Below are 121,896 nucleotides of genomic sequence, written 5' to 3'. Positions count from 1 at the left end.
TGAAATTGCCTCTAACACTCGATATTTGATTAGCTTCCTCTAAATTATCTATTTTAATCCCACTAAAATAAAATTCCATCATCATATAACGTAAAACCCATGAATAATACTCAGGCTCCTTACAAACCCTTATTTCTTTTCATCACACAGACCACTTTATAATTGCAAATCAACATCTCATCTCTTAAAACAACTTTATATTAAAGCCTTCTCTTTTCAATATTACATCTCACCCTAATGCAAAATTTTATTCTTCTCACACCCTTCAAAACATAAAATATGAATTTTCAACCCCAACATAAATTTCTAATTAAACAGCCAAAAAAAAAATACTGCTATGCCACTAGTTTTTGAGAATGTGTAACACAATTAAAAATATATTTCATCAGCTTAAACAATGTTCAACGCAGCACATATTTTATTCTCATATGCCTTGCTTCAAGATATAAGCAATAATATAAATTGTGACGAATATGCAACTCTATGCTCTCTTCTAGTTGATTGTCCAACACAGGCAAATGCAGGCAGCATTTTTAACACCCGGGTAGCAAATTTCAAAGCCCAATGAACACTTCTTTAATCAGTAACTTTAACACCAAAGCTGCCTAGCATAATTCAGCACCTTTCAGCGGACAAAAGCAACTATATACCTTTCCAATGCCATTTATAAGCATCAATGCCATTTCAGTAAATGATGTTAAAAATAGTTATTATTCCAATTCAATGCCACATATGCAGATTTAATTTCCAACGCCAAAAACCAGCGATTGAAACAACCCATTCTTGAGCTTGCAATACCATACTACAAATGATACTCAAATATTCAAATGTTCTGTTATTTTTAATGACACCATTCTTTCCCATGCTCGTCACACAACCAACAAAGAGTTTTAACACCCAGAAAATAATTTCGTACATCTGCCCTCAAAAAATTTCAAATGCTCCTGCTAATCTGTAATTGCATTTCGTGTCTTGAAATCGACTGTAATTATCATATTCACCTCTCTTTGGTTTTACCTTCCACACTTTTAACAGTAGAATTGCTCTGATACCACTGTTAGGTGCAAGAGGGGCAGAATATAATATATCATATTGCATATGAATTGCTCATTACAAAGGAAGATTTACATTCAAACTTATGCAGAAATAGATTAACTGCCATAACCATTTAAACTGAAAAATTAAAAAAAATGCATTAACCCTTAAAGATTAACACATTAACACACAACAATATTGTCTCTTGAAATTTTTGTTTACTTTTTAAATCTTCTTTCTCCCCAGTGGCTATTATGTGTATTATACAAAAAAAAATTATTTAAGAGTGTCTACATTATAGGAATCCATAGAGCCTTGAACAACCCACAATCTTGTTAATACATTATTTTTACACAGTTTAATATCTGCTGCTTTTGACAAAAAAAATTACAAGGTTGGCTTAAGTTTTTGTATATTTTGATATAGATTTCAAAGGATATAATTACTTCATAATTGAATATTTTATTTGCTTGTCTAAAGATTATTTCCTATATGTCCCTCCATTTTCAAATTAAAACTATTCAATTTGTGTTACAAGTCATTATATTATAGGAATATGTTAGTTAAATCTTGATCTTTCTGACAAATTTGATGAAGTAGTCTTAAAGCTTATGACAATAATAAAAAAGGAGACATTGAAAATTTGCACCAATAGTAACTTCTGAAGTCAATTTCCAACATTAATGTATATTCACTTCAGTGCATCAGAAACAACCTAAAGCATTGCCTGAAAACATAATGTTTGAATCTTTTCACTAACTTGAAATGATATAATCACAGTGTATGCAAGTTGAATAGCATGAAAATTGAGTCATTAATAACCTAATTTATTAAACTTAAAACATCAAAATGAGCTGCATGCTTAGTGTTATTGAAAGAGCACTAAATTGATTTCATTATGTCTGCATTTATTCTAATTGCTTACAAAACTCCCCCTTACAAGGGTCCTAGTCCATATCTTGGCTATTGCTTGTACTTTCTTTCTGCATGCTTCAATGCAGTTGCCAAATCAAAGTTAAATTCTAAAGTATTCAAAAGACGGCATTTTTAATGGCCTTGGAGTATCCTCAATCAATTGCTAGAGCAAAACAGAAAGTTAAGATCAAATTACGAACTTTCAAGTGGCCACTGTGCTCAAGCTCAATAATCCAATACTAAAGTGCAAAGGATCATCCTAACCTGAGAAAGTACCACAAATATTCAACAGAATTTCTAAAGCATCTTTGTCAATTTTGTTTCGTTTCTACATGAAATGCATTCAAAAGTTACACAATAAAAAACATATAATGATGGCACATACTTTGATTTTAACTTTGATAAATCAACTGAAATAATAATCCTCTAACTAGCTTTTCTTTGGTGTAGAAACATTTGACTATCATAAACAGCACCGATATAAATGTTTCCAGCTACATTATGGATTGGTATAGAAATTATGTTGATTATCCACGTCAGTTAAAGCATTTCTTTCTTTACTCTTGTAAGGCAAGAAAACATCCCATATAAATCTTCACTTTTTATGTCCATGTGTTAAAAACTACACAATTTTCTAACAGACTTGGAAAGTTGACTGTTCCATCGCCTTTAGATTCTGCTTCTTGTTCAATGCATAAGCATTTGAATTTTAATTGAAATGAGTTACCATCCACCCTTTGGTAGCAATACAAAATTTCATCTTAAATTATTTGCATAATATGAGACTCTATACTGCAGAAAGGGTATTTAAATTGGAAAAAATAAATTATGATAGAACAAAATACATGAAGACACGCTGAATAAAAGGAAAAATCATTTTGCACAGATGCCTTCGATGTGTTACCAAGACTGAAAGACACTGACTACTTACTGAATTGAATCCCACAGCTTCTACCTTGTGGTTTCTGCAGCAAATTTCACTCAAGTAACAAATTTTACCCCTTTTCTCCCTCTTCGTTTTTTCATTTAATGCTTTCAAAACCTATAATCTCAAAAGTAAAGAAACCTTTCTTGCAATAGTTACTACCAGAAATAAGGCAGCTCTGATCACACCCAAAGCACTTCCAACTTTCTTGCATTTCCTTCAACCCAGATGAAGAATGTTACTACCAGAAATGTTGCAATTGTGAAAAAGGTAACTTGACTATGTTGGGAAATCATCAATAAATACATTGCAGTATCAAAGCTGAGTTGCTTTCTATTTACTTTTCATTTGTGACGTCTTTTGACATTTTCAAAATGCATAAATAAGTACCCTCAATCTGATGAAACATTCCATCCAGGACGAAAGAAGCAGCATCTCAAGCTTCTTTCCTAGTTATCCTGAAAATCAACAAAAGAAAAAAGGGAAAATCTTTAAGGCTCTGACATGACAAAGTATTACTTACCAGCTCTCTAGACTGACAATAGTTACCTGAAGCATTGAATGCCGAGAGCAGTTGTTATCTCCTGAATGATGCTGACAGCAAAATGCATGTAAAGAGAAACTGTAACCAATCAAAGAATAAAACATTAAGGATAGATGCATAAAAAAGGAGTCGAGTTATTGAATTTCTGTTGAGATTTTGAAATATAAGTTTTGTAGTCAAGTTCAGGACCTGTAAAACTACAGTATCCAAGTAGTAGCCATAGCTCATCAACAAGGGGAATTCTGAAAGCAAATAACATCCACAAAAGTTTAAGTTCAAAAATTAACACAAGAAACTAAAATGTATAATTCTAAACAAATGCAATTTCCAGTTGAAGAAAGGCTAAGACAACATACCCGCCCAAAAGCTTTGCTGAAAGGGCATTTGCAATTGCAAGAGGAAGAAACAACAAAGACTGTAACAAAGGCAAATTTAGTGTGAACAATGCAATTCCTATAGATTAATACTACAATGTATACCACATAAAACTGAAATCTTGTGCCAGGTCTTTAAACCTGCAGATTCATACCATGCACATGCCAGTCTTTAACCCCTTTGGTTCATCACAATTATGTGCCAAAATCATTCTTCCCTGCAAAATAGAACTAAGGATAATGACTTTCGTGGATAAAAGACTGCTACTCTTTCAATATGTAATTGCAAACAACCCACAACACAGATAAAGTTAGGAAAAATAGGTTGCATTAATTTAGTCTGTGTATAACAGACTAAGGTAAAATTATTATTCCGTAACAACAATATTCTGAATCTCTGGTGATCTTAAAGGTCTGTGAAAATACTTAAACTCAAAGCAGTATACCAGTTGTAACTACCAGATTTTGGGATTAACATTAACTTACCACCATATATCCGAAGGCAAAACCAGTTCCCACTAACAACAGATGAGGTTGACTAGCCAGCACATCAGATGGAGATAGCATTCCCCTGTGGCAGCAGTCAAAAGTATCCAGATAATTCAATAAACTGGTTTGTTCTTTGTTAAGAAAATCAGATTTTTAGGCATTGTAGAGTCCATAAAGGAACGTTTGTCTAATTCATACCATATAAAAACTCCACCCAGAAGTGTGATGAATGGAAAAAGCTGGAAAGCAAACACACTAAAGGTATCAGAAAAATTAGATGAAAGAAATTTAAAAAAATTGAGTCAAAAAATAAAAATCTAACATGAAGATGCCGGACCTAAACTTGTTCATAATACCAGAAATCAAGGCCAAAGACTCACCATAGCTAATGCAGGGAGCATGTTTCCCTTTCTTGCCTGAACTACTTTGTAGACATTATAGACACTGAAATGTGTTAAAAAAATAAATACAAGAATGAGATCTCCCGGATAAAATTATCTACTTGTAATAAAGAAAACACAGGCCATCAAGAAGACTTCATTAGTCAGAAGATAAACTAAAGTCAAATAAAATCAATAAACCTGGAGGTTCCTAGAAATTATACAACGCTGAAAGTTTAAGTACTGAATGCAAGCAATACCCTGTGAAAAATTATTAAAATTGTAAACCATATAGCATGTCAAACCATTCAAGATTTTAAGTAGATGCAAAAACAAAGATCATTTACAAGTTCCCATTAGCATGCATCATTCAAATCCACTTATCTACAAAGCCATCTCAATTGGAAGCATTGAAAAGTCTATAAACAATTGACCTGAATATACCTTTAGCATTATAGCAAGCCATCAAATTTGTTTTCATATAATAAGTTAACAATCAGAGATGCAATTTGAATTTTTGATCCAAAAGTAAACTTTAATAAATTTCAAAATGGATAAATATTTTTGCTCTTGCCAAAAATCTTGTCAATACTTGAACTTCATAGGAGGTGTGACAGATTTTGCAGGGTCATTCAGGGAAGTTGCAAAATGAGGGACAAATTCCAAGTTTACTAGAGCTGGGAACTAACTGGAGCTACAAATTCGAAGTTAAGATTGATATTCACATAATCTGCATAATTAGGTGTGATGTCTTAATCACAGGAATGTGGGGTCCAAATCTGAAAGTTAAAAATTTTGAGAAGTGTTTCATGGGAGCTGAGAATAAACCTTTGGATGCTTCCAACTCAACCATAATGTGCCTATGCATAGATCAGAGTATATGCTTCCTTCTTGCTAAGGGGTCTTTGCTCCTCTCGTACACACAATTTGTCCAACTTGTAGAGCAGCTAATTTTGAGGTAGGAATCAGTTCTCTTCAACACTCTTTTTATGTCTCCAAAAGCTGATATATCCCCAAAATATGCACATCTTGAGCATGCAGGTCCTCATAAGCTTCTTTCATCTTTCCAGAGCTTTAATAGTCTACTTTTATTTCAACTTTGAAATGGTATCAATCAGATTCGTTTACCTTAGTTTTTCCTTTGTTTACGTTAGGCTGCTTTATCCATCCATGTACCAATCTTTATTCTCTATTTCATCTTCTTAAGAGGCTGCCCTTCTTCCATTCCAAGCTTCTTGGCAAGATCCCATACCACATCTATGAATGGCTAATAATAATTTTTGACTCTCAACTATAGTTGTTTAATGAAACTTTCTTAGGTCTTCACCATAAACTCTAAGTTAACGTGCAACAAGGCAATTCTTCTTCCAAGGCTTTTTCACAATTGTGGTCATCTTCCTCACTCTTTTATAATAGAATTCCTATCCAATAGACAGAATTCTGAAGCACAAAGATTTAAATCAAATAATATATTTTGCTTCCATTTTCTTCACCCACTTCATAATATGAATTTACATACCTATCATAGGATTTTTCATATCCTATATTATAAGAGAGATGTTATACCTCCTATAACAATTCCCTTTACATAGACAAGTTGTTCTAACCAATGAAGCAATAGTCTACAAAAAATCGTGATTATACCCGATTAATCCTCAATCCTGGAGCTAGCCGATTTATTCCCTGAAAAAATCCCAATTCATGAAAAAATCGTTGACCAAGCGTTGACCCAATTTCAAAGATTTTTTGCATTTAAATCACGTTAAAATCATGTTAAAAACCCCAAAATGGCAAAAAAGTGAAAAAAAATCATTGTAAAAACTTGCAAACCCTAGAAAAATGCGTGAAATTACTGAATTGCTTAGAAAAAGAATTGGTCTGAGACAAAATCAGAGTCAATGTGGAATCAACATTGAGAAAGTTTGTAATTTTGTCCATTTTGGGGGGGGTTCATCATTCCCGACACTTCACTTGTTCAAACCCACAAGCTCAACGACCCAACAAAGGTAGAAAGCCCACGAGCTCAATGACCTAGTAGGGGTTTGAACCTTGGTGGCTACCTCACCAAATGGAGTTTTTCTACCACAACACTAAACTTTCAAAGACATATTTAATCTATGTAGATATAGATATATGATTTTTAATTTATAATTGATATAGTTAATTTTTGCTCAAACAAAGACATACAATTCATTATGTGAGCAATATATCTGAAGTGCTCCACGAAATAAATTTGAATGACAACAAACAAGCTTACATAGTTGTAATAAAAGAGCCTCCAACACACAATCATTAAAATTTGTCTCTACCTAAAATAGTAGTTGCAAGCTAGGTATTGCCAAAATAGTAGGTGCAAGCTAGGTATAGCCACAACCAGTGGCTTGCTAATCTTTTACTTCAGCTAAACAAATGCCTTTTGTTGAATTCTACCCCATATAAAAGACTTACCAATTGCCATCAGGGAATATAAAGAATTGCAACTATGGAATATGATTTGATAAGCTTTCTCAAATATTGAACTACCCCTAGAATACTCCTTGCCTCAATCACAATGAAAGTCTTGGATCACTTCAAAATGGCTTCCACTTTTACAAAATTCCTAACGATTGTTGGATCTCTGTCTGATAAATTTTGATCTCAGCTACTTCATAGACTTAGCTAATCTTTGATCTCAAACTTAGACAACTATTTGGTGTATTTGGTGACTGCCCTTTTAAAAAGTTAAAAGAATATTTGCCTATGTAATCAGCAATATGAATATAAACAACAAAAATCTATTTTCTACAATTCATGGGTTAAATGTCACGAACCCATAATTGATGTATGAACTAATATATTAATATATGAACTATTAATTAATACACATATACTTGTAATTATTGCGCATATCGGCATCAATTAATCAATTAATTAATAATCTATTTCAATTAATAAAATAAACTTGTATTAATTAATATTAATATCATATTAGTATTAATCAATAAATATTAATATTATAATCAAATTAATATTATAATCAATAATCTATTTATCAATTAATTAGTAATCTATTTTCAATTAATAAACTAGTTTTAATTAAATTAATATAATATTAGTATTAATCAAATATTAATATTAAAATCAATAATCTATTAATTAATTAATTAATAACCTATTAATAAACTTGTATCAATATTAATCAAAATAACAAAATATTATTTTCCGAGCGATCCAATATACAATTAAACATTAATTAGTCATTAATGAAATGAATGTAAACCTCTAATAAACATTATTAAAAGCATGAATCATATTTTAATGTAATGTTAGTAAGTAATACGCTAAACCATCATCGAAAAACGATAAAAGCATTATTAAGGTATAAATCGATAAAAACATTATTAAAACATGAATCATATTTTATTCCCTTGCAAACGGTAGTCTTCCCGAAGCGGCAGCAACCCGAGCGAACAGTCACGGCTAAAGCCTGAGCGAACAGTCACGGCTCGCACTCTAACCATTATACAAATACGGAGAGAAGGGAAGGAAAATAGGAGGCGGATGGAATGCGAAAAGACCAGGTTCATTACAAGTGGAAAAAAAAGAGAAATCTAGCAGGAACGGACAAGACCAGGTACCCGAGAAAAACCCTTTGTAAAGTAATTCTGTTTGATTATGCATAATTACGATTTACTGTTTTGGCAAAGGGCTATGGGAAGTCATAATCCTGGACAAATTTTTCCTTTCATCTAGTAGAAAGAAGGATACATATATATGAATCATAGTAATTCTATAAGCAATTCTAGTTTAAGCAGAAAATGATTACAATTTCCATTTACTATTAAATTAACAGTGAATGTCTCTGAATATGGTCACCATACCTAGAGACACTACGAAATGCAATTTAGCAATATACATAGATTTTCTTTAATGTTGGACAATATGTTGCTAGGTACCCCTGTAGGATTGTATTTCCATAATATACCGCTTGCCTATGTTGGACTGGGAGTTTGCTAGTGGACAGGGCAACCATCTTGGGGCTAGACCAACTATGGGAGCCTAAGTTGGGTTGTCGCCATCCCAAGGGCAGTAATTCTACCGTCCCCTATAGGAATGGGATAGGAATTGGAAATACCATCCCAGCAAGGGTTTCGTATGTATATATTGCCAAAGCTTGTTTTAAATCAGAATTAGGAAATCTAGTCTATAATTGTTAATTTATAATCTCCTCCCTCGTAGAATACAATGCTAATCTAGATTACTGAAATTCCGTGATTAGGTTCATTACATTAAACTCCTTGTCTCAATCACAATGAAAGTCTTGAATCACTTCAAAATGGCTTCCACTTTTACTAAATTCCTAACAATAGTTGGATCTCTGTCTGATAAATTTTGATCTCAGCGACTTCATAGACTTAGCTAATACCCCTAGAAAACTCCTTGCCTCAATCACAATGAAAGTCTTGGATCTCTTCAAAATGGCTTCCACTTTTACTAAATTCCTAACAATAATTGGATCTCAGTCTGATAAATTTTGATCTTAGCTACTTCATAGACTTAGCTAATCTTTGATCTCAGACTTAGACAACTATTTGGTGTATTTGGTGACTGCCCTTTTAAAAAGTTAAATGAATATTTGCCTATGTAATCAGCAATATGAATATAAACAACAAAATCTATTTTCTACAATTCATGGGTTAAACTCTAATTTATTTACTCTCTATATCTCTATGCTATGGAAATGCCCTTAAGTTTTAAATTAAAAAAAAAAAGTAGTTTGTGTCTATTTTTCTACAAATTTTTACGATTTTTTAAATCCAATTTCTTACCCATTTTTTCAAAAAATCTTATACTTTCGGTTTGCCGATTTTTTCCCCAAATGATTTTTGTTACTATGATATAAAGCATTGCAATTGTGGAATATGATTTGATAAGCTTTCTAAAATACTGAATTAACCCTACAAAACTCCTTGCCTCAATCACAATGAAATTCTTGGATTACTTCAAAATGGCTTTCACTTTTACTATTTTTCTGTTAACTTTTGATCTCAGTTACTTCATAGACTTAGTTAATATTTGATCTAACTTAGACAACTATTTGGTGTATTTGGTGACTGCCCTCTTAAAAAGTTAACTGATTATTTGCCTATGTAATCAGTCATATGAATATAAACAACAAAAAAATATTTTCTACAATTCACAGGTTAAACTCTATTTTATTTTCTCTTTATATCTCTATGCTATGGACATGCTCTGAAGTTATTTAAAAAACTAAAAAAATAGTTTTTCTCTTTTTCTACAATTTTTTATGTTTTTTTTTTCCCGATTTTTTCAAAAAATCTTATACTTTTGGTTTGCCGATTTTTTCCCTAAACGATTTTTGCTACTATGGTTCTAACAACTCATAAGCATATAAACCAAAATATAACGAATGCAATATTCCTACCCATAATAATTACATGAGTTGTTACTACAATTTACTTTACCTCACACATCATTCTTCTAATACATGTGAGCACTAACATTATTTTCAGTCACACTGTCTGTTATGTTCAAGTACTAAAAGAGTCCAAGCCTAAGAATCAGAAGTCTTGGAGCAGGACTCAATTGAGTACTCTCCAAGGCTCGGCCAAACTCGGCACGAGAGTCTTGACAACTCAGCTTGGCCACAGCTCAGAGACTCAAGAGTTTGGAGAGTCTTGCAGCGTACTTGCATATTCTTTGAACTATGCTTTGACAAGCCAAGGCCAATAGTCCCCAAATCTTTTTATTTTTAATATTCCACTTAGCATGTTCATTTACATCAAATGGTGAGACTATGTTCGATTTGAAAACATCCTAAAGATCTTTCTCTATCAAGTATTAAAATCTCTACCTTCAAATTTTTCGATGAAACTTAATTTATCCATGACTACCCCTTCAAATATAAAATAAACTCCAATTATAACAAACACCCTTTATACAAAAGTTTCACGGAAATAAATCTCTTAAATTCACACTTTTCACATTAGTGACCCATATGTAACTTCTTATATCCCCACCTCATCTACAACCATAATTTTCAAAAGTGTACATACTATAGCCTGAAGAAATATATTGGTGGAGTCACCGGTTAGGAGGGACCTCAACGAGATCAGTCCGGGCCGGTCAGCAAGAATAAACACAACAGAAACACAAGGATATGATGGAGGCAATGCAGAACTGAATGAATTATATCATAAAAACTGATTACAATCAACCGGTAACAACAGGGTTATAGAAACCAGCTCACTGGCCTGCTAAACATGCTTAATTCAGAACAGGTCACAACCGGCACCTCAAATCTTCAGATCTATCTTCTATGTTCTATATCTTCACTTTCCTATTCTAATGCTCAATTACAATGATTTATACGATCCAAGAGGATCCGGTCGGCCCAAAAAGGGATCAAAAGTCGAAGAACAAGACCTAACGTGTAAAAACAACAAGGTCGGCCTCCGCCACTTGGTGCAATCACCAGTTAGGAGAGACCTCAAAGAGATCAATCCGGACCGGTCAGCTAGAGTAAACACAACGGAAACACAAGGATATGGTGGAGGCAACGCAAAACTCAATGAATTATATCATGAAAACTGATTACAATCAAACGGTAACAACCGGGTTACAAAAACCGGCTCACAGGCCTGCTAAAACATGCTTAATTCAGAATAGGTCACAACCGGGACCTCAAATCTTCAAATCTATCTTCTATGTTCTATATCTTCACTTTCCTATTCTAATGCTCAATTACAATGATTTATACAATCCAAGGGGATCCGATCGGCCCAAAAAGGGATCAAAAGCCGAAGACAAGACCTAACATGTAAAAACAACAAGGTTGGCCTCCGCCAAGGAAATTCCTCCGCAAAATCCAAAGGATGAAGTGTAGATCCAAGGGAAGGTCAGCCACACACTAAGGAACATCGGAATCAACGCTTAGAGCTCCGCAAGCTATGGAAGGAATTTCCACTTATAGTCGGAATGTTCCTAAAGTGATCACTAAGTAAACTTAAGTGATAAGTGTAATGTGGACCTAGGTGAAGACTCTACTAGGTACACCACATAATTACACCAACACAACCCATCAATCAATCTTGCATAATGAAGCAAGCTATTCTTGCCATTTTCTCTCTGTGTAAGATATCCTGGTCTAGCAACTAATCTTGGTGGTGTTGAGGAGTCACCGTTAACTCCTAAATAGTATTGCAACTCCATTGTTATAGATTCCTTCCTAGATCTAAGGGATGTCATAGGGCTTGAAGAATTTGTTGGGTACAAATTGGGGTTTCAAGGACAGTTGAATCCAAGGCATCTAAGAGGGTCAAGATGGCCTTAGGTTTCATAAAATTTCAACATATTTTGTCAAATCTACAAGGATTTGAAGTTGAATGAAGATCAATTCAGATGATTTTGGACTGTAAATTTGCCCATTTTCAATAAATTTGTTTTTAAGGCAAAAAAAGTTCTCGGGTATGTCGTACAACCCCCTAAGCGCACGTTGATACAAATTTCTTTTTTCGGTAGGAAATTAAAAAAAAAAAATTATTCTCTACGAGAGAAATATTTTTGTTTGTTTGACTTATGAACGAGTTGTAAAAAAAATTGATCAAAAATTCTTGTTTTTGTTGGGTCTACAAACCGACGGATCCGTATGGTCTCTGTTGGCTTTCGCAAATGCATTTATTGATTGGCGGCGAATTGAATATTCCACAAGGTAGTTGTACTATGGTTGGCTCACTTTATTTCATGGTTGATTGTACTCTGGTCTAGGTTTTGTTTCCACTTCATTTGACCTTGGCGCTTAGCACCCAAACAAAGCATCTTGTGCTTTACCCCCGCCAACACACCCACCACCTCTAACCACCTGGCCCCTAACAACCAAGGTCACATGGATGACCAAAATTAAGCCCCCATGTTCTACAAATTGCTCCCCTTTCAAACTTGCATAACTTTCCACTAGGAAGTTAGTTTTTGAAAACAAGATATTGTCGAAAAGCTAGTTCCATCTAGACTTTCTCGTGGTGCAAGTTATTTTCCAAAATTTTGTTGTTTCATAATAATAATAGTTGTTTGTAGTCAGATCTTCATTTTTGGCTTTCGAGCTCATAACTTTTGACACGATATCCAATATTTGTAATTCTTACGATATTGGAAATGTATTAAGGAGCTCTTTCAAGCCATTCGTGCACTTTTCCAAATTTTGTCCCAAGGATCCGTTATTCAATTTTTGCTATATTTGCATCCTGAAGGATTACTTGGACATTTTGGCAATTGGGGAGGTGTTGTTTTGATCTAATCACTTCATTTCAAGTACATTTCATGTATTAATATCTAATTTATCAATGGAGAAGTGTATCATTGTTACAATCATGGAATATGCAATTGAACCTTTTGTAATCACTTTGACTATATAGAATTATAAGTCTTGTCAAAAAGGCATCCTGTCGCATTGTAGGTAGCCTAACCTTGTCTCATCTTTATGGACTCATTCCTAAGCCAGAGACAACAAGAAAGAAAGCAATTTGGGGTAATAATAATGATCATATCCTAGGACCGATTGGCTTTGGTTTCAATGCAAGCATCTCTAAAGATACCTTTAATCAGATTCTAGGAATCATTTGCCCACGCACAGTTTGTACCAAGATTTGGGAGCTTTTTGGAGATCCAAATAAACCTCCATTCCCAAATGATCCTACATCGAATTGTCTCATTTCATTTGATGATGTTGACAATCTTCCCTTTAATGATGATCCCTTAGAGGAGTTTGAATATGATGCAAAATTTGAGTGCCTTGATGATCCAGAGACTTCTCTTGCAACTCCTACTTCTCCAATTGAGATCACACATTCATCTTTTGTTTTTGGTACATTAAGAACTTCCAATGATTCATTGCAACAGGTATCACATTGTCTTCTTGATTGCAATTTCTATTTACCAAACATTGCTTCTTTGTTTCTGCAATCTCACATTTCAAATTTGGAAGACCAACTTGAGGGTTTATCTCTCTTATTTGATGACAGTCATGGCATAATTGTTGTCACTTCATCTTTGTCTTTGGAGCTAGTTCAAAATCAATTTCTATTTGTTCCTTGTTTGTCACCTTTTGTTGTGATTGGGCATGTACCTGATTGGATTGTGGCATCATCTTTTACCAAAGACTTGGCAACACATGAGTAGTATTCAAAGACATCATCCTACATTTGGATTCTGCTTCCAGCAAATTCTTATATGGAGTGAGAAGCAATCTTGCATTTGTACTTGGTTTATTTCTTGCCAAGGGGATAAATGCTGTTTGTAAGCATTGGAGTATGTTTTATCTTCAAGCACTCAACATTTCTGCTGGATATTATTCATTGAGGGGGGTGCTATATATTCTCTCTCTTTCCCTCTTATGGGGGGATCATTGATCATAATTTCATGATGTATGTAGTCCTTGAGGGCTATCATTGAGCCCTCCATACATCATCCTTGTTTGTAACTTTTTTCCTCTTTTGGAGAGAAGTTTGTCCCCAATGGGTTTTGTCCTTTTCTCTGATTGTGAGAGATTTGCATTGTAAATGGCTACCTAAAATGGCCTAGTAGCCGAGACCCATAATCTTGTACCTTTGCATGATAATCTACTCCACAAGTTGCACTTAATAATATACTCCCTAAGTTGCACTTAAGGGGAGGTGTTGGTGTGAATATGGTTGTGTATCTAGTAAACGTGTTGTACCTAGCTAGTTCCTAGTAAGGGACTTATTCACACGACTTAAGTTTACTTAGATCCTAATTGTTTAGAAAACATCTTACCATATCTTATCTTTATGATGTGACTTTATTTAATTCTAATTGCCTAGGTCATTTAATAAATGACACTTCAGTTGTCTCATTACATAGGATTAAGACACATGTCATAAGCTTGTCTAATCTATCCCTCAACCTTGTCTTTATAAGCAAGGCCATCTCATTGTATATTTCATATTCAACCCATCAATCAATCTTGCATAATGAAGCAAGCTATTCTTGCCATTTTCTTTCTTGTGGAAGATATTTTGGTCTAGCAGCTGATCTTGGGGGTGTTGAGGAGTCACCATGACTCCTATAAAATCTGCTTGTCTTCTACTTTATGTGCAAGGGAAAAAAATTATGTTTTAGCCAATTAACCTCATGTTTGAATGGAGATTACTCGACTTATTACCATCTTTTAGGCTTAGGCATTGATTCCTTACAACTTTACCACAATTTGTGTGGTGTTTGGTGGGGTTTTATGTGGCAACGTCACTAAAAGCACCTATCTTAAGCCTTTTACTCACTTTGAATGCTTGCATGCACGTATATTATGTCCTTGCCACTTTTTAGGTCTTCCGCAGAACTTTTACAAGGTTCGGCCAACCAAAATGTGCATCCCATTTCACTTGAATTATTTCTCACAGACCTTGGGACAGCTTTATAAGCTATTTGCCATGTCTTGTGTCCTAGTGGAGTTCATTCCTGCCTTGACCACCGAAATTGTGAACCAACAACAAAATATGTGGCAAAGCCAATTTTCACTACACTTGGCAGAAATTATCACTGGTTGAACCATTGGAGGTGTGTTAGTGAAGTTCACTTACGCATTTGCTACTTCTGCTCAGGCCTTCAGGCCTTCATGCCTGAGTCATTTCATGCTTCTTCCTCCTCCAATTTGTTCCATCATTCCTTGATCCTCAATAGTTACTTGATATTTCATCATCACTTACTCCTTAAGCTTGAGGCGATCATCTTTGCCCTGTAATACTTGTTAGTTTTAGTATAAAATCCTAACATGATGGCCTTATAACCTGAGCAAGGAAACCATAATTGATTATATTAACACACAAATGACAAGCAACTAACAACAATTCTGACCAAACGAAGCAAGAAAGTTGATTTCATATGGGTGCCAATAAAACCTCTTTTAACACAAGAAAACCCTGAAATGAGTTTGCAAAGAACAGATGAATAGAAAATAAAATCATAATGTGCAGGAAAGCCAATCTTCAACTAAAGGTTCATTCAAGTAATCAAGGGTGAAAACCTCCGACCAATTAATAATAGAAATATTCACTTATGATCATGTGTTAGGTATCTGATGTCAATCTTTCCACAAGGATAAAATGAGCAAAAGTATGATTACACATATAAGAGAATATCAGCACTTAATGTTAGCAATGATAAGAAAATTACTTGTATGCAACTGTAGGAGCCACAGCAACAACGATCATGATATACAAAACTAGGTCGTACACTGGAATGTCTGCCCATGTGCATAAAAGTAATATTCAAAAAAGATTATATCACAAAAACAGCATCAATCTTTTCAGAAAAGAAACTAATATTCCCGCCTCCCTCTTCACAAACCAAAAGACTGACCAACTTAGAATGAATCATAAGCAACAGCTTTGGACCCTTGGTGTCATATGCTTGGTCAAGAATAATATTTTTTTAACTTATTGAACTGACCCATAACTTCCATACAACTTTGATGAAATCGATACCATACCTGGAATAAAAGGTACCCAGTCCAGAACCCCAATCGCTTGTCTAAAATCCTGAGCCCACCATTCAGAACCTAAGCATAAATAATCCAATTATACTGAAATCAGCATCGATATCCTTTAATATGCACACACATGCATATTATCTAACAGAAAAGGTGTTCCAGGAATTCTTGCATTCTAGCAGATATAAGAAAAGTGAGAGCAGTAGATAATGAAAGTAATAAAAGAATTCTCGGACAAGTCAAATTGGCAAATAAATCAGTGAATGCAAACAGGAAAAATATGGATATATATAATTACTCAAAGAACTAAATCTAATCAATAAGATTCATAGACAACACTTGACTGAGTGATTTACAAACCATGCATAATAGTACAAAACCATAAAGAAAACATATGGTAATATGTGAGATATAGACAAAAGAAAACTAGCAACGGTCTTGTGTGCATTGTGTTCTACTATGCACACAACCTGGCTCAAGCATGACAGGGCACATTTCAAGTTGACGATAACCAGCACTCTAAATTCCATGAGATGCAATGACAAAATTTTAACATACATGCTAAGTTGGCAGTTCAGGTTCAGGTTTAGGTGCAGTCATTCGCTGATTTTTCTTTTGCCCAGGTTCAGTACAGTTAGCTATGGATGTACAAAAGATATATATAATCTATGTTACCAGTTCACCCATGGAAATTGTGCTTATTATTTCCTTTGCTGGTGGAACAAAAACTTTATTCATGGATAATGGGTTTTGTTGAAATGACTGTTGAGATGTTGCATTGCCTGCAAAATTTTACTATAGCAGACAAGGTAGGTAGCAAAAGCAGGTGTCCATACGATTATTTTTTCTTTACTTGTTAGCAGAGTCTGGATCTTTAAATTTAGATTTTACCTTGTACCTTCAGAACTTTTGTCTATTTTCTTCTTCCTATTTAATGTGTCTTTTTGCTGAGGGACTGAGGCTCTGGGAAATGAGGAATAGTTTATTGTTAAATTTATGACAACTCTGACCTAATCTTAATATTAAGAACGATTTGACCCAAGCCAAATAAATGAACAATAATTTAAAATGTCTATGGTTTTTCTAATGTCAATATTTAATAGTTTAAATAATTTATTTAAATATATAATTATTAATATCAAGGTTGCACGGGTACGGGGGAACTTGGAGACTTTGGAAACTGGTGCTGGTACTGGTATGGCTATCTTTCAAAATAGGAGACTTTGGAAACTGGTGCTGGTACTTGGAGACGCCTGTTTCTTTTAAATATAATTTAATAATTTATGGAAATTCTGAAAATATAATGACATTGAACATTAAATATAATATAATAATTTAGTAATGGCTGCTGCAACGTTTTAAGAAATCCTTGTGACCTGCATTTGTTTTGAGCATTGTTTTTTTTTTCGTTTGTACTACATTTTGATTATTTTGTTGCCCGTGTTTTTTTTTTTTAACATTTTAAGGTTTCCTTTTTTTTTGTTTGGCTTGGAGACGGTGGGAGACGGGCGGATACGTTAGCGGGAAGTCTCCTCTCTATGGAGACGTTTCCAACCAAGTTTCCGGTGCGGGATACGCATCCGAGTCTCCGGTACTAGTACCCAGGCGGCTGGGTACGAGTATCCATGCAACCTTGATTAATATATTTAAATATATTAATATGAATATGAATATTGAATATTAATACAAGTTATAATTATACTCATTGTTGGAGTAATTGGGGCACTTTATCTAATTATTAATTAATTAGGTACTTCAATTACTTTATTCATTATGATTGTGACACTTGGCTCTAGCTAATTCAATCTTGCATTAGGGTTTTGCATCTTGCATTCCATTCATCTTTTATAAGGTTTCATTCATTCATTGTAACATATTCTTTTGTGCAATCAATACAAATTCTCAAGTTGTTACGCGTATTGTTCTCTCTTGATCTCTTTTGTGTGACAGGTTTTGCTTCTAGATGGTTCTTGGCTCCTATGGTGGTATCATCAACTTCTACAAGGTATCAAAACATATTTGTTAAGTTCTTGTCCATATTCATGACGGATCCAGCCTTGACTAATTTTTCTATGCACATTGGACTCAAAAGGAGGTTGCCATCGCATTTGCAACGTCCCAAAACCTATAGTTGGGTTGTCATGTTGTCAAAATCCGAACAATTGAAATTTTGGGTCAATTTGGCTTAGGGCACACAAATTTAGGCAAAATCTAGGGGTCACCAAAAAAATTTGGTACTTTATTTAGGTCAAAATCAACCTCACCATCATGTTCAAAAGGCCCAAGAAACCTATAAACACCTGTCAAATCATCAAAATCCAAGTTGAAAATAATTTGGTCGTGCCAAAAAAAGTTTATGGGTTTGAATCTAAGTTGCCGGTTCGGGTTCGAAGAAGCGGTATTCCGGTACGACAAAATTTTGAAAAGGGGTTTGGGTTCTTTAGTACAAAAACAGTAGATTATATGTATGCAACCTATAAGCATGAATTAAGATTAGCATGCCACATAGCATCATATAAACAACAAAACCAACATAATCTTGTAATCATACCATAATATCAAGATCATACCATAATAGCATCATATACATCAAGTTTAATATCAAAATGACAATATTCAAGTATCAGTGTTTCAACTTTCAACAATTTAAAGTTAAATCATCAAATGGATTCTCTAATTCATCATCCTCATTCTCCTCCTCCTCATCCTCCTCATCATTGACATCGACATTAGATGAACCAAAGCCAATGCCAATGTCACTTGCACTATAAGTTTGCTCGTCATCTATGTCATTTGATGAGGAGAAATGAGCTAAGTTTATATTTTAAAACTCACTTTTAGGGTTTCATTTTAATTTTTTACTAAAACAATGCGAGACACGCAATGGATTTCAAAGAATTGATTGAATATCAGAATGAGCAAGACGTTCATAAATAATACAAGGATATTTACAAGAATAGCAAGTTTCTAATAAGAAACTGCTGAGAAGATCGAAGATGATCTAACCAAAATAGAATATACACTATTGAGCATTAATACTAAAATTAACATTATTTTAATATTCTATTACCCTCCCTTAATGCTCAATCTATTAACTACACCTATAGACCCCCTGAATTTTACAAATTTATCAGGACCAAGGGGCTTGGTGAAGATGTCTGCTGGCTGCTCCGAGGTAGGAACATACAGCAACTGAATGGATCCGTCTTCAACCAGCTGTCAAATATAGTGACAATGAGTTTCCACATGCTTGGTTCTTTCATGGAAGACTGGATTCTTGGCGAGTTTGAGCACTCCCTGATTATCACAGAACAAGGGAGTAGGACCTGCCTGGGAGACATGCATATCCGCAAGCATTCGTCAAAGCCAAACCGCCTCACAAGATGCCTTAGCTGCTCCCCGATCCTCTGCTTCTGTCGAGGAGAGAGCCACTGCCTGCTGCTTCTTACTAGTCCATGTGATAGCACCAGATCCCAAACTAAACACATACCTTGCTGTAGACTTACGGTCATCAACCGAACTTGCCCAGTCAGAATCTGTGTAACCACTAAGTATAGGATCAGAACTCCGAGTGTACTGAAGTCGAGTGCCACTCACATAACGCAGCACACGCTTCGCTGCTATCCAATGATCAGCCTTGGGAGCTGTCATGAAGCGTGAAATGTAGCTCACTGCAAAACTGATGTCAGGTCTAGTGGCAGTAAGATAGATGAGGCTGCCCACTAGTTGCCTGAACAGAGATTCATCCACAATTGGTGAGGATGACTGAGCTGAAAGTTTGAGACCGGTTCCATAGGAGTAGAGGCAGGTTTGTAATCCTGCATTCTGAACCTGTCCACAAGACTTCTGGCATACTTGGACTGAGAGAGAAAGATATTGTGCTCAGTCTGCCAGACTTCAACTCCTAAGCAGTAATGTAGAAGTCCCAAATCTGTCATATCAAAGGTGCGGCACAAATCCTGTTTGATCCCAGTGATCAAATGTGCTGAACTGCCAGTAATGATTAAGTCATCCACATAGACAACTACAAACAGAATATCATTACTAGAATGCTTGATATACAAGTTTGCATCAGATGGACTCCGCTGAAAACCATGATCTGTCAGGTACTTATCAATTTTCATGTACCAAGCCCGAGGAGCTTGTTTCAGACCATAGAGTGCTTTGACTAGTCTACAGACCTTCTGTTCTTGACCAGCAACCTTGAATCCTAGGGGTTGCGTCATGTAGACTTCTTCCTGTAAGTCACCATTCAAAAAAGCACTCTTGACGTCCATCTGATGGACTTTCCAACTGAACTGGGCTGCCAAGGCAAGAACGAGCCGTATGGTACTCATTTTGGCTGTAGGAGCAAAAGTCTCCTCATAGTCAATGCCTTCTTTCTGTGAGAACCCACAAGCAACAAGGCGAGCCTTATACTTGTCTAAGGTTCCATCAGCTTTGTATTTTACTTTGTACACCCATTTGCAGCTAATGGGTTTCTTCCCTGAAGGAAGATCAGAAAGGGCCCAAGTGTGATTCTTCTGAAGACTCTGGAACTCAGCTTCCATAGCCTGTTCCCACTCAGGTATACCTTTAGCCTCTGAATATGTCTGAGGCTCAAAAACACTATGTATGTTAGCCATGAGAGCAAAATTGACTATATGCTGTTGTTTGCTCTTATTACGGGAGGTTCTACCCTCAATGAGCTCAGTATCCCTGAGATCACCAATGGTCTTGGCCCACCATTTAGGCCGGAGAGTAGAAGTGCGAACATCTGGAGGAGCTGGAAGAGGCTCAGAATCAAGAACAGGAGCAGCAAGAGGAGGATTATTCTCCGGAGGGAACTCAGGTAGTGCATCATCGAAAATAGATTCTGCATCATCCCTCGCATCAGGCGAACCTAATGGAAGAAGAACACTGTGAGGCTGATCCTCAGAACTCTGCTCAGAAGAAGGGGACTGAAAGAATCCTCTGTCTTCATCAAATACAACATCACGACTGAAGATAAGACGTTCAGTGTCTATATCTATCAATCTGTAGGCCTTATGGTGATCACTGTATCCTGTCATCATGAGTTTCTGACTTTTGGAATCCAACTTGGAGCGCTTAGCATCTGGAATCCAAACATAGGCAACAAAGCCAAAAACCTTCAGGTGGCTGATCTGAGGCTTCCGACCAGACCAAACCTCTTCTGGAGTCTTCCCCTTAACAGCCTGAGTAGGAGAACGGTTAATAAGGTAGACAGCAATAAACACTGCTTCAGCCCAATACTTATTCGGAACACTCCTGTGTTGTAACATAGAGCGAGCCATCTCAACAACCGTACGATTGCGACGCTCGACAACACTGTTTTGCTGAGGAGTGTAGGGTGTAGTCAACTGGCGTTTGATGCCATGGGTATCACAGAAGTTGGAGAATGCAGAAGAACAAAATTCCCCCCCGTTATCTGTCCTAAGAGTAATAATACTATGTCCAGCCTCTTTTTCAACAAAGGACTTAAACTTCTGAAAGATACTAAATACATCTGATTTATGTTTAAGAAAGTACACCCACATCTTTCTACTAAAATCATCTACAATAAGCAAAAAGTATTTGCAACCAGTAACAGAAGATGTATTCATAGGACCACAAATATCAGCATGAAGTAATTGAAGTACCTTAGATGCGCGCCAAGACTTTCCATGTGTGAATGAAGTCCGATGCTGTTTGCCAGCTTGACAGGCGCCACATACTCCAAGATGCTGAGTCTGAATATCAGGTAACCCTGAAACAAGTCCCTCCCGAGACAGCTGAGAGAGATACTGAATGTTGAGATGTCCATATCTCTAATGCCACAAAGTGCTGAGAGGAGAAACACGAGCTGCCAGAGCCACTTCCGGAGAATCACCAGTGTCAAGAAGCCTATATAGGCCATGATCCTCTAGACCAACAGCAACAGTAAGACGAGTCTCCCGATCAATGATGGAACACTTGTGAGCACTGAACACCACATCTAGTTGAGGAGAATTCCTCATAATCTGGCTGACAGAGAGCAGATTAAGTTCCATTCCAGGAACATAGTACACATTCAGAAAAATGAGAGTCCTGCCACCAGACTGTATCTGAACAGTGCCTTTGCCAACAACTGTATACTCCTCACCTCCGCCAAATACAACGGAATCACTGAAAGGTGAGAAGTCTGTAAACCAGTCACGCCGATGAGAAAAGTGACGTGATGCACCAGAGTTGATGTACCAAGCAGAAGACCTGGCATGATCTGAAGACCTCTTAGCCATAAAGGCATAAAAGGCAGACTCCTTCTGCTCGAAATGTTCAACAACATGCGCCTTCTGGTGTGACCCTCCCTACTTCTTTTGTTCAGAAGCGAGCCTCTGACGGCAATCTTTCTTCAGATGGCCGTACTTGTGACAGTAATTGCACTGCACATTCTTCTTCTTAGCTCCATCTTGTGTCTGAGAAGAGCCTTTCTGCTGAGAAGACTGAGAGGACTGAAATTTGCCTTTATCCTTGTGAAAGGATTGGGCTGTGAAGGCATTTTCCGAAGAGGCTGATGTAGTACCACTACCAAACTGCTGTTTCCAGCGATCCTGCTGTAGAAGTTTGGTGCACAATTCTGAAAACTTCAGATCAACATTAGTGGAAGTAATATTGAGGGTCTCAATGAAGTGTTCATACGATTTCGGAAGACTTTTCAGAGTGATTACTACCATGTCTTCTTCCTCCATAGTCCGACCAATAGCTTCGAGCTGATCTCGAATGTCCTTAATCCTCGTGAGGTGTTCCTGTAAGGACATACGTTCGTCCATCATAATGGAGAACAGTTGATTCTTTAGGAAGAATGCTCGGCTCTTGTCGGATGTCTCATGCAATTCCTTTAGATGCTTCCAGATGTCGAAAGTTGTCTTGCCGAAAGGAATCTGCGGCAACTGATCATCAGTCACTGAGAGTTTGAGAAGCATAACTACCTCCCGATTGCGTTCATCAAACTTATCTTGATCTGCACTAGGTGTACCAGGACTGAGCTCTTTTCCCAACACAAGTTGGTTAAGACGCCTATATTCAAAAATGGTCAACATACGCTATTTCCAGATGTTGTAATTGTGACCATTAAAGCGTTGACTGCCTTCTAACATCAGATTGGTGAGAGAAGCCATGTGCACGTTTCCCAAGAAAAAATGTCCGGCTGACCCAGAAAAATCCAAAGACAACCCACAAGTTTGTGCGACAAACCCAAAAGGAATCTGCTGTCAGAATCTGAATCCGCGGGCTCGAAAATCGAGGCACGAAAATCGAGGCACCCAGAAAAAACGGACAACTACCCAAATTGGTGTTCGAAAAACCCACCAAGAATCTGCAAGAAAAATTGATTTTCGATAAAAACTGAAAGGTTAACACCTTAATCGAAAAATTTCAAGGTCGTGGAAGCCATGAAACGCCCAAAAAATCTGCAGACCGAAAAAAATTTGGCACGGGGAAGAAGATACAGTCGCGCCACCAGTAAAGATGGCCTCACGCGGTTTGTTTTAACCCACAGAAACCAGCCCAGAGCACGCACATGGCCGCGGACACCGTCGGAGACAGGGCCGCGATCGCTGAGGGTAGAGGTCGCGACGCCGAGGGAATGATGCAGGTCGCGGAACAATGCAGGAGGTTGCAGACGAAACGACGGGAGACGACGACCCTGCAGGTCACACGAACACAGGTTGCGACAAAACGCGATGACCCTACAAGTCGAGAACACAGGTCACGGGAAAAGAAAAAAAAAACGCGATGATACAACCCCAGAAGCTAGGCAAAAACCTTGATGAATTTTTTCCAGAAAATAATTTCGAAAATTTCCACTAATTGGAAATTAGGATTAAAAAAATTTCGAAAAAATTTCTCCTATAGCTCTGATACCATAAAACAATGCGAGACACGCAATGGATTTCAAAGAATTGATTGAATATCAGAATGAGCAAGACGCTCATAAATAATACAAGGATATTTACAAGAATAGCAAGTTTCTAATAAGAAATTGCTGAGAAGATCAAAGACGATCTAACCAAAATAGAATATACACTATTGAGCATTAATACTAAAATTAACATTATTTTAATATTCTATTATTTACGTGGCAAATTTGAAAAAAAAAATTGCAAAAAACTTGACTTTTGGGCCGTCAAACGCTTGAGTTTGATCTTGGTCCGCATGGGTTCGACCTAGTCCGAACCAGGCCTGTGAATCACGAACCCTATCCGAGCCACAGGTGGACCAAACCAGGATTGGACTGAACCGGTACCAAGAGCCTAGGGGGCAAACCATGCAACTTAGGTTTAAATTCTCATACGAAAATCCATACGGTCTGTACCGTACCGCAACGCTCAGAGAAAAATTTCGATCTTCATTCAAAAAAAGTTCCTATCAATTGTTGTGCATGCATAGTGATAGCTAACATAATCATCCCATCAACAATGAGTTGACAACATCTCAAAATATTCCACCGAATATTCTATTTGACAGAGATTCTTGCAAGACAGAATATTCTATCATTTTTTAATATTTCGACAAGTCAGTTTTTTTCTAACAAGGTGATTAATTTTGACAACCTCAAATGAATATTTTATCGTAGACATCAACATTGTACGAACACCTAGCATGCAGCTCTTCCAGGCTCCAAACCCTATTAGAATAATATTTCATATTGTTTAATGGTCAAATATATTGTAATTAGATGTCTCCAGTTCTAGGTAGTTAAAAGTAGGTGTCTTCATTTATATCTACAGTATTATATTATTTCTATTTATTGTAATCTTTCCTTCAGTAATAGATAAGATATTTTACCAGTCAATCTCTGATTTTCATATGGTATCAAAGAAAGTTCGTTCTGGGCGCGAATATTTTTTATAAAAAAAAAATTCGTGAGCTGGTTTGATTAAAACAAATTGAGGGTTTTGTTTAAACTCCCAATGCTAGTCGTGGGCCAAATGTTCGCGCGATTGTGGTCGTGATCTATGCTAACCTTTTGCTTGACCACGCGACTTCAATTCAGCCTCCCACGATTCTTTGGCATCGCGTCTATTTCAAGGTTGTGCAGATTATTTTCACGCTTGTATTCTAACAGATCCGTGGTGCGATTTTGACGAGTGACTTCAAATTTATTAAAACCTTCTCTCGTGACCTTCGTCTTTCAACAAAGGCATCTTTCTCGTCACAATTTTTCACGATCTGGTTTACTGCAACAAGGGCTTCTTTGCCGCATGCGACTCTGTTTATTTTTTCGCGACTTTCTGCAAAATCGTGGCTCCCAGTATTCTTGCGCGCGCGATTTTGGCGACGCCTGCTAATTCCACGACCCGTGTTTATCTCTATGTAGCGATACTGTAAAAGCGCAGATTTGTTTTGGCACCCACCATTTTTCGTCAGCCTGTGATCTGGACCCGTGTTTATTTGTTCAACCTGCAACATATTTTGTCACCTAGGGTTTATTCGAACCCTCAATCATTTTCTTTTCCGCGTCTGTGTTATTTTTTTGCTTTTGTTGCCTGGGGTTTTTTTATCCTCAATGTATTTTTTTTGGCGGCCAGTGATAACTTTCTAGGTTTCAGGTTTCAAGTTTACAAATTTTCGATGACCTAGGGTTTATGCACATTTGCCTAAGATTTTGACCCTTTGTTCCAAGGCAAAAAAAAATTTCAATTACAAATTCTTGGTGGGTTTTTCGCAATCTCTTTTGGGTCTTACAAAAAATTTATGCCTCGAAAACCGTGCTAGAGTTTCGATTTCTACCTTAGAATTTGACTTGCAAAATTTTTTTAACCCTCTGTTTTCATCTGTTGGTTTTCGTGCATTGGAATTTGTGCCTTCACCAGTTCGACCTCGGGGTACGTGATGGCATCTCTAACAAACATTATACTCAAAAGTTGACAGAAATTCAACGATCGCAACTACAACACCTGAAAGCAACGCATGTTGACAATTTTTGAGTATCGATGTCTTGATGCAGTTGTTCAAGGCACGTCTCAACATCCAACCACAACCGGAAAAGATAAAGAGAAATGGGATGAGCACAACCGGGAAGCAGTCATGCTCATTAAACTCTCTGTCACTGATGAGCAACTACCTCAGGTACTGTCCCGAAAAACTGCGAAGGACATACGGGATCATTTGAAGAGTCTTCATGAAACCTCTGACAAGAGCAGAGCATTCTTTCTAAAGAACACGCTCTTTTGGATTATGATGGACGAGAGGACACCTTTGCAAGATCACTTGACAAAGATCAAGGACATCCATGATCAACTTGAGGTGATTGGTCACAAAAGGGAAGAAGAGGACATGGTCGTCATCACTCTGAAGAGTTTGCCAAAATCTTATGAGCATTTCATTGAAATGCTGAATACCACTTCCACTGAAGTCGATTTGAAGTTTCTTGATCTTTGTAACAAGCTTTTATAGCAAGATCGGTGATGACAGCAATTTGAAAGTCGTACCAGTTCCACCTCCACCGAGCAAGCGTTCTCTGCCAAATCTTCTGCTAAGAACAAAGGGAAGGCTCAATCATCTTAGCCGAAAGGCTCCGGTTCTTCTCAGAACAAGAAGAAGAAGAAGAACATTCAATGCAATTATTGTCATAAGTTTGGTCACATGAAGGCCAAGTGTCGAATTCGATTGGCTTCTGAACAAAAGAAGCAGGGAGGATCTCAATAAAAGGCAAATGTCGCAAAGCACTCTAAGCAGAAAGAATCTACATTCTATGCTTTAATGGCCAAGAGAACAATAGATCCAGTACACTCTTTTGCCTGGTATATCGATTCAAGGGCTTCGCGGAATTTTACTCATCGTCGGGATTGGTTCACAAAAATTGAACCAGTCTCCGATTCAGTAATCTTCGAAGGAGAAGAGTATACAGTTGCTAGTAAGCGCACTGTCCAGATTCACTCAAGAGGTAGAAGTTTAATTTTTCTTGATGTCTACTATGTTCCAAGCATGTAACATAATCTTCTCTCTGTCAACCAAATCATGAGGAATCCTCCTCAATTAGATGTTATCTTTAGTTCGTCCACATATACCATTGTTGATAGGGGGCACTCGAACTACAATCGCTATGGGACTTGAGGATCATGATTTGTATAGAATTGTTGATTCCGGGGATTCTCAAGAGCACGCTCTGGTTTCTAGGAGTACATCCATCAGAACACTTAGGCATCAACGTTATGGGCACTTAAACCTGCACTATCTCTCTTAGTTACTTGAGAGGGTTTGGTTATTGGTCTACCTGAGATCCAACCTCAAAATCATGGAGTATGTGGAGCCTGTCAAGCTAGGAAGCAGCATCGGACACCATACTCGGATGGTGATTCTTGGCGAGCCTCCAAGGTCCTTCAATTGGTTCACGTTGATGTATGTGGGCCAATGAACACTCCATCTATTACTGGGTCCAGGTACTTTTTATTATTTGTTGATGATTTAAAGTCGAAAAATGTGGGTGTATTTTCTCCAGAATAAATTAGATGTTTAGAATCAAGTTCTCAGATTGTCACTCTAAGGTCAAATAATTGGGGGGAGTTTTGTTCCAATGACTTCTCTACATTTTGTGCTACACATGGCATTAAACACCAACTCACCACACCATACACCCATCAGCAAAATGGTGTCGTTGAACGTAGGAATCGCACCATTATTGAAATGGCTCGTTCTATGATAGAGCATAGGAATGTTCCTAAGAAATACTAAGCTGAAGCAGTTTACACTACAATCTACCTCCTGAATCAATCACCTACACATGTCGTTAAGAAGATGACTCCTGAAGAAGCCTGGTCAAGACGCAAGCCTAAGGTGGGCCATTTGAAAGTCTTTGGTTCTACCGCTCATGTATGGATTCCAAATGCCAAGCGTGCTAAGCTGGAATCAAAGAGCCAAACACTTATGTTCACTGGTTACAGCGACAACCACAAAGCCTACAGGTTGATTGATGTGGAGACAAATCGTCTCATTTTCAGTCGTGATGTTGTGGTTGATGAGACTACTGGTCCATTTAGGCCTTCTACTACTCCTAGTCCGGCGACTTAGTCATGCGACTCCGTCTATGAAGACTTCTGATGTTGGTGTTTGTCTTCCTCTTGGTTCTCATTCTGACTCTAAAGCTAAGGAATCTACCGATCCAGCACCACCTGATTTTTCACAAGATTCGCATCCAGATGACTTTGTTTTGGAAACTCCAGGGGATATTGTTCCTCCAATGCCAGATGCTGGTAGTTCTCCCCTCAGGCCTAAATGGTGGGCCAAGACAATAGGAGATCTTCGTGATGATGAGCTTCTTGAAGATAGATCAGTTCGCTGAAAGAGAAAGCAGCAGAATACAGTCAACTTTGCACTTATAGCCAACATCCACAGTATCCATGAGCCCCAGACATATTCCCAGGCTAAAGGCATTCCTGAGTGGGAAAAGGCTATGGAGACAAAATACCATAGTCTTCTAAAGAATAACACTTGGGTCTTCTCTGATCTTCCTCCTAGGAAGAAACCTATCAGCTATAAATGGGTTTATAAAGTCAAGTATCATGCAGATGGTACTTTGGATAAGTACAAGGCCAGATAGGTTGCTCGGGGATTTACACAACGGGAGGGCATTGACTACGAGGAGACCTTTGCTCCTACTGCCAAGATGAGTACCATTCGTCTGCTTCTTGCCATTGCAGATCGGTTTGGATGGAAACTTCACCGAATGGATGTTAAGAGTGCATTCCTCAACGGTGAGTTGCAAGAAGAAGTTTATATGACTCAACCTCTTGGGTTCAAGGTTCCTGGTGAGAAACGTTAGGTTTGCAGATTGGTGAAAGCCCTCTATGGCCTGAAGCAAAATTGATCAGTATTTGGTTGAACATGGTTTTCAATGTAGTCCCTCTGCCACTAATCTGTATGTCAAACTCTCTGGTGATGATATCCTTTTTCTTGTTGTCTACGTGGATGACTTGATCATTACTGGCAATTCAACACATTTTATTACAGCCATCAAACAAGACTTGTGCCAAGCTTTTGACATGATAGATGTGGGGCTTCTCCATTATTGCTTGTCGAAGTGTGGCAAACTGATGACAGTATCTTTATTTCATAGTCCAAGTATGCCTGCAGTTTGCTTGATAAGTTTCAAATGCGGGATTGTAAACCTGCTTCCACACCTATGGAGAAAGGTTTGAAGTTATCAGCCAAGTCTGATTCACCTACAGTAGATGAAACCAAATTCAAACAACTAGTAAGCAGCCTCATCTATCTCACTACTACTAGACCTGACATTAGTTTTGCTGTCAGCTACATCTCTCGCTTCATGACAGCCCCAAAAGCTAATAATTGGATTGCAGAGAAGTGAGTGCTACGATATGTGAAAGGCACTTCAGACTATGGCATTTTGTATCGCAGGTGCAACGATCCAAAGCTGATTGGTTATACAAACTCAGATTGGGCAGGATCAGTGGATGACAGAAAATCCACTTTTGGGTATGTATTCAGTTTGGGTACAGGTGACGTCACTTGGAGCAGCAAGAAGCAACAGGTCATGGCTTTTTCCTCAATTGAAGTTGAATACCAAATAGTCAAGGCCGCATGTGAGGCAGTTTGGCTCCGAAGGATGCTTTCTAGCATGCAAATGTTGCAAGCAGGTCCTTCTTCCTTGTATATTGATAATCAAGGCGTGCTCAAACTAGCCAAAAATCTGGTCTTCCATGAACGTACCAAGCATGTTGAACTTCATTCTCACTACATCCGCAAGCTGGTAGAAGACGGATCAGTTCAATTGCAATATGTTCCGACAGCGGATCAAACTGTGGATATTCTCACCAAGTCTCTAAGCCCGGATAAGTTTGTAAAATTCAAGGGGCAACTTGGTGTTTTTGATAGATTGACCATTAAGGGAGGGTGTTAGAAAAATATTTCATATTGTTTAATGGTCAAATATATTGTAATTAGATGTCTATAGTTCTAGGTAGTTAGAAGTAGGTGTCTTCATTTATATCTACAGTATTATATTATTTCTATATATCGTAATCTTTCCTTCAGTAATAGATAAGATATTTTACCAGTGAATCATTGATTTCCACAAACCCTAATTGACCTAGGTGTGGTTTTTTGGCCTCAACTTGGGCATACGAACTCAAAATTGTGCAATCGCAATATCAATGGAAAGTTGGTTCCAACATTGATCCAGTGTTGTTGGTGGTTTTGTCAAATTCTGCTCCAATTTTCTATATCAAGCCTGCAAAGCCAGATCTTTAGTTTCATGCTTCTGGGGCCATAACTTGCACATCCAAACTTTGTTTTTTGCAAACCAAATATCGTTTAAAAATTGGTGGATTCCTCTATCTAGATCTCAAGTCCATTTTTGCAGAATATTCATCAGGGACTCAGAGATCTCAATCTTGTCTTTTTGAGTTCCTTTCATGGATAACTTGCAAGCATAATTAAAAATAATATTAAATAATTATAAAGTGACTTTAATTGAAGTCACTAATCAATAAGTGTGGGAAAGGACAATAACTCAAAATTAAGATTATAAAGGGGGACCTTGGGTTTATGGAAAAGATAAAATGATATACATTTTTCTTACATTAATATTGTTGAGAAGTTTCTCAAATTTACAAGTTGGGGATGGTGACTTGAAGGCACTATCTTTGGCAATGAAACTATCTATGCTATGTAGACTTGGAAAAGATAAAATGATATACATTTTTCTTACATTAATATTGCTAAGAGGTTTCTCAAATTTACAAGCTCAAGATGGTGACTTGAAGGCACTATCTTTGGCAATGAAACTATCTATCCCATGTAGACTTGGAAGGATCACTTAGATTCTTCAATTGAGCTTAAAATGGAGATTACAAAAAATAGTGGAGTCAAAGATTATCATATTACTATTCAACAACCTTATAAGATAACTATTGAAGAACTAATCAATCTAGTTATATTTCCAATTATTTGAAATAACCTATCAAGCCTTATAAATATGATCTGGAGTTTGTCATATTTAATATCTAACGCCACTGGACTTATATTGCTCAATATTATTGTCAGATATAAATATATAAATATATATATGCCACCAGACTTATATTGCTCAATATTATTGTCAGATAAAAATATATAGTTTGGTAGCCGTAATAAAAATAATCGTGTAATTGACTATAGTTTCAATTGGGCACATAAGTAATATTTCTCAAAGAACCGTATATTCTCGTGGTCATCAAGCTAAGCATTATTATGGTTATTTATTCTATGTGGCATGTTATATCTCATTGGTTTTATATTCTAGTGCAATTGAAGTTGGAATCAATATAATAGTATCAGGCCTTGCATTTTATTTAGCACATTATTTGTCTCCCTTACAAAAGTCAAAAATAGAGCAAGGGGGTAATATACAAAATATAAGTTTGTAGAATTGCAAATCTAATTGGTTTAGCCAAATTTGTCCTCTTATAGGTTGGTCATCTCCAACATTATTATTAAAGCACAAGAACTATGTTGTGTTAGTGTGGTAATAACTGAAGATCTGAAGGAGACGTTACACTTCCAATTCATGTGCAATGATTTTCGGTTCCTACACCATCGTGAATTCTCAACACTGATTGGTGGCTAAATAATTTTGATATGACTGGGTGATTTAGTGTAATTCTGAAAGGTCAAATATCCTAGCAGCTTATACAACAAATCATTCACATGTGACAAAAAGCTATTTGTTGGCGAGGCATGTGCAAAAACAAAGTATCAAATGTTTCTCTCTCAGTCACCATTGGACATAGCAAAACATTTTGGTTCGATGAGTGAGCCTATGAAGAAGGATTGGCAATATTGGTATTCAAATTATCATCGAGGACCCTGGAAAATAATATTGGTGTAACAAATCTGGTCGGTGCATTGTATAGAAGTCTACGTAAGAATTCATATTTACAAAATCCCCTGGAGTGAAGCACATCATCGCATACATTCATTACAAAAGAAATAATAGTCGAAGCATAATCTTGTTGAATGGTTGTGGAGGTTTCTAAGCCCAATTCATACATTTACATATCGATTTGCTCCTATATCCATAATAGACATATTGATGTAACGGTTTGATATCTTTGAGGAGTCATGAAGTTTGTCTAGAATATCTATTGTCTTGCTTGGTTGGACTGGAGCATTTCACCTAAATCGTTAGTTTTGTTGATTTCTAAGGTGCATACTTAATACTCCCAATGTTCAATACATTCTATTTCTGAAATGCCATTGTAATCTCAAGAATTTTAAATGGCAGATTAAAATGGTGATGGCAAATCATTTTTGTTCTTTGTAATTATGATTGGGCATATGTGGAACTATAGTAAACCACACCACAGAGAACAGACCACTTGCGTCCAAAATGCTATCCATGTCTCAAAGCGATAGCTGCTACAAGTTCATGTGCCCAGACTTTATTTCTTTCACCAGTAGCTGAGTATAATCCCACTCAATTGCAGATGTAATGCTAGCTTCAATGAAAATAAATAGATATAAACGATGGCTGTTTGCAAGAACCTGTCACTTTCTTCCTGCTTTCGTTGCACCTCCTTGACTCAGAAGAATTGCCTTCTGCAAAGATTCACCGCAACCATAGGTATCTTGTTCATCAGCATATAGTTTTCGGCATGGATTATTTTATTGCACCTTGGAATGGAGAATGCCAATAAATATTAATTTTGATATATCGGGCTTGTTTGAGCCAGCTTCCCTTATTAATTTGGCAAATATCAATCCTTACGCAAATACTTATAATGAAGCTAAATAATAAATCGGGACCCACCAATGTTATGCAGATATCACACTCATAATAAAACAATCTTTGTTTGAATCAGCTCTTATAACCATATTTGCCAATACTAATCAAGCCACAACAATACAAGAACTTGCTCCCAGACAAATTATTACACCAAACTTCAGACGATCGACTAATCTAATATTCAAAATATAATATTGTTATTCCTGAATGAACTATAGATATCAGTTCTGCAAGTGCCTTTATTTCAGAAACAAAGTCATAACCCTTACAAATTTGTCTTCAGAAGAAGACCTCACAAACTTGCACAAATGTAGACTCCATCACAGATCCACCCCTTTGGAAGAGCCAAACATTTGTCCAACCCTTCTATCAAACTCATGAAGGTTTCCTTCTCAATAATCATAAATCGTTATATCAAATCCATAAGAATCCTGCTACAACCCTAGGAACCTCCTTATAAATACCTCCATGAACTTTCTAGAAGATTGGGCCGCCTTTATTATTTGTCATGATTGGAGAACTTTATTTGATAAAGTGACTTATTTTATAATTTTACTACTTTCAATTTATTTTATAATTAAATTAATTAATTAAGGTCATCCTTTACAAATAAAACTATATTTTGGGCAACTTAACCAATTAATTTAATTCACTTATAAAAATTTGGGGACATTACACAAACTCCTCACACCCAAGCCTTGCTGCGTACCTGACAATATTTGCTTTCATCATTTCTCACACATATTGATCTTTCCTCACCTATATGCCTCTTTGCTATTTTTGTGGATTCTTCCTTTGTGTCGCTAACTATATTTAGATGTTTTGTTGGGTGGTTTTAAGCATTTTCACTTTAGTTTACTGCTTTGTTTTTTTTCTTTCACCTTTGTATTTTCATATTTAGCCCATTAGCCTAAACATTTTCTTGAAGTCGCTTACAGTTTCAAGTTCCATTAATATAGGTTCCTTTACTTTCTCAAAGACTCCCACATTAACTATTGGTACAAACATCTTAATGCCACCATAGACTCTTCTACAAAGCCCCAATGATCAAAGCCATTTCTCCTGATTACTCATGACTTTCCTACTAAGGGTTTCCAATAATAATACGCCAACATAGTCTACAATATTTTACTATATATTTTTTTACTAACAATATTAGACTATGATCATTTCAACAAAATACTAATTTTCAAATATATTTCCAATGATGTCAGAGCTTTCTGGACACATGCATGTGTGTGTGTGTGTGTAGAGAGAGAGAGAGAGAGTGAAAGCATCCTACACAACATACCAAATGGATACCTTCATCCAAAAACCCTACAAGAATATGTAAATGTTTAGGCAATGATAAGAAAACTAACATATATCAAATGTTCCATTAGACTTTTGAAAAACTTGAGGTATGCTCATAGTCCTTTACTAGGCTACCAGCTTTTGGGATATTTTAAACTAGCAGCCTTTGTTGAGTTCCTTAACACATGTTATGTATACATGTACTTTCAGATCCCGCTAACCATTTAGACGAGGTATGCTCATACTGCTTTACTAGGCTTTTAGCTAGCAGCCTTTGTTGAGTTCCTTATCACATGTTACGTATACATTTACATTAAGATCCTGCTAACCATTTAGATCATCTGCAAACAACTACATTATTTCTCTCATTCTAAGCCTTAATAGAAAAAACATGCACAAGCATTAATATCTTACAAAGAATAGTCAATTATTTCTTTCATTCTTATTCTAAAACTTAATAGCAAAAACATGTGACCTAAAATATTACAAAGAAATAGATATATAATTAGAGGTATGCATGCACATTTTGTAGTTTTTTATAATTAAAATATGACAATATGTTTCCTAAGACTCTGCTAGACACTGAATTGTAACTTCTATGTGTTGGTGTGTTTTTAATGCATGTGCAACTCAGAATAAAATACCCAAAGATATCCTATTCTCTCTTGATCAAAATCTTCTATGTGCTAAACAAATGGATTGTGTGATCACAAAGATGACTCCAAGGTTCCAGATTCATACGGATAGTCTCAATTGGTTTATTGTGATATATTGGTAATCTCAAGGGGGGCTTACAAAATTGTTCGAGAAGTGAATCAATCAACGAATTCCATTGATTGCTGACACTTGTAACTTTCTCTTTTTTTTTAAATGATTTTGCAATAAGTTCTCTTCAATCCTATTTCTACCAAGACTTGAAAAAAAAGGGAAAAAGTGGAGAGGGTTTAGGAAGATAATTTTAATCCTAATCTAATCCTATGAATTCTGGAACAAAAACCAATTCTTCCTTCGCCAAATTCAACTACACAAGAACAGTGCTATCTTCTAAAGAATTCAAAAGATTTTCATATCGTTTATATTCACCAACATTTTGAACAATGAATATAGCAATAGAAGTTAAGTTTCATTTGTTGGTTCAAGCTAACTTTGCACAATAATTGAAAATCATCCAATTATCAAAAGTATGAACACATTATTCCACATTGAGAAATTCTGTCAAATCCTTCATTCAATCTAACAACTTGAAAAATGAAATCTATTCTATTGAGAGCCAAGAAACCATGCTAACTCGCAAAATTAGACAAAAATTCACCAACATTTGAATAAGAATTATGTCTTAGCACTTAAGAAGTATCACTACAACATTTTCTCAGAAACCTCTCCCTTTACAAATGAGAGGAGGGTTTATATAGGCACCCCATTACAAAACAATGGCCCAGATTGATCCAAGATCAACGGCCAAGATTAACAAATAAAACCCCAATTAGGGTTAATTGCAAAAGAACTCCTTTTGGCCAATGAAAAAATTACAAATTTTTGGATAACAAATAAGAAAATAGGAGCCATTTAATATGTTCCACTTGTTGAGTCTAGTTCATTGCACTTGCACATGTCTAACTTAGAACCCTTGGATTGGTTGATTGATGACTAGGATGCCACCTCAACTTGCCTTGCAGATTTGATTCTCCATCCCGCAGAAGTGTTGATACCTTGCTCTTGGATTTCTAAAGGAAATTCGAAATGATTAGAACATTTTCTTCATTGAACATATCACTCCTTGGTGTGGAATCTTTTGTGTTCACCATCATTCTAAAGTTTTCTTTATGTTCGTACTAATCCTCATCTTCACTTTGATCTTATGCTTCTTGAACAATCCTCCATATTGACGAGTTCTTTCTTTTTAACTTGGACTTCCAAAAGAAATCCAAGGTCGATGTAGAGCCTTTCATCCCTGGATGACTTGATCTTCTTGAATGTCTTGATGAAGTGTAAGTCCTTCTTTGTTCCATTCATCTTTGGATTCCACCTTGAAGCGTGAATGTTGTCCTTCCATGCGTTGTGGAATCATCTTATTTAACTTATGAAAATTTTGGAAATTGACACATTGCCCCTGAAAAGCATAAAAAGCAAGATGATTTGAAGTGAAAGTTGTCTCGCAAATACAAAATAAATTCCTTGAGGAATCACTCCAACTTTGACCTCAAGCGTGGAAATTGACTTTGAAATTCCCCCAAAAGATGTCTCGGAAATTTGCAATTTTGAACCTTTTCAACACTTAGCCAAACTTTATAGAGTTTTTGAACCTTTTGACACTTAAGAAAATTTTGCACGTGTTGATCTCAACCTTTTGCTTTAAATTTTGCTTGTCTTAAACCACCTATTCTTCTCTTTCTCTTCACCTTGGGCAGACTTTACACTTGGTTGAGAATGTTTCATGTATGCCTAGGCGGACTTCAAATGTGGTTGGGATCTTTTTCCGTACATTATAGGGCGGTCTTGCTATGTGCTTTGGAAAGTTTACCCTTCTCTTGGCGCAGACTTGATGTTACTCTAGGAATTACCTTGCTAGAGTGCCTTAGGTGATCTTTATACTTAGCTGACTTTGCATTTGGATAGGAAAACTTCATGAGAACTTCATCTTGATTCACCACTTTCTTGCAATCTGTCAACACTTAGCCATATTTTCTTTCATCCTCCATGGTATCAACACTTAACCAATTCTGAATTTTCTCCTTGGTCGGACTTCACGCTGCCACAAGGAAATTCCTTATGCTAGCTTGGGAAGACTTGGATGTGGCATGAGGAATTCTTGCTTGGAGAAGGGCAAACTTCACTTGCGGACTTGATTTCTTGGCTGGAAATTCTTTCCATGTCCCAACACTTAGCTAAATTTCTGACTTTCCTTTCTCAACGCTTAGGTAAATTTTTTAGGTTTTCACTTTTGCTTTTCTTGTTTTAATCCATCTCAAGTTAGCCAAATTTTGTCTTCTAAACTTGGGCAAATTTTTTTCTTGCCTTTTTTTTTTGACATCCAACACTTGCTTTCATCTTTACCCTAACTTCTCACTTATCCACCTAGGACAAACTTTGACTTAGGAAAGGGAAGCTTTGCCATCTTGGAGAGCGGATTTCATTTTGCTTGAGGATTCTTCCTTTCCATACCGTGGGCGGACTTCATCATTGGTTTGGGAAGTTTTCCAATGCCTTGGGCAGGCTTTGCTTGATGCCGAGGAACTTTTGCTTATAGTAGGGTGGACTTTGCTTGTGGTTGAGGTAGATTTCACCTTGCTTGGTCAGACTTTGCTATGGCACAAGGAACTTTTTCGCCTACTAGGGCGGACTTGGTTGATAGACAGGGAACTTTTCATGCTACCCAAGGTGGGCTTCATGTCTAGACAGGAAACTTTCTTCATGCCTTGGGCGGACTTGGTGTCTAGCCAGGGAACTTCATCATGAAACAGGAAATTCCTCCATGGATAGGCATTCTTCATGATTTGAACAAGGAATTTCTCAATCCAAGTTCCAAACTTAGTCAAACTCAAGTGGTCTTCAATTAGCTTTTTAGAAATTATCTTGTGGATTCAAAAGCTATTTCATACTTGGTCTGTTCTTGGATGAATTCTTCTAACTTGGCACTTCTCCTAACCCTGAAACCATCCACAATCCTGAAAAAGCAAAAAAAAAGCAACTTTCTATTTTTAAAAAAATAGCATATCAAAAAAGCAAATTCTCAGATTGGCCCCAAAATGCCAAAAACAAAACTTTCTAAATTTAGAAAAAAGAAAAAAAGCAAAATTTCCTAAAAATAAGTTGTCAAAATTGACCTCAAGAAATTGCAATTTTACTTCCTTGACCTATCTGACCACATTTGTAGCATCAAAACACCCTTTCGCCCATTCCTTCACTTTACTAACTTTGGTGACACTTTGAGATTTTGAAACCCTAACTCATTTGCAGAGACAAGAGAAATCAAAGACAAAACACTAAGACGCCAAAACCCTAACCTAAAAAGCAAAAAAAGGGGGTCCCCATTTGCAATGGGACAATGTGTGAAAACGTCACAACACTATGTTACCTAAAGCTGAAGATTTCTACGTGAAAAACTAATCCAGTTCCTCTATTGTCATCTTTGTAAATAAAACAAAATCAAATGCACATACTTTATTATTGTGTTATTTACAAACTATGAAAAGAAACTATAGTTACATCCTGAAAATTTTTACTAATACTTTAACATTAAAATTATTCCTGCACATGCACAGAGAGAGAGAGAGAGTTACCTATGAAAGAAGTTACAAAATGCACTGAATAGATCAGCATCAAACCTTCCGTAGGCCCATTTATTTCTGGAAGTATAAGCGTGTTGGTAAAAAAACTGGCACATAAAAGATCATTTGAATTAAAAATGCTATAATACAACAATAAACAATATTACATGAGCATGGCCTAGAACTTCATCAAGATTCTATATGAGCTTAATACCAGTGCAATATGATAGGCAGACGCCAAATCTCTAATTAAACAAGGAAACAAAACAATGATCTATTTAAAGGAAATGCACAAATTTAATTTGACAACAAAACATTCCCTATATGGACTACTCGAGAAGACAAAACTAATAGTTCTGCATGCTCGATTTATCATCTATACGTGTAGCAAACAACAGACAAATATAATAGGTCTATAAAGCTTATAATGCTCAGTGATTCTTGTCAAAGTGAAAGACCATTATAATGTCATTAACTGAAAATTCTTAAAATCCTAGAGGTAAAACTAATTTTGAACACTTCAAATAAGACCATCTGGCAAGATCCATAAAAATTCAAATCATCATTTATAATCATAGCAGTGACTCAAAGAAATCCAATAAAAAAATAACTAAATGGAAAAAAATCCTTCACAATCACATGAAATCAAGCTGTCAATCTCATTTTTATGATCCCATAACAAGATGCTATTGTGTTCAAAAAGTACTGTTACAAACTTATAAATAGATCTTTAGAAAAACATCTAATAACTAAAGATGAACAATATTAGGAATTATTAAATTGCAAAACCTTTCATGCAAAAGTCCAGTGTTACCCAAGGATGTGACCCCAACCCTTTTTGACATGTCCCCATTTTCGAGACGTCCCAAGGACATCCCTTAGCTATATTCAAATGTTCATTTGCAACAACCACACCTTGCTCTCTTCAGGAGGTTTTCAAAGGAGGAATTCTTCAAACATGTTGAGACAAGATATGCCAATTACTTCATTTTGTGAGAGACGCTGCTTGAGGTGCATGAACCTCTACAATTGATGATGGTGAACTCAGAGTTGAGTAGATGGCCTAATTTAAGCTATACTGAAGGAAGAGCCATCAAACAAAGGATCCTTGATGACGATCGGTGGTCCATTGTGAAGTAAAACATTGCTGATTTTATTAAATATTAGATATTAAATTGTTGATTTCCATATTTCTGATTTTTAAATTTTAATTTAAGTTTCTAACTTGTCAACTAACTTGTCAATTAATTCTTTTGGACTTTTTGTTTGCATTTTGCAGATATGTTTGCTCTTTCATCTCACTTGTAGTAGATGTCATTAGATATGCTGATATAGACTCTCCTAGTCTTGGACATTTGGTAACATGATTGGGAAGATAAAGCAAACAATTTTGGCCAAAGATCCTACTTTCTACTTTGAGATTATATGAGCAACATATTTAGCCCATTGTGATGCAGAAGTGGAACACAGTGAACACCCCGCTTCATATGGCAACCTTTGCTCTAAATCCCAAATGGTATGCACCAAAGGCTGGAAGATTGCCTCCATGTGATGATAAAAAGGTGAAAGATTGGCTAATGAAGACCTCTCAAAAGATATATTTAGATAAGGAGTCTTCAATACTTCGCACACAATGGCTTACCTTCACAAATTTTGTTGGTCCAACATTCAGTAAACTAGAGGCGAAGACAGATAGAGCTACATTAGCTCAAACTGACCCTATTGGATGGTGGACATGGCATGGGGACGATACACCATGGTTGAAGATGCTTGTCATTCACCTCCTTTCACAGGTTGCCAATTCCTCTGTTGCAAAGAGGAATTGATCCACATATGGCAATATCCACTCCATCAAGAGGAAGACTTACCTCTAGATGAGTGGAGAAGCTCATGGTCGTGCATAGTGCTCTTTGACTTCAAGATCATCAAACGCCAAAGTATCAACAAACTCTAGCTTTACAATGGAATGTTGATCCTGAAGACAATGCCCATGTTGATGAAGAGGGGGCACCGAAGGGATTGGTTGGTATTACGTTGGATGAGGTGGACCCTCACAATGGCAGTGACTTGAAGGACTCCAATTTTGATGAAGTGCTGAGAGATGCAGATTAGGGGTAGCAATGTACTTTATTATTTTGTTTCATATCCTAACTGAAAGTGAAACTTGCAGCCTATGGGAATTTTGTTGTAACTTGTATGCCATTTTTTTATATTACATGCATATTACCAATGAATTCTTAAAGAAATTTAAATTAAGGTTTGAGTTTTGCTAATTTGTTTGACTTTGACTCTCATGTGAACTCTCAATTCAACACAATGTTATATATTAAGGTTCTATAATGTATATATGGATGCTTTATCAATGTTATCATATGGATATTTAAAATTTCCCTATTATTTTTTAATTATCCATTTTTTATAGTCATCCACAAGAATGGCCTGAAAATCAAGGACTACGAAACACATCCCTATTGTCCCCATTCCAAAAACTCAAGGTAACATAGTGCAAAACAAATAAATGCTAAAAATGATACAACTAGAACTGTTAACAAGTTTAGGAGGCACATTATTCATTGGCAACTACCAAAGCATGGAGTAACAATAAGATTTGTGTTAACTCTAGGATTTAACTCATTAATCCATAAACTAGGTTTGATATTTCACACACTTATTCATCAACATACAAATTAATAATGCACAACCATCACCACACACCTCTACATTTATTTCTACCAACTACAATGGTTTTGAACATGCAAATGCTAAATGCAACATAGCATATTAGAGAGCTAAGCATCCAAATGCAGAAAACAAAACATATTACAATTCACACACATTGCAACACAACAAGAAATTACTGGAGAAACCATACAATGGCAAAAACTCAAGGAAGAGTGAGTAAAATCTCCTTACATCACTATATGACAGCCACTACAACTGATTACATGCCTCATGGGCTAATACAAGAGCATTTAGTGGCAAACCAACTAATACATTTTCAAACTGCCTTGAAATCAATACAGACTTGCATGCCATAGCAATAGAATGGACAAAAATGGTCCAAACATATGGGAAAATGGCCTACAACCACCAATCTACAGAACAACAATATGATTGCCTGATATTGCCCATGTTATCCAAAAAAACAACTAGAAGAACTACAACCCTCTCAACTCCAAAATGAATAACTCCCACATCCTCCAATATGAAAAAAAATTGGCACATCTTTGCAACAATCTTAAAATGAATTCAAGCCATCAATAGGATGAGAGTCTTCTCTCAAACCGAGCCAAGAGACTAAGGAACATCAACAGCTGTTGAGACACTATCACATGCCAGCTTGTCCAAAAAGCCTGTACAATCATCAAACAGCCAACACATACACTATAACAGTCCATCAAAATGGGGAATGAAACATCACAGTCAACTGCGAGCAAATAGAATGGATCACCAGGAAAGGAAAATCAACACTACCCTTACTTATGCCCAAATCAAGATGAAATGCAACCAAAAGGAAATAAACTGCCACCTCCACAAAATTCAAAGCTACCTTTTGCACACTCGTAGCATCATGCAACAACTAGAGTATGTGCCAACAATGCAGTAGCAACTAAGAGCTTGAATGACATGACCCCAACAGTCCAAATGTCAACTGCATATGAGCTTTTGGATCACAGCCCCCCCTTTAGGAGGCGTTTGGTCCCTAAAAAACTCACTGACACTAAGAACAAGCTGAAAAACTTCCAACACAAGAATCCTCCTTAATATGACTTGGTAACACCCAAACCACTCATCTTCCATTAGACAATGAATTAAAACATGGTGACCTGCCCTTTTGACCAAACCAGGCATCACAAGCAAAACTGAAAAGGAAAGCCATTTAAATTGATCCTTAGAAGCATTCTTTCGATGTCATGTCCCTTATCTCCAAGCAAGTTTGGCTTTAAGAGCAGCCCAACAACCATCTTTTTCCCTTGTCACTATCCCCTTTGAATATGCAACCCTACACACTTCACATTCTAGCCTCATTACAAACACTGTCCAAATTGTGACTTTACAATCTTTCAAAACAATTACAAGAAAGACACCCTCAACATGCAACAAATGCAACCATCAAAAGAGAATAAAACTGAACTAGAGTACACTCACATAGGCAGCTCCAAATGGTATGGCTCAAATACCTAAAGTTACACTCATCAAGAGAGAGCCAACAAAACCTCTTAAATGGCTCACACATTATCCACATTCTTAGAGGACTCTCAAACTACAAGTATGCCCAACACTGCTCTCAAACCCATGTTTCCCATGATTAACAAAATGTCAAATACTAGAAAGTAGAAACAGCTATGCAACTCCATGAGTGCTTTCAACCTCTAAAAATATTGCACTTCAGCAACAAAAAAACCATGCACACAAGAGATGCAATGGAAATACTCTTCTTCTATTGGCTGGAAGGAGATGTCTTGGAATACAGTTTGGTCCTTGGCACTGAATGTTGTTAGGTCCTTCTGATATTTTCCAAATACCTGCAATAGTTCATTCATGGATTCTTGAAATGACTTTATATTGCTATGGTCACTTCCCCAAGCAATCTGAAAATGATCTTCTCACTGTTAACTCAAAGGCTGGCTGGATACACTGCTCCAATACCACCATTAAGGAACATGGAAAATATTCAATATTTCTGAACTTTATGATCATAAATAACTGCAAATAGTCACAAACATTTGTAGGCATTGAATATTGCATAGGCGTTTTAACAAACAGTTAGCAAGAACTCATTAATTGATTTCAAACTCAGAAATTATAACTTCATTTATCAATCAACTGTATATCAATATTTTGTCAAACACTTAACATGCAAACTGAACTTATAATGGAATGAATACCCGGAATGATTGACAGATATATTGGATTAATTCATCCTTCATCTGCCATTCATAGACTTTTTGGCTATCATGGGCCTACTATAGAAATTTCTGAGTAACCTTCAAGCGAATGTAACCTTCACATGCGAATTAGAGATCTGGCACACACGAATTACTGAAGCCTGAAACGATGACCATTAGGGAGGGTGTTAAAATAATATTAATATCTTCTATAATGGTCATCTTCTATTTTAAGTTGTCGACTTATTTAGCTTGTTAAGTTAGCTTTTTATTATGTAATTAGCTTTTAAGCTTTATTTAGCATTTAGCTTTTTCTTTTTAGTTAATTAGCTTTTAAGCTTAATTTAGCTTTCACGCTTAATTTAGTGTTTAGTTCTTTAATCTTTTACTTTAACGTTATGTTCTAATTATAGAACATCGTCTTGTAACCTCTATATATACGTGTGTATATCGTTCAATGTAATCATCCGATTATTGAATCATTCATTCAATTTATTTTTCAATCACTTCAATCATAAAAATATACTTTTTTGGCAAAAATAACTGAAATCTTTAATTTCGATTTGTATCATACCAACCTAAAAATAACTTTATCTTTCAGCACAAATCTCCAATAAATTTGGCAATAGAACTTCCCGAAGAAAAAACACAAAATTCTGATAAAATGATACAACTCTTCAGCATGATCTTCAATGTTTCATTTTGCACACATGTAATCTCTGAATGATTCCACCAAAGATTGGCTAGGTGGGTTTTCATCCACGAAACCAATATTGCCTTAGGGTTTTCGTCCTAGGATTAATAGTTGAACAATAACTCAGACTCCCAAAGAGGGTTTCACCAAAATGAACAACCAAGAATGAATTTGAATGAGTCTCCTTAACCTTCTTTCATAACCCCCTATGAAACTTTTCAAAAATTACATTTAATAATGATTTTTTCCGCACATGCAACCAAAGTGACGGAAAATATTAGAATGGACTGAAAATGAATTCTGACCACGCCGAAATATTCTCAAGTGCTCCAGAAATTGAACCTTGTAAAATTGGTGCTTTCCATAAATAGCAAGCTTCTCCAAGAAGTGTGGAGAGCTCCCAGATAGTCAAAACTGTACCTGAAAAGTACCACGGGACTGGCCTTAAATTCTGGAACTCACTGCCACTGCCAGAATTATCTCTTGAAAAGTCTAGCACTCTCCAAGAAAGTTGGAGTTGCCTAGAATATTGGAAAAGCCATAAAAATGAGACATTACACATCAATAGTTTTTTGGCTACAAACCACTACCCTTGCAACAGCTCATTGACTCAAAGGTGAACAATTGACACAGATGACAATGGCTGCCTATGTAGCCGTCAAAACACTATCACCTGCCAGTTCATCATCCATCAAACAGCTAGCACATAGACTATAACAGTCCCCTCCAATGAAGTAAAATAAAGCATCACGGACATTAAGTAAAATCAGCACTACTAAAACCTGAATGAAAACAAACTGCAACCATAAGGAAACAAATTGCCAGCTACACAAAAGACAAAGCTACTCTTCATGCATATATAGCACTTGCACAACAACTAAGATGTCTTGTTGTGAAGCGATTAAGATATCCTGTCTTCTTGCACAGCAATTGAGACCTTGAATGATATGACACTGACACTCCAAATGTCAACTTCATCCAAATTTTCAGAACACTATTTCAAATTACACCATTCCCATAACCTCAAAGTCAAAATCATGGCATGTAAATATAGCCATAAACATTGCAAGCAACACCCATGCAACCAGTGATGAAGCAGTAATGTCATGTAACTTTATTAACCTTGAAAATGCTAGGAAATATCACATCATAGTTGGTGATGTGTATGATTAAGTTAGGTTGCTAAGTTAGTAGATAGAATTAATTTTAGCCTATTATAGTTTGCTAGTAGTTGTTAGTTGGTTCATCACATGCATAGTTTTTGTTGGTGAAAGTATCCTCTATATTAGGATTAGATAAGGTGGTGTGTTGAACTCCAGCAATCTAAGATTGCATGAAAGTCCTTGAAGAATGAAAAAATGTTCGAGTGTGTTGCCTAAAACTAACACTTGGTACATAAACAAGTTAACTTGGTGAAGCCTGTGAAAGTATAGAGTTCTGATGATGATCAATGAACAGTTCAACTGTGTTTGTATGGCCATATTTTTTTATTTTTTATTTTTAAATTAGATTAGCTTGTTTATAACGAGAATTTTATATTGTTTATAGCATGTTGTTTGAGTGAGGGTTTGTTATGTGGTTAGAGTTTAGAAAATCCAGGAATAAGCCAAGAACCCCTTTTGGTAATTGTATTTAATAATTAATTATAATCAATTAAAATAAAAAATAACAATAAAATATAATATAATTAATATTTAATTAAGTTTAATAAATAGTCAAAAGACATAGTATGAACAATTGTGACTCCCTCAAACATGAGATAAAAAGGGAGATCATTTCCTTGAGAGATCATCGAGCAAGGAATAAATAAATCATAAATAGGGAATGAAGAAATAAATTAATATTCTCAAAGGGAGCAATGAAGGGCGGTGACTCAATTCTTGTGAAAGGTGGTGGCTCTTTCACCAACAAAATATAAAGGAGAGAAGATTCCAAGGATTCAATCATCACTCTATCAATTCAGCAGTCATTCAAACATCACTCACCAATATGGCAAATCATCACTCATGTATCTTTTAGCTCTCTTTCATTCTGATGATGGATCGTGGAGTGTGATCCGAAACGTTAATCAAAAAAAAAAAACTTGCACACAGTCTAATCCAGAAGCAGCATAAAACAAATTATTAAATCATCACTCATGAATCCATCAAAGGAAATCATTCAATCATCCATCAATCACTAATTGGGAATAAAGGAATCAAGCAAACAATCAATCAATCATGCAAACATCCATCATTCAAACATCAACTATTCAAGCATCAATCATTCTAGCATGAAATCATTCAAATATCAATCATTCAACCATCAATTCCTTCAAGTATCATTTAAGCATCCACTCATCAATCCTTCAAGAAATGACAATAAAGAAATGAAGCAATCAGTAATAATCTAGCAAATACATCAAGATATCGATTTTGAATTCTAGTTAGTACTTGCAAACTGAGGTGGGCTAAGGTTTGGAGGGGCAGGGTTTTTTCCTACTTTTGAGAAACTAGGGGCGGGGTCCTTGGTTTTGTCACTGTTGAGTTAGGGGCAGGGTCTATTAACTCAGCAGATTTGCCAGGTGTTTAAGGAGAATTCACGACTTGATCAATTGAATATTGTGCTATGATTTATTGATCTTCGACAAGACAGTCTGAAGGAGAATTATTACAGAAAATCAAGATAAGTTCTATCTTCTGATTATTCATATAATTATAAGTTGAATATTATAATATTTTTTTCATTTTTGATAAAAATATATTTATTAATTTATTGCAATTCTCATCTTAAGTTGGAACTGTTGTTTTAGGGCAAAAATCGGGAATATCCCAAAAAGGGAGATTACAGAGAGAATGACAGAGATTTCTTTAGTTAAGAGTTTTGACCTTGAGTATCTCACCTAGTTTTTCACAGCGACAGTGGTAGATCCAGATCTGTGCACAGCAGCAGGCAGCAGATAGGCCAGCCTGAAGAGGGCATAGTCATAAAGGAGAAAAAGGCCAAGCTATGTAGGGAGTCTTCTTTGAGATTAGCACTCAATTAACTAACTTGAGACTTCAGTTATTTGTGGATGTAATTGAATCTCAACTACTTCGATTACGAATTATTAGTCATTAGAATGGGAAGATTAACTAGTCAAACCAGATGATTGTTCAGTCAAACTGAGGGGAGGATGCAGCAATGATTTCCTTGAGTGAGGGGCCAAAGACAATTCAGAGGTGGTTGGAGAGAGATCACAATTTTGGTGGATGGAAGAGTGAAGTTGGCAGGGTCAGAAGGAAGGCAGCCAGCAATTCAAAGTAAATTATTTTATTACCACTAGTACTTCTATATATTGAGCACAATATACATTAGAGCATATCAGTACCCATCCTACATTTTTGCATACTCCATTACCACATATCTGGATACACAACTATAACATTAGTTTGCCTTTTAATTCTTATACATCCTGCAACAAGTAAGCACCATATGACACAGCATAACACAAGCTAAAAAAAAATTGAAAAAATAAGATGAGGGCTGCTTATTGTTTGTCTAATGCAAATAATAAATCTCATATATTCCAGCTTACCTTTCCCATGTTGCGCAATAGAAAGGCACAGCAGCAATGACCCAAAACCAGATAGTATGCCTTCCACTCATAATAGAATTTCCAAAGGCCATCGTTTCAAACTGCAAATGATAGAGCAAACTTATAACTGTTTGCAGATAAGTAATATCATAACAAACAAGTTCACATGAATGAATTCAACTAAACAAAATTCCATACCGCACATGTAAGTGCATCACATCCTGCAATAGGCCATTAGAAAACAATTAAATTAGAATAAAAGTAGCTATAAGGTTAATGGAGACAAACAAAGAAGAAAAATGGCATTTTACCATGGTCAAAAAGCTCCCCCAATGGACTTGATGAATTTGTCCTTCTAGCTTGCTTCCCATCCACAGCATCAAATGTCTGCATGTTTAAAAAGAACAAATACAATTAATTAAGTATTCTTAACACTGAGCATGCAATTGACAGACAACTGAAACTTCATTGCACATGACCTAGCATTTATGAAATATATCAATCACATCAGCTTGTCGCAGGTACATATCCGAATCTCATTTTACCAGCACATCAATATTTAAGTAAAAATTAAAAGATGGAAAGGTCCACAAACCTGAAATATCCCCTAAACTGAAAACTACTACTTTTCCTTTCATAGACAATTTCAAATAAATAAATATTGCTTTCGGTTCTCAATCTAAGGATTTCTAGTATGACAGACATAAATACTTTGGCCAAAATATAAATCATTTTTCAGAACCATTCAGACTGATAATTAAGCAGAGATAGAATAGTAATAATTCCCAACCTTGCACAGATATTAACAGAAATTGGATTGCCTTATTTCACTGCAGGAGATTTACAACGATATAACCTTGGCGTTGAAAGTCGCCAAGCCAGGACGCGTTGTTTTTACAGAGACAATAATTACCACTGGTATACTCAAGTCTTAGCATGTGTTTCTTCTGTCAATTCTCCTGATAAGCTTCAACAATTTAATCCATGCCCAAGCGATTGAAACTGCTTCAGAAAGGCTTTCAGTAAATGAGTTGCCTTAAATATATAATTTTCTTCAGCTGCAACCTTAATACTTTTATCGGCTCCTAAACCCACAATATCAAGCCCCAACTCCAGAAAGATAATTTGTCATCATTGATCAAGACCGGCTTTATAAGACCAATTTGCTGATATTAAATAAACTGTCAGCAATAGAAATGAATAGACCAGGCAATGGTAAAACCACAGGACCACTCAAAGGAAATCGGTGCAGAGGAGAAGATGACCCTGCCAGCACGGGAGAACTATTCTATCGTTGTTTTAATGCTTCCCGCGTACTCAATGAAACCAAAAAATGGTTTGGACCCAACAGTAAATTATTAATCCAGACTCAGAAACAAATAATCTTTATTTGAACCAGTCCTTATGATAGTCGCAATACTCCACCAAGCCACAACTCAATTGGAATAATTTGCATATATTGGAAGAAGCAGCAATGATATTAATCAGAATAAAATAATCTTATTTATCCAACCAAATAAAGATATAAAATACCTTAACCTATAAATATCTTTATTCCTGCAAATTTGTCTTCAAAAGAAGACTTCACAAGCCACCAATCCATCCCTTGGAAGAACTAGGTTTTTGTCCAGCCCTTTTGTCCAACTCGTGACAGTTTCCATCTCCAGAAATTATAAACCATTTATCAAATCCAAGCATGCCTTTGCTACAACCCCAAGACCTCCCTATAAAGTCCTCCAAGAAACATCTAGAAGATTAGGCCAACTGGAAAACTCTATTTAACAAAGTAACCTTACAATAATATTTTATTATTTTATTCTTATTTAATTAAATTCATTAATATTAAGTCATCATTTGAATATTTTATTTATTTTTTAACAAGTTAATAAAAAACATTTTAATTTATTGTCACCTTAAAATTGGGAACATTACAAAACTTCATTGCATGCCTCAATCAGATTAAATATACAGAATCTCATGAAATATCAAGCATTACAAAAAGAACTATTCAACTATAAGCAACAAGACTATGCACCAAAGAACTAGAATAAATGCAACAAACTAGCGACACAACCAAATATCAGAAGCCAAAAGTTTCATCCAGTCTTTTTGAATGTACAATTAATGAATTTATTAGCTATAAAAAGCTAATCATGGTTGACACCACTGCAAGAAAGAGAATGGCTAAAGACTTCACAATCTGAAAAAATATTGTTTATTGAATTAATTTGTGAATTGTGTAAGTAGCCAACTTACAATAAATAAAGTTTAGCAAAAACAGACCATAAGAATCTAAAAAAGAACTAGTGTGGAAAACAAGAATAATAAGGTTCAATATTGCATAAATGAACAGCATACTTGAAATTACAATTATGATAAACAACAGTAGCATTAAACCAAATGCTCAAAAAGAATGACGACAATAAATGGTGCATTTGAGAGCAAAAGCATTTGAAATTGAAAAGAGAAAGCATTAGAGAACATGCAAAACAACAAGAAAAAGAAAGAGGTAGCCTAGAACCTAAGTAACAAGGCTTGTGTTTGGGGAAAAAATCATGATTAAGTTTGATAAATACAAATCCATAATTTTTAATTTGTTTTTAATAAATTATTAAAAAATCTAATAAAAAAGTATATTTTTATTTATATGCCAAATATTTGACAAAATATAACAAAACTATTTACTTCTCTATTTTTACATATGGTACATTGTTTTTGAGTTTCCAAGTTTTTGCTAAAGATTTTTCCCAATTTTAACCCAAGCAATTAAATTCCATCTACACTTTTTATGACTCCATGTAAATGGAACGCTACTATATTGTATATAATATGTATGTATATAGAGTAGGTAGAATGGTTATCTACAGCAAATTGATTCAATCATTCAGGAATGGAATTGAAGTCATTACATTCCACAAGGTTGAGATTTACAACAAACCCTCCTTCGTTTTCACTCCCATGGCAAAAGTGATAACCATATATACTCTTACAAAATTAGAGAACTCGAGAAGTTCTCACTGCATAAATTGACTTAAGATCTTTCACGAGTAGGTATTAAATATAACACCAGACAATAGAGAGACAAACAAGAGCAAAAGGATTCATATTATTCTTCCCTCATGAGTACAACCTCAAAATCCAGATTACAAAAGGTCTTTTGTATTATTGACCTTTATTTTAATAGATCCTTTAGGTTGCATTAAATGTTGCAATGCTCAATGATAACAAGCTTCAGTAGCATTAACACCTTGGGTTGCGGTGGGACCATTTATATGGATCCAAAAGAAAATGCTTTTCTTATTTTGTCCTTTTGTTGGTCTGTGGGGCCGAAGTATGTGGGCCATTTTGGTTTTGGTTTGTCTGATGTACATTTTCTAAGAAAACCAGCTATCACACATGCAAGAGGCACGGGAGATTTAGATATGTTTTTGGAGGAAAGAAGCTTTTTAGTTGGAGTTGCCATCCACACTCTCCAAGGAAAGTGATTGTATTTCGGTTATGTGTTATTTTCTTCTATTTCCAGTAATATTATAAAAATAGTTTTTGTGTGCTTTCCAGGTGTTTAAAATTGTAGTTTCCAGCTATTTAAATTTTAATTTATATAACATAATTTGCATTGGGATTCAATATTTCTACAATTATCTAAAATTTATGCAGATTTAGAATTCCTGTTCCATTTCAGCTTCAGATTTTATAAGGATTGGAAGAGCTACAACCAGTTTTGATTGGCTCATAACAATGAACTTGTACTTCAAATCTAAGAGCTTTGACTACTATTCATCATTATTTTCCAGTGCTAAAGAAAGGGCCAATACATTTTGGTATCCCATTTTATTTGTGCTTGTAAGGCACTACAAAACTAATTATTTTCAACCAATGTTTTTTTCAGATTAAATAGTTGGGGGTTCTAGTATTGAAGCCCTTGCCACTGAAAGGCAAACCAGAACATTACATTTTCCCCAAATACTTTTCCATATGAGATCTTAAAATCATTTGGGATGAGGTCCTTTTCTTTGATTTTTCTTTTCTGTTTACTATCATAGTCCAGCCTCGAATCTTGGGAGGGGCAATCTCAATATTAACAGCCTACTCATCCTCCACACCCTCATCTGGGGGCAATGGGGAGGGGATCCTCATCAGTAAGAATGAAAGCAAAACCAAGCATTCCCCCAAATTTATGTTGAACATACTATCACATAGGCTAAAGATAACTCCATAAGTTGTTGCACATCCTCATGAGACAGGTCAGGATAGAATGCTTTCTTGCCCAATAATTGACCGATACATAACTAGTTCCAACATCTGAAAACCTGCTGGCTGCTTCTCATAAGAAAGAGGTTGTTTCCATATGTAATTCCTACTCTTTGACCAAATGTCTGCATGAAGACCCACATAGAAGTCTAGTTCACCCAAAATGCATGCATAGGTAGAATGAGAATGCCTTTGAGTTTCAAAAGAGAGAGAAATAAATTTACTTGATGAGTTGCCAATGCTTTCTAGGGAAGAAGGAAGCCAAAAGTGTACAAGACCCAAACTGAAGGAACCAGTGTTTTATAAAAAGAGATGCATTCCACGAAGCCCACGAACCTTTTTCCAAAATACTACCTCTATCTACTTCAGATTCACAAACAATAATAAAGAATCCTTGTACACAAGCATAAATTTTTAAATCACAAAGAGGTTCCTCAAGAAAGGATTGTTCTAGCAGAAGCGGGGGCTTTCCCTATTGAGGCAGCAGCTATGGCCCGGTTACTAAGTTATTTAAAAAGAGTAGAAACCAAGGAGACACATCGTTGGCCAAAAATAGCAGCGGAAGAGAAGCTAGAAAGAAGAAAGAAAACATGGATGAAGCAAAACATTAAGTGGTTGAATAAATGGAGTATTAGCATAAGTGACTGCCCAAATAACATAAAGGAAATAAAAAAGTACGTGCAAGGAAAGTTTAGAGAAAACATGTGGACAGGACAACTTGGGAGAAAAAAGGAATATTATATCAGACATTTCAATCCTACACGCAACCATACACAAAAGAATTACATTGGAATGGATATAAAATGGAAAGCAACAATGTTAATTGCTCAAATCAGGACTAATTCAAATCAACTTAGGTGTGAAACCAGGAGATGGATGATACCTAAAGAGGAGTGGGCAGATAGAAAATGTAGATATTGCACCCAAGGGGTTGTGGAGACAGAATGGCACTATATCATGGAATGTCCAGCTTACAATGGTATCCGAATTCACTACATTGACATGCTAAATGTAAACACCTTGAGCAGTTCATTTGAAGAAGATAAGATAATAAGAGTCGCAGATTTATTGATCAAGTTACACAGTTTAAGATCCAAGATGCAAAAGGAAATGGAAAAGGAGGTTTAGCAGATTGTTCTTTGGTCTTTGCATACTCTTCTTTTGCTGGCTACCCGTGGGGTCCCATAGGCCGTTTGGCCTCGTGGACGTTATTAAAAGAATTCATTCATTCATTCAAGGTGTTAGTTATCCATTGGTGAGGCTCAGGTAGACTGGAGCAAAGGCTGTTGAATTTGCAAATTAAGGCCATATCTGTATGATACTCAGCTTCTTCTATAACCTCCACACCTAGTTCCGAGATCACGATCTTCAATGCTACTTTTTAAAATCTGCTCTAATCCTCCTTTCCTAACATTATGAGAAACATCAGCAGTGATAACCACTCCATCCTTCAAAACCACTAATGCAGCAAGTAGATCTAGTTCTTTCTCTACACCAACCACTTCAGAGAAGTGTCTCAAACCTCCCTTCTGAAACAAGGGCCTCAAACCATCCACAGGCTTAAACACAAACTTCTACACACAATTTGAAACTTGCAGCCTTCCCACCCGAGGAATTCAACAACTATCCTCAAAAAGGAGCCACTCTTTGCTAGGGGCAACCAGAGCAGCATTACCATCTACTCCACCTTACATAGAATTTGAACCATCTTGAGGGGTTTCCACTGATAGTATGATATATTATCACTCCCTTAACATTTTTAACCAAAGTTATTGTACAAAAATAAACCTAATTGAAAAACAAAAACCTAGGACTTGTCTCTTTTGGGAAGAAGAGAAGAACATTAAGGCATTATTTGGAAGAGAACAACTATATTTGCCACTATTGTAAAGGGGGAGACATGAACAAGTCAAATTTGTGCATAAGGAGCAGCAAGAAGGCCATCATGTATTAAGTAACCATACACACCCACATCAGACAAAACATTTTACCTCGTGATAGCCCTCCTGATTTTTTTGTGCTTGACAACATAATGGCCAGAATTGACAACATGTGGAATCAGTATACGACTTGCATGAGACTTATGTTGAATGGAAACACATCCAAAATCAGAAAATGATGTGGCACACAGAAATTCAACATGGACAGCAAGCGGCATGCATAAAAATTCAGAAGAAAATGAAAATGCATGATTGGGCTTCTATCTGGTCCTCAAACACCGGGATCGATGATTTAATTAAAGGGGGCATGTTGTGTGCCAAAACATAACATTTTTTCATTTAATGAATTATTTTGACCTAACAAAAAAAATTTCCCATGGAAGTGGTGATTGTAAGTCAATTCTGTGCACAGTTACATTTGGCACTTAAGCAGTAGTCATTAGTCGATGTTTGATATTTCTAAATATGCGGCTGTGCTATCCAACCCCAGGTTATGGAGATGTCTCTCAGCTCTATATTTTATATAACAACTATTCGTTTCTTTTCAAGACACTCATTTTATTATTTTCTGTTAGCATGCAACCTTGTTTACAGTGACATGGTACAACATGACCAGTTTTTTTCTGACATATGATTGGAGTAATTACAGATCATAGGCAAAATTATTCAATTTACTGATCATAAACTATATCTTTAAGTAAAGGACTAGCAGAGACAGCATAGAAATCACGTAGTGGGAAAAAACAAACCTGATATAAAAATAAAAGCAATCCATGCATGAAGTTAACCCACTTGGGAGGTGGGGAATCTAGTTGAGGTGAATACACCTGTGACACCAAAATAAAACCCAGATTAGTCAGAAAAATAAAAGATAGTACAAAACTGCTTCAGTACCACATAGTTAAATAAGATTTTGCAAAAGAAAGATATGCTGTTTCTTTTCTGAAAATGCAAAAATTCTGTAGCTAGAAATTTCAAGTGAACAAAGCCATACATGCATATGATGAAGAGAAGAAAAATAGGATAATTCCAAGTATGGAGTTTGTGTTCAAAACCAACAATAACCGAAAGCTGACAACATAACCAAGCAAAGTTTCAAAAATAAATTGATGCCAGATCACCTCCAAATCCCAAAATTAAAGTAGATAATACAACAGAAACTAAAACTACTGCAAGGTCTTAGTTTCGTGATAATAAGCTTGTGCATAAATGGAACATTTGTTCCCCTGAATAAAATGAATGAAAAACCTATACAGAGAACAATAAAAAGCTGTATCTGCACCAGTACAAAATAAGGCATAGAAAATTAGCAGCTACAAATGGAACAAATAAAACAAGTAGGAACATTCAACAATTGCAGGCATACTTATCACAACCAATGATAAAGTGCAACTTAAAATAATTGATCAAAACAATTTCATTCGCAGAAATTTGAGCATTAATACTTACATAACTTAGAAAAGCCGATGTAACAATGAATAAAAATCCCAAAAGCGTGATCTGAAAAAGGTATAGAAGATTTAATTTAAGTAAGAACTCCAAAGATGAAAGCCATTCATCATACTGCAGACTATTTAAAAAAACAAAAATAAACGACACAATGATAATTGACAGAATGATTTAGAGTTCCACACAAGATACTAACCATGTTGGGCCTGTTGAGATTCACAAGATGTGCAAAAAAAAAAGCAAAAGATAAAGTTAGCTAAATATATCAATAGATTGAGGATGCAAAAATACTTGAATTTTTTAAATTTGCTTTTGATGACTGCAAAAGAAATTTACCTCTCTTGAGCTACACAGCAACAGAACATCAATTAGATTTATTTTAAGTCTTACCTACACTTATTGAGCCGTGAATGACATTAGAATTTTGAAGGTCACTTATCTCCAATACCTCAGCAAGTTCCTTCTATCCATGGAACCATAGACGTCTAAAAAAATAAGTTGACTAACAAAGTCAAAACAAATGGAAAGGTTCAAACCTACCACCAAGAAAATCAAAGAGTTGGGGATAACTTTGTCTCTCACGTGATAAGAGTTTCAATAGTACAAAGATTCACTGCAGTATTGACATTATTTCACTGCAACCAATTTGATAAGACTAAGTTTTGAAAATCTAAGGCACTAAGATCTATTTCCATAAATCAAAGATCTAAAATGGTTACTATGAAGGAGTTACAACACAGGAAGAAGACGTGGAGAAAGCAAAATGATAAATGGAAGAACAAATAGGACATTCATTGGCAAGATTGTCCTAATTCTAATGAGGAGATAAAAATTTGGGTGCTGGAAAAATTTAGGACTGCCATGTGGACAAAGCAGAATGGCCAGAAGAAGACACACTATGTTAAAGAATTGAATCCCATGTGGACGCATGATGAAAAGGCTTATTTAAGTGCTGAAATCAAGGGTAAGGCTAAAGTCTTAATGGCTCAGTTGAGGACAAGGTCACATCATCTTCGATGTAAAACGTGTAGATGGATAACTCTCAAAGAAGAGTGGAAAGAAAGGACTTGCATCTTTTGCAGTAAAGGAGCGGTTGAAACTGAGTGGCACTTCATCATGGAGTGTGTGGCGTATGAGGATATCCGTAAGCAGTTTGAAAACAATCTGAAGGTGGACAATCTGAGTAAGCTGTTTGAGGAAGCAAGGTTTCACAAAACTACGAATTTCTTAGTCAAGATGCATAAAAGGAGAACTGACATGGAGAGAAACCTGAATTGGTGTTGTTTTTGGAGCTCTTGGTCCCTTAGACCGCTTGGTCTCGTTAACATTATTAAAATCCTAAGTTACCGGTTCTTCCCCTTTTGGCCTAGGTTCGGGTTCTGGTTCTTGTCCAGTCCTGGTTCTCAACGGATTCTCCTTGGGTTCCTCCCGGGTCCTTCCCAAGTGGCCAACATAGGACCCACAGGGAACCCGGCCACCTGGGAAGGACTCGGGTGGAACCCACGTCGAACCCAGGAGGACCCGGGTGAACCCAGGAGGACCCGCGTGAACCCAGGCCTGTAGTTTCCAAAAAACACGGCCATGGGTCAAAAAAACAATAAAAAAAGACTTCTTAAAATAGTTTTATTTTTATAATAAAACTCTAATTCGCCCCTTTATGACTTTTTAAAAAAGACTTGAAACTTGAATATTATCTTTTTTGCAAATTATGAATATGATATTAGACTTTAGTTATTAGTTTACTGATTACATTTGCGATATATGAATATTTATTGGCATTGGCAATTAATAATTATGGATTTATCATTTATCATTTATGTATGGAAAGTCACAATGTATATTTTATTTTTGTATGAATTGTATATATTGAACATATATATAATATATGGGTATATATATATATAATTTATATATATATATATATATATATATATATATATATATATATATATATATATACACATGGCCGTGCCCGTACCCAAGATTTTTAAATTTTTTTGCCGAATCTGTACCCGAATCCGAACCCGAACCGGTAACTTAGTAAAAATCCATTCATTCATTCATTCATTCATTCAAAATTTATTTGAATAAGTTTTGTGCAATGAATGCCAACGGTACATCCTTAGAGCCAGAAAAATTTAAATTTTATTAATATTTGTCCCTTTTGATACAATTTCTCAGTGACAATTACGATATCTGTGAATTGAAACCTAAAGACTGTTGTTGTTTAACCATACTTTTTCCAAAAATAGCGGCAAATACTAAACTCCAGGCTTGGAACTCGATGCTATACAATACTATGTCATATCACAGAAGGGAAAGATCATCAACCACAAGAAAAACCATATGAAATGTCACAGATAATGTTTAAGTGAAACTACATCGCTAACATAGTTTGATTTCAAAATCATGTACGTATGCCACTACTATTAATGTTTGAATTAAAAAACTTTGTAGAAAATAACTATCATCAAAGAATTTTTTTTCAAAAATAACATGCAAAACAGTACTTGATTAAAATACTCACGGCATCCAAAGAGGGAAAAGATTAACGCAACGGCTCCAAAATGGTTGCAGCACATATTTGGCAACATAAGACCTATCCACACCACTATATTTGTATCTGTGTAACGTTTCCACACCATGGCGTCCAATGTAGCCCATCTTGCCGTCCTTTGATGGGGTTTCAGAAAGCAAATACTGCAAAGGGCGAAGCATTGCTACCATTAAATAAAGCAATCACAACAAAACACAGAAAACGGCCCAAACATTTGTCGCTATGACAAGAGAGCAACCGATCTGTACAAAAAATGAAAAGAAAAATAAAATCAAAAATTTGCAACTTACAACAGAAGAGTCCTGAAATAAAGTTTTGTTAGCCTATAACCTCTGCAACTGAGCGAAAATAAAAACTTCGACGGCCCTAAAGCTGCACTGATTTGTTCCGAACTCTGTAGATTTGCTTATTTCTGGAGATTTGGAGTGGAAAATGATCGAAGCGGGGGCTTCAATGGCGTGAAAGTGATCTGGGAGTGGCGTGGAATGTCGTCTTGCCTGCTCAAACGGAGCGTCGCGCTAATTTGCCTCCCCTTCTTTCATTTAGCTCAAATGAATTATTTTAAAGATGAGTTTTTTACACGCCACCGTTTTCAATATTTTACTTGCTTGTTTTCACTTTTACCCCATTGATTTAACTTTAGATTTTTTATTTCTTGCTTTTTTGTTTATACTTTTCAAAAGAAAAGAAAAAAGGCATATACTTCCCTATTCTACTCAAAAGGAGAAAAAAAAAGAGTAAAGTTGAATTTATACAATGGTCTTTCTTTTATCAGTGGTTTTGAAGGTGCCACGTGACATAAGTTGAATATTTTTTCTTTTTAAAAGAGAGTATGTTGTTTTTAATTTATTATTCTGTCTTTGAGTTTTTGGTCTTTTATGTAAATTGTGTATCGTATTTTAATATTTTTAATATAAAAGGTACTTTTTATCATAATATTTAGCAATATTTTTAGTAAATATATAATTTATTTTTTTTGTTTTTTATAATATTAATTAAATTTAAGAATTAAATTTACAATGTAGAATTATTTTCCAAATTCATAGTTTGTATTTTGAGATTGTTTAGTAGTTACAATTTTTGACATTGGTAATGAGTTAATAGAAAAAAATAAAAATAAATGATTGAATCTTGTATGATGAACTGATTTTGACTGAAATTAAATATGGATTAAAAATAAAATGAGATGGATTAGGAATATGTATTTTGAAAAGTTAGAGTTTGATTATTGTTGCATTGCAATAAAGACATCGAGATGAGATATAAAATTAGATTTTGGATCAAAGAAATAAGACAATTATAGTGAAGTTGAGTGTCTTGGAAATGATCATATACGAGTGGCACAACTAATCTAGATTGGTTTGATTTTGTCCTAAGTGGAATTGGACCTTCAACACTTATTAAGAATATTTTCCTAATGTATATCTTAAGTAAGGAAAACTTATTGGTGTTAAGGAGCGTATTAGAACTTGTTGTGTAATTAGTAGAGTTCAAGTCTATCTCACACCTAATTAAACCCAAGACTAGGTTAATAGTATTAAAAGAGAAAGTGTGGCAATGGATGTTATTAAGTTTATCATTGAATATTATTTTAAAAACTCACTACAAAATGATGAGTGATTGCAGATGAATATTTAATGATGACTAATTGTGGATGGTTATATTTGTCTAATGTGTATCTAAAATAAGGAAAATTTATTGGTGTTAAGGAGCATATTAGAACTTGTTATCTAATGAGTTGAGTTCAAGATTGTCTCACACCTAGTTAAGCCTTGAGATTAGGTTAATAGTATTTGACGAGATAATGTGTGGCAACGGATGTTATTATTCTTATCAATGAATATTCTTTCTAAAACCTAATGCAAAACGATGAATGATTGTGGATGAATATGTATGTAGAGTGTGTTTTAATAATGGATAATGATTGCTCGTAGTTATTGATGCTCACTGCTAGCAAATAAGGATTGGTACCTAATTCTTGTTAAAGGAGGAGAACTTGTATATTATTATGATACAATTTTCATTAGATTACATGATGACGCAATTTTTTTTAGAATGACATCTCTAAATACACAACGTTATATGTATAATTCAAAATTTTGGATACCTATGCCAATGACTACTAGCCAAATCTTAAGATCGTTAGCCTTGAAAATCAAAAATAATTTGGAAAAGAAGGATATAATCACACTTTTGTTCCAATCCAATAGACAAAAATGTAAGTATAATCTTGTCTAAGATGGGCTGGCTAATGAGAGTTGGGTCAAGAAGGCTTTGGATTAAGATGCATTACATATTAAAGTGCAAGGTTTAAGCTTAGGGTCACTAAGTAGTCCAAAATAGTCAAATTATTTGTCAAATCATGCATTAAGTACATTGTCCCAAAGAAGTGTAAAATGAGTGAACAAGTGTACAAGTATGCACTCTTCTTCTTTATACAAAAACTAACATACAATCTAATCCAGAAATTTAGCATTGATTACAATTTGTAGAAATCTAATATCATTCGTGTTTAATCTCTTTCAGTTAGTTTAAGTTTGTATGTACTAAGTTGATTTATGGAATCAATCGTGATTGAAAATATCTCACAAATAAAAAACATCTATCTTATTCTAATCTGTGTTGATCCTCGTTTTAAGACCATTTTTCTTTTAATAAAAAACTATTGAATTTTGTTCTTAGAAGTTCTCAACATACAAATCTCAAATAAAAATAGTTTGCACAACAATGATCCATACATCAAAACTAATATATAAATTTCTTTATTAAATCTATTATAAAAACATTTTTTATAATTTTATCAGTACATTAAAAAAAAATACTCATTAAATCTTTAAAACCCTACTGAATAGATTTTTTTTATTGTATTTAAATTGACATTAAAACTGATATAGGAAAAAATCAATCATCTTCATTATTCAATCAAAAATAACAACATAACTCAAAACAAAAAGTTTTAAAAATTATGAAGAAAGCATCACTTATAGTAAAGGATGATTAAAGTACAAGGTAGCAATTTTGAAACTTCAAATTACAAAGTTACTACTTATTAGAAAAAAGCCACTCGTGGCCAAAACAAAAAACAAAAATGGCCTAAAGTGGTAGTCTCATCGTGAGTCTAAATTACATATAAATAAAGTAATAGCCAAATGCTACCATTTAATATGAAAGGATGCTGATAAAAGGAGAAGATATCACTAGCAATTGCACCTTGTTGTGCAATGGGTAAGGTGCAATGGGTACATCGAAGAATTGTGGAAGGTTAATTAAGAAAAAAATTGGTATATTTTTTGCATGCATTTATGTAATCCATGACTAATTCAATTACACATCCACTTTAGAGACTCTATTGCCAACATGCTCATGTTATGAATTATAACAAAGTTATATATAATAATAAATATAATTATATCATATATTATATAAAATTTATAGTATATGTTAAATACACTATATTATATTCATATGTTAATTTAATGTCTTGTATAAAAATATATCAATCATTTATTATAATAATTTTTATTATAAAATATGATATATAATAATAATATAATTTATAATTATATTTTACATAAATTAATTTTTGTTACACAAAAATACATATTATATTATAGATTATTTATTTTTTAATAATTTCTAATTATTTAAACTCTCTTAAATCAATATTAAATAATAAAAATCAATTGAAATAACTCATTTAAAAAACAAAAGTTGCAAATAAAATTTAATAAGATTTCATTTTTTTTTTTTTAATTGAATGAAGCCAACCACTGTGTTGTAGGGTCATCCCCAAAAATGACATGAATATTATTAACTATGTGATACGATATTATCCTTGTAAGAAAAGTGTTGAAAAAATAATATTTTTATTATTATTAGGGCATCCTTGTTAGAAAAATGTTAAAAAGAGGTAATATTTTTATTAATATTAGACAGTGGAAAGCTTTCCTAGGAAGCTTCCTTATTAATGTTTTAATTGGACGTAATTATTATTATTTTTAATTTAAATCTGATCACTACATTATTTGTTTATTCTTTGGAGATCTTCCAAATCAATCACATTAAATCTTAGTATATACTTTTTGCCAAGCATTTATGAAGTGCATTCAAGAGGAAAGCGAATTTTTTCTGTTATAGTTTAAACTTCACCTACTGTCTCTGTATACAGAGAAATCAATGTTGAGAGTCACTTACGAAGGCATTCTTCCTGCACAAATAAAAAATTGCAGTCGTAGGTAAAGTGTTAAAAGAGTGTGTCTTGTCAAACTAAAACGGTGGAAGGGGACGGTGGATAGCAGATGACAATATAGAAAAAATGAACGACTGATAAAATTCCAATCGTCTTGTAACCTCTATGAAGCATGTTGAAACACTGATGTTTGAAAGCAGGTAGTTCATTTCATATAAGAGACACCTTCGATGTAAATATAAGATGTGTGTAGATTAGTTTCTTCTATGTTTAGAGTAATTTCGACCATAAAAAAAGAATCCTTGAGCAAAGAGTGACTATATAGGAAAACAACAATTGGTGATGCTATCATTGCTAGATTCATGTTCTTTGTATTAATTTTTTCCCCATAAAGAAATTTAGCAAACTAAACATTTTCTACTGTTGTATGGTTTTATGTTCCATTTCTAATATCTTTATTTCCCTTTTATCATAGAATTTAATTTTTGTAAATAGGTATACATTAATAAAAATTTATTTTTTTATAATTTTAAATGAACTTAGAGAACAAAATTAACAATGTAGTTTTGTTTTTTTTAAATTATAGTTTGTGTGTGTGTGTTTTTTTTTTATCGGTAAAAGGTTGTAGCCAAAGAATTTTATTGATATTAAATCCTAGTACAACCCAACTCACTAGGGGCACGTGTAGGAAAGAGTCAGCTGGAGAAAACCTTCGGTCTTGCCCCATATAAGTATATTTAATACACATTTGAGGAGATTTCAAAAACCTTTATAGTTTGTGTTTTTTATATTATTTGGTTATTAGAATTTTTGAACTTGGTGACAAGTTAATGGAAAATTTGTGTAAAGTAAATATAATTCAAATTTTAGATAAATTAAACTGATTGAATGATGCATGATAAATGGAATAAGGTGAATTGAGACTAAAATCAAATATGGGTTGAAATATAAATGAGATGGATTGAGATTATGTACTTTAAAATCAACAAAAGTTGGACTTTGAGTAATGTTACATTACAACAAAAACACTCAAGGCAAGACAAGAAATTAGATTTGATTGTAGATCAAATTGTTCAAACAACTAAAATTAGAGAAGTTGAGTGTCTTGAGCATGGACACAACAATAATCATGTTAGAGTGGTACAACTCCTTTAAATTGGTCTAACTTTATCTTGAGCGAGATTGGCACTTCAACTTATCGAAAATGTTTTCCTAATATATATCTAAAATAAGGAAAACTTGGCGGTGTTAATAAGCATCATAGAACCTATAATATAATGACTAGATGATAGCATTATCTTGAACCTGGTTAAGGCCCAAAACTAGGTTAATAGTAGTAAATAAAGATATAATGTGGCAACAACATCTATGTGTGGTGGCAATAGATGTTCTTAGCTTATTAATTCTTCTTACTAAAATATAATTCAAATTGATGAGTGCTTGTGTATAAATATGTTTCAGGAGCATGCTTTAACAGTAGATGATGATTGTTGATGCTCAATGTTGGTAGATGAGGATTGGTACCTAATTCTCGCTAATGGAGAGAAAAATGTGTATATTATTTTGATATGGTATTCAATTGATTACATGGCGGTACATTTTTTAGGGGATGATGACTTTAAATGCACAATCCTATATGTATAATTAGAACTTTTTAATTCTCATATCAATGAGTAATAGCTAGATCCAGTATATTAACCTTAAAAATAAAAAATAAATTAGAAAAGGGGGATATAATGACACCTGTGATCTAATCCAAGGGAAAAAATCACAGGTTGGATCTAATCAAGGATGGGATTGTCAATGAAAATTGGGTCATGAAGGCTCTAGGTTAGATGCATTACATATTAGAGTGCAAGGTTTAAGCTCAAGGTCGCCGAGTACTCCAAAATAATCATATTTTGTGCTAGAATCATGCATAAAAGACATAAAACTAAGATAGATTAAAATGAGCACTTTTCACCTTTGTAATATAACTGATTTGTTTGGTCTTTTTTATTAGTTTAAGTTTGTATATATTCCAAACTAAAATGCGGAATCTATCTCCATTAGAAAGCTCATAGAAATTTAAAAATATCTCATATGTTTATCTTTGTTAATCCTTATATTAAAATCATTTTGATTTGATTCATGCTATGAGATTTTGTCAATGGATAATGAAGTGGGTTCTCAAAATGCAAATCTCAAAGGTAAATGGTTTGCATGGAAATAACCCATGTACCAAGCCTAATGTATGAATTCATTAATCGAGTCCAACCAAGAACAAATAATTTCCTCAATTTTTTTATTTACACTTATATAAGTTCACTATTCAAACCCTTAAAGGTCTTAGTTTCTAGAGCCACTCAAGGACTTAAGCTCCCAAGATCAGTTGCAAAACTAAAATATCCTTCTACAAGGACAAAAGCAAGAGCATAGATTAACCAATAATGGATAAAATACAATATAGACCAAATAAGACCAATGAATGTGCATTGGAATACAAAATATACATATGAGATCTTGCTTATATAAGCAAGGTTGAGAGATAGTGTTAATTAGGATGATGGCAAGTGTCTTAATCTTATGTCATTTGACAACTAGGAAATAAAATCTTGTGTCTACAATAAACCTCTAGAAATATTCCTAGCTCCCTATATAAACTTAACATGTGAACATGTGCAAAAAGGACCTGACTAGGAACTAGTTAAATAACGTGTCTTGTTCACACTACAAAGGGGGAACTGGATGGAAAATCTTAGGTCACACCAACATTCGTCTTAAGTGCATCTTAGGGATAATGATGAACAAATGCAAATGAAACCATATAAACTAAGGTGAGACTTAAGGGGAAACCTAAAGTGAGACATAATAAAAACATAACATTATGGAATATGCTTTATCCTTACAACATGATCCATAAAGTGATAATGCCCTAACTAACTTAATGTGAATTAACCTAAGAGGTAAATTATTGGATAATATACCCCATTTAAATCAACAATAATATTATTAGAGTTCACTCATGGATATTCTTGTTCCTTGTGGTTTTATAGTGCAAGAGACAAACATTCCTTACAATATTTGTAGTTAAGTGGATTTGGAATGGCTAGATGATGTCAATTGAAAAATATCCATTGATACTTAAATTTTTTACTCTATTTGATGGTGTTATAAGTTGGATGAGCATGCGACTAGTTGTGGTTTCTTTTTCCACTATATTAAAAAAGTATATGACATCTATTCATACCTGTAAAAAAATCATTTGAATTTAGATATTGTGTTTCACATTAGGTAAAAACATGAAGCAATTATAGCTCATTGTGATGATTATAGGGCAATCTCACTATCAAAGAACCCAACTTCTCGTACCAAGATAGAGCATACATATGCTTAGTATCTTTGTGAGAGATGGTTGAGGATAGAAAGGTGAATTTGGAAAAGGTAAAAAAAATAATGAATATTGTAGATGGATTAACCAAACTCGTGAGAACAAAAAAGTTTAGATGGTTTAAAAATTATATGGCCTCTTGACCCATAGCAATTAATTATGTGATAGTATGTTCCTCATGGCTCTTGAAAGGTATTTGAAAAGTTTGGAATTCGTGAGAACAAAAAAGTTTAGATGGTTCACAAAGTCTATCATGGCTTCTTGGCCCCTAGCATTTGGTTGTGTGATAGTATGTTACCAATGGCTCTTGAAAAGTATTTGAAAAGTTGGGAATTAAGGTGTCTCAACCTTTACAAGTGTTTGATTTATTTATTTTATCAGTAAGCATTTTTTTGTAAATAGGCATCATATTTTAAAATATTTTATTTCATATTTATGCTCCACCTTATATAGGGCATTGGTATTTGTGCAAGGCATATAATGCCAAGTGTTGATAAAAAAATTGTGAGTTTTAAGTCATCATAAAGTGGATAAATATGGCAGAGTTAAAGCACCCCTCTTATGTGGGATTCTACATGATAAGTTATGAGGATACTTTATGATGTCTATGATCTAAAAATAAGGGGGGTTACTTTAAAATCTTGAATCACTATGAAAGGATTTAATATTTGTCATATGGTGTTTATTTTGAGATTGTATAATGGGACAAGTTGGGTTCTGATGTCAAGTGGGTCAAACTGGGAGTTATTGCTATATTGTTGACTTACTATTTTAGTAGGTGACATGAAATCTTCATGGGTAGAATTGGAATTTGTGTCTAAGTTGGGATACTCTTTTTGGGAATTTTGTAAAATGATTTTTGAAACCATTTGTGGTTTCCTAGCTTTATCATTTATACTTGAAGAAGTTGTTTCATAAGTTAATTTGTACATACACAAATGATGTTGGAATGTTGCCAAGTTCTTCTAAACTTATTGTTGGTGAATACTCGTACAAAGAATAAAATGTGCAATTGCATAGTAATCCTCTTCTAATTTGATAATACATTGTGCAAGCGTGGGTTTTTTTTCTCTTGAAATGTTTTCCCCATGTAAACTACTATATTATAATATTTGATTTATTTATAATTGTATATATCTACTTTATATAACAAGTCTGGATCATATTTATGTTTTCTATACATCACATGAATCCAAAATAGGTCCACCGCTACCTAATAGGTAAATAATATGCCATAAAAAGAAAATATTTGGAATGTAAAACATGGCTAGAAATTATGGCACAATCAATTATGGGCATCCAAGCTCACATACAAGTCCTTACAAGAATGGTCTTCCCTCTCCAATAGACTAAAGTGATATGGTTCTATCATTGAGTGCATTCCAAGAGAGAATCAAGAAAAAATTCTTAGATGAATATAATCTAAATGGATTCCATGTCAACAACAAAGAAGATATTGGCCACAATAAGTCCAACTATCAACTTTGGTATATTAGTAGAGTTTTCGATCCCGTGGTCACAAAAAAAAAATATTACAACCATACTTTGGAGCTACAACACATTTAAGAACTCTTTATAAAGATCAATATACTAAAGGGCAGGGAATGGGAGAAACACACAACTTACCTAGGCCATCTTTAAAGGGGTGGGTATCTTCTCTAAATTTTGATTTTTTTGAGTTTTGATGGTAGATATGTGTGCAATGGACAAACTCATGGTTTCTTCTTCTTCCACTAACAATGAACCCCTTAGAATTTACAATATTGTAGATAAACTTTCGCTATAGTTGGTATACAAGAACACTCCATAACTTAGGTAGGCCATCTTGATCTCATCAATTTTATATTTTGATATACCCGTATAAAATTATAACACTTCACTATGTCCTAGAATACAATTATTTATTAGATACTTCAATGGTTCACAAGACACAAAATGCAAGCAAGACCTCCATTGTAAAGCCCCAACATGCTATAGTGATTCTTCAACTATTGTGATAACAATTCATATACATGTATTGATGGCCCCCACTTAATCCTCCATCATTCAATTCAATATGAATTAACTAGATCCACATGTTACCCTCCTAGGGTTTATTAAAAAATTAAGGAGGATCTCTTGAAAAGTTAGCACAAATTTTTTGATCTACCACTAACATTTCATCTAATAACTTGTAGGACACACAACCATTTCTTTGTTAAGCTAGTCCATCCCAACCATATGATCTCGACACTTGTATCTCTCCTCCATAATCTTAAGAAGGTATACAACACTAGAGTAACAAAGGTGGGCTTCGTCACATCTAGAATTTGCATTCACCACAAGGGTAGATCCAAGCAATAATAGCTAGTGACCATACAACACTCAATAGGGGAATTTAACCTACCAAGGATACAATAAAATAGTACTAGGTGACAAACTTTGTGAACCATGTGTCAAAGATATTATTACTATATCCAACCTCCAATAAGGATTGTTTAAGCACTAAAATTCATAGAGAGGTCTTTTCATCTAACAATTTCAAATTAAAAAAGAATTTTCAGAGGGGGAATTAGTGTTGGTTAGGCATCATTTTCTATATATACTGATTTGTGTGTCATATTGATCAAATTATGCTTATACAATTGAGATTTTAGCCTAATGTGTTAGAGTACTCTATATCTCATTTATATTTTCTATTGTACAAGGGAGCCTCTATATGTTTGTCTAGGTTGGATTATGTGAACGTTATCTATCTTGTTCATTGTAATATAAGAAGTCATCACTCATAGAAGTTATGGTTCTTATCTATCTTTATAAGTTTGCAATTTTGTTGATCATCATATTGTGAGCTATTAGGCTTTACTCTAGTAGGTAAGACTATTTTTACGTGACATGAGACATTTTTATGCTTCATTTAATTATTGTAACCTCTCTTCCTTTTCAATTCCTTGCAAAATAGCTTTAGGATTAGCCTAGAATAAAGATGGATTTGACCCTCCAATCCCAAAGGCTATATTATGGGATTGAGGTCCATGTTATTGATTGTAAGGATTTTCACGTTCTTGGTCTTGTGTGGCATACTGGCTTTTGAAAAAGGCCTTTTTAAACCGATCAATAGTTCCCACACACTATTAAAATTTCCCATTCACTCTTAAATTTCATGCACATGTATGCAAAAGTATTAATGGTCTAGCCTTGATATTTTTTTAATTTTCTAAAAAAAATCTAAATTTGAAAACTAAATTATTTCCATATTTCGTAAAATAAAATCAATTTATCCCTACAATCTCAAATATAGGGAAACTTTAAGAGAAAATAATTTACTTCATGGTGTTGGATTTCAGTGAAATTAAAGGTGAGTTCAATTATTTGATCATGATGCCTAATTACAATGCTTTTGTAGAAATCTATTCACATGAGAACTTCAAAAAATCATACTAGAAGATAAAAAAGGTAATCCAAAATCATTGATCAAAATAAGAGCTTTGATACCAACTAATACGGAACCAATCACAGTAGAAGACAAAAAACATATTCAATAGAAAGGAAACGATAATATCTATGTAAAAATTAATTCCAAACCTGAAAATTTTGATAAGAGAAATATACATTACTATATAAGTATGAATATGTCAAATTATACAATTTGAGAATATCTTCTAATTTCAACAACAAGTGCAAAACAAAAATGAATTTATAATTAGATATTAAAGCTAACCTTATAACAACTAGAAAACTATCTTTTGACAACAAGTGCAAAATAAAAATGAATTTATAATTAGATATTAAAGCTAACCTTATAACAACTAGAAAACTATCTTTTGACTTCTACCTTTACCTAAGATAAAATATAAGATAACAAAACAATATAATAATTTATATGATAAGCCCACAATCTAAATGATTCTTTGTGAATCATCTTTAGAAGCTCATTCCAAAATTGTTAAAAATATAAACATAAGACATAAGATTGTAAAGTTAATATCACACGCAATTCTAGTAAATAGATTCTTCTGTATATAATATACAATTATCCACAAATCCTTCATCCTTTTTGACTGAATGAATGAAGATTTTTAATAAATCGACAAGACCAGAGAGTCCATGGAACCAAAATTGAGAACAACACAATGATCTTAAGAGAACCAACTGGTTGACCAACTCATGAAGCAGCTCTAGGGCGACCACTGATCCTTGGTAATTAAATTATTTCTCCTCTAAATTTTGACCAAGTAATCTGCCACCCGAACAATCATTTTTTCTTCAAACAAAATATTTAAAAACTCAACTTTTACAATGATCATATATTTACTCTAGACATCAACTTTTAAAATATTCTTTAAACAAAGATTAAAATTGGACTCAAATGTAAAGGACCATGAGAAAATTCACCATGCACCATTTGAATAATGCAACTTGTCATTTCCACCAACAAAATACACACCCAAAAGTACCGAGCCCAAATATATGTCACATTTCCTCGTGATGCTTATAATTAAACATACAAACACCATAAAATAAAATGATTGATTTCATACCCTTACACGTGCAAGAGGTCATTCTTAAAGGCTATAAAATACTCACAAGATACAATATACAACAGTGTGATCTAAATAATTAATTAGATTATATATTGTTTGATTATAGATGTTCTTTACCACGTGACAAAAAAAGGTACTAATTGTATGCTTAAGTGTATCATGTTTCAAGTGCAAGTTGTGTGGGGTGGTTGGAACTAAGCTTAGATTATGAAATGACAAACACTTGCTTCTATATCATGAAATAACATATACATCTTTTCAAATTAAATTGAATTATAATATATGTGTATGAATATTCAAATATTAAAATTTAAATAAAGAAAGAAAAAGAATAAGGAGAAATAAATAAAAAAATAAATAGATTAAAGTATATTTATTTAAAAGAATTAAGAGAATATAAGATGAAAGTAAATTTATTTTTAGGAAATAGATAATTATTATATAATTAATAATTAAAATATTGTACATTTTTAATTAGAGATTTTTAGATAATATAATTATAATGGAAAAGTCTAAGGGGTTGAGCTTAACTAGTTAAAACACTGGGTTCTCACTGTGGAGACCCAAGTTCAATTCCCAATAGGATCATCTGAAGTGGAATTCTAAGTTGTGATTCTTGGCCTTCCATAGGATGGGGAAGGTCTTGGGGTCAATCTAATCAAACATAATAATAATAATTCAAAGATATGTAATGGGGATGAGGCCCCCTACTGTGTCCCCACTGGTTCATAGCTCCAGTCAAAAGCTATTCAGGGTTCGACCAATTACCGATCAAAAATAAATAAATTAAAAAATATATATATAATGGAAAAAACTTATACATATATCGATTATCATTTACTTTTGAACTCGTTTTAATTGATATCTAAATATGGTCATATAGTAACAAAGGGTGTACTCTTGTGCAAAAGTAGGGTCATTCTCCAATCCTTCATGTATATCTATTGACACATACTTCCGCGCATTTTATCCTATCCTATCCTTATTTATATATATTTTAATAAATTCACCATTATAAACTATTTATTACCTCCATGTCTACAATAATACCCATAGAATCATTCCCACCTTTATATTTGTACTCTCTTGTCTCAAGTCAATCTTGTAAAATGGGGCATAACTCTTGCATCACACATAATTGACAAAATAATCCAACATTCAAATTAAATTTTTTTAATTCGCATCTATTCCATTAGTCACTATGTGCTAAATCAGTATGTATTTGCATAATTAATTGCTACATTTGGGTACTTAAAGATATTCAATGTGTATTAATTCATGTTGATTATCAAACTAAAATCATATATATTTGAAAAGAAGAATGATTAGTGGAACATTTTATTTAAGCACTAAAAATATAATCCACATAAAATCATTTAGGACATCTACATGATCAAAGTGTGGTACATTTGATATCTTTGATGTGCATAAAAGTCAAGATTAAAATCAAGGGTGCTTAACCTATGAAAACTTAGCCTGCCCTATTCTATTGATTTCCCTAAAATATTTTTCAACGGTGCTAGTCTAGGTATTCTTTGGCAAAAATCAAATATTCAGACAATAATAGTTTTCAATGTGTTACAAGTGCGGTTGTCGTTGCACCAAAAGATCGACCTATTAATGCTTGATACAACCACTAGACTTGTAGAATCCATAGGAGGCGGTTGAGCCATGACACAAACCCGAGCGTTGTGCTGCACAACACAAGGAGACCAATTTTGATCAATCAATTTTTGTTTTATAGCTCAAAATTTGTGCTTAAATCAATTTTGATCTTGTTTTGTTAAATTTTAATTAAATCAAGGATAATTTATAATGTGTTGAAAGGATAGTAAAAAATTCAAGGAATTGATCTTGGGAGTTGCTTCTTGATAAAAGTGTAAGATGTCAATTTCATGCGAGCCACTCACATATGTGGATCATATATATAGATAAGGCCCACTTTTATGGGTTAAGGATCATTTCCACTGGTGAAGCTTGAAGGAGCTAAAATAAAGTTTTGGAGGTTTTAATTGTTTGGTCTTTTGATATGCATGGTTATCTATACAATAAAATAGTGTCGTACTTCTTGTAGCAAAATCTTTTCAAAAAGTGCATGGGGGTGAAGTTGAGATTCTTATCTAACTTTCACTTGTAATAGAATTAATTTTTTTACTTGATTGTGAGTAACTAGTATTTTTTGTATTTGAAGGTGTATGTGGATGTGAGCCTAAAGTAGAATAATCCACACACACGCACACACACATGCACAACACCACCACCACCACCAGACACACACCCACACTTTTTTTTTTTATATTGATAGAAGTGCAATTTGAAAGGGTCTAAAACCTTGTAAAACAAACCAACCCACAAGCAAACATGATGATTAGCAAGATATATGGGGGCAACCATGGAAGACAAGGATTCCAACCCTATTATAAAGGAAGCAGTGGGCAAAGACAAAAAAGTATAACACTAGGAAAAATTAGCATCTTCCCAAGTGGAAGTAAGACAACTAAAACCAAATATAATATAAAAATATCCAATGTTGCTAAAGGACAACTAGAAGAAAATGTTGTTCGAGGTGATGTTGTGCAGGCATGTGAGGGCTTCCTAGTCTACACAGGCCTACACAGTCTTGCCATGACCCCCCCTCGCTCTTTGTGTTTTATCATCACCTCCCTTCTTTAGATTCTAGCGGTGGGATTGGGTTTTGAGGAGCCTGGTTTTTTTTCTTGTTGCATTTAGGTATTTTTCGATTTGGTAGGGGGGTTGTGAACTTTATTTTTCTCCATCAGTCTTATTCTTTTCTATTAAATTAATTTTCTATTTCTATTTTTTTCCTCTTGGTGGGAGAGGTATGGATTTTTGTGGGGGTTTGGGGGACCCTCTAACCCCTCCTTCAAAGATATTTTAAACCTAGAGGAGTCTTTTGGTGTTGAGCATGGCATAGTTGTCCAATTTCTCTCACATTTAGCCAATAATGCTAGATTTGAGAATCATATGTCAAACCATTCAAGCCTCATTAGGTGTTTTGACAAAAGTAAGGACTAAACAATGATCGTAATCAATTTAGAGGTAGTTGTAGATGATGAACTTTACCTCTCTAAGTATGTGTTAATTTGTAAGTTCATGGGTCCTTGAATATATCTTCAATTTTTAGATTGTTGGACTCCAAAAAATTAAAATCCGCAAGGAGAAATGAAGATTATAATAATTGTAAATGGATATTTTATGGTGGCTTTTACTAGTATAACAAATCATAATATGATATTCAAGGGAGGTCCTTATTTTTCATGATCTGGCGGTATTGTTTATAAAGACACGACATGTGGGGTGTGATCTGATGGAGGAGATGCCAACAAAGGTTCCTATATAAATTCAGTTACTTGGGCTCCCAATGGAATTTTGGAGATAGGACATCCTTCTATCATTTGTTGCAATTAATGGAAAACTCTAGACCCATCTCGACAAACTTTGGATAGAAAGGTAGCTACTTATGCTCATATTTGTATTGAAATAAATTTCAATAATCCTCTTCTTTACTATCTGGAAATTTGAATAACTAGAATGATTTAGATCCAATAGGTTGGTTAAATCCCTCCCCTTTCAATGTCAAACTCATCATAAATACAAACATCTTCAAAGGAATTGTCCAAATATAGAAGCCAACCCCTCACAATCCTCCCTTAGCTTTCAAGGTTTTAATCCAAAAGAAAAGCTAAACACTTTAGTTCTCGTAAATTAACCAATTATTGATGGGTTTATTCCAATCAAGCCACGAGAAAAAAAGATAGTTGAAATCACACTCAAACATAAAACCCAAGTGGGTTATCTAACAATAAGTTTGATGTTCTAGAAATCTTTAAGGGGATTAAGTTTGTTGGTGTTTCCAAATTAACAAATTGCTAAAACATAAAGATGGGCCAAGTCTAATGCTTAGTTTGAGCATTGGATCTAACCAATGAATAGGATTCAACCAAAGGTTGGGGTCCCCTGCAATTCAGGATCTCCAAAACCTAGGCAGGTCTACCTCAATTCACATCACTTTTAGATATATCACAATATTTAATAGTGATGCTACAATAGATAAAACTTCACACAAAATTATGCAAGGGTTTGTGTGAGCACTTCTTGAAGGACTTATCCCTTGTTTCCCATTTAGCATTAGCATGAAGTGAACCAAAAAACTAAAACCTAAGCTACATAGAAGAAAATAAAAGACTTCAAGATTTAAAATGATTTTGGATCCTTCCAGGGCTTGCACAAGAAAACCTATCAGGTTGGTGCCTTGTCCATTAGGTAGAGTCAAAATGAAACAACCATTTGATAATATCATGAATACACAACCAATGATCTTTAAACCATTATTGCCTTGCAATAATGAGATCTCTCATGGACATACAAAAAACATACAAATCCTAAAATATAACTAAATATCCGCAATATTTGACTGAAATAAAATTTAGCATGCTCTTTCAACATGAGCCATCAACCAAATATATATATTATAGCAAGCGTGCAAAAAAAGTTACAAAAATCTTTGATATTTCTTATTTAAAAGAGATTGCATACACTTCAAGAAACATTGCTATATGATACTATAATTTTCTAGTTGCAATTTGATTTGTTTGCCATTATAAAAAACTAGTTACAACATTCTGAAACTAAATTTTAAAGAAAATCTTTAAAACCTAATAATGAAACCCTATACAAATTATTACACTATTGAAACTAGAATTGGAACCCTCTAGTTTTGTTTTTGAACCCCTACAAATGACCTTGAGATCCCCTTTTATGTACTAAGGGCACAACATGCAATGAGCCATGTATAATTTAGAGTGGTAGGTAACTACCTGAAGATGATTGAAGGAGTTATTACATTTGGTGACCTGCATGCCAAATCAAATATGATTTGATTTTCCAAAAATGTATCTGCAACACATCAAATCGTGCTCAAATGATTTGGTCCCTTATCAACCTAAGCATCAAGTTAGATGAAAATCAGATCTTTAGCATTCAATTTTCCTCCAAGATCAAAACATGGTAGTTGGTAGGATATTTTCAACTGGAGTGCAAAGAAGATTGAGCATTTATTTTTGGTCTTTTCACTTCCTGAAACTCCATCCCTCTACATGAATATTCATGCTGTAAATTTCAACTATTGATCCATTTTAACTGACAACCCAAATATAGTCAACCCTTTTGAACTGATGAGTCGACATGTCCATTCCACCAAGGCATGAGTTTGTGTCATTCTTTATTTTCCCCACAAGCCCGTGGGCCATGTGGGATCCACTTTGATCTCCCCATGGGGCTATGGGGCTCAAATTTCCTTTGCACTCCATTGGGACCCATAGTCCACATGTCACCTGCAACACACCCATTTTCCACACCACTACCATGACGAGGTCACATGGATTTGGTTAACCATGCAACCATCTCCTCTCCTCCCCGCTATCTTATGGGTTAATTCATTAGGCCATCACTCACTGCGCGGGGGCATAGGGAACAACTGACTACTAACCATGTGACTAAGTCCATAATACCCCACCATTAAAAGACTATCTTCTTGAAATATGGTGTCATTTGAAATTTGTCAACCATTTTGTGGGAATTTGAACTGGTTGTGAAAAATAGTTTGATTTCTTATTGAGTTTTTGAACCACATTGAATTTTGAACTTTGAAGCCTCGAAGGCTTAACAACTTTAAAGGGGCGGGATCTAACCTAAACCAAAAACGAGTCAAAAGAGCGGACTTGAGAAGGAAACTTCATCGAAAATTGAATAGAAAATTGAACTAGTTATGAAACTAATTCGTAATCTGAAAAGGTTTTTTAACCAAGTAAAAAGTCTACCAAAATCTAGACTTGGCCAATTTTTAAGAAAAGGGTAAATGGAAAGGCTAAGGGCAGGATTATGAGGACTTTATTGAACTAGTTAGGTTTTCAATATAGGTTTGAAAACTAACCAAAACTCTGACCCATCACAACTTAAGCAAATTTTGACCCTTATGAATGATTTTTTTTGCAAATGGATAAGGGAAAGGTCCATTTTATTCTTAGATTGAATTTCATTGATGGGAATTGATGGGGGCATAAAATGACTAAAATTAGCACTTGAAATTTACAAAATTTTAAAGGTAATAAAAAAGTCAATGGAGAATTATGAGATGCTATCTAATCAAAGTATCATGTTTAATAATCAAGCAATTTCTCCTATAGTTCCTCCATTGCATTCTGGAGTGTTGGGCATTCCAACTTAGAAAGCTTCAATTGCTAAGGACTTGTTGCAACTTATGTGCCCTCAAGAGAAATGAGGTATCTCTAATATATAAGGTGAGGTTATGGTTATGGTTATTATGGTTATGGTAGACCTTCAATTGAAAACTAATGAAGTTCATACATATAAAGTTTTGGGGCCTATATCTAAGGTAAAATATGAAAATAACAAGAAGGCTCTAACTCTACTAGGAATGCAACATAATAACTCTAGGAAAGGGGAAATGATAAAACTATGAAGATTGGAAGGAAAAAGGATAAGGTAAAAGTGAAATTGATAGGGGAGTCATTAGTTAAATCTAGTGTTATTAAGACATTAGATTCACACTTCAACATTCCTCAAAAGTGATTGTTATTTGAAGTAGAACTTTAGGGGGCTAGATGGTGCTCACCATAAAAATTATCAAAAATTTAATTTGTGAGAAACCTTTGAATATTGTTTTTATTAAGGAAATAAAACCTTCGATAGAAGAAATGGCTAATATCTCCTCTAATATTTATAACAAAAATCAGCCTTAATGTATCGGGGCACAAGTAATGGCTCATGTTATCACATGTTTATGAGATTTATGTAAATGCAAACCAAGATGGTGGGTTGCAACTAGAAGTTTTCTTTTTTTGTGACAATTAGTTTTGCTACTAGGGAAGCTATTTTTACTCTCCAACATTTATGCCCCTTTAGACTTGTCGACGAAGATTTTATTTTGGTCTTAGATTAGAAAGATGTGTTCCTTTGCTCCTTTTTTACATTGGATCGTTATTGGATATTTCAAAGGTATTGGTAGTTGGATGAAAAACAAGGAGGCGTAGGCAAGCTTGATCCTTCTTCCTCTTTGTTTAAGAATAACTTAAATTCCTTTGTCAATTTAGTAGATGTAAAGCCAAGAAATGGTCTCATTACTTGGAGTAATAGAAGGAGTGATGCAGAGGCTATTTCTGAAAGATTAGATAGATTTCTTGTTTTAGACTTCTAGATTGGCAATTGTTGGGCTTCTCATTTTGAAATTTTGGAGAGGTTGGGTTCTTACCATTGGCCAATCAAATTATCATCCTCTTTATTTAATATCCCCAAGAAGGCTCTATTTAAGTTCTATCTTATGTGGCTATTGGATGCTAATTTGGTCAATTCGGTTGAAAGATGGTGGTTGGAAGGGAAGCCAACTTTTGGTAAAGTTATGTATCACTTCTATAAGAGTTTACAATATGTTAAATAAAAAATTAAAGATGGAATAAATCTTCGTTCGAAAATATTTTCAGTGTGAAAAATAAGATTCAAACATAGTTGGACAAAATAACCTATATTATGAGGGAACAATGTATGTTTTTGGGTCTTCTACAAGAAGAGAATAAGTTGTCAAAGGAGTTATATAAGTTGTCAAAGGAGTTATATAAGTTGGAGCTAGAGGAAGATTTTTTATTTGGAAACAAATTTTTTGGATTGATTGGCTTCAAGAAGGAGACACAAACACGTCCTTTTTCCATAACTTTGTCAATAAGCATAGAAGGGGAAATATTCTCTCTTCTCTTCTTTCTAGAGATTTGGTTCACTGGATTCTTTTTAGGATATATTTGTAGAGGTGAGTTGGCATTTTACCTCATTATTCAATGAATAAGAGTAGGAACCTAGAAGAGGAGAGTCAAGTGCTTAATTGCATATCCACCATAATTTAGAAATATATGAACAAAGCCCTTTTTTAGTCTATCTTTATAGAGGACTTGAGGATAGTGGTTTTTCAAATTAAAAAAAGACAAGTCTTTTGAGCACAATGGCTTCCCTGTTGAATTATTTCAAACCTTTTGGAAAATTATACAAGATGACTTGTAGGAAGTAGTTAAAGAATTACAACATAACAAATGCATGCTCAAGGCAATCAATTCTACTTTTTTTGCTCTTATTCCAAAAAAAAGAAAGAGCAAATTGCTTGGATAAATTTTGACCTGTTGCCCTTTTTAATGTTGCATGTAAAGTTATAACCAAAATCATCGTTGATCACCTCAAACAATATTGGATCCTTTAATCTCCCTTAAACAAGGGGCTTTTGCCAAAGGTTCACAAATTTTCGATGGGATTATTGTGACTTCAAAGGTGGTCCATTCTATGGCCACATCTAAAGTTAAATCTATACTCATCAAATAAGACAAATCCAAAGCTTATGACAGAGCCAAGTGGTCCTTTCTTTGGCACATTCTAATGGCCTTTGGTTTTTGTTTTGCGTGGATTGAATGGCATGAGTTGTGTATCTCTAGTCTCCTTTTTTGTGCTAATTAATTGTGTCCCTTCCAATCTCTTTATAGCTTCTAGGGGTTTGTGGCAGGGGGACCCTATTTATTCATATGCATTTATTCTTCTAGGTGAGGGTTTGGGTAGATTGATAAAACACTTAAAAGTATAGGGCTCATTAACGTATTTCAATGGTGTAGAGATCCCTACATCCACCTGTGATTAAGGCTAACCTTACAACACCTATAACTTAGGGATCAACTATCCAATGTTGAGCAACCCCTAATGGAATACAAGTTATATTTAGATTTTCAACCCTAGGACATATACTTGAAATGGGTCTACACTATACGTGCACTATGACTTTATCTAGGTTGCCATCCTAAGTTGACAAAAAATAATGTAGTAAAGTAAATTGCATGAAAGTAATTAACTTAAAATGATAACAACTAATAATAAAACAATACGAGAACAAGTATAATAAAATCATTCAATAGTAACACTTCACTAACACTTACACTATGCTAATAAGGAAAATTATATTGCTATAGGATGATAACTAAAATATTCAGAATTCCATGCTACAACTAAATTGACTATGACAATAGCATTGAAGTATCGAACTAGTACGCACAAATGAAATTAAAAAGTGTTACCTCAAGTGGGACCTCCTTGGGTAATACACTCTCAAATAAATGAAAAGATAAAATAATTAACTCAATGTATATATTATTCATATTCATTCAAATGCATACATGATATTGTTATACAAACTTGAACTAAAAGAGAGACATTGAACTTTAACCATTTCCAGTTCTAGTCGAGCTCATTTATAATCTACATTCCACTAACTCATCCTATGATTATCTGGCACTCATTCATTTCATCAAGGAAGAGAATTATTGACAACTTAAGAAAACATAAATAACTTTTAGAGTCCTAATAGGATTGTACCACATAACCCTTTTGAGATATAAATACCCATTTGTGATGATATAACGTAATATTAAATTTGGCAATGCTTAAGAGAGATGGATGTGCATTTGAAGAAGTACTCGAATAACAAAACTCTTCAGCAATTATGAATAAGAAAACCATTATTGACTTATTCAAACTATATTATATCCGTAGTTGCAAAAACATGCACAGGTTTGATTGTAGGAACTGCTTTAGCGAATCCAATTGATATGTTGCACAACATGTTAGTACATGAAATATCGAATATAATACTAATTACACAAATCCATCCCATTCCACACACAATTTTAAGTATTCACGTATTATATCATCATCCATTAGTTAAACATGTTATAGTGCTCATCAATTGTCTTAGGTGATATAAAGTGTCAAGTTCAAAATAAGAGCCTAGAGCATATTAAACATAAAACTCTTAACTAAAGTCTGATAAAAGGCTATAAGATAGGTCATAAAATAGGCCCATCATCCCCCCATCTCATTTTTTGGATTCTCCCCAACCATGCAAGTGTAATTGATTCTTGAATAAAGTAAGTTCTCTAAAATCAAATTGTGTTGTCATCCCTAAATGCTAGGTCAGTGGGTTAAAATAGAACCCATTTTCTCTCTTGATTCTTTGCCACCTAGATTTCCCTGCTTCAATGTTGTATCCCTCAGTCCCTCTCCAGTCGGGTATTGGCTAGCAAAGTAATGGTGACTGGAAGAGAAGAGGCAATCATGTAAACTCTTGGTCACTAGCTAGCTGCATGTACTTCATGATCCTTATGATGGTAGCATGGTAATTATACACGAAGTATGTCTCCTTATTCAATTCATAAGTAAGCTTTTGCCACGTTTCTACAAGAAACCCCAACACATTGTTGTGAATAGAGTGTGCCAATTTGTCATACATGTCATAACTATCCCATCTATCTTTTAATATTTGTTGCTAAACAACATTCATATTCATTAGAATAATCCAATTATTTAACATGGCATTAGGATTCTTGGATTCATTCCTAAGAGACAAAACAATTGATTTCTCTATCTCCCTATAGTTGTTAATTAGCTTACACCAATTCTCTTCATTTTTCATGTAAGAATAGAAGGCTCTTACTTGAAAACCACCAATGTATAATAGGGGATTCCAAGGATCACAAGGAACAACAAAATTATGTAAATAAAATTCACACGAGGAATTTTATAAATTAAAGGTCGATAAGCTAAAAATATTGAAAAACTCTATAGGAGTTACCAAGGAGAAAGGTAGATCATAGTAGATTTCCATGGATTGAAAACTTAACAACTACTGTCTTAAAAAAGGAGTGTGTACCTTAGCTAGAGGTCTGCAATTGATGATCTAGGGTACCATGATTGCCATGACATCTACCTTACTCTTTAGTCTAATAATCTCCTTATCTTTTTCTTACATTTCCTTTTGAAATTTCAATTGCAATCATGCCTTTTCTTCTATCCATTTTTTCTCTTGCAGTTGTAGTTGTTGAACTTTCTTCCATGATTTAAGTGCAATTGCAGGTCAATATAACATAAAAGAGGCATGAGGGACACTATTACTAGGAGGATATTCTATAATCTACTAAAGGACCTTTTCAGACTCTTTGACAATCATTTCTACCAACCTATCTAGGTTAGTGTCCTACTGCTTAGTCACATCTTGAACTTCTAAATCTGATTATTCCACTTCTTGTCCCATTACCCATTGCTACACTATCTCCATTGTGGCTCATATCGCTCCCTTTGGTGCATCTTTTATGGGTCTATCAAAGGACTCCATGTTGGAGTCGAAAGAGATATCATCCCCTCCTACTGGTGGCCTTTTCTTAAACAAGGACTCTCGTTCACTACTAGTTTCAAACTCAACATCTTGTACCTCCTCAGTCTTGGTTTGACACTTTTTAGTACCCACCTTGGATTTCATCTCGTGGGATTTCCAAGGAGGTTTGCCAATGGATTTCTACTAGTTACCTTTCTTGTCCACCCCATTTGCAACAAAAATTTATTATTCAATGATTTTGAAAGAGATGAGTAGTGGTTTATCCATTATAGGGGCACTAGTGGTTGCTTTCTCCTTTTGTGGCTCAAGTTTTTTCTTTGTATCGGGGGAAAAATGAGTCCCTTATTTTTACTATTAGAAACAAGAAAATAGTTAGGTTTCTTATTTCTTTCCCGCGATAGTATACGACTCCTCTATTTCTTTCTTTTTGGGTGTAGGTTCCTTAGTTATTTTCCTTCCTTTGCTAGGTCAGGGTATACCTTTTTCTCAAAGCGATAAGGTGCATGTTTTTCTTTTGGATCTTTCCTCTTTTTAGAAAAAAACCTTGCTTTTCCCCTTTTTCTATATGGCAATAGGGGACTTTTCATGTTTTTGTTTCTTCTCCTTTGTACGAGTTTTCTCTTTTCCTTTTCTCTTTTTATCCCTTCAATTTTTTTCACTTTTCTTTGGTTGAGATGGGGTTGACTTTTTGTGCTGATTTTTTACCATGAGTCTTGGTTGTAGGAGGGGTTTTTGCAGGCTCTCCCCACTTTTGGAGGACTAAAACTCTAGGGTTTATGAATAGTTAGAGGTACTTCTTTAGCAGGGGGCTCATGCTCACAATCACTTGGCCTTTCACTACTCTCCCCCTCTTCCCTATTATTTCCTTTAACTATTAATTTACAGCCCCTAGGTCCTAAGTTTATATGATTAACCCTTTTAGCTTATAAAAACTCCTACCAAGTCATAATTAGGATAATAAATGCTCAAAATCCTTTTAACGATCAATGTAATCATACAATGATGGGAGAGGGAAGTATCCTTATCTTTTCATACCTCCACTACTATTCACGATAGAAAATGGGAAAGATAGTTTAGTATAGTAACCAACCTCCCATTCCATAGGTGACTCGGGAGCTTGAAATAGTGAGAGTATAACAATGATAAGCTTCCTTCATAGGTGAAATATCTTATGATGTAAATAGTCACACAAGTCCACTTTCTTGGTAGGGATATCCATTTAGTGCCATGGTTATATGTGTCCATAGGGTAATCTCCTAGCCTAGTGAATTCAACCCTTGTAGATACCGCACCATGGTGCTCTGGATAACCCTCCCCTTTAGGAGATAAGATAGAAACCTCGACTATAGCAATCATGGTGGCATAACCCCTAAACCCTTTCACCATAGCTACATTGTCTTCAATAGTTAGAGTAAACTATAGTGCTATGTCTTCATTATATTCAGTCAATTTATGGAAGCAATCCAATCATCTTGCATCCTTTATTTCTCACCTATATTCTTAGTTAGTATCCACTATCCAATAATTTTTAAGTTCCTTCCTTATAGGGTCTCCTCCTATTCTACATGATACTATACCCAATTCCTTCTATCTTTATATTTCTAAATTCCTTTTCTATTGTACTTTCTTTATTTTCACCTTGCAATTACCGCAAATTCAATTGTTTTGTCAATTCAAACCTTCGGTATTCAAAGAACTTGCAATTATGTTCATTGATTACCTATGTTCCTCACAAAAAGATTTGAATTTTTTTTTAAGGTTAAGTGTTTAAGTGTCAGAGGTAGACCATAACAACGGGATGACTTGTTGTAACAATCAACATATTTGGAAAAGTACATTGCATTAATTAAGGACGTTGGTGGATAAAATTTGAAAAGGATAGCCAATTATAGTCTTAACCATGTGAACTAAATTTCCAAAGACATTAGGTAATGATTCCCCCCTAGCATAAGGTAAGCTAAGTGTCCACACGTGCAAATTGGTAGGGTGGAGATCAACTAATTGAAACTGGGCACTAAATATGATTATTTAAAATGAAAGAGATCTATAATAAATGCAATTATTATATAAAAATGTGATGAATTTGACACACTTCATGCAAGAAATTCTACATACCATTTAATGATAAAAAACAACTTTTGTAGCACTCAGTGATTTGACAACGACAATTTGTGCAATTGGTGATGAATGAAGTTGGAGTCTAAAGATATCATGTCATGTTAGTGTTTGATGAGTTGTCAAAAAGGTGAAATTCGAAATTGAAGGTCGGCACATGTTGAAGATGTGACATGGACTTGGAGTGAGCTAGCATAGAGTGAAGTCTACTATTGTAGACTTCAGTTCGCCATTGCGAACTGAAGTTGAACAGGTTTTAGCTGCGTGGCTATAGGAACAAATCCTCCGCATATGACTAAATGGTAGTCCTAAGAAATTAATAAGTGTGTGCAAAGTGAAAGTGTGAAACTGAGTCCCAAAGGAAGGAGAAAAAGTCCCTACACATGTCGCCAATAACCTGATTGTCACCATGGTAGTTGCCCAAGGTGCCATTGAAGTGGTTTTCATCATTGGACAAATTTATATCTCTTTACTTTTTTTCATTTTTTTTCATTTTTTTTGGTGTCACAAGGCACCTGTTTGCCAGGTTTTCACCAAACTAACAATATATATATATATATATATATATATATATATATATATATATATATATATATATTGTATTTTTAATTTTTTTTAAATTTTAAATTTTTTATTATGATTATCTGAAAAGCTATATATAGAACCTACAAAGGTGCATATTGTTGATAGGATCATCCAATGGATCTCCTTCTTGCGTTGATAATTGATATGCACTGGAGCCATCAACTGTTGTGATGAAATAAGGCCCAAGCCAATTTGGTTCAAATTTACCCCGTTTCTCTCTATCCTGCTGATTTTTGGGGTTTTCTTTTATGACCAAGTCACCTACCTCAAATGTGCGAGGTTTCACTCTGTGATTTTAATTGCGACTCGTGTTTCTAATATGCTTTTAGATGATTGAATGTAGTTTGTCGATGCTCATCTAACAATTTCAAATCTCTTGTAGTCTTCATCACTAATAAGATCACGTAAGGAGACTCGTAAAGATGGTAACTCAACCTCAATGGGCAAGATGGCTTCAACACCATAGACAAGTGATTAGGGAGTAGCTCCAGTGGGTGTGCGGACACTTGTGTGATAGGCCCATAGTGAGGGATTAAGTTGGACATGCCAGTTACGACCAACACCATCTACTGTCTTTTTAAAGATTTTGAGGATAAATTTGTTTAACGCCTCATCTTGGTCGTTACCTTGGGGATAGTATGGAGTGGAAAAGCGATGGTAAATGTGGAATCGATCACAAAGCTCACGAACATCCTAGAATTAGATCAACGATGATTTCGGGCTGAAGTCGTGTCTATGCAACATATTGGCGCGTCTATGTTTTTGTTCAGCTTTCTATTTTGCAGGTTTTCACTAGAATCGTGTTTGTGATTTGTTGGCACATTTTTGCATGATATTAACATGTTTGTGCATCATATTGATGTGTATTTGCATCTTTTGACATATTTGTGATTTTAAATCAAACAATCTTTGTTTGTTATTTTGACACATTTCTATTTTATATTCCCACGTGTGTTGCGCAAGACTATGTATATGTTATTTTCCATTACGTATGTGATATTTTATGTCGTGTATGTGATCTGTGTTGTCGTGTATACGTTTTTTGTGAGTTTGCAAGTTGTAGGTTTTTGGTAGGAGATAGTTTGTGTTTTTCTATGTCTGTGTCAGGTATAACAACATCTTTGTTTTCTGCATTTGATTTTTGTCTTTCAAATTAGGGTTAAATTTTAGATTTTATTTGTTTTTGTCCTAACCATTGTAGCCTAACAAAGCAGTGCAATTGTTTCTATTGTTTTGTCGAAGAACCCTTTTTCACATTTCGTCTTGGGATTTTGAAAATTAACCTAACAAGTTTGCTTGCAAGTTGGGGTAATCATTGAAACTACTAATCATTGGCTTGGAGGGGTAATTTAGATGTGCGTTTGTCCTTTCTAGTTTAATTAGGCTCACATCGATTTCATTGATATTTTTCTTTGTTTGTTGAAAGGTAAATGAACTTTGCTTGAAGTGTCTTGTGCTTTTGGCACGCTTTGTGTTTAGAACCCTAAGATAATAACGAAAGTATCCTCTCCCCTCGCCTTCCATTGGATCTTGGGTGTAAGAGAAATTGTTATTGTCTTGAGAGGTCTTGCCTCTCGTCTTGTGAGAGGGAACAACCCAAGCAATACTTTTATTTCAGTCCACTATATAAATAATTGTGGTTTGTGATGAAAATCATCTTATCACCTGGTGTCGATGTGTTATATTGACAAATGTCTCCCCCAGTATCCATGTGATGCATAAAAACCCAAAAGGGTTGGGAGGCCTCTTAATGAGCAAACAACCGCATTTATAGCCACTGGCATACCTCGAAACATGACTAACCACCATTATTTTTAGTAGCCCAAAACCCTTTTTTCTTGTTGGTGCAAGAGGTTGGACCTTTGAAGTTGCCCCACATTGCCAATACTCATTGTCGAGGCAGATGTCCCTTGGTTCATAAGATCTCTGGATCTTTAGGGTATGTGATTTTGGTGTGCCCGAGAAGTGTGTGTGGTGTAAGGGGGAGCCAGTGCCACCAAATCTCTATCTATCCACTTTATTTTAGTATTTGAAGAAATCTGAGTGGGAACTCGGCAAGTAGTATTATCTTTCCAGCCTAGGTTGTGCTTGCTTACAAGTTGTCTCGATTGTGTTAAGACCCATGGAAATTGAGCTTTTTCGGCCTATAGAACATACAAATTGCACTCGTATTTGGACAACAACACTTTCAGACATTGTGTCTTTTTATTTTTTGTGTTTTCTTGTCAGAAAAAGCATCAACATTAAGATCTGGTCACTTATCAATAACTTCAAAAATTTGGATAGAATTAAGAATTTGCCAGAAATGCGTCTGTTCACTTCTAGCGCGTATAAGATTACTCTGGTCGTGTTTGTATTCACTTCCAACATGTTTTTGAATAATATTTTTCGTGTCTGTGTCACTTTCTAGTGCGTTTATAGACATAACTGAGAGAACATTATCAACTAAGAAAACAAGTTTTTGACTAGTATTATCGTGTCTGTGTCACTTTCTGACACATTTTTGGAACATCATATCGCGTATTTGGACAAACTAAGATTTACACTGCAATTGTAAAACTGTATTTTTGGACTCTGAAACTGTGTATTTGAGATATTCTAATGCGTCTGTGGATTCATACTATGTCTGTGGTTCTGGGATTCTAAGAGCTTCTAAGGTTGATTCCATAGGGTTTCACTCTAGTCAACCATTATCTTCTCACAAATTTTTCATTCACTTTCAAACATTTTTAGACTTCATTTTCAACCCCTATTAGCCCCATTTTTTAACTAGTCAAAAATAAAAATATTGTGTCAATGATTGTCAAAATGAGAGCTCCCAGGTCAATCTTGCACTGCCTTGATCAAGTTAGTATTGATGTCGAAGATTAAATGACAAACAAATGAGCACCAAAATACCCTTCACAAATGCAAACTTGATGTATTATTGGTGATAGATGGAATTTGCAAATTAACAATAAAATGAAGAGTGTCGGCTCCTTGCCCTTTGTTGCTAAAGTGACCTAAATTGCCAACCAAAGAGTTGGTCAAATTTTGAAAATAGATTTTATTGCTTAATCATTAAAGTATTTGACAAGATTGGAGCGACAAGTTGTTTTAGTTTATGAAAATGTCGATGCCTTTTTTTATCATTGCGTTGGCCAAGCTTGAGAGTAAGTTTGTAAAGGAGACAAACCTATTAAGTTATTTTACTTTCAAAACAATTGCGGTGAGTTGGTTATTTTGCAAAGGACAAGATGCACTCATTCGTTGGTGAATCATTCAAGTATGACTCATTCATCAATGTTTTTCAAAGATTCACAATTTACCAAAAAGGAAACGATGGTTCAGACATTTTATAGTTGTCAACAGCTTCCTTAAAGACTACAAAAGCCACTAGCAAGGGAAATGCTTCATTGGCAAGTTTGTGTGTTTTCACAAGTTGCCAAACTTTTGAAACTCACTGAAGGAGGAAGAGTTTTCAGGGCTAGTAATAATTGTCATCGGCGGTCAAAATCACCATTGACAAATTCACCAACTTTGCAAACTACAACAAAATGCAGATGCATTATCACTCATCAAAGAGTTAGCTATCATAACTCACACGTCGGGGATTTGAGCAAGTTTCCCAAGTTGCCGACAACTGATTTTGATCATCAACACGCAAGCCTTGGGCGACATAAGTGATATCGGTAATTTTGTATATGTTCCAAAGCATCCGGTATATATTCATATAAGGGACATATTTCTCTTAAAGAACAAGTTCACTTAGTTGCAAAAGTAATTCAACACGTCGATAAGTTTGTAGATGAGGCTTACATTACAAATGGAAAACAAAGGTGGTCTATCAGTCTTCAACTATTAATAACTTGTCGATGACTAAATAATTACCATAACTACCCAAAACAAAAAGAAGATGTGAAAAGGAGAATTGTCTTGAGATAATACAATCTTCTTTGGGCCTTCAACACTTATCGACAAGTTAATTCATTTCCACGAGTCACCAATAGAGATTGAAGCCAAGTGTAAAGAGCCACTAAAATCTCAAGTAAAAGGCTCCTATTGGTGGGTTATGTCACTTTATTAAAACTCTAAAATTGGGAAGTCAGTGAAGGCTAAACAGTTACAAAATGGTTGCAATCTATTCCATCCTTCTTTCAGTCCATCAAAGCATTAGCAAGGCATGTCAAAAAATTTACAGAATGCCTCAAAGCAACGGCATCTCATGGAATGAGAAAACGCAGGGAATGCCACAATTATGGGTCCTGCACAAAATGGATCAGTTGAAAACGTTTTAAATTTTTTGAAGCAAACTTAAATACGAGTCTAAGCCAATGACAAGGAGCATACAAAATATAGAAGCATAAATAAGTCATGAGAACTATAAGAGAGAAATCCCATCTCAAGGAAATGCATGCATATGGACTTTGGCCAAGGCAAATTGTTCACATAAATGTAAACCATTTCCATTCATTGTAGACTTCGACAATATTTTTATGGAGATCACTAGTGATGCTTTATGAAACAATAAGAAGAACAGACTTGCACTATTTTGATGCGCACTATATGAAGCTTTCGAACAGTTATGGCCATGGATCAAAACATTTGAAAAAAAGATTTTTGTCATATATTATGGTTGTAAGGTATACATAAATTCAGGATAAGACCTTGGAAACTTGCAAGATGATGCAAATGGTAGGTATAGACGTATAAAAATGACCACTTTCCCAAATGAATATTTAATATTCATTTTATTCTCATTCTTCTATTAAATTTAATTAAATCACTCACATTCATCTATTTGATTAAATAAGTTATTAAATTTATTTAATTAAATTCACCTAGGCCTTTCATATCATGTAATTGAATAAATCATTTTATTTAATTAAACTCCCTTTCTACTCTTTTTAATTAAATTGTTCACTTCAAATAAATAAATCTAATTTATTTGAATCCCCCACTTGCATCTATTTTTGTTGAAATAAAACAATTTATTTTAATTAAAAGTACTCTCCATCCACTTGCATTCTCCTACATCTCCCACTTGCTTCTCTAAAACCTCTTCTAAATTCTTCTAATCACTTCTAAATTAGCCTAACCCATCTACTAAATATTGTCACATCCCTAAGTAAAGGGAAGTCACTTGTCAAACCCTTAAAGTCTTCAATAACCATTAAAGACTTTATGTCCTCAACAAGTTAACCTCCAAAGTCTTTCAAACCATTAATGGTTAACTCAACCTTCTTACATGGTTGGAGAATTTTTGCCTAACTCAACCCTCATCTAACCCAAGGGTCTCATTAAGCATTGATGGCTTTAACCTTAGTTATCCCTTTAACCCTTGCACAAGAGTTTATCCTTTGGGTAAAAGTTTTATCCAATGGGTAACCTTAATCTAACCTTAACCCTTACCTTCTAAGGTAACCATGAGGTCTTCTCAACCATTTAATGCTTCTTACATCTCCTCTCAAGCAGTCTTATGTTGACAATTGTCACCATTTCATTGGTGAGAATTTGAAAACATGAATTGATAACTTTCAATCCTGACCCTTGATAGGATCATCCAATCTTGACCCTTCATTGCCCTGTTTTCCCCATAAATAGAGTCATTCTTCTATCATTCAAAGATCCAAATTTCATGCATCTAATCTATACTCATTTTTATAAAGCATCTTAATCCCTCTTTGAATAGAAATAATCTAATAAGCATTTTAGAAGTATTTCCCTTTATCATAATAATCATATTAAGCTAGTGTATCATGTTAGGATAGTTCTTTTACTAATCCTTTCATCTTATCATCATATATATGCTAGTTTAGTTCATCTTTTGTTAATATCATGCACATTAGGATTGCATTCATGTTAGATTGATCAAACATCCCTCATTCTCATGATTGTCATCCCTAAGTCACTTTGCTCAGTGATATGAGAGCAAAGGCATTGGCTTAAGGGGTCTTGTGAGATAGAGAACAATGGAACATCCCTTGGGAAGTTGAGTTATTCCATACAACTCCATAACTTGCACCAAGAATGCCATTGGTGTGTGGACTAGTCCTGAATTCATAATATTTGTTTCATCGCATCACTTTTCCCGCATACATTTCTGATGCCCACCGTGGGGCATAACCCCATTTATCAAATCGTTTTTGATGCAAGACTAACTTTGCAGGTACGTGGAAAACTTGAATCAGCACGTAGATACCATTCTATAGCACATCTGGTCTTTCCTTTGGCGCATCTTGCAGATTGTTCAGCGCGTTGATACCATACCTTAGCGCATCCAGACTTAACTTTAGCGCATAGCATTTCTGCTATTTCCTGTAAATCTCAGCGCTTTAAAATATCAGTGTAGCGTATTAAGACAATAACGTAGCGCATCTGGGTTTTTTACTAGCGCATCTGTTCCATTTTGTAGCGCATCTGGTCTATAGATTAGTGCATGACAGACACAGAAAGAAAAACAAAATTGTAATAGAAACATAAAAATTAGACTTGTGGAAGTCCACCTTAAAAAAATTGTCTTCTAACTGGTTTTTGTTGCAGGTAACTAACATTTGTTTGCAGGATCAGGAGATCTTTTACTAAGTTTAGGGTTGTGGTTAATATTTTTTTATTTCTAACTTGGTTAAGTTAGTTATTTAAAGTTTTCTTCATTTCCTCATTAGTAAAATTGAACTCATTTTCTTTCGGAGTACTTAAAAAGAACAACAAACAAAACCTTACATTGTTTTCATAGGAAGAGAAAACACTTCGTTTTTGGGTTTTAAAAAGAACAAGACAAACCTTTATTTATGCAAAGTCTTAAAAAGAACCTCACCATCCTTTGGTGTCTAAAAGGATCCATTACTTTTCTTGCATAAGTTAAAGAACCTCACTTGTTTTCAAGTTCTAGATAAAACAAAAGAGGGAAATCTTTTCCATATCGAATTCATTTTGTTGACCATCTCGAAAATTTACTTTGTTGACCAGGATTTCATTACTTAGCTTAGAAAATCATTGACTTGAAAAATAAAAAGAACACCATGCCTATTTGGAGCAACATCTCCCACTAGAATTAGCAAAGAACTGAATTGTGGGATTAAAAAGAATCATTTTTGTGCTTTGTCTCGAAAGTGGAAGGTATATGCTCTCCCCTTAACTAGGTGACCAAAAAACCAAACCACTCTTATACTTTCAATATTTCAAGCATTTACAACCTTTAATAGGCTTGCCCTCCCGAGTTGCTCTTAGAGCGCCATTTAAATGGTCGGTGAGAGGGGAACGACCTAAGTGGGAAATGACTTTATCGCCATGTGTTCCAACCCACTATAATCAAAAGTGGAGGGTGACGAAAATCCATTTCAACAGTTTTGCACAACGATTAGCCTTCCCCCAGTATCTTTATGATACGTAAAGCCTTTGTTCTAAAGGTTGGGAAGCCTCCCGAGGGAGTTTATCATTGACGACCAAACAAGAAGCTTGATTACGAACCTTAGAAATAGAAACCTTGAGCCGAGTCAATATCCAGACATCTTCAATATCATAGTGCAAGGGTGGGGAAGAATCTGCTCCCAAGATTACTCACCATATATCTCCCAAGATAGCTACTCAATTGTGAAGCAATTCACTTTGAGTTAATTTCTGGCAAAAGGAAAAAAAACGGGTGCCCCCTAGGGGGTGACTGTTTGAGTTGACGGAGTATCGAGACTAGTGGGCTATGGTATTGTTGATGACCCTTGAATAAAGAGTATACCTGGATTGTATTATTTGTATCCAAACTTGTGAAAACATTGAGGATTTGAACACATCCTCGCAGAACATACACTCTTTGTTTAGAATATGCAAAAATGGTTGTCTTTTTCATGTTGTGTTTGCATATTATACTTTAGAAAATCATTTATCAAAATTGAGAAAGTGTTAAAATTTCCAGAAAACCCCAAAACAAAACAAAACAGAGCAGTTTAGCGCGTAGGAGCAACATCCTAGCGCATCTGAAGCAAACTTTAGCGCGTCAAAGCGCAAACTCAGTGCATTCATCTTCAAAACCAACGCATAACCATCTAAACATTTGGCAACTAAACATTAGCACTTCTTAAGGACATATTAGCGCGTTGAAGCATCAACCTAGCGCATTGGGGGCAAACTATAGTGCTTTGAGTCTAAACATTAGCGCATACTCAGGACAAATTAGCGCATAACCATTCCTGAAAGAGCAGAAGTCAAAACTCTAGTCTAGCGCGTAGCACAGGCAGCTTAGCACATTGGTCGTTTTAAACAGCGCATCTGAGTCAAACTTTAGCGCATCTAGTCTCTTTCTTAGCGCATAGATAAAATTGTGAAAAACAAAGAGCAAAACTGAACATTCTTGAAAAATTTTAACATCAGTTTCAAACACCCTTTTGGATCTTTAGTCGACCTCATCAGGCAAAACTTGAGTTAGAACATCAAAACTATTGCAAACGATCAAACAATCAAACAAGTCATTCTTAGAACAACAGTTGTCAAAATCTAAAACTAGCTAAGGATAACACTTTCTCCTATCAAAATCGGGTAACATCATCACACTGATCAAAAGGTCCACCAATTAAACAAATTCCATCATCAAAGCATACCTGGTTTAAACCTAAGTTGTCAAATTGAGCTTCCATATCGATAAGACTCTTATTCCATATCATTTGACGCACTTTGTCGTGAGGGGGCATCTAAACCTTCATTTGATAAAAGTAGGCTTAAGTTTTCAAACAAAGTATCATAATCCAGCCAAATCAAAGGAAACCATTGATCACCTGTGTATGACCACTCATATTTTGAGAAGAAAGTTTTTTCATCACAACACTAAGTTGAAGAAATAGCAACCGAGTTCTCAGAAACTTGCTAAACAGAATAGGTTTCTCTACATCAATCGCCAACTCTTCAAATCTCATCGTACATTTTTATCGTCATATGTGCTTATATCTTCAAGACAAGTCAAACGAATTTGATGAAGAGCCACTGAGAAGTAGAGCCTTTTGCCAAAAATCAGCATTCAGCCAACGCTTAAATCGTGGAGGAAAGATCAATCCAACTTTCTTCCCGGAAGTTTGCATCACTTATAACATACCTTGATTTGAACCACCAACCCCTGAACAACACGAAGAAGAGGAATTCATCCCCTTTGTCACATAAAGTTTCTACTAGATGCCCGTTGTCACTCGCTCTCAACGAAACAAGCAAAGCGAACCACAACCAGAGTCCAGTATGGGTCAAAGATTATCAAATCCTTTCGGTTATCTAAATCTAGAAGACACAGAGATTTCTAAGGAGCTCCTCCAAGAATGTCAAGAAAGTGCCTCATTTCAAAAACTTATGTAAAGATTCATAGAGGCCGACAAAGAAAAATACTTACTCATGCTAACAAGCAAAGGAGTTAGGATCCCTCAAGACTTCGATATTGAAATCTTTAGGACAAGGTCTTGAAATTATACTTATCAAGAACAACAAAGAGGAGAGGATGCACGTGACCTTGTACAAAACATACCTGAGCCCAACATGCCAGAACACACACATACCAAAACTAGGGATAACAAAAGGGAAGAACTCTTCCCTTGGCAAACAAATGCACCCTTGGTTGCTCTGACACAACAAATGCAAATACTGCAAAGATAAATGCAGGACATGCAACAGGGGACAACAGTACGATATTCCTTAAACGAAATTTGTCCTTACCCTTTTGACAAGAGGTTAAACATGATACCTTTTCCCTCGAATTCAGATATTCCTAAATTTGACAAATATGATGGTAAGAGTGATCCTCGCGATCATGTTCAGGAGTTTTGTACCATGAGTCTTGAATTTGCCCATGATGACACCTATTTGATGAGGCTATTCCCAAGAAGCTTGGGAGGACAAACAATGGAGTGGTTATCCAAACTCACACCTCCTGTCAGATCCTTTGATGAGTTGGTCAATAAATTTATCACTCAATACTCCTACAATATTCAACATGTAATCACCATGCTAGATGTTTGCAATACCAAACAGAAAAACAATGAAACATTCATGGTGTTTCTTCAACATTGGAGACAGATGGTTTCGAGATATTCTCCAAATGTGCCCGAAAAAGAAAAGATGGAAATTTTCATCGACAATCTGAATAGTGAGATGAGTTACATACTCAAGCTCCAATGCATACCATCTTTTGCCAAGTTGATAAAAAATGAAATCCAAGTAGAGGAGGCATGTATTAAGAAAGGACCATTGAAATTCTTCAAAGAAGGAACTAATTCATCCAACTCTCATTTCAACAACCAGAACAACAACAACAACAACAACAACAACTTAGACAAATCCAGGTTCTGGACCAGAAACAAAAACACTGGTAATGAGGGAGGAACTGATGCTAATGTTATAAAATCCAAACAACCAGTATTGGCTTTATCAGGTAATCCTCAGGCTACCAAGAATCAAAAGGGTGCTAACCAAAGCACTAACACTTGTGCACCAAATACCCATCTGGGACCTTCAAATGCAAACAACACCAACAATACCTAAAACAACAACACATATCGAGGACCTAATCTGAATTCAAGGGGTAACACCAACAACTTTCCAAATAAACACATTTACACACCATTGGGGCAATCCTTAGAATCAGCATTCCGAGAACTCCTGGCAAACAAGATTATCACATTACTAGCTATAAACAACTTTGAACCCCAGGTCAAACCACCTTGGTGGAATGACTCACACTTTTGTGATTTTCATCTAAACAAAGGACATCAAACAAATGATTGCATGAGACTTAAAAACATTGTTCAAGACATGATTGATAGAGTTGATTTAACAGTCGATGGTCTCAAGACAAATGGTGATCATGGCGCCTTTAAAAATCCTCTTCCAAATTAAAACAAGGATAGAGATTCATCATCGAACGATACACGAGGAGCTCGCATCAATCACATATACAATAATACCATCAATCATATATCGACAGATGACAATCAAGTAATGTCATTAAAATCAAAGACAAACACGAACATGAATCGATCAATGTAACCACCAAAGCTCAAAAATATGTCTTGAAAGGGCATACATCAACAACGACCACTATCCCCAAGACTCAATATGATTTGGTAAGTCAATTGCGCATAACCCCTGCTCAAATATCCATACTTGAGTTGTTAAAACTTTCACCGAAACTTAAGGACATCCTGGAGCAAGCACTATTGGAAACAAATGTACCTCAAGATTTGGATATCGACAAATTTCAAGCCATGGTGGCTCACATGACAGGGCCTCATAATCTCACCTTTTCTGAGCATGATAATATCTTGTTGAGCCATCCACATAATACTCCTCTCCACATTGAAGTCTTAGTCTACAAACATTGAGTTAAAAGAGTATTAATAGATGGAGGAGCTGGGCTCAATATCTGTACCTTAAAACTTATCCGTGCATTAGGCTTCTTTAAGCAATCTATTGATCCACATGAAAAAGATCACCATCAAAGCATATGATGATGAAGAAAGATCATCCAAGGGAACAATAATCTTACCTATTCAAGTAGGATCGATACAAAGAGACACTATGTGCCAAGTCTTAGACATAGACCTCACATATAATATTTTATTGGGTTGTCCTTAGATAGATGAAATGCAAGCGGTACCGTCAACTTAGCACCAGTGTGTCAAATTCCCATATAATGGGCAGGAGATTTCTATATTAGCAAATAATAACCCCTTTCAACATTGCAATGCTATGGGGCACCCAAGACAGCTTGGTTCCATGTAACTGGGAAAAAAAACTTCCTCGGCATCAGATCATCATCAAGAAAAGCTCAAATCTTTATCCATGGATTTCAAGCAAAAGATAAAAATCAAAGAGCAAGGCATGGGAGAATACTCTTTTGAACCCATGTGTCTAACCAACTAACCAACATCGCCAAAATCTCATGGACAACCTTCTGCATCAACACATCAAGCAACATAGCCCATCACCAAGTTTGATGTCAAATTTATCCAATTAGGCACACTAGCACATGAATCAGAAGAGAAGGAAATCCTTAGTTGGCTATACAAGGATGAGGAAGAAGTCAGAGCTGCTACTGTGGAGGTAGCTATACCAACACAACAATATGGAAAAGGATACCTGATTATGCAACAGATGGGGTACAATGACAAAGGACCTATAGGCAAGCGTCAAGAAGGCATCACAAAAACCATTGGATCCTCTTTCACAGTTTTCTAGAGACAAAACAGGATTGGGCTATGGACACACTCTACCCCCAAAGCAAAAACCAAATAAATATCAAAAACCTCAGTGGAAAGCAAAGAAGAAATACAAGAACTCCTCATGGCAAGAGGCACTACATGAATCAAAAGAAACAATAAGGAATGAGCGAGAACACCAGGAAAAAGAGAAACAATAATAAGAGTTGGCCATTCAAAGAGAAGAAGCATCTTATGCAGAAGTACACCACGTTCAGGAACCTATTCCAAACAAGGCAAAATCACTCCTTGAAGAAATCAGTACCCCTCGAGAAGAAACAATATATGAAAAAATGCAAAGAGTACAAGCAGGATTTGATACAGAATAAGAGAAAACTATCAGACTGGTATCAATTATCAGGGATCTCTTTTCACCTTACAACATACCTATCAGCAACACTGAAAAACTTTGGGACAATACTTCTAAGACTGATTCCAATGACTATGAATGGGGCAGCTGTTCAAATGTTACTGAAGATATTCCTAAGAGTACTATTCATACACCCCTTTCTCAAGAAGGACAAGGCACAATGTCTAGATTGCTTGAGTTTGGTCCACAACATATCTACGAAGCCAAAGAAAACGAGCAACGACATTACAAGCAAGTCTACACAGAAGACGATACCATTGAAGACCTCGACAATATCATTAACTTATCCAATATCCCAGCCAACCTTAATGATACCTCTATCATAACACTTACCGCAGCCGAACTCGACCCACCCAATGACTCTCTACCGCTCATATTTCCTGATCTCATAGATTGGGATGAACCCAAAAACCATGACATACCTATTTTCCCAGATGATGACTCCATTATCCATTACCTATGTACAGTCAACCCAAAACAAACTCTACCAACAAACAAAGTAATGACATCTGCAATCAAGAGAGTACCAAGTTTCTCAGTCGCAAAAATGAAAGAAATAAAGGATCTACTGCTAAAAACCAATCAATGGCAGCACTAGATCGCAAAAAAGTAAAAATAAAGGACACATCTGAGGGTGAAAACCTTTTTAAGGTACATAAGGATGGGAGACTTGACACTCTTCCTGAACACTATCAGGAGAGATCACCCATATTGATTGAGCCCATTCAATCAATCAACATTGGTACAAAAGAAGTAGCCAAAAACATACACCTAGCAGAATCTCTGACAGATGAAGAAAAACCAGAGTTTATCAAATTCTTCAAAGAAAAGCAAATCAATTTTGCTTGGTCCTATGCAGATATGCCCGGGATTGATCCACACTTAATCATGCATCACTTATCTATTGCTCCAGGAGCTAAGCCAGTCAAGCAAAAATTGAGAAAGATGAGTCCGCATGTAGCACTAATGGTCAAAGCTGAACTAAAGAAACTATTAGACGTCGGATTTATTCAACCTATAGACTATGTTGAATGGTTTTTAAACATCGTGCCAGTTTCAAAACCAAATGGAAGCATCAGGATATGCACAAATTTTAGGGATTTTAACAAAGCCTGTCGAAAGGGTGACTTTCCTTTGCCCAACATCGACATAATTGTAGACCTCATAGTAGGCCATGCAATGCTATCATTAATGGACCGCTTTTCTGGCTATAATCAAATCAGGATAGCTCCAAAGGATCAAGATAAAACATCGTTCACTTGTCCTTGGGGAACGTATTGTTGGAATGTCATGCCTTTTGGCTTAAAGAATGCTGGGGCAACTTATCAAAGAGTAATGATGACAATCTTTCATGATATGATGCATACCTTCATGGAGGACTATGTGGATGATTTACTAGCTAAGCCATTTACTCGGGCAAAACATTTGGGCATATTAGAGAAAATATTTGGAAGATTGGATAAATTCCAAGTCAGGCTCAACCCTAAGAAGTGTGTCTTCGGGGTAACATTAGGCAAATTATTAGGCTACATCGTGTCAGCAAAAGGCATTGAAGTAGATCCCGTGAAGGTACAGGCCATCATGGAGATGCCACCTCCCAAGAACATTAGCCAACTCAGATCTCTACAAGGACGACTCCAATCAATCAAGTGATTCATCGCCCAACTAGCAGATAAAAGTCTACCATTCAATCATTTGCTACATAAGAATGTACCATTTAGATGGGAAACCAAATGTGCAGAATCATTTTATCAAATCAAGCAATATCTAATGAACCCACCAGTTCTGGTACCACCAATAGCAGGAAAGCCACTTATTCTCTACATATCAACAACAAACATATCATTGGGGGAACTATTAGCACAAGAAGATCAAGAAGGCAAGGAATGAGCTACCTATTACATCAGCAGAACATTAAATGGCTATGAGCTCAATTACACATTCATTGAGAAGGCTTGTTTAGCTGTGGTATTCGCTTCTCAAAAGTTTCGATATTACATGTTGGCTAACACAATCAAGCTAGTAGCAAAAATTGATCCTCTCAAGTATTTACTCAGAAAAGCAGTTCTCACAGGCAGACTAGCTAAATGGGTCATGATTCTCAACGAATTTGATATCCACTACACAGAGCATAATTGCAGATCAAGTAATTGTAGATCAATTAGCTGAAGTAGCACTACTAGATAAGCAACCAATGGAGGTCGAATTTCCAGATAGGGATGTCCTTACTGTTACCACCAAGAAATGGACCCTGTACTTTGATGGTTCCTACACTCAACATGGCTCAGGTGTCGACATCTTGTTCGTCACTCCTGAAGGACACACCATACCAAGATCATATAGACTCATGTTTCCATGCACAAATAACATTGCTGAGTATGAGGCACTTGTCACAGGAATCAAAATGGTCGTGGAATGGAGAATCACAGAACTGAAAGTCTATGGAGATTCCCAACTAGTCATAAATCAGATCAACAATGACTATCAGACAAAAGATGACAAGTTGCTCCCATACAAAAGAATGGTGGATGACTTCAAATAGTATTTTGTACACATTGCCTTTGAGAAAATACCCAGGTTGGACAACAGAGCAGCTGATGCAATGGCTACTATCGCTTCACTGCTACAAATTCCAAAGCAACAGAGTCGTTATGAGTTTCTAGTAGAGCAACTGTTTTTCCCAACCTATAAAAATTCTGTATCCCATGTTATCTATGCCTTAACCGGTTCAGACTCTCCTTTATACGAAACAATCTATGAGTATCTTAAAACCAATACCCTACCCATTGACCTATCTCGGAACCAAAAATGCAACTTTATTTGGCAAGCCGTCTGTTATACCCTAACTGTTGATACTCTGTACTGTCGAGGTCTAAATGGTACTCTTCTTCATTGCCTTGATCATAATGAATTTGACTCTCCTTTACAAGAGCTTCACAAAGGTATATGTGGCACACATTCAAGTGGTCCTACTCTTGCTAAAAAACTTCTGAGAATGGGATATTACTGACCGACAATGGGGAAAGACTCTTATCAATTTGCAAAGAAATGTCCTAAGTGCCAAATCCATGGCAATCTTATCCATGCACTAGCACAAGAATTGCAACCATTTACAACATCTTGGCCTTTCTGTCAGTGGGGACTTGACTTAGTAGGCAAAATACACCCTTCATCTTCAAATGGACACAAGTTCATTATCACTGCAACATAGTATTTTACAAAATGGATTGAAGCAGTCCCAATGACCACAATAACTGGAAAACAAATTGCCTCTTTCATTCTCAATTATCTGATTTGCAGATACGACATTCCCAGTTCTATCATCACAGATAACGGACGTCCCTTCAAAAACCAGGATGTGCGAGAACTATGTGAACGATTCAAAATCCAACATCGTTTCTCTACACCTTACTACCCGCCGAGGAATGGTCAAGTAGAGGCATCAAATAAAACAATATTGAAAATCCTAAAGAAGATAGTAAATGATGCAGGAAAGGATTGGCATGTGCAACTCAATCCGACACTTTGGGCATACAGGAATAGCATCCGGACACCTACAGAAGCTATGCCATATTCATTGGTGTATGGATCAGAAGCAATTTTACCTCTTGAGGTAGAAATTCCATCACTCAGAGTATCTTTGAAAGGCCTCATTCTAGATGAGGAGTATCGAGTAAGCAGATTGCAAGAACTAGAAATTCTAGATGAAAAATGACAACATGCCTATAATCACCTCAAAGCATACCAACAACACATGTGCAAAGAGCTACAACCACAAAGTCATTCCTAAAAAATTTAAAGTTGGTGATCTCGTACTAAAAAGAAATCCCAGAAATCAACAGGATTGAGAAAAGAAGGGGAAGTTTGAACCTAACTGGTTGGGTCCCTATGTCATCATCTCAACCTATGGATCAGGTGTCTATCAGCTAACAACTTTAGAAGGAGATGTGCTCGACGAACCAACCAACAACATCCATATGAAGAAATACTATAATTGAGTAGTCTAATGCACGGAAAAGTGAAAAAATACAAAAAAAATAAAAATAAATAAAAACAACAAAAAGGTGCAATAAAAACAAATGGTGAAAACCTGGCAACAGGCGCTACTTGTGAGGGAATAACTCCTCTATCTATCTTTGCTCATATCTTTTTGTATCCAAAGTCAAAAACCACTAGCCATCGCCCAACACTTTATCAAAACAACATTATCTAGGACATACTTAGTGTAGTCAGTGTCCTTGCTCATTTGAATATCAATTCATCGTATCCCACCATGGCTTGGTAATCACTGTACATATCCACATCGATCGATATCTATAAACTAGGGGCATCATTCCTCTGACTTCAAGCATTTCAACAAACAAGCAAAAAAGAATCACAGCATGCCAAGAAAATGCTGTCAAGCAAAACTCCAGCAGCCAAGAAAACAAAACACCGATCCAATTAACAACTTCAAAACACATGATGGATGATTTTCTGAAGTATGATTTGTTTACATCTTGCATGAAGTTTTGAATTTTTTGCACTTGAACTCTTTTGAATTATTGGATCCCCTAAATTTTCTCAACGATGCATCGAGCTAGAGAAAGTGGTTGGAGACTCCAATATTTTTTAGTTTTTTGTCTGTGAGGCGATCACTTGTATTGTGCAAATACTTGTCTCAAGAAGTGATTCACAACATATCACTAAAGACATGGTTCCACTTTGCGCATACAAATGGTTTAATTTTGTTTGTTTATACACAAGCAACACTCAGGTCGTCTTGGTTCAAATATACCTCGACCCTTGTGCCATCTTGCAATATCAAAATCCATGTAAATTTTTTTCAGGTCATTATGGTTCAATTATACCATTATGCTTGTATAAATTTTCAATATATCAACAACCTCAATGATGATAAACACAAAGAAAGCAAAAACATGTGACTATACAGGAATGACAAAACAACAGAATGAGGATGATCAAATTAGTTGCATATCATGTAAATTTGCATTTACTCACAGCATATCATTATCATACATCTCATTTTCAAAATACATCTCACATCATATTATTATCATACATCTCATTTTCCAGATACATTTCACAACATATCATTATTGTAATGCCCCGCCAGGAACCCTAAAGGATTGCAACACTACAAGGCAACTAAAGGGTGAAATATTATTTTTTTTAAAGATTAAGTGTATTAATTATAACTTGCACAAATAATAACACAAGCGGAAGTCTATCATTGACATCCTAAAGGGTTACCAACGAAGATTACTTCTAATTAAAACTACATCACAATATTAATCCAATTATCCATCTAAATTAGGGAAAATCAATTACGATTAAATAACTCAAACTCATAAATTGATTTCCAATAAGATAGATTTAAAGAGTTACAACATATATACTTCCAATGATTCATTTATACATAAGATGAAAGATAATTGAAACAACATACATCCAATGAACTTTAATTTACATGGCTTCCATAGAACAATAAAGTACAAAGGTTACAAAGTTGCTGATACAATGACCACACGGGCCTCAAAGGTACAATATCAAGAACATGAGTTGTTACACGAAGCAAGAACCAAGATACACCGACGAAGCCAATCCTCGCATGAAGGTAAGAACAAGATATACGATGGGAAGTGGCACTACCACCCGACCATGTGATCCCATAATGGAACCACCCCACCGTGCTAGGAGATAGCAGAAGACCCTCAAGCAAGCAATAAGATAAGTACAATAGTACACATGACTCCGCAATACACAAGTGACTCAACTCACAAAACACTAGTGACCCTAAAGAGAGAGTGTCATCACATGGCTTAAGATGGTTACCCTAGGTAGGTCTCCATAGGTCCCGGCCCCCATCTTGGGTTATCCTGGTAACCTCTCCTGAACCCCCGGCTCCATCTAAGCATCATGCAGACCCTACCAACCTTTCATGAGGACAAGGCGGTAGGTTTGCCATTCTAGGCCTTCCCAAACACCTTGAGCCTATACAAGCACTCAACCATGTGCGGGGTACATTATCTTAATTAATTTAATAACTACCCACCCCCTAATCAAATTATTAGGTTATCACTTAATAGCTGACTTTTGAGGGGTTATCTTGCCATCCACTTTGGGTGTGGCCTCCGCCCGAAAGCCACTCTCTCTACCAGGACACTAACTGGATAAGACTCTCTATGAGAACTGTATGGTGGGACTGACAACCATATCTAATCCAGACATAACATAGGTGAAGGACTCACAGTCACAAACCCAGGGTTGACCATTAGGAACATAACACATAATGGCTCACATCCTCAAGGTTTAAACATCGACACCTAACTAAGGGGTAAACATCAACGACATAATGACAATTTTAACAATATTGCAACGACATTTAAACAACTAGACTGCAAATATTATTAACACAAGATCCTACACAAGCAATCTTTCTTTTAAGCAGTCAACAACATAAAATACTTGCAATAAAGATTTCTGGAAATAAAGAAATCGCATCTATTTAACATAAAGAAACGGTGAAGTCACATGTCTAGTAAGGTTGAATTGGAACCACATTTAAAATTTTAAACCCCCAATCAATTGATTATGATAAAATTATAATTTACCCAAATCAACTATAACCAAGTCAACATTTAAATCAAATTTAAATATATATATAGTAATATAAAATAACCCCAATAATAATATATATTCATTAAATATATTATTATATGATTGTATTATATTACATATATATAACAAAAAAAAAAATATAATATTTAATTTAACCAATTTCACCTTTTTAATAATAACTTCCATTTCATTTTTTTTTTATATTTACTTCCTTTAAAATAAAAAGAAAAGTAAAACTAGTAACTTAAATAAAATTAATATTAATTAACATTAATATTATCATTAATAATAAATAACATTAATATTATTATTTAGTGTTTAAATAATATTAATATCATTATTATTTTAAAATAACATTAATATTTATTAATTTTTTTAAACTTTTATATTCTTCTAACATTTATATTATATTATTATTTTAATGTTTATATATATTTTTTAAAACAAAAAAAAATATTAAAAAAAATAAAATTTAAAATTACAAAACACGTGGGGCCCAAGGCCTCCACGACAACAAGTGCTGCTGCCCCAAGCATGAGGTAGCAGCGCTTGCTGCAACCTCATACTTGAGGACGCAACGCTGTTGCTAACCCCAAGATGGGGAAGGCAACAAGCTGCCAGGGAGAGGGGGTGCGTGGGCTGGGTTGAGCCCAACTCCCTGCCACCGCCCCCAATCAAATTTTCCTTTAATTTTTTTTTTTTCTATTAAATTTTTTTTAATAAAAAAACTCTGTTAATTACAATGAGTAAAAAAAATAAAATTGAAATACAAGAATTTTTATCTCTGTTAAAATATTAACCTAATCCCCAATTTAATTTTGAAACAAAATTTAGAATAAGAAGAAATATTAAATTTAATCACTGGTAATACAATTTTTTTTTTTACCAGCAAGGAAATCTCTGAGACAAAACAGAGATAGGAAATAATTTCCCAAAACAAACAAACTCATTCCTAAATACAAATTAGCTGAGAAATAAAACCATTGCCATCTCCCAATTGGGATTTTGCTCAAACCAGAGTGAAACAAAAAGAATTTAATTCGAAAATTTCCCCAATTGGAAATTACCAGGAATAATTTATTTATTTATTTTTCAAGCTTGAGGGGAATTCTCTTGGCAAAATTTTGCCAGCATAACACTACTAAAAAACATAAAAAAAAAACTCAAACTACAAACAATAGGAACAATGAATTTCTTGCATAAACAAAATGAAGAACATAAATTAAATTATGAAATTACTTTGGGAGAGTTTGAGATTGAAATTTGATAACCAAATTGATGGGATTCTTCTTCAACAATCTCATGGCAAACAAAAACTCATAACCCAATACTCATAAACCAAACTTTTAACAACAATCAGAAATTGGAGGAAAGCATGGATTTTTAAAAATAAACAAGAAGAATTCAACCAACCTCTGGAGTTCCCAAGAAGAAATTGTGAGTTTCAGCAGAATTCCAAGCCAAATCAAAACCCAAAATCTTTCTTCCAAGAATTTTTTTTCCAAAATTTGTTTTCTCCTCCCAAACAAGCATATGCTTCCAAAAATATTTACAAGGGTAAATACGAAAAATATTTTAACCTAATCTTTTAGGTTGAAATATTTTTCCATTTAAAAACATTTAAATAAAAACAATTGACTTTTTTCCATATTCCTCCAAAAATAAATAGGAATTTCTTCTTTTTTGAAAAAAAATACATTTCTCACATTTAGAAATTTAATCAACTTTTCAACTAAAATAGAAATCAATAATTTAACTTTATTTTGTTTTTCTTAAAAGAAATTAACTTTATTTATTTTACTTCTTCCATTTGATTTAAACATGATTACTTTTCCAAAATAAAACAACTATAGATTTAAATCTAATAAATTAACCAATTAAGCTAGGTTCAAGACATAAAGGCATAATAATGAATAAATTGCTTATACCAACAATGAATGACAACTTAAACTTAAATAAATAACCGAACCACTATGGCATGCAAACCAAAGAAATGCAAGAAGACTCGAAATTCGAACAAAAGGGATGGACGTCCGACTGACGACACTCACAAGAGTAGACTGAGGGTAAGAACTAGGGTCAACAACTATCTCCTCCACTCCCATCGGATATATAAGGCATGCTCAGACCTATGAAGCCAGGTGGAGACGATACCCCTTACCTACCCGGTACTTGTACTTGCAATATCCTGCATCATCGAATCACACATGCATGCATATAAATATAGAATACACGACACGCACATGGATGAAGGAGAATCGCGACGTTCCCTGTCTCACCAAAATGAGTGAAGGAAAATCGTCCCCTTGCATCCAATACAATTGCAGACATGCAACATATATATGACACATCGCCTAGATAAAGTAAGATGTCAGTACAAAGCAATAATCCATGAAATACTACAAATCACCAGTACTGAAATACTGAAAAATAACTCATGCATCTAATATTCAGATAAACATGAAATAATATCAAATACGTCTGAATAATGTCGAGCAATAAAGTGTCAACTGAAAAATAAACTGCAACATAATATCAGTCTAACAAGTCCGATCGAGAAGGGGTACTACATTCTCCCCCCCAAAACTAAGCTTACTCCTGGAAGCCTAAAATAGATAAGAATAAAGCTCTCTCATCTTCGCTGCATCCTCCCATGTCGCCGAGGTCTCATCATTTGGGTCCCATAGGACCCTTACCTGGTCGATGGTGCGACCCTTGAGGGTCAAATCCCGACGCTGAAGAATGCGCACGGGCTCCATGGAAAGCTGCCTGTCCTCGACCTGCAAAGCGTTCCAATCAAGAACATGAGTCACATCTGGGTGATAAGGTCGAAGAACTGAAACATGAAAGACATTGTGGATGCGGGATAGACTTGGTGGCAAGGCAAGACGGTAGGCAATAGGTCCTATCATCTCAAGGATCTCAAACAGGCCAACAAAACGAGGCGCCAACTTAGAACCCTTTCCATAACGGATCAGACTCTTTCGCGGACGCACTCTCAAGAATACACGGTTGCCAACAGAAAACTGACGATCTACCTTGTGAGCATCTGCATACTTCTTCTGCCTATCTTGTGCAGCTACCAAATGCTCACGAATCCGCTCTACCTGCTGCTCCATCTCTCGAAGAATATCCGGTCCTATAAGCACCCTGTCCTCTAACCGATCCCAACTCAACGGAGTACGACAAGGGCGACCATACAATGCCTGAAAGGGAGACATACCTATGGAGCTATGATATCCATTGTTACAAGCAAACTCCACTAGATAAATATAATCTTCCCAACGCGACTGCTGGTCCATAACATACATGCGAAGCATGTCCTCTAAAACCTGATTCACCCGCTTAGTCTGACCATTTGTCTCTGGGTGATAAGCTGAACTGAAGTTCAACTAAGTCCCCAAAGCATGCTGAAGTGAGGTCCACAATGCTGAGGTAAAGACTAGATCTCTATCAGAGATTATCCGCCTCGGAATCCCATGCAATCTCACCACATCTTCCAAGAAGACACGAGCCACCACTGCTGTTGTATAGGAAACTCAGATAGGAACAAAATGAGCAACCTTCGTCAACTTGTCAACAATGACCATGATGGCATCATGACGATGTGAAGAAATAGGCAGCCCAACAATGAAATCCATGGAAATGATGTCCCATTTCCAATCCAGTACTATATTAGGCTGTAAAAGCCCTGCCGGGTGCTGATGCTCCGCCTTCACTCGTTGACATTCCAAACACTTCGACACAAAATCGGCAATGTCACGTTTCATGCCAGCCCAATGATAAATCTGTCTAAGATCTGCGTGCATCTTCTTAACACCTGGCTGTGCCGAATAAGGTGCACGATGGGCCTTAGTCATGATCAAAGTGCGAAGACCCTCCAAAGGGGGTACGTAGATCCGGCCAAAATGACGTAGAAGGCCATCCACCTCAAGACTATACCCAGAAAATCTACCCTCTAAAGGCCCTCTGGACTCCAATACGGCTCTAACATCCTGATACCAAGGGTCCTGAGGAAGAACTCCAAGAATTCTCTGTCTCAAGTCCACTCCAAGGGACAATGCTGAAACTTCATGCCGCCTACGACTCAAAGCATCAACCACTACATTCTCCTTCCCCTGAATATATCGAACCTCAAAATCATACTCGTAGAGGAATTCCATCCACCTTCGCTGTCGAGCATTCAAGTTCGGCTGCGTGAAGATATACTGCAAACTGCGGTGATCACTATGCAGCTCAAATCGACGCCCTAATAGAAAGTGACACCATCTAACTAACGCATGCACTACAACTGCCAACTCCAAATCATGAACTGGATAGTTCAACTCGTGGTCCTTGAGTTTGCGAGACTCATAGGCAACCACAAGTCCATCCTACATAAGCATTGCACCTATACCTTCTAAGGAGGCATCTGTGCATACCATAAAATCTCTGGATGGATCAGGGACTGCCAAAATCGGAGCACTCACAAGGAGTTCCTTCAAGGTACGAAACGTTGACTCACACTGCTCTGACCAAACAAACTTCTTCCCTTTCCTCTGAAGAGAAGTAATCGAGTGACCTATTCGAGAAAAATCCTGAACAAAGCGACGGTAATATCCGACCAAACCCATAAAGCTCCGAACCTCTGAAACATTGGTCGGCACTGGCCAATCCACTATGGCTTGGATCTTTGAAGGATCCACAGATACACCCTCTCCTGAAACCACATGACCAAGATAGTTCACCTTAGTTTGGAAGAAATCACACTTCGCCAAATTGGCATAAAGTTGGTTCTCCATCAAGCACTGCAAAAGTTGTCGTAGGTGACCCTCATGCTCTTCCATAGATCTAGAATAAATCAATATATCATCCAAGAACACAAGGACAAAATTATCCAGGTATGTGTGAAAAATCCCATTCATGAGGCACATGAAAACTGAAAGCGCGTTTGTCAACCCAAATGGCACTACTATGAACTCATAGTGACCATAACGAGTGAGAAATGCTGTCTTATGAATGTTTGCATCATGAATGCGCAACTGATGGTACCCAGATTTCAGATCAATCTTAGAGAACACCTTGGCTCCATTCACCTTATCGAAAAGATTATCTATCCGAGGCAATGGATATCGATTCCGGATGGTTACCTTATTCAACTATCGGTAATCAATGCATAACCGAAGAGAACCATCCTTCTTCTTTACGAAGATAATAGGCGCACCCCAAGGAGAGACACTAGGACAAATGAATCCCTTGGCCAACAATTCCTCCATCTGCAACTTCAACTCACTCAACTCCTGAGTAGTCATCCGATATGGAGCTCTCGAAATAGGTTCTGCACCAGGAACCAAGTCAATGCGAAAATCTATGTCTCGCTTCGGAGGCATACCAGGAATCTCCAACGGAAACACATCAACAAACTCTTGAAGAATAGGGTGACCATCAAGAGCGATTTCTCGACTCTCTCCCTTATCCATATCCTTAAGAGTTACTGCAAAAAGCTGACATCCTCTATGCATACATCGCTTAAGTTGCATAGCAGAAATCATACGTAAGGATATCGATCTCTGAACTCCAACGATCCCCACTTTCTTGCCATGGTCATCTAAACACTCTACTATCTTCTGACGACAGTCCACACGAGCACTGTGAGATGATAACCAATCCATCCCCAACACTACTCCATATGATCCCAAAGGAATGATTCGAAGGTCAACAGAAGTCACAAAGGGTCCTAGATCCAACTCACAACTAGGAACAAAGGCATCTATGAACACGCACACCCCGGTAGCCAACTCTACTTGCCACCTATTCGCCTGCTTAGCAGACGCGAGTCCACACCTCTCCACAATGGACGAAGAAATAAAAGAATCCAATGCACCGAAGTCAAAAAGAACTGAGATAGGGATATCACACAACACACTTGCAGCCTCAATAATTGTCCCCTGATGCTCAGCCTGGCGGTCATCAACCACTGCAAACACTCTATGGGATCTACCAGCATCCCCTACTGTCTGCTCTGATGCTACTGGCCTCTGACTCCCCATCTGGTGGGAACGCTGAGGACACTGCGCGGCTATATGACCAAACTGCCCACAAGAGTAGCAAGCTTCTCTACCTCCAGTCGGCCCACTGGACTGCTGAAAGCTTCCCCTGCTAGGGGCCTGAGATGCACTCTGAGAAGATTGTCCTGGAAAACCCTGTTTGCTCCTCTGCTAGTTCCTGTTCCTTCTATGATGAGGGTTGCCACCCTGCTGGCCCTGAGACTGTTTTGGTTTCGGCGGCTGCGATTGCTGTTGCTGCTGCTGCTGTCCACCCTTAGCGGGTGCTTGAGGAGTCCTAAATGGTGCTGCTGACTGGGACTGATTCCCACGAGCTCTGTTCCTGTATATGGTGAAAATGGATACAATAATAACGATATTGAAAGGCTAAATGAATTCAACCACAAAACCCTAGCCTAACAACAACAAAGATCCACCATAACATATGAAGATAACCTAAGACAATGCAAATCAAACAAAATCACAAAGATTATACCATCACATGTCCAATAGGGTTTTGAATCTCCATTCTTCCTATCTCCATTGATCTTGCTTGATATATTTTCTCTCAGATTTTATATGCACAAGAGCTCAACAAAGAATGGAATGTGGTTGCAAGTAGGATCTTAGTGTAGTCCAGTCCTTAAGATCTTTCATTAGCTCATTAGGGTTTGATAATGAAGGAAACATCTCCTTATATAGAAGACACTATATGAAATGGAGGGATAAGATTGAGAGGTGTAAAAGGAGGTCGGCTATGATTAGAGGGTAGGTAAAAGAAATAATAAAATAATGAAAGGGGTAGGTAGTGTATGAATTAAGAGATGAATGACATGTGTCATGGGTAGAAAAGGTTAATGAATTAATAAAATAAATAAAGATTTATTTAATTAATAGAAGAAGTGGGATCAATTAAATAAATAAGATATTTATTTAATTTAGGGAAAGGATAATTTAAATAAATAAATAAATTTATTTAAATGAGAAATAAGGCTAGAAGAGGATAAATGAATTAATTAAATAAATAAGGATTTATTTAATTAATAGAAGAATTAGGCTTAGATAATTAAATAAATAAAATATTTATTTAATTAGACTAGACAATTTTGGGTGTCTACATTTTGCCCCTCTTTGAGACAATGCGGCTTGTCGTGTTGTTTCAAAGAAGATAAGATGAACTGATACAGAGTTGCCCCAAGATGGGAATGATATGCCCTCTCGAGAGATTGGATGAAAATGTCTGAAAAGATTGCAGATAATCTCTCGATAAGAAAGATAGGATAGAATGGACTGACCGGATAAAGTGACAAAGTCACGGGATAAAGAAGACGGATTCGGGAAACGAAGGCAAGGGCTAGGGTAGGCTATAAGATAGACCACGGGGGAAAATACATCCTCATTGTCATCTACACATCCACGAGAGCAAATTGCAGAGCGAAAATAGAGCAGCAACAGTCAGCAGCAATGGCCTTCATTCATAGATTCGACCGCGTTCGCCGATTCCAGAGGCCAGCAGAGGCAGGAGAGTCGGTAAGTACCACCAACCTCCTTGTATTTTGACGCATTTAAATTTTGTCATTAATGCATGCTAGATAGGGTAATAAATGCGCTTAGACTAGGGTCCAAAAAATGTCAAAAAACGTCCAGGTGCGTCTGCATTGGTGCCAGGCGCGTCTATGTTCGCGAGGCGCGTCTGTGTTTGTGCCAGACGCATCTGCGTTTGAACCCGTGTCTGTGTCAAATGCAGCCGTGTTTGTGATGTGCAGGCGTGTTTGTGCCAAGAAGGCACGTCTGTGTCTCCCAGGCGCGTCTGTGCAGAGCATAGGCATGTTTGTGTCAATTAGGCGCGTCTGTGTTTTTCAGGCGCGTATGTGTAGTCTGAAAGCGCGTTTATGTCAGGTAAGCGCGTTTGTGTTAAGATTTGGTCTTCTAGGTCAAATCGACAGTTTTGTGATGAACATACGCTGTCGATTGGATAAGCTGCTGAGAGGATACACTCAAGCAGGTCCTCTAGGAAGACTAGGATAGATCAAGGCACTTTGTGATGAACAGTGAGTACCAAGATAGAGTACTTTGTGATGAACAGGGAGTACTAGAGTATAAGCAGCACTTTGTGATGAACAGGGAGTGCAAATGTGAGTAACACTTTGTGATGAACAGTGAGTGTCACACACGTAGTACTTTGTGATGAACAGGGAGTACCACTAGGATAAATAGCAACACTTTGTGATGAACAGTGAGTGTCACTAGGATAGAGAGCAACACTTTGTGATGAACACTGAGTGTCACTAGGATAGAATGCCCTATGCATTTAGATAAAAAGTAGCATTTTGTGATAAATAGTGAATGCCACGATGACTGACATGATTGAGTTGTTTGACTGCAGGAGTATTTGCCGATGCTGAGTCACGGGAGAGATTCTCGTCGACTTAGAGGTTGCGACCTGAGTTGTCATTCGAGGACAGAGCTGCTATTGAGGAGATGGGACTGAGACATGCTTTGTATGTGCCCGAGTTTCAGGCGAACATGAGACTGTTGACTGCGCTAGCGGAGAGATGGCACTCCGAGACTTGCACTTTTCATTTGCTGATGGGTGAGATGACAGTCACCCTGGAGGATGTATATAGGATTCTGCAGATACCGATCGATGGGGAGCTGATCCCATACGATCGAGATGGAGACAAGGAGGCCCTGAGACGAGTGTTCCAGAACCCAGGACTGGAGATGAGGGCAGGACATGTGGTGTGGGACACCATGACAGCCACAAGATTAGCATTATCAGCAATGGTAGGAGGAGTGATCAGTGGGTTCCTGTGTCTAGATAGGGCGACACGGGGGTTGGCTGTGGGCTGGGGAGGAGCACTGGAGACACTGGTGACACAGCACACTAGGTATGCTTGGGGACCGTGCGTGCTGACACACTTGTATTACGAGCTACATCAGTTTGTGTATCATGGATCCGTAGGATTGGGCTGCGGAGTGACATTGCTGCAGGTATGGGCCTATGAGCATCTGTCGGTTACCCGACCGATACACTTCAGGGGCAGGGGACATGGACGCAACTTTGTTCATTTGTATGATATGATCACATCACAGCCACAGATTGGCAGGTTGGAGCACTGGCGGCGAGTGATAGATGACATCGACATGGTCATATGGAGACCATACCTGGGCTGCGAGCAGTGGGAGGATGATGCAGTTGAGCTTCCCTACACCTTCCGGAGCAGGTATTTGATTGGGCGGACGCCCTATGTGCTGGAGAGGCAGCTAGTGGACAGGGTTGGCCGACAGTTTGATAGGATTCAGAGGATGCCACGGGGCTTAGGCATGTATGCACGGACGGTCAGAGATCAGGTACAGTTTGGGCCCTTGCTGTCATATGATCAGGCAGTGACACAGCTGGTAGAGATGATGCCTCTACCTTGGAACATGTGGCCAGAGATTGAGGACGCCGACATGGACGTTGAGTACACAGCATACTGGGCAGAGCATCCCTTCCCACGGTTGATGGATCCTAGAGAGCCATTGGATGGAGATGGGGGTGGGGATGATGATGATGGTGGAGGTGATGGGGGCAGAGGTCGACGGAGGAGGAGGGGAGCAGTTGGAGAGAGGAGGGTTGCACCTCGGAGGGAGGGTGGTGAGGAGAGGCAGGCTCGGGTGGTGAGGGGTCGCGGTGGCCTGCTACTACAGGTGCCAGCAACACAGGGTCCCAGAGAGGTACAGGTGCAGGGACATGGACAGAGACAGGTACAAGTACAGACACCAGTACAGGCATAGGTACAGGCACAGGGGTAGGCACCCGTACAAGGGGAGCCACAGGCAGAGGTGGAGGGGGCTGACCTGGTGGAGGATGAGCTGCTAGAGTTGAGGGAGATCTGTCAGGGCCAGGCAGATGAGATCCAGGAGCTGGAGAGGGAGAGAGATCGGCTCAGGATGAGGCTCAGAGATACCGAGCGGGAGCAGGATCAGACTATTCAGCGCTATACAGAGGCTGAGACAACGCTGAGGGCGGGGAGACAGGCAGCGGAGGACACAGGGGCAGGGTATGCTTATGTCCTGCGGGAAGGGGAGGAGATTGCCTACTGGCGAGATCTCTACTATGGTGCAGTGTCAGCAGATCAGAGGGCGAGGAGCTTCCATAGACCGTCGCGTACAGCGACAGCTACGGGAGGGAGCCGGAGGAGACAAGCATCGAGTGGTGGGGTTATGGGTCTTCCACCACCACCAGATAGAGGGGACAGGCGGGATGATCCTGGGGCGGGTCCTTTAGGGGCTCAGATTCCATCGAGGCCAGGCGGCTCCGAGGGAGGGAGTTCATCATAGCCATAGAGGGCTCCCTATGTATCAGTTTTGTACCATTTTTATATTGTAGACACCCGCGGGTGCTTTTTTGTAGCCATATGATTTTGACATCATTGTATCATGACACTTGTGGTTATATATATGAGATGATTCATTTTTGCGGTAGCTATATGCATGTGTACCTATGTGATGTATGTTTCTATGTGATGCTTATGATAGGGATGCAAATATGTATATGATGCAATGCAATGTTTTTGCTCTTTTATGTTTTAGATGTGTATGCCAATGCAAATGTGAATGTATGTAATGCAGATGAATATGATAATGCAAATGTAAATTGTGCTAACAAGTGTTGTGTGCAGGATGTGATGCAGTTGTGATATCTATATGTATGTATGAAATGCTTCTATGTGGTAATGCAGGTGCAACTACATGAAATGCAAATGTTTTTGGTGTGTCATTATACTCAGTCATGTGATAGCAGGCTACGCGGACTCGAGAAGGACAATGGAGGTCAATCAAGAAAGGGGGATGGAAGATAGAAGATATGAAAGTGAAAGAGCTTCTTGTGCATTATCATCATTGAGCTTTATTATGGCAAGTAGGTTATGACAATCGAGGCATATGTTCGACCCAGAAAGTCATTGTACCCATTTGCATGGAGATAAGACAGTCACAAACAAGAAATGCCCCAGTTCACACTAGACTCACAGTGTCCTCATATCCTTGGAAAAGTCATAGCATTACTAAGAGACAATCCACAAACAACAAATACAAATAGGTGACGATACCCCATCCTCGCCTTTCTAGTCAAAGACATCCTAGAGATAGAATCTCTAGTCAAAGACATCCCGGAAAAGCTAAAAGACATGTCACCAAAAGATAAAATCAAAAGAAAACCAAGACTCGACACCAACATCCACTGTAGTCCTCAAGTTTAGTGTCTCTTGTCACTTGTATAAGTCTTATTTGATTGTGGTCACAATGTTTACTTTCACAAAAATGATAGATAACACAGAACCATATGTTGTCTGAGTCTGTTGAAAGATTTGATTTATTGAAGCCCATTGTTGCTGCTGTGTCTCATCTAAAACTGACTGAATCCATGAAACTGATACTTTATTGCGGAGAAGATGAAACTTTATTGCGAATCTGTGATGCAAATGCTGCTTTATTGCGGATTGTGCGCGGATAGATTGAAGGAAGCTGGAAGAAACTGTACTCCTCGAAACATGTGATGTTCTCAGTTCCACACCCATTACTAGAAGTAGGATTTTGCCTTAGCCACATATAGGATCTGATTTATTATGGATGGAAAGGGATGAAAAGGGAGGTTTATTATGAATGGCGAACTAATCTTGGGTAGATCAATAACAAGCCATGATGGAATGGGTAAGTTTATTATGAACGAATAGGTTGTGAGTGTGTGCAAAGTGAAAGGATGAAAGTGAATCCTGAAGGAGGGAGGAGCAATGTCTCTACACATGGCGCTGGTGACCTAGTTTTCACCATGGTACTTGCCTAGGGCGCCACCGAAGTGGTTTTCACCGTTGGACGAAATTATTTCTCTTTACTTTTTTTGATTTTTCAATGTTTTTTGTGTCACAAGGCGCCTGTTTGCCAGGTTTTCACCAAGTACCGATTTTTTATGTTTTTATGATTTTTTTGTATTTTTGAATTTTTTTGATTTTTTTTTGTATTTTTGAATTTTTTTGATTTTTTTGTATTTTTGAATTTTATTTTATTTTTTTGTATTTTTGACTTAGGATATTTCGAAGAGCTATGTGTAGAACCTGTGAAGGTGCATGCTGTTGATAGGATCCTCCAAAGGTTCACCTTCTGTAGTTGAGAGCTGATATGCACCAGATCCATATGCTATTGTAATAATGTAGGGACCCAGCCAATTTGGTTCGAACTTGCCCTTCTTCTCTCTGTCTTGCTGATTTTTGGGATTTTCTCTGAGAACTAAGTCCCCTACCTCAAATGTGCGAGGCTTGACTTTGTGATTGTAGTTGTGGCTCATTTGTTGTTGATAAGCCTTGAGATGATTAAAAACAGTTTGTCTTCGTTCATCCAGTAGTTCTAGCTCTTGTAAGCGAGAGACCCTATAGTCTTCATCACTGATGATGTTTTGCAAAGAAACCCGTAAAGAGGGTAGCTCGACCTCAATAGGCAAGATGGCTTCAGTACCATAGACAAGTGAATAGGGTGTAGCTCCTGTAGGTATGCGGATACTTGTGCGGTAGGCCCAAAGTGCAGGATTAAGTTGGATATGCCAATTACAACCAGCATCGTCGACTGTCTTCTTAAGGATTTTAAGGATTGTTTTATTAGACGCCTCAGCTTGGCCATTACCTTGGGGGTAATATGGTGTGGAGAAACGATGGGAAATATGGAAGCGGTCACAGAGTTCACGAACATCCTGATTTTTGAAGGGACGCCCGTTATCAGTGATAATGGAAATAGGAATACCGTATCGACAAATGATATAGTTGAGGATGAATGTAGCAATCTATTTTCCAGTAACTTGTGTGAGAGGCACGACTTCAATCCATTTTGTAAAATACTTTGTGGCAGTGATAATGAATTTATGACCATTGGAAGAAGGAGGGTGAATCTTGCCTATGAGATCGAGTCTCCACTAACAAAACGGCCAAGGAGACGCAAGTGGTTGAAGTTCTTGTGCTGGCGCATGTATGAGGTCTCCATGAATTTGACATTGCTTACATTTCTTGACAAACTGATATGAGTCTTTCTCCATAGTGGGCCAGTAATATCCAGTCCTAATGAGTTTCTTGGCCAAGGTAGGACCACTAGCATGCGGACCACATATCCCTTCATGCACTTCCCGTAATGCAATCTGAGCTTCGTCGCTTTCTAAACATCTAAGAAGAGTGCCATCTAGACCTCGCCGGTATAGGATATCAGCTAAAATGACATATCGAGAGGATTGGCGAATGAAAGTGCGACGTTGGTTATTTGATAGATCAGGAGGTAAAGTATTGTCACGTAGGTATGTGAAAATGGAACCATATAACTGGGATTCGGGACCGACAATGCATATCATCTCAGTAGGCATGATCTCATATGAAGGGACCAAAAGGTTATCCACCAAGAACTCATAGCGGGTCTCGTTTGGAGGTAGATCAATCAGTGAAGCAATTGTAGCCATGGCATCTGTGGCGCGATTCTGCTCTCTTGGTATCTGCTCAAAGTCTATCTTTGTGAAGTGTTGTTCTAGATCATCCACCATTTGTTTATAAGGCATTAATTTTTCATCTTTTGTTTGGTAATCATCAGTTGCTTGATGGATGACAAGTTGGGAGTCCCCAAAAACATGAAGTTCCTGGATCTTCCATTGAACTGCAATTCGTAATCCTGTTGTTAATGCCTCATATTCCGCTATATTGTTAGTGCAAGGAAATGACAAGCAGTATGATTTTGGTATAGAATCCCCTTGAGGAGTTATAAAGAGGATGTCAGCTCCTGCCCCATGCTGTGTGTATGAGCCGTCGAAGTACAGTTGCCATGGCTTTGCATGTGACATTGTCAAAATGGATTCATCCGGAAATTCTGAACTTAGAGGAACATCATCTATCATGGGAGCATCTACTAATTGATCTGCGATGGCTTGTCCTTTTATTGCTTTTCTGTCCACATACTCGATGTCGAATTCACTCAGGATCATTACCCATTTGGCTAGTCGCCTAGTAAGTGTTGCTTTATTGAGAAGGTATTTCAATGGGTCTATCCTTGCAACTAACTTAGTCTTATGAGTGAGCATGTAATGTCGTAATTTTTGCGAAGCAAAGACCACGACAAGACATGCACGCTCAATTGGTGTGTAGTTTAGCTCGTATCCCACCAATGTGTGACTGATGTAGTATACTGCTTTTTCCTTGCCCTCAACCATTTGTTGTGCTAAGAGTGCTCCCGGTGCTGTTGGAGTAGCTGATATGTATAGTAACAGAGGCTGATCTGGAACTAGTGGCATCAGAACTGATGGATTTAGAAGATAATCTTTGAGCGTCTGGAAAGCCTGTTGACAGTTATCATCCCATTTGAATTTGATGTTTTTATGTAGCAGGTGCTGAAAAGGATTACACTTATCTGCTAGTTGTGCTATGAATCTTCGGATGGATTGGAGTCTGCCTTGTAAGGATCAAAGTTGACTGATATTTCTTGGTGGTTGCATTTCCAAGATGGCCTTAACTTTTGCTGGATCAGCTTCAATTCCCCTTTTGGATACAATGAATCCTAGGAGCTTCCCGGAGGTTACTCCAAAGACACATTTCTTGGGTTTTAATCTTACTTTGTATTTTTCCAACCTATCAAAGACGACTGAAAGAATGTCCAAATGTGTATTTCTGTCTATTGATTTGCCCAAGAGGTTGTCAACATAATCTTCCACGGTTACATGCATGAGATCATGAAAGATAGTAGTCATGGCTCTTTGATATGTCGCACCTGCATTTTTTAGCCCGAAAGGCATGACATTCTAGCAGAAAGTTCCCCACGGACAAGTAAATGATGTTTTGTGTTGATCCTCGGGTGTGATCCTTATTTGATTATAACCAGAGAATCCATCCATTAATGATAACATTTCATGACCTGCAGTGAGATCAACAATCAGGTCAATATTTGGTAATGGGAAGTCATCCTTTGGACAAGCTTTGTTGATATCTCTGAAATCTGTACAAATTCTGATGCTGCGATCTGGTTTACTGACAGGTACCAAGTTGGAGATCCATTCGGGATAATCGATTAGGCGTATGAATCCGACATCTAATAGCTTCTCAAGTTCTGCTTTGACTAGTAATGCCACTTGTGGATGCATTTTTCTTAATTTATGTTTTACTAGTTTTGCCCCCGGTTTAACTGTCAAATGATACATTATCAAATCCGGATCCAATCCAGGCATATCAACGTATGACCAGGCGAAGTTGATTTGTCGCTCTTTGAAGAAACTTATGAATTTTGACCTTTTGGATTCTGTCAATGATTGAGCTAGGAATATGTTGTGTGGAACCTCTTCTGTACCAATGTTTGTTTTGATAGTCTCCTCTACCAACATAGATGACTTTTCCTCATATGATGCTGGGAGAATGTCGAGCCTTCCATCTTCGGGTGCCTCAGAGAGGTTTTCACCCTCAGATACATCCTTTTTTTTTTACTTTTTTGGGGTCAGACAACGCCACAGTGTGGTTTTCGCCATAAGACTCTTGTTTTGTTCTTATTTTCACATTTTTGTGACTGGAAGGTCCGACACCCTCACCAAAATATGCCACACTATTGAGTTCTATAGTGTATCCCGGTTTATGGTCTCCAGGGGGAAGATCATCTCATACGCCCAGATAGTTAATAAAAGCTTCATCGTTTTGGAATGTGTCAAACTGTGTAGGTCCTTCATGATCCCAGTCAATGAGTTGGTGGTGAACAAGGGGAAGGCCGTTAATGTTTTCAAAGTTAGCGGGGCTAAGAGTGAAGATGTAGTTATATTCGGGTATGTCAAGGTAATTATCGAGGTCATCGATGGCACTCTCCTCATCAGTCTCGATCGCGAGCGAATCCAAATTATCATCACTAGTAGTGCATTCTGGGATAGGTGATCTCATCCTATGTGATTTCAACCTAGAACCTTGAGACAAGGACTGTGTGGGCTCCTCATGGGTTGTTTCTTGACCAACTCTGAACTTGTTATAAAATTCCTCTTCTTCTGTGGGTTCATCTGGCTCTCTGAATATCTCGGTGAGCTCATAGTCACTGGAAGACTTATCGGAACCCCATTCCCATTCGTTGGAATTTGTGGAATAGCAATCCTCTTGTTGAATTTTGACAGCTTTGATTTGTAAGGCTTCTTCTGTCCTTTGTGTGTGGACCTTGGAAGTTAAGAAACCAAGTCCTTTCGAGCGTTCTTTCTTGAAAGTCAATTTAGGTTGTAAAGGTTCAATGATGCCTTCCTTTCGTAACCCCAGAGGGCTTTTTCCATCATACCCGAATTTTTGTAGAATTTTGAAGCCTTTGCCATATTTCTCACATGGTAGATTGATGTGGTCTTGTGTTTCCTCTTCATTGTCTCTGAAAAGCATTTTGTATAAATCTTCCTCTTCTAGTTCACCCCATCTTTGAAAGGTAGTAGGGTCCCATTTGAGCATCATGATGGACACTTGCTTGTTAGGGTGTGGTCTTCCATATTCTTTTGGGGAACTCATGACTTGTCGTAAGTACATGGTCTGATTGAAAGTATATTCCCCCATACCTTTGTCCTGAAACTTGCCTTTAAGCTCACCTTGTTTTGATGTTGAAGGTTTTAATGACTCAGGATCAATGTATGCCGACGAAGGAACAGCCTCACGATTACTGGGAATGATGGTCTCAGTCTTTGATTTCAGGTTATTGTAGTATATGAATGGATTAGGGTCATCGTTAACTATTACTTCCACTCCATTATGAGGAAACTTAATGCATTGGTGATATGTGGATGGGACTGCCCTCATTTCATGAATCCAAGGGTGTCCTAGCAATATGTTATAAGTGAGATTTAAATCCAGGACTTGACAAACCACATCCTTTGTAACTGGCCCAACTCTGAGAGGCAATGTGACCGTGCCCTTGGATGAACGCTCTTCATCATCATATGCTTTAATGGTGATTTTGTTTGTAGAATTCACAGCTTTATCAGAATATCCCAATTGTGTAATAGTGCTTAATGTGCAAATGTTTAGACCTGCTCCTCCATCTATCAAGACTCTTTTTATTCGATGTTTGTGTATGAAGGCTTCAATGTGTAATGGTGCATTATGTGGCTGACTTACGAAAGCGTCATCGGCTTCTGTGAAAGTAAGTGAATGTGGAATGGAAAGATATCGCACCATGGCTTGAAACTGGTCCACGTTTAGATCAGTAGGAACAATAGTATCTCTCAAGATTTTGTCAAGAATGGCTTTATGTGCGGGAGATATGCGTAATAGCTCAAGGATGGAGATGAGCGCGAGTGTCTTCCCTAACTGTTCTACAAGGTCATATTCAGGTTTGGTTGATGAATAAGCGGTGTTTTTAGTTGGAGCACCTTGCAAAGGGATTTTACCTCGACGGGTTGTAACATTGCATTTAGAGGTAGGTTCAGAAGAAGATCTAACACCTTTTAGGACAATCCTAGGTCTTCGAGTAGAATTCTCAGATGCTTTGTCCTTGATGTTAATGGTAGAGACATAATTGTCCATCAAGATGTGATTGATGGTTGAATCATAGTTGTAAGATGCTCTGGTATAGTTGGTTTGATCTTCTGGGGCTTTAGCTTTTCCCTTGTCATGTTTTGTGAATGGTTCCTTAAACATCTCATGTTCTTGATTAGACGAATGTCCCTCAATCTTAATGTCACCTCTATCAATGAGATCTTGTATGATGTTCTTCAGTCGATGACAATTTCCTCTCTTATGACCCTTGCTTTTATGAAATTCACAATACTCATCATCATTCCACCAATTTGGTTTAACCATTGGCTCATATGGAGGAAAATCTGGAATAGTGATTACCTTGTTTGCCACTAGCTTCTTGAAAATTGACTCAAGTGGTTCTCCCAATGGAGTGTACTTCCTTCGTGATCTAGAAGTTGTTTGAGTATTCACTTGATTTTTTGTAGAACTTGATCCTGAAAAGATGACTTTGGGTCGCACTGTGTTGGCATCAACAACACCATCATTGATTGTGTTCTTGTTTTTATTCCAAAATCTTGGCTTGTCTTTTCCTTTAAAGTCATCTTTGTTTTCCTTGAATATCTTGATGACTCCTTGTTCAATTAGGACCTTTTTTGTTGCTAAGCCTTTTTCAATAACGTCCTTGAAGGTGGACAAACAAGCTTTCCTTAAGTCATAGCCAATGTCTTTGTTAACATTCTGGGTGAACATTTCTACCATTTGTTTTTGTGGAATTTCACAAGAGCATCTGCTGGCTAGATTTCTCCATCTTTGTAAGAATGATGCAAAAGATTCTCCCTCTTTTTGCTTGGTGTTGCACAAAGTAGTGACTGATATGTCTGTCTCTATGTTCTAGGAGAAATGTTGGATAAATGCCTCTGCTAAGTCACCCCATGACTTAATACCAGGTGGGAGTTGGGAGAACCATTCCATAGCTTGATCACCTAAGCTTTGTGGGAATAATCTCATCAAATATGTCTCTTCTGCTGCTACCTCAATGCAAGCTGTGAAAAACTGTCTTATGTGTGCCTTAGGATCCCCTTTTCCTCTATACTTATCAAATTTAGGCGTCACAAAGTGTGTAGGAAAAGGAGGCATTGGAATGCTCTTGTAAAACAGATAAGGACATATGTCTCTCATTGTGTATATTGGCTTTGGTGTATTTATGTCCTCCATTTTCTTTTGTAAGTCTCTGATTTGTTGCTCCAAACTACTCTTAGGTGGAGATCGACTTCTTGGACCATATCCTATGTTTGAGGTACCCATTGGAGGAGGATCATGTTGCATATATGGATGATATTGATCATACACATGTTCATATGGAGGAGGTCTGTAATGATGCTGCATATGTGGACCACTT

General features: G+C 36.1%; 1 protein-coding gene across 1 annotated transcript; it reads right to left on the bottom strand.

The window, feature by feature from the left end:
* Nucleotides 1-2,743: 2,743 nt before the first annotated feature.
* Nucleotides 2,744-58,361, bottom strand: LOC131028201 (choline/ethanolaminephosphotransferase 1). Its single transcript, XM_057958449.2, has 19 exons — nucleotides 58,094-58,361; nucleotides 57,774-57,946; nucleotides 55,443-55,452; nucleotides 55,247-55,297; nucleotides 54,547-54,624; nucleotides 47,918-47,993; nucleotides 47,805-47,827; nucleotides 47,607-47,707; nucleotides 38,480-38,574; nucleotides 16,163-16,231; nucleotides 15,847-15,916; nucleotides 4,663-4,726; nucleotides 4,481-4,521; nucleotides 4,280-4,364; nucleotides 3,949-4,011; nucleotides 3,776-3,834; nucleotides 3,609-3,661; nucleotides 3,425-3,497; nucleotides 2,744-3,333 (listed from the first exon to the last, which is right to left on the bottom strand). Exons 2-19 carry the CDS (start codon nucleotides 57,908-57,910, stop codon nucleotides 3,312-3,314), a joined length of 1,170 nt encoding a protein of 389 aa, XP_057814432.1. The 5' UTR covers nucleotides 57,911-57,946; nucleotides 58,094-58,361; the 3' UTR covers nucleotides 2,744-3,311.
* Between the last annotated feature and the right edge of the window lie 63,535 nt (nucleotides 58,362-121,896).

Source organism: Cryptomeria japonica, chromosome 1 (assembly GCF_030272615.1).
Source record: "Cryptomeria japonica chromosome 1, Sugi_1.0, whole genome shotgun sequence".
In the NCBI taxonomy this organism is placed as follows: Eukaryota; Viridiplantae; Streptophyta; class Pinopsida; order Cupressales; family Cupressaceae; genus Cryptomeria; species Cryptomeria japonica.
The sequence above is the reverse complement of the archived record's forward strand: the minus strand, read 5'-3'. Positions and strand labels throughout refer to the sequence as shown.

Bases quoted from the DNA above. Each gene is read 5' to 3' on its own strand.
- LOC131028201 (XM_057958449.2), bottom strand. From the start codon at position 57,910: ATGGGCTACATTGGACGCCATGGTGTGGAAACGTTACACAGATACAAA. The intron at 47,828-47,917 runs GTAAAATGCCAT...GGCCTATTGCAG, and splicing joins GGGGGAGCTTTTTGACCATG to GATGTGATGCACTTACATGT. The intron at 47,708-47,804 runs GTATGGAATTTT...TATCATTTGCAG, and splicing joins GTGATGCACTTACATGTGCG to TTTGAAACGATGGCCTTTGG.